Raw genomic sequence first — 134110 nt, forward strand, 5'->3', positions numbered from 1 at the left:
TCGTACCCGGAACAAGTTCCTCTCGAGGGTGGAACACACCCCTTCCCACAGTCTCCTGACACCACAAGTACTCTGACACTCAGCATGGAGGAAGGAGCCCCGCAGAGCCCATACTTCCAGGACTCAGACTGACTAGCTGCCCTCTTGTGGGCCTCTCTGCCAGTCCAGTGCCCCTGCCTCTGTGGGAGTGTGTCCTGAGGAGAGGGTTTGCTAGCTGCAAACCCCTGTGCCAGCAGTCACCTGAGATCCCAAGTCCCTTGTGTAAATAGCACCGGGACAGAGAGGCCACAGGACCAGGTCAAGAGGGCCCGGTGAGCAACGGCCTCATAAGGCAGCAGTGCCCAGCTGAACCTGCAAGGTTCTTGGGTGACTTGAGGACTCTTCTAGACTCTCCAGGAGCCCTCAAAAAGCACTCTAAAGACACAGCACCAGGCACATGTGCCAGATGAACAGCAGGAAGAAGCATCCTGCATCCTGTCCTGCTTAGACCAGGACACCCATCTGACCTCTAAGCCACCTCCTCCAGCAACAATGGACTAGTGGAGCCAGCTGCCCATCACCTGCTGCCCTGCTGTCCCCTGGCTGGCAGAACTGGGCCTGGAAGAGGCAGACAAGCACCGGTCTAACCAGAGTAGGATGGTGTGCCACTGCATTTCAGAGGAAGACGGGGTGATCTGCCTCAGCCTCCAATGCAAAGGTGTCTCCACAGCCACAGTGCCAACTATTCCTGAATGGCCCTCTTTGGGAGGCTGCAACTGGCCAGATGCTGTGGCCTGGAGCACCCCCTGCTGGCGTTTCCTGGAGAAGATCTTTCCCTGAGAAGGAGGCCAGAGCAGCAGGACTGCAATATGCCAGTGGCTGGCAAAGGCCCCTCTATCCCCAGGTCACTCAGAGAAGGAAAGCCACCCCTGAAGCCTGTCTCCCCAGGTAGTGAGCCAAGGCTGGTCTGACAACAGGAAGTCACAGGTCCCATGTGTGGGTGGTAGAGCTTGGTGGGAAGAGGCCAGCAGCGCCTGGCCCCTCTGATGCTCGCTGCTCAAGCATGCACTAGGCTGGGACCCAGGAGCCCACAGAGGCCCTCAAGGCTCAGAAGGAACTTGGCCACAGCCTTGGCCACTTCACTGTCCCTCTCCCCCCAGGAACACCCTCCTTCTTTGCGTGAGCAAACCCTATTCTTTCTACAAAGCTCCAGGGCACCCCAACTGTCCACAGACAATCTGGGAACAACTCCTGCTGGGTCTTCATTCATGGCCACCCACACCACAATGCTGGGGAGTCCCAGAAGGAGGTTCTGGGGCCCTGAAGACATGGCAGTTGGTAGCAGGGGTAGGGATCACTCTCTAGCCAGACACCTGATGTCTCATTTCTGTCCCTCTCACCCACCTCCCTTGGCACACAGTAGTTGTGCTCTGTGAGGAGGCCACTGTCCAGCCCCTCCATGTACACCAGAGACAAACACATCCACACTATAAAGTCCAGGACAGCCAGGAAACAAAAAAAAGACACTGTGTGCCACCTAAGCTGGGTACTCAGTGCCCACTCCTGGGCTGAGATCGGCAAAGCTGTGGCCTCCCCGCTCCTCCTCAGCAGCTTCCCCAGCACCTGGGCTGAGGGCCAGACGAGGAGCCTCACCACCAGTATGAAGGCCACATGTAGCCGCTCTACGCCAGTGTGGTATGAAACTGAAGAGACTCAAAACAACAGGTGGATGGGGCAGTCTATGCTTGGCCTCCCAGTTCTCAAGAGGCAGAGGCAGGAGGATCACAAGTTCAAGGCCAACCTGTCTCAGAAAAACAAACCAGCAGGGGTTAGAGAGATGGCTCACTTCTTAAGAACACCAGCTGCTCTTACAGAGCACCCGCATAGTGGCTCACCACCACCTGTGACTTCAGTACCATGGGGTCTTCTGACTGCCTTGGACACTGCACACATCCGGTGCATATACTTTATATACATACATACATACACACATACAGGCAAAACACTTGTGTTTTCTTTTTTATTATTTGTTTTTTGGTTTTTCAAGACAAGTTTTTTCTGTGTAGCCCTGGCTGTCCTAGAACTTGCTTTGTAGACCAGGCTGGCCTAGAACTCAGAGATCTGCCTGCCTTTGTCTCCAAAGAGCTGGGATTAAAGGTGTGTGCAGGGGTGGGGTGGGGGTGTTAAAATACTCTTAACCAGATTGAGACAGAGTATTTGAAATCAATTTGGGAACTGGAGATGAAGTCAATGCTGAGGTGGGCATCTAATATGTGAGTCCCAAGTTCCATCCCCAGTGCCACAACAACAAAGCAACCGTGGAGATGATGCCCACCTATCTTGTTGGCAGGAGGACCAGAAACTCAAGGTCATCCTTTGCTACATCAACTGAGGCCATCCTAAACTACAAGGCCTGCCATATATATATATAAATATAAAAGAGAGAGCCACTTCTAAGGGACAGAGGTCACCAAAGAGGTCTAAACTACTCTGTTCAATAACCCCCTCCCTCCAGCCTTTTCCTCCTAATGTCTGCCTGTCTTTCTTTCTTAGAGAAGGCCACATATGTAGCCCAGGCTGGCCTTGAACTCAAAGAAATTCACCTGCCTCTGCCTCCCAAGTGCTGGAACTAAAGGTGTGAGCAACCATGTCTGGGTGCAGTGCACTTTTTAAAGTTTTTTGTTTTTGTTTTTAATGCATATGAGAGTTTTGTCTGTATGTATGCATCATACTTGTCTGGTACCCAGAAGCCAAATTGCATCAGGTGCCCTGGAACGGGAATTATAAAGCAGCCATATGGATGCTGGGAGCCCAACCCAGGGCCTCTGCAAGTGTGCTTTCCCCACGCCACCCCCAGAGAGGATCTTACTATCTATGGCTCTTCTTGAACAAACCCTCATATAGACCAGGCTGGCCTCAAACTCAGAGGTCCACTTGGCTGTGCCTCCTGAGTGCTGGGACTAAAGGTGTGCAATGTGCCCCCTGCCAAAAGCTTTTAAATCGGAGCCATTTCTCCAGCCCCACAATGTCTTCTTTAATGCAATGGGAATTCGCTACATTCTCTTCTGGGTTAGGGTTATCCCAGAAGCTGCTAGGTTGAACTGAGGGTCCTGGGTCCCAAACTAGCCAAGCCTACACAGTAGAAAAACAAACAACAAAACAAAACCGCTAACTAGCAAAATCCTATTTTCTCCCAATGTTTTCTTCTAATACAGTACCTCCTACACGTTAATGCCTTCTTAAAAGTACCGTCACACCAGTCATTGCGACACGCTCCCTGCCAAACTGAAAGTCTACACCCGTCCAAGCCAAGCGGGGTTTCAGCTTGACCAACAGCAGTCGCCCCCAGGGCCTTGCGCTCCAACTACTGCAGACAACGGGGGCCTCGCCCGAGGAAAGTGTCGCGATCAGAAACAAGATGTGCCACAATCGCATAGAGCTGGGCGCACGGTGACAGGAGAGGAAGGACATCCCGCTTCAAACAAAGCGGACGGAAGGAGGGCTGGGGCGGTCGCACGGGGTGCACCAGGTCCCCTAGCTCGGCGACGCGCCTGCACCGTGTCGCCCTCCGTCGTGTCCGGGTTCACATTTCTCTCGGTGCTCAGACCGGCCTAGACACTTGCTCGGCACCACGATGCCTCCCTCCCAGGGCAGGGGCAGCTGTGAGGGCGTGCGACCGGCCGGGCCGCGCTAGGGGAACACGGAGCACGAGCGGGCCGGCCCCGCTGTGGAACCGGGCGCGGTCGTGCAGGCTTTACCTGCTGCGGGAGACGCCGCTCCGCCGCTCCAGGGCGCGCCGGGGCCCCGAGCTCCGCGGTGCCGGAAGTGGCAGTAGGGCCGCCGGCAAGGCCCCCCGGGAGCTCCCGCCCAGTATGGGCAGTCGATGGAGCGGAAGAAGCCGGTAGAACGTAGCATGGTCCGTTCCGCAGCGGGGCCCCGGCCCGGAGCTACCCGGGACCCCGGGACCCCTCCTCACACTCGCCCCGGAGGTCTCCGCTCGCGCCTCTCGGACCCCGACGCCGCCGCCATCTTGCTCCGAGGCCCCCAGAGGCCCCCGGGACGCTGTCGCTAGGGACGCCGGGAAGGGCTGCCCGACGTGCGCCTGCTTACGATGTCGGCTTCCTCAGAATGGTGGCAGGGGCAGGACCCGATGTCCAGGACGAAAGAAGCTCTAAGGAAAGCGTAATTATCTATTCCTGGTCTCTGAGAGCCTTTCGGCCCCGGACTTCCGCGGATACAACCTCATTGAAGCCCCTGAGGCGCATGGCTGTCCAGAGCACGCCTGACTGAAAACGCCCCGGTGGGCGGGCGCTGCATGTATTCGGCCGGGACTATGCGCATTTGCACTTCGTACGCGTGCTTACGTGCGCCTCCCGGAGGGCGAGGAGAGAGTTACGGACGATTCTTTTCCCCCGCCCCCGGCCCCGCCTTTAGGATTTACTTTGTGTGTCTGCGTATGTACGTGCAAACATGAGTCTACCCGATGCTCGCTGAAGGCAGACAGGGCGTCGGATCCCCTGGAATTGCACCCACAGATGGTTGTGAACGACCACGTGAGTGCTGGGAATCGAACCCAAGTCTTGTGCGAGAACAGCAAGTGCTCTCCACCACGGAGCCATCTCTAGCCAGGGTCTCAGTATGGACGCTCAAATATTCTCCTAACCGCCAGTGGTGTTAACGGGACGTCTCTTCTTTTTTGCAGTGCCTGGATACACTAGACTGGCGCTCTACCACGGAGGCACACTCTGGAATTTTTTGTTTTAACTATTTTTTTGTTCTGTTTTATTTTTGTTGGGTGGGGGGTGTTTTGAGGGGTGCGGGACTGTACAACCACATGCAGAGGCAGGAGGGGCGAATAGCTTTCCGCCTGTTTCCTTTTTATTTTCTTCTGAGATAGGCTTCTTACCGAAGTGTTTCAGCTATACTATCTGACAGTCAAACTTGGAGGATCTGCTTCCCTCAGCCCGCAAGGCTAGGGCTGCATACACACAGAAACGCCTGGCTTTAAACGGGAGCTGGGGATTAGAACTCAGGTCCCGCAAGCTCTCTGACTCACTGAGCCATCTCCCCAGCCTGTTTTCTGTTTTGCTTTTGACTGAGGTAAGGTCTCGTGTAGCACAGCCTGGCCATGGACTTGCTCCATGATGCTGTTCTGGAGATAAAACAAAAAGGCCACCCGAGTTGAGCACTCTGGCAACTGAGCTGCACCCCACCCCCACCTCCCACCCCTCCACGGACTCCCTGTTAGTTTTGTTTGTTTGTGTGGACAGGATCTGACACTGTAGCCCAGACTGATCTTGAACCTGTAGCAATTTTCCTAAATGCTGAGATTACAAGCCTGAGCCACTGTGGCTGCCTGCCATTTTTATTTTTAATCCCATAATTGATTTGGTATTTATTTACTTATTTAAACAGAATCTCCTTCTGTGCTCCAGGCTCATTTTAAATTCCATAAAATCCAACTGCCTCAGCTTCCAGGGTCGGAGGACTACAAGCATGAGCCAACACATGACTTTGAAAGGCTATTTCAACACTCAGGTCACATACTGTCATTTAAAACATTTCACAGATAGAAGTAACCTAGATAAGTACTGATGCATGACGGACATACGTGGAGTGGTCCATGCACAGGGTGGAATATTACACAGCCTTAAAAAGGGAATTGTGGTGGGGCGGATCTGTAATCTCAGTACAGTGGAGATAGAGGGGACCCGTTCAAGATCTTCTCAGTTACCTAGAGAATTCAAGGCCAGTCTGGGTTACCGGAAACTGATATTTAAAAATAAATAATAACGGGTGGGTGGTGGTGCACGCCTTTAATCCCAGCACTTGGGAGGCAGAGGCAGATGGATCTCTGTGAGTTCAAGGCCAGCTTGGGCTCAAAGGGAGTTCTAGGACAGACAGAGAAACCTTGGGGGAGGGGGACGGGGAGAAAGAAAGAAAAGAAAAATTAGTAAATAAATGAGGCACACCCAGACATAACACAGTTCCCAGGAGGTGGTGCCGTCATCAGAGTCACTAAGACAAAGTAGGGTGGCTGGTGCCAGGGGCTGGGGCTTGGGATCGGCATAGTGTCAGATGCAAAGCTTCAGAGTGGGGGAACAGGAGGTGGGGGCCAGAGCACAGCCCCGTGAATGTGTTTCGTGGTGCCAGCCTGGGTGTAGAAATGAGTTTAAATGTATTTATGCAACAACTGTAAACAGGTGAGCGGAGCAACGGGAGAGCATAGAGAGCCAGCTGTCATTTCAGATCCAAAGCCTGACTGAGCCGGTTGCCCTCGGCGCAGACGCTGTAGGTGACCCCGTGGCGGGTCCCTGCATAGAGATTCAGTAAGCTTGGTAGAGGGGTGCTGGGTCAGCAAGGGAGGTGTTCCAGACACAGGCTTCTCGACGTCGGGGAGCGGAGTGTCCCGGCGGGGAAAGCTCTCGGTTCGCGTCTCCCCGGGACGTTAGTGCTCAGCACCTGCCCAGACACCCCGCCGTCTGGGAGTGTGCTTAATGGCCTAGGTCTCGTCTCCAACCCCTACCAGCCTAGCGGACAAGACCTGGTGTCCGCGGGTACCCAGCAGGACGCCCACAGCGCCCACCTGTCCATTGAACCACAAAAGAGTGAGTTCTGCCACACTCGGCGAGGTTGCCCCACTACAGCGAACGCTGAGTGCCTGGGACAGGGTCATGTCCTCCTGCCTGGCCCGCGCGGCGGAGCTCACAGGCCTGTGGGCAGTTGTGCATGACTTTCTTCTTCCTTTTTCTTAAATGTAGGCTGATCTGAACACTCTTAATAGTGGAAATGGTTCTGGACTTGCGATCCTCCTGCCTCTACCTCCTAGGGCTGCTGGGAACCCTGTGTATGCCACATTCACGGCCGAAAAGCACTGGCAGGGGAGAGAACAGCACAGCTGAGCTGTTTCCTTTATTCTTTTGTTTTCAGGCAAGAGATTGGAATCCAGGGACTTGTGCAGGCCAGACTGGCACCACCATTCAGCCACACCTCCATTCCCCTCACTGGGGATTCTGGGCGGGGCTCCACCCTGACCACGCCCCCAGCCCTCACTGGGGATTCTGGGCGGGGCCCACCCTGACCACGCCCCCAGCCCCTCACTGGGGATTCTAGGCGGGGCTCCACCCTGACCACGCCCCCAGCCCTCACTGGGGATTCTAGGCGGGGCTCCACCCTGACCACGCCCCCAGCCCTCACTGGGGATTCTAGGCGGGGCTCCACCCTGACCACGCCCCCAGCCCTCACTGGGGGATTCTGGGCGGGGCCCAGCCTGACCACGCCCCCAGCCCCTCACTGGGGATTCTGGGCGGGGCTCCACCCTGACCACGCCCCCAGCCCCTCACTGGGGATTCTAGGCGGGGCTCCACCCCGACCACGCCCCCAGCCCCTCACTGGGGATTCTAGGCGGGGCTCCGCCCTGACCACGCCCCCAGCCCTCACTGGGGATTCTGGGCGGGGCTCCACCCTGACCACGCCCCCAGCCCTCACTGGGATTCTAGGCGGGGCTCCGCCCTGACCACGCCCCCAGCCCCCCTCACTGGGGATTCTAGGCGGGGCTCCGCCCTGACCACGCCCCCAGCCCTCACTGGGATTCTAGGCGGGGCTCCGCCCTGACCACGCCCCCTCCCAGGAGGCGTCTTAGAGTTCCATGAAATAAGCCCAGTGCGGGAGATGGAGAGTATACCGCGAGGCCCTGCAGTAGATCCTTAGTTGCTTACCAAAGAAATAAAAACACTTCTACTAAGAACTTAAAATTACTGTTCTCATCAGTATTAATCACAGTATTAATCACATTTTAAACGCAACTCACAACCCATACACGGATGAAAGGATGATAAACACAGCACAGTCCATCCGCACACTGGAGTCTTGCTGTGACACGTGGCCGTCAAGGAACAGCGGGTCTTAACCTCCTCCACGCTAGGACCCTTTATTTTTATTCTTTTTTTTTTCTTTGAGCTGAGGATCGAACTCAGGGCCTTGTGCTTGCTAGGCAAGCGCTCTATCACCGAGCTAAATCCCCAACCCTATTTTATCCTATTTTTTTAAAGTTTTTATTTTATTTATGTCTCTATTTAGGTGAGTGTTCTGTCTGCATGTTGCCTGCAGGCCAGAAGAGGGCACCAGATCCAGATCTCATTGCAGATGGCTGAGAGCCACCTTGAGGTTGCCAGGAATTGAACTCAGGACCCCTGGAAGAGCAGCCGGTGCTCATAACCCCTGGGCCCTCTCTCCAGCCCGTGCTACCACCCTTTGGCACAGCCCCTCATGTGGCGACCCCCAGTCATGAAACTATTTTGTTATTCCTCCCTAACTGTAATTTTGCAGCGATTTTGTTTGGGGTCGCCTCTGCCTCCTGAGGGTTGGGATTAAAGGCGTGGACCACCACGCCTGGCTAATTTTGCTACTGTTAAGTCATAATGTAAATATGGCCTTGGGCGACCCTTGCAAGGGTCATTCGATCCCCGAAGGGGTCGCGGCTACAGGCTGAGAACCACTGGTGCAGAGGGATCTGGAAAGCCTGATGCTCAGCGAGAGAACCAGACACCCAGGCCAAAGTGTAGTATGGGACCCCCGAGAAAACGTCCAGAACCGGGAACGTAGATTTCAGAAGAGTATTCATGGCGGCTGGGGAGTGGAGAGGACAGTTTAAGGGGCGAGGGCTTATTATGGCATAAAAAAAATTAAAAAATTTAAAAAAAAAAACAATGTTCTTGCCGGGCGGTGGTGGCGCACGCCTTTAATCCCAGCACTCGGGAGTCAGAGCCAGGAGGATCTCTGTGAGTTCGAGGCCAGCCTGGGCTACAGAGTGAGATCCAGGACAGCCAGGGCTACACAGAGAAACCCTGTTGAGAAAAACTAAACAAAGATGGGGGGGGGGGGAGGAGAATGTTTTGGAACCAGTGATAACAGAGTGGGAGCAGACCAGAGGCCGTGGCTGGGCCCCCAGCACTTGGTGCTGGCCTGGGACCGCCCGTGCGGGGCTGGGGCATGGCAGAGGTAGACTCCATCAAAATGGTTTAAAAGAGGCGGAGTTCTGGATAGGAGTCTGGTGCTGGTGTTGGCGCTGAGGGCCTCATACGTGCCGAGCTCTCCCCGGACCGTGGGGCGAGCACTGTGACCGGGCACGGGGCAGCAGGGCAAGGGCGGGGCGGGGATGCAGGGGCCGCGCGGACGGGGTCGGGCGTGCGCACTGCGGCAGCATCCGGGACCTCAGGGAGGGCGATCGGGCAGCCAAGGGTTCGCGGACGCTGTGCGGAACGGTGTGCGCGGCGGGGATGAACAGCGTGGGCGCCCCTGCAGGCTGAAGGCGGACCGGGGTGGGGTGCAGACGCCGCTCACAGTACTAGCCTCGGCCACCAGGTGGGGTGGGCGCGGCGACTCCCCGGCACAGCAGGTGCCAAGGCAGCTCCTCGGGGTCCCCGCCTCAGCCCAGCCCCGAGCTCTGCAGACCCCTGGGGCCTGGTGTCTCCCCCAAACAGGGATGTAAACTCTCATCGGCTCCTGGACGCTCCCAGCCTCTTCAATGCCCACCTGCACCTTGTCTTGCACCAACCTCTCCCCTAATGCCAAGAGGGTTTGCGGTGGGTATTCAACTCGTGCAAATGGGACGGCGCGGTGGGGAGGCCCCGGGGCACCTGGGGGCTAGAGCTCGTGGGGTCCGTCCCCACCCCCTGCTGGCTCCGGAAGGGGCGGGTGGCGGACGCCCCCAGGAGCCCTGTCACCGAGCTCCCGTTGCTGGGTAACGGGGTGGCGGGTGCGCAGCTGCGCCAGGCGTGGGTGACTTTTGTTGTGCACAGGCTGCTGCAGGCAGCCCCCTCCCAGGGCCTTAGAGGGCCCTAGGCCAGCCCCCTGAGGATATCGGCAGGCTCCCTCAGTTTCCCCAGGATGTAGCTGAGAACCTCGGGGGCCACACCGATGGGGGCGGGACATGGGAACCAATCAGACAGACACCAGGGCAGGTTTTTTAAAAAAGGGGTTCTTTAATTAAATACAAGGGTGAGCGGCCAGGCGGAATGGAGGAGGGGTGCCCCTCCCCAGAAAGAACAAATCCCTTAGGACCCCTGTTCTGCCTGTGCTCAGACACTACCCCTCAATGGTTAGACCCAAGTTCCAGTGGCCGACCAGAACCTGAAGTTAGGGGAGGGAAGGTCACCAAGAAAGCTCTGCTTGCTTATGGAGTTTCCTCCCAAGGTCCCGGGACCCCAAACCTCTCCGGTGTGCTGGAAGGGCAGGGGACCAGCAGGAGCTGGGATGACAGAAGATACATCCAAAAGACACAAAAGAATGGGCCCCCAACCCCCACCCCACCGACTAAGGCATCTCATTTCTGTGGCCAAAGGGAAGGGGCGGCTGGCCTAGGACCTCCGAGCCCAGCTCCAGGAGGGACGCCTCCCTCCAGGTCGGCTCAGGTGAAGGTGGCGGTACCCAAAGCCTCCCTCATTGGATGACGGGAGGTTCTGCAACAGATGGGGATGCCAGAAACCTCCTATAGCCAATATGGGACAACTCAACTTTCTCTGGGTCCCCAACTTCTTGGGGGAGGGGGGTCATCCCCTAGTTGCCCTTCTAGAAAAGGAACTCCAAGCCACAAGAAGAGGACCCTAAGTTAGACTCTTTTGGGAGAGATCTCCCCAAACTACCCCCAGGTTCAGGTAAGACCTCCCCCAACACTCATACCCCTGAGGATGGCGGCCACACACGGGGACCCCTGAAACAAGGAACTGGAGCCTGAAAAAATAATCTATCCCATCCAAAAAAACCCGAGCCATCCCAGAAGGCCCAGGAGCTGAGCCCCCTGCTTCCAGTCCTGGAGTCCAAGACCACCTCTGCAGACACCCACGAGTGTGGAGGACACGAAGGAAGGGCAGCGCCCTGCATCCCTAGCCTGATGGCACACAGGTCCTATAGAAGATTGTCTGAGACGCAATGCCACAAGGGCCAAACTCAGGACCCTAATCCAGCAGGAGTAGGGAGGCAGGGTCCAGGCATCAGACACCCACTGCCTCTCTCAATTATACACACCCAGATAGGGGGAGCCAGGCTCCCCCATGCCAACAGTCAGAGAGGACAATAAATAATGTTTCCCACCTGCCCAGCACCGTACCCCAAAGTGAGTGGTGATGCTCTGTGAGGCGACCTCCACACACCCTGCCTGCACCCCCTAACCCTAAGTTCTCTGAAAACTGCAGCGTCTCCTATATTCCCAGGGCTGGGAGTGTGGGGTGGCCCTTATTGAGGGCAGAACCTGTAGACACCTGAGATTTGAGTACCCATGTTGGGGGTCAGCCAGGCTGCACCCCCCCATTTCCCTGAACTTCCGCCAATGGCTTTCAGTGGGGTGGGGACAGGTCGGGGCCCACGGGAAGCCCCAGTCACCTATGGCTCTGTGTACCTGTGTCCCAACCTGGAGGAGTGGTAAGGGGGCTGAAGGTTAAGACGTGGGGCTGTGGTCAGGCTCCATGCCCAATGCCACCCAGGAGGAAGGCAGAGGTGGCAGATGGGGGCATGGATGACCTGCTGACTGCCCACTGGGGGTCCCTGCAGAGGGGATGGGACAGTTGATCATGGCTATTTACAGACAAAACCCGAGGCCACCTCCCAGACCCCCTGGTGACCCAAGTCCATTCTCGGCCCCCTGGTGCTTCCTTGACGTGGGCAGGGACTCCAGGACACGGGCTCTCCAGAGGGCAGATGTGTCCCTCGATGGAAATCCCTGCCAGGGCCTAGCAAGCAGATCACCGTCAGGGTGGACAAAGCAGGCTCTACAAGCCAGCAGGAGGTGGGCTAGGGACAGGGCTTGGTGCGGGGCTGCCAGCCAGGCTGCAGGGTAATGAACCACTGGGCGAGGTGCTGCGGGCACCAGGTCGGCGCAGCAGTTCCGGACGGAAGCCGGGGTGGCGTCGGGCATGCTTGGTCAGGTGGTCGCTGCGGGTGAAGCGCTTGGTACACAGGGGACATGGAAACCGCTTCTCGCCTGTGTGCGTCCGGTGGTGGCGGGCCAGCTCATCAGAACGGGCAAATTTCTTGTCGCAGCCAGGCCAGTCACAGGCGAAGGGCCGTTCACCTGGACAAAAGACAAGAGGGGTTTTCTATAAATCCCACGGCTGCCACACACTTTACACACAGATACAGAGCAGGCCCTCCCCCATACCTTGGGCCACCTGTAGATTTGAGTAATCAGTCCTGGCCAGTTCCAGCCTGGGGTCCTGAAGCTGGGGGGTAGCACAATGCTCTTGTGCCCCGCAGAGGTAGGAACGGTCACCCTACCACCCCAAACTTAGCTTAAATTCAACCCCTGGGTGTAGAGGGAGGAGTGCCGGGGGGCGTGGTCTCAGGGGCGGAGCCAATCAGATGCAGCAGCTGCCTTTGGGCTGGGGCAAGACACCACTAGGCAACTTCCTCCAGACCATTCCCACCACCCTGGTGGCTTTGCCAACCCAGTCTAGGATCCCCATCCAAGCTCTGGGTCCCCTGGAGACACCCACAGCACCAGGCTTTGCTGTGTGATTATCAGCATGTTCCTAGGAGGGTTTCCAAGGACCCCAGGTCCAAGGACTCACTCAGGACCCCGGCGCCTTGGACCTGGTCTGGCTGGCCCCAGGCTCCAGGTACCCAAAAGCCTGGGGTTCTGCTGCCCAAGGGTTGGAAGAGTGATGTGTGCAGAGTGTGGACCTGAAGGCCCTGTGCAATTCTGCTTGGGACAGAGTCCGGAGGAGGCGGGAAGCAGAACCACCAGTTCCTGGAAGATCTATCCTCTGCGATGTCACAACGGAACTAACCAGGTCACATGGTGTGGTCCCAGGCTGACCCACTGGGGAACAGGAACTCAGAAGGACTCATGTCCCTCAGAAAATGGCCAAAGCCCTCCAGACAGGATTCATGGAAGCGAGGGAATAAAGTTTAGAGGCGACCAGAAAAGGGAACAGATACCAGGCTAGGCCGGGGTGACCCGGTGTCATCTTGCTATAAGCAGCTCAGGGGATCCCAGGAGAGGATTGAGAAAGGGGAGGGAAGTGGGCGGCCCGGGACTAGGCGGGGCACAGCCAACACCGCCCAGGAAGCAGCCAGAAGAAAACTATCTCCATCCGGCCAAACCACACCCAAGCGCACCCCCCCAACACGGGGGCGCAGAGGCCAGGAAACTGCTTCGAGGTGCCCATGGCATCCAGGCAACTCGAGGCCCCAGGAAGTTGCGACCCTAGGCAGTAAGGGAGAAGGGACCAGTGTTTCCAGACGGCTGCCAGCAGCCTTATCACTTCCAAAGTGTCCCCTAAATGATCCAAAATACCCGGTCCCAGCAAGAATGTCAGTGGGCCCAAGCGCCCCAAAACAGCCCCAGAAAGTACTCCAACCTCAGCCCAGCTCGACCACAGCGCCAGAGGGGGCTCAATCTGAAGGGGGAGGGTGCTCGGTTATAGGGCGAGGTTCCAGCTTCGGAACAGACCCCGGGTGACAGAACCGTGTCCTCCGTCCGTCCAAGGGGGCCGTGGAATCCTGTCGCCATTTTGCGGGCGGAGGGGGGGGGGGGGGGAGAAAAGGGGGCACCCCCACACGCAATCAGCTTGTTTCCCCTTTCGGGGCCTCCCTGTGGCGCTGGTTCCCGCCTCTCGCCCCTTAGTTCCACTTAGCCAGGAGCAGGTTGCAGTGTTGGCGACCGCTGCCAGCCCGCTGGGGACGCAGCTGCTGCACGTAGCTTGGCGGTGGCGAGCCGGAGACGTCGGCGGCACCAACCGGCCTTGCTCACGTGGTCCTAGCTGCCGCCACGGGGGAGACAGAGGCCCGGGCCAGGGTCGCCTTGCTGAGCGGGGAGCCTGCCAGTCCCCGCCCCACGCTAGGGGGTTGGGGAGCGCACGTGCGCACACCGGTGGCGGTACTCGGCGCACACCCACCCCAGCTCCCTGCAACGTCGGGTGCACACTTGCCAAGTGCCTGGCTTGGCTGTGCTACAGTATCACCATCAGCCTGGAGGGCTGGGAGCCGGAGCTGACTTGGGGAGGCTGCAGGCGAGTCCCCTACAGCTCTGGGCCACCTGACTGCAGGGAGGATTAGGCGGGCGGGGACGCGCAGGGAGGGCTCTGTGGGCGTGGCTGTGGACTTGACCCTCTGACTCAGGCGGGGCTGGGGTGAGCTGGGGACACCTCGGGAGCCTTAGTGCCTTGCAGCCTCTAAACATGGAGGCTGTGACATCCTGTAAACTTGCTGCAGGGAGCGGAATGGCCAGCAGAGGGGGACCCGAGGTGCAGTTTCCACCAGGCCAGGCCTCACCCTGCCTGAGTCTGACCTCAGGGAGAGGCCTGCACTGCTGTATTGGGCTTGCGGGACCTCCCTCCTGGCTGGGAGGCGAGGATGAAGGGCTGGCTGCCCGCTGGGCACTACCCCTGGAGTGGGCTCCCTGACTCTGATGGTGGCCCCTCCCCAAGGCCCAGCTGTGAGCCCAGTTCCCAGCTAGGGTCCTAAACGTTCAGAGCTTGAGTCTGGCATGCAGTGGGTACTTAATGCTTGCCCGTGGGAAAGTCTACAGGCCTGGATGAAGGAGCATGATCCAGGACGGGGGAGGCTGGCTTACTGGGCTCATGAATCTGCCACCTCCCAAAAGAGAACTATCATTTGCTCATTCACAGAAAAGAGGGGCAATGTGCTAGTCAGATACCTCTTGACACCAGGCTAACCTGATTATTTGGATCCCCAGGAGAACCAACTCTCTAAGCTGTCCTCCAATCTTCACATACATGTGCACCGTGGCACTCACATGCCCATACACACAAGCACACAGTAAACAAAAAAAATCATTAAACCAGGCGGTGGCAGGGCACGCCTTTAATCCAGCACTCAGGAGACAGAGGCAGGCGGATCTCTGAGCTCAAGACCAGCCTGGGGATACTGGGTTGAAACTGTCTCAAAAGTTCTCCAATTAGCCGGGCGGTGGCGGCGGTGGTGGCGCCCGCCTTTAATCCCAGCACTCAGGAGACAGGTTTCTGTTTCTGTGAGTTCAAGGCCAGCCTGGTCTACAGAGTGAGATCCAGGACAGGCTCTGAAGCTACACAGAGAAACCTTGTCTTGAAAAACAAACAAAGTTCTCCAATTAAAGAGGGGCAGCATGGTCTTGTACCCTCCTCCCTCCCAGAGGGCCCGGCTGTGTGACTACTGCCCACCTCTCAGGAGACTGGGGAAAAATAGGGACAGCACCCTATGGAACTCCCCAGGACAGACACCAACCCACCCCTCCAAAGGGCAGCCAGGCCTCCAGTTGGTATCATTTGCCAACTCCCACCCCATCTGGGTCGCTTTTATCAGACGCCTGGGTGGGGTGTGGTTATCACCCCCAGCAATGCAGCCAGCCCAGCTGCTGTGCCCAGCAAGGGCTGAGCGGAGTGGGGTGGTAGTCCCCAAAGGCCACCTGAACCCCACAGGGCCTGATCGTTCCCCTTTTCTACAGGACCTCAATCACACCAAGGAATCTTGACCCTCTGCCCTGCAGGGGGCCAGGCCTCAGTTTCCCCATCTGTCTCTCCTCCTGGAAAAAGCTTCAGGAAAATTAGAACTACTTTTCAGACTGATCAGAAAGCTGGGAGCGGCCCTGGCCTTCCCTGCACCCCATCCCCTCAGACACTGCCTCACTCTCAACTCTCCCACCCTAATCTCCTTGGTAAAGAGATTTCCGATGAAGCCAGGCCAGCCTCAGCAACACCCCCACCCTTCCCTAGCCCTGAAATCCCGGCCCCAGGGCCAGCCTGCTTGTCCCCTCCAGCTACACTGTTCTGCCCCGCCCAGCCTCACAAGCCTAAGCAAATCTGTCCTTCCCCACCTTCAGACTTCATGTTTAGTGGGGACAGGGAGGGAGGCCACCCACAGCAACCCTGCACAACCCAGGTAGCCACAAATACTAACATTTCTTCAAACATCCATCATTTTCTACATGACTGTGCTCCACGGTGCATGTGGAGGTCAGCGGCAAGGGTCGCTCTCCTTCCGTGATACAGGCCTCTGGGAGGCATCAGGCTTGGCAGTCACCACCCCCAATACCCTGGTCTAGACCCTAACGTTTCTCAGACCTAAGTAAACAGGATTTTCAGATCATATAACTAGAGGTGACCCTGAGGCCCTCCAGGAGATACTGGGCAATGTCTAGGGACATGTCCCAATTAGCGGGAGCCCATGGCCTGGGGGTAAGTGGAGGCCACCCTGCAGCACCCAGGAAACCTTACTGAGAACAACCTGGTTCCAAAGGGGTTAGACCCTGCCTGGATGAAGTCAGGCCTCTCCCAGGTCTGAGTTCCATCTCCAGGGACCAAATCAAGGACCCTTCCCACCCCCCTGCCCAGGGAGAGAGGATGCCAGAGATGGAGGGGGCTTGGCGGGCAGAACTGGCAGCCAGCCTCTCCTGCCGCCCCCGCCCCAAGGCTAGCTCTCTTGCAGTATCCATGGCAACCTCGTCAACATCTCCCACAGCCTCTAAAGTCCTTCCCCACCCCAATCAGGGGCTGGGGCAATTGTGGCCTTCAGGGGTGCCAACCTCTGCCTACTGCCTAGGCCCTTGGATAGGGGGTGTCCTGTAAACCCCTTGGTCTCTACACCCCCAAGTTCAATGGGATGGACATAATGGGGCTGCGAGGTGGCCCTTTACCCTGCTCTATCTCTGCCTAGAACTAATAGCTCCAGTCCCTAGCAGGAATGAGTGAGTGGATGGAGACAGGGCTCCAAGTCCACAGCCTCAGGCAGGGCTCTGCAGGGGACCAGAGCTGAGTCCCACTGACCCTGGGAAGGACCTGTACCACCTTCCCCTGCAGTATACAACAGCCAAATCCTGGTTAAGTCAGAGGTGGCTCTCGCTTGTGATCCTAGCCCTCAGGAGAAAGCTGAAACCGGAGGGTTACCTCGAGTTTCAAAGCCAGTCTGGGCTACAGTCTCAAAACTCCAGGCCTTTAAATTAACTCTGTGATTCCAGGTGTGTCGGCTCACGCCTTTAATCCCAGCCTTCAGGAGGCCGGGACAGGTGGGTCTGTGAATTTGAGGCCAGCCTGGGCTACAAAGTGAGTTCTAGGACAGCCAGGGCTAGAGATAGACAGGAGTCTTATCAAAAAATCATCTAAGTTAACTATATAGCAGTACTCAAGTCTGCGATCCCCAGACACCCCAAAAATAACATTAAGGTGCCCGGATTCAATGTGGCTCTCCTGGTCCCGCAAATGTGGTTATTATAAGGGGAGACATGGGACCCAGTCTCTCATGGCGGTAGTAGTGGACTGTGGTACAGATTTAGTAAAGAAGGGCATCACACCCTCCCCCACCACAAAGGGCGGCTATCTGCAATCATCCCCAGACCCTGGACTTCACTTGGGCCTCAGTTACTCTGGCACACCAAGTCACCCCCCCCCCCCCCCCTCCCTCCCTCCCAGGTCAGGGGTGGCTTGCAGCCTTTGACAGACAGGCAATCTGTCTCTTGATGTCCTGGGGGTTAGGGAAATGTGCTGGATTCCTCTTTCATAGACCCCCAAAAGTCAAGTTCTGGGAGCTAGGAAGAGTGGAGGAGGGCTGGAAGGTGTGGGCGATGCAGCCCTGCCTCAGCAGGCTCCCACTACTGGCAAACTCACCTGGTGTGAGCCACGACACCCTGGACTCTAGTTTGTGGCAAAGAGATCTTTCTCAAATGTCACAAACACAACAACAAAACTACCTTGCTATCTCTGTGCCCCCCTCAAATGTTCTCTAGAGATAAATGTGTAGCAACAGGGAACGCAGAGCTGCCCGCCCCAAGCTCAGTCCATCTGGGCACCAACACGGGGCGGCCCCTAGACCCCAGGGGCGAAGGACAGCCGCGGCTGGGGGACAAAGTGAGAGGAGGCACCATCCATGCCCACCCTCTGGCTTAGCAGACTCCAAAGATGGCGCCTCCACCCCCTACCTGCCCTGAATATGCCTGGGGCCACCCACACAGCTATGGAGGCTGTCCTAAACTCTCCCAGTGCGACCACGGTGGGAGCCCTTGGGCCAAGCCAGGGTGCCCCGTTGCCCCCAGCGGGCAGCCTGTATCTTCTTTATAGACAGGAGAAGGCAGACCCAAAGCAGCACGGTAAGGGACCACAGAGGCAGGTCGCCCTATCCCAGGAAGCTGCAAAGCCAGCCGCAGATCACACCACCGCTAAAGGGGTGGATTTTTAAACCTCAGTGCACATTCCCGGCTAAAACGGATAAACCCCTGGAGCGACCCGGACAGGAAGCAGTCAGTACCTGGCAAAAGGTTTCCGCTAGCCTAAATCACGAGGGACTGGACTTCCCAGAAACCCTGGTGTGGCTAAGTCTCGCTGCCCACCTTGGACTTTGCGCACATCCATCTCAGGTGTGTGAGTGCGCAAACACGGGGTAGGGTGGGGGTTGCGGTGGGGATTTCAATCCCACTGGATTGAAGACTCAAGCCCCTAACTCCAGGTCCAGGCCGCGGCCTCCCTCCGCCCCGTTCAAGTCCACAGAATGGAAAGAAAAATATGCGGGACTGCCACCCACTCACCACCACCACCACCCCCTGGCCCCGCGCCAGAGACGTCGCCGCCCTCCGGAGGGAATCCGCAAGGCTACTCAGGAGGCGGTGACCCGGATCCTCCCACCCTCTTCGCAGATAAGGAAACTGAGGCTGGGGGGAGGGCCGAGGAAGAACTACGGAACCGGATGTTCTGACCACCGAGCGCAAGAGACCATGAGCGCGGAGACACAGGACGAGGACCCAGCGGGACTGAAGGGGTGAGGGGCTGGGGGGCCAGGATCGCGCGTGGCGGGCCCGCCGCGCCGGAGTGGACCCCGAACAGCCCACAGTCTCGGGAGCTCTGGCCACCAGGGCCGCCCTCCGCGCGCCGCCCGACCGCGTGGCCGCCACGCCCCCCCCCCCCGCGCGCCCCACCCACCACGTCCCCGCCTTCCCGGCCGGCGGGGCGGCTGAGGCCCGGGCGCGCCCCCCTCCCCGCCCCCCACGCGCCACGCAGTTTCGGGGTTCCCGAAGGGTGGGGGAGGGGGCTCCCGAGACCTCTCCCACGCGCCCCCTGAGCCCCACGGGGGCTGGGAACGAGGGGCTCACCTGTGTGCGTCCGCAGGTGTGACTTGAGGTGCGAAGACTTGTAATAGGCTTTGGCGCAGCCCGGGAAGGGACAGCGGTGGCTCTTGGCGGCGCCGGGGGCGCGGCCCGAGGACGGCGACGAAGCGGCCGAGGAGGAGGAGACCGGAGAGGTGCCCCCCGCGGTGCTGGCTGCGGTGGCGACTCCGGGCCCGCCTCGCAGATCCGCCAAGATGCTGGCGGCCAGCAGGTGGGGCGCGGCGGTGGCGCCTCCCGGCCCCGGAGCGGTGGCTGGCGGTGGCGGTGCCCCAGGGGTCCCCGGCGGCGTGGCCTCGCGGCGCGTGGCGCGCACATCCAGGCCGGCAGTGGGGCCCGCGCCCTCGGGGCCGGGTCGCCCGCGATGCACCACGGCTCCGGAGGAGATGGCCATGAGGACGTCGGCGGCGAAGTAATCCACGCACGCCACGGCCGCCGACATGCCGGGCAAGGACGCGCGGGCGCGGGATCGGCGGCGGGAGAGAAGCGGAGGCGGCGGGAGAGAAGCGGAGGCGGCGGGAGCTGCGCCCGTCCGGCCGGCGGCGGCTGCTGGAGTGCGGGAGGCGGAGGAGGAGAGGGAGCAGGGGAGGGAGGAGGAGGAGGCCCCGGCGCGCCGCCGCCGCCCGCGCTCGGCCCCGCCCCGCCCCGCCTGACGCGCCCTGACGCACCGGAGTCCGCGGGGGCGGCCGCGGCCCGCCCCTCCCGGAGGACGCCCCCTCGGGGCTCAGTGGCCACGCCCTCCCTCCCACCGCGGTCACGCCCCCTCCTGCCGGGCCCTCCGCCGTCCGGAGAGTCGCGCGCCACCGCGGGTGGGCGGAGCTCACTCGGCCCGCTGCCTGTCCTCCCCCACTTCCACACCCTCGTGCACCAGCAGAGCACCCGGCGTCACCCAGCACCCTGGATCAGGCCCTCTCCATGCAGGAACAAGACAAACCGAGGGAAACCTTGCCCTCGGCCTGCACCGCACTACCCCCACCGGTGCCCTTCCCGGATCGCCACCTCCCCACGCGCTGGGAGTCACGCCCACTCGGCGACACGCCCACACGCCCCACCCCAGCCTCGGATGCCCCGCCTCCTAGCCCAGTGCGCGCCACGCCTCCTTCGGGTGCGCGCTCCATCTCCTCCCCGGCGCGCCCACCACGCCGTGCGGGGCGCGCAGACGCCGGGAGCCCTCCCCTCTCCGACTTGTCCCTCCCCCCACACAAGCCCTGGGGCGCGCCCCTGTCCGCGGTGGGGAGGGGAGGGCTGGGATCCGCACGTGGCCCGGGTGGGGGTGCGGAAACGCGCGTCCCCGCCCCCGGGCCACGTGCGCGACCCTTCCCCCCTCCCCCTCGCCCTGACGCCAGGCAGTAACTCGGCCGTCAGTCCTGACTCCCCACCTCTGGGGTCCCCAAAGCCATGTTTGTCTTGGGGACGAAATATTCCGCCGATGAGACTTGGGAACGTAGGGTGCCCTCCACTCCGCGTAGCAGAGTCAGTCTGTAGAGTTCGCTTTGCGCCCCGGGTTCGGGAATCGCTAAGCCTGTGGATGATCGGAATGGCAGAAATGAGCGGGGCTGCACTGAAAAGGCCTGGCTCGGTCACCCACTAGGGACACCGGGGTTCTGGACGTCCCTTTCCTTCTTCGGCTGGGGGCCCTTGAGACTGGAACAGGAAAACGGGGCGATTGTAAACTCCCAGGTATGATTCGGCCAAGTTGTGAAATGATAGCCCCTTGAAAGTCCCAGGCCCCAGGCGCCCGGTGCGCGGAAGTCGGTGACCAGGCTCCCGCCCCTTCCTAAATCCCGCCGGGTTGCGGAGGCCGTGCAGTGGCCCGCGCGGCCTCCAGGGGGCGAAGCACGCCAGCCGACGGCGATCTGTCAGCCAAAGCTCTTCCTGGTTGTTCCCAGCAGAGGCTAGCCGGTGGCAGTGGTCCCTGCCCCGGGTGTCATCTCTACCTTCCCCACATGCACCTCCAGCTGCCTTGCTGAGGTCGTGCCTCGTGTTTCCCCAGGCCCCACTGTACTTGGTGGTGACACCCTATGTCCCTCAAGGGCACAAGCTAGATACTCGGGGGTCCCAGCAACACTCCAACTGGACAGAAGTGGGCCAGCAGGACACACCCGTCCTTTTTTCCCAGGCTTATGCTCCAAAAGCCAGAACCATGTGGGCCTCGGCCCAGCTTCTGTGTCTTCGAAGGTGAGGGCGGCATTCTTCCTGCAGGGATCTGTTGCCCGCAGTCTGCATCCGTGCGCCCACACTCTTCATCCCTACACACACACCGGAAGAGAGGAGCCATGGACAGCAGTTGTTGAGAACAGCAGCCAGGATGGCTCATGAGGTCACCCCTAACAGCTCTGTAGTGATAAGAGTTGTCCGGACACTTAGCATGCCCCGACCATATCCTTAGACCTCAGTTGTGTCCTGGGGGCTTAAGCCTGTGAGAGGGAACCATCTGTGAGAAATACCTGCCATCCCACGGAGCAGCCCCCAGGTGGGTACTCACATCCTAACCCCGGCCACCTGCAAGCCATGTGCCGAACCATGGAAGCTGCTGCTGACCCCTGAAGGACCTAAGGAACGGTGTACAGTGCACATGGCTTTGACGACACTGAGGATTCTAGGAAACTACCCAGCTTGCTCCCACAAGGCCTGGCTGGTGAGAGTCACCTTTCTCCTTCTGGGATGGTATCCCTGGGGCTCAGGCACAGGCCCTTGGTAGTGCCATGGGTGAGTTTTATTTCCAGACAGGATCTAGGTGGATGACAGGTCTGAGCTGCCATGACTATCCAACTTTTAGCTCTATGTATTTCAGGTCTTTTTTGAGATGGTGTTTCTCTCTGTGTAGCCCTGGCTATCCTAGAACTCACTGTGTAGACCAGGCTGCCCTCAAACTCACAGAGACCCGCCTGCGTGTCTTCCAAGTTCTGGGATTAAGTGTGACCACCACAGCAGGCCCCTGTGGAGAGCTCCGAGCTCCGTTCTGAGGGACAGGACCGGAATCCCAGAGGCCCGTCATCTCCCTGACAGTCACAGTGTGACTTTTGTCTGTTCTGAGCCGTGCCCTGGGGAGAGCCACACAGACTTGGGTCAGGTAGGACAGAAGTACAGACCCACGTCATTGTTGCTCCCAAGCCATGTGGCGAAGGAAGGTTGACAGCATATGCTCCAGAGTCAGACAGGCACTCGGACTGCTTCTTGGCGACAGTGACCCTAAGATTGGCTTGAACCATGGCAACATCCAACACGAGCTGAAGGCTGGACAAGGCTTCACGGGACCATGTTTTTGTTGTGGTTATTTGTTTTTAATTATCTGGGCATGTGGCACACAACTTTGGTCCTAGCGCTCCCAAGGTGGAGGCAGGAGGATCAGATTATTCTTGGTGATACAGTAATTCCAGGCCAGCCTAGGCTGTGTAAAATCCTGTTTAAAACACTGGCACTGAGTCCAGGCAGTGGTGGCACACACCTTTAATCCCAGCACTCAGAAACCAGAGGCAGGTGGGTCCCTGGGAATTCTAGGACAGTCAGGGCTACACAGGGGAACCCTGTCTCCAAAAAACAATAAAATAAAATCCCAGCACCAAGAAACAAAAAACCAAAACAAACAATAGTCTGTCTGCATCACAGTGTGCAGGTCAACCATGGACATCAGTATACACTGTGGGCCCCTCAGCCAGAGGTAGGCAGCGTGTCCAACATGTCCTTGTCCTCACTGTCTATCCTGGTGAGGGAAATAACTGTATGAGAGGTCTATCCCAGGTCCAAGGCACAGTGGGTTCAGGGGAAGTATGAACCCCAAGGCACTGGCCTTGCTTACCCTCACATGGGTCCAGCTGTTGTACATACACACTGAGGCCTCAAGGTGCAGAGGTAGGAAGGTCGTGCCCCTGTTCGATGGGCACATCTGAGGCAGCCTTGGGTGCCTTGGCTGGAGGTAAGTTGGCATGCCTGGGAACGCTGGACTGGGAAATGGCTACAAGTAGGGTGTGAAACAGTGTGCCTGCGAAATTCACAAAATGGAGAGCTGAAGTTGGCCCTGCTCCCAGGTGGGAGGGCAGCCTGGCCACAAGCCATCTCAAAGGTGAGGGGGCAGCTTCCAGGAGCTGATAACGGCCTCTGGGAAAGGGGTGTGTGTATGAAGAGGAGCCTAGGGCGACAGAGGGAATCGCAGACAGCCTAGGAGCTGGAGTCACAGTCCATTCTGAGGCCCCCAGGGCTCCCTCTGGCTGCTGCGCTCTGCATCCTGTGGGAAATGGGCAGGCAGAGGAAACACACCGGTGCTCCCACACCAGAGGCCTGTGGCAGCGGCTGACAGAGGCACAGGGTTCACACCAAACCAAGGAGAATAGGGCACCAGTGACTGAGCTGCCATGTGGGAGCCACAAACACGCATTCCATATCAGAGCATCCAGCAGGAACAGCCAAAGGGAGGTTAGATGACTTCATCCTGTATTTAAGGTAACAGTTTCGTCATAATTTTATCTGTGAAAACCAGTGATTTGCATTCACATCTTGTTTGCTTTTGCTGCCCCACAGTGGGGGATTCTGGGCGGGGCTCCGCCCTGACCACGCCCCCAGCCCCTCACTGGGGATTCTGGGCGGGGCTCCGCCCTGACCACGCCCCCAGCCCGCTGCACTCAGTAGGATGAAAGGTGCTCATTTGATGGCCAAGAGGAAAAAGGATGCCCAGGGATGGAGGGGAGATGGAAGCGGGGGAGTCTGGAGCAGTTGAGGGGTTCCTACAACCGGAATGACGGTGTAGAAGAGCCCTTCGTCTTTGCAGTGAATGCAGTGAGATGGGGAAGAACCTCCTATAAGCTGTGTCGGAGGCTGGGGCAGGTGTATAACTATGAGGCCAACCTGGCCTACGTAGCAAATTCCAGTCTAGCTAGGACTACACAGGAAGATCTTGTCAAAACCGGTGCACAGTGGTTAAGGGATCTTGCTGTTCTTCCCAAAGGATCCGAGTTCGGTTCCCAGGACCCAGGTGGCTTCGCAGGACCCGACTCTTCCAGCTTCAGACCCCTGTTCACACATGGCATTCGCTCACACACACACACACACACACACACACACACACACACGTAAAGTAAGAAATCTTTTTTTTAAGTTTAACCTGTGTAAAACAGGAAACTATCCCAATTGTAGAATAAAATATTAAGTATTTTATGCACTTGGAAGTTCAGATAATTTTTCTTTTTGGTTTTTCAAGACAGGGTTTCTGTAGCTTTGGAGGCTGTCCTGGAGCTCACTCTGTAGCCCAGGCTGGCCTCAAACTCACAGAGATCCACCTGCCTCTGCCTCCCAGTGCTGGGATTACAGGCGTGCACCACCACCACCCCGCCAGATTTTTCTTTATATGTCTGATTTGCAAGATAAAGCAGGGTGGTGGCACAAGACTTTAATCCCAGCACTCGGGAGGCAGAGGCAGAGACAGAGGCAGGAGGATCTTTGTGAGTTCGAAGCCAGCCTGGTCTACGGAACGAGATCCAGGACAGGCCACAGTCACAGAGAGAAACCCTGTCTCAATAAAAACAAAAAACAAAAGCAAGATAAATTACCAGCCAGTTTGGTGGCACACATCTGTTATCCCAGCACTTGGGAAATGGAGGATCAGGAATTTCTGGCCAGCCTGGGAAACACAGTGGAGTTTGAGACTTTCAAAATGAGTGGAGACTCCCTCAAAATGCCAAAATAAATTTTAAAAGATACAGATTTAAGACTACCACAAAGTCATTTGGGCATGGTGGCACACACCTTTAATCTCTGAGACGCTCTTCATGCCTCCCTGGGCACCTGCATTCTGGTGGTCCACAGACCTGCCTCCAGGCCATGCACCCACACACTTAAATTATCCTTATTATTTGTATGTATCTGTGTGCACGTGTGCGCAGGAGCTCAGGGCCCAGAGGCATTGGATGCCCTGGAGCTGAGTGACAGGAACTGAACCGGTGCACTGCCGAGCAAGTGCTCTTAACCACTGAGCCGTCTTGCCAGCCCCCCAATTTCCCTGATGTATGAAATGCTTTAGCAAACAAAACTGGGTAGAAAGAGGCCATGAAATACAGACTATTTAAATACACATCTTTATATTAAACGTACATTCAACCAGCTTTTAAATGACTAATAGTGACAGAGATAGCTGTTACAAAACAGCGGACGGACGGAAGCATTAGAAAGCTGGCTGGAGAGATCAGCCAGATGGCTCAGTGAGAAGACACTTGCCCCCATGCCTGATTACCTGAATTCAGTCCTAAAACTCCACCTAGTGAGAGAACCGATGCCAGGCAGCTGACCTCTGCCCTCCCACATGCTGTGACAAGTCTGCCTCACCCCATACAAATGTGGGGTTGTTATTCGAGACAGGCTTTCTCTATGCAGCCCTGGCTGTCCTGGATCTCCCTCTGTAGCCCAGGCTGGCCTCACACAGAGATCCCCCTGCCTCTGCCTCCCGAGTGCTGGGATTAATGGCGTGCGCCACTGCCCGGCCTGGCTGGATTGTGTGTTGAAGTTGGCTGTGGCTCATCAGGTCTGCCATCCCAGCAGTGGGGAGACCAAGGCCTCAAGTGAAGGGCCAGCCTAGGCTACACAGCCAGTTCCAGTCTGCCAGGCTCAACACAAAAGACCCTGCCTCAAAAAATAAATAAATAAATAAATAAAATTTTTAAGTTGGGAGGGAGGTCAGTGGCGGTGGCGCACACCTTTAATCCCAGCACTCGGGAGGCAGAGGCAGGCGGATCTCTGTGAGTTAGAGGCCAGCCTGGGCTACAGAGTGAGATCCAGGAAAGGCGCAAAGCTATAGAGAAACCCTGTCTCCAAAAACCAACAAAGGGGGGGGCTGTGATGAGGGGGTGGAGTTTCTTCTGGCATGCCCTATGCCCCAAGTACCACAGAAACCAAATGTGGCAGGCCTCAGGGTCAGTTCAGGATCACAGCATGCTACAGAACAAGGCCCTGACTCAGAAAGTTAAAAGGGGGTTGGGTCCACAGCTCAGCAGGCAGAGTGCTCTCCCCCCACACAGGGAGCACCCCATTCCATCCCCAGCACCCAGGAGACTTTGTGGCCAGCAATAGTTGGGCTTGAGGAGAGGGTCTCACTCTGTATCCTAAGTTACCCTGGATATTGGTGGCAATCCTCCGGCCTGGGCCTCCTGATTCCAGGATGACTGGCTAGGAAGGAGGCTTAGCCTCCCTAAATGTGTGTCCTGGCCGTGTGCAGCCGCTCTGCTTCCTCGCTGGGTCACAGGAGACTCAGCCTGGGACAGCCTGGGTTCTGAAGGCCAGCATTGCAGAGGGGGATGGGGGTAGGGGGATGGGGTAGCAACACAGCTCTGCGGCAGGAGATGGAGAGGGTGCTCGTGGGAGAATCAAGCAGTCGGACTGCAGACAGGGCTCTAGTGAGGGCACATCAGGCGCTTAGTGCAAAGGTCCTGAGGCCCGAGTGGAGTGGAGCAGTGTCAGGGACGGAAGCCTCTGGGATCAAAACACTGTCACTTCTGCCAGGGCCACTCTTAAAGGGGCCTTGCAGCCGCAGACTTCCCTGCAGACAGGCCCTTCCTCACCCTGGGGACCCTCTGGCTAGAAGAGACGTGCCTCAGCTCTGCAGAGCACACACAACCCTACTAAGAGCTGTCCTGCAGTCCTGGGGAGACCTCAGCTCCCAGTTGGCACAGTACGTGGCATGGCCCTGGCTCTGGGCTCCACTGTACCTGTCATGCCCGCATCTGGAATGGGGATAGGGATTCCTGCAGAGCAAGGTGCAGGTCCGGGTGCAGGCATGGTCAGGAGGACAGCCCTGAACCCAGCTGGTCTTAGTGATCTCCCAGCCCCAGGAAGACGCACTGGAGCCATGAAGAAGCCAGGGCAATCCTAAAATCTTAAACCTTTAATTAGGTCCCTCTTTCCTTCTCTTTGCTTCCACAAGGAGAGGAGGGGCCTCCAGCACCTGCACATGGCTCTTGGCCATGGGGTGCTGGCAGGGTCCTGGGCGCCGGGTCACATGCAGCCCCGGCAGGAGGCCCGTGTCCTGCTGAGGCCCCTGCGGCTTGGCTAGGTGCGTTGGCTGGGCAGCTCCTGGGAGATGAAGCGGCGCAGGCGCTCCAGGTACTGACTGTACAGCTCAATGTCGTTGTGTCCGGCGCCCTCCACCCACAGCGGCTCCACGGCCTTCGGGCAGCGCTCATACAGTGCCAGCCCGTGTGAGAAGTCGATCACCTCGTCCTCCGTGCCATGGATGATGAGCACCGGTGACGTGATCTTCGACACCTTCTCGATGCTGAGGGAGAAGATGGTCAGGCCATCCCCGACCTGCCCCAGGCCCCTCCCCCAGGCCCCTCTCCCAGGCTCACTTAGGGAAAGCATCGAAGCAGTAGGTCTTCTTGGTGTCAGGGAAGGCCACTCGCATGCCCGAGGTGAGAGGCGAGTGCAGGACCACCGCAGCGCACTCATAGCGGGACGCCAGGTCCACCGTGGGCACCGTGCCGATGCTCTGGCCATACAGGATGATGCTGTCCGGGCTGATGCCGTACCTGACCAACGACAGCAGCAGGAGGGTCAGCAGGCCAGGCCGAGAGATGGCGGCTCCCAGGGCCCTGCCCAGCCGCAGCTCCCTGGTTTTTCCCTCAGTCCCTCTGACTGCGCCTGAGTGAGATCCAAATCCAAAGTTCTGGTCCCCTCCCGACCCCAGAGAGAAGGCAGGCTGTCTCTTCCCAGCGCTGCCTCCCCACAAGCTTGGGTCCTGGGAATTTAGGAAACTGTGTCCCTGGTTGGCTCGGCCCAGTTTAGGGTCCCCTGAGTCCCCCCTGCCCAATTAGAAGCTTGCACCACACAGGCAGTATGGCTGCCCAGGTCCTGGGAGCCCAGCCCATTCCCAGCTTCCCCTGCGGCCCCTCCCACCCCAGCAGACCACTATGGCCACTTAGCCCGGCTCAGCTGGTCTAGAGCAGCCCCTGCCAGAGTTTCCACCCGTCACAAGCCTCTGCAGGACCCACCCCTGATCCCAGGCAGGGATGACCGCCTAGGGGCAGCCTAGGGGCAGCCTGTACTGTTCCTGTGTGCTGACCAAGACCCACCCGCTCTGCCTGCACTACCGCAGCTCAGGCCTAAGCTCCTCCCAAAATGGGGGCGGGCCCTTCAGAAGGGCCACCCCCACCTCCCCTGAGGCTTGGGGATGGAGTTGGGAGAGGTCTCCGGAGGTCAGTGCCTTAGTGGGACACAGGGCAGTGACTCTCCCGGCTGCGACAATCGGAACAGGGAGCAAGCTCAGGGTGCTGGCACCTGTGACACAGGGGGCCCAGCCCAGTGATGGCTGGCACATCTCCAGGGTAACCAGTGTCCCCCCCACCTCCCCAGGGCTGTCAGCGTCCCAGCACTACATGGGACGCAAATGACAAGGTTGGGGACCTCCAGAATTAGAGTTGGCTGGCCTCTTCTATCCCCCTGCATGGGCCCTGCTCTATGAGGGAGCAAAAGGAGCCCCGTGAGGTGGGGTGAGGGTGGGATGACCAGCATACAGGGTGTAAGAGGAGCCTCAGGACTAAAGGTCTGGCGTGCAGGCTGGTGGTCAGACCTGCTGACTGGTCACCTGGGCACCCTCCCTTCCAGCCTGCCATCCCACGGCCACCTGCCCCAGAGCAAGTTACGCTAAGGGCAGAGTCTTAGGGTCCCCTAGCTCTTAGGCTGCCAGGTCCTTCAGCGGCCATCTCCTAGACCCAGCTGTCCTCTGCTCACCCCCAGACCAAGTGAAGGAACCTCCCTCTTCCTGTGGACATCACCAGCTTCTTTCTCCTGGGCCCCACCTGGCACTGACGATCCCCCACACCCTGCTCACCTGGTGCGAAGGGCCTGCCAGGCTGCATCAATGTCAGCATAGAGGTTCTTCTCCGAGGGCCGGCCGGAGCTGATCCCGTAGCCAGAGTAGTCATAGGAAAAGATGTTGCAGCCGATGCGAGTGCCCAGGCCCACATAGAAGCTGCACATCTGGCCCAGGTCCACTGCATTGCCATGTGAGAAGAGAACTGTGTACCTGGTGGTGCGGGCAAGAGGGATGGGCACAGCTGAGCATCCACGCTCATCTCCTCAGAGCCACATGGGACCGCCCAGTTCCACAGTAGGCTCCCAGAGCAGGAGGCAGGACTGGTGGGGGATGGGCTCCCAAGGCTAGTTAGCCTGCAGCCCCTGATGTGGTCGGCCAGCAGGCCTCAGGCTGCCCCTCTACAGGGGGCATCATGGACACAGACCCAGCCCAGGGGGCCGATGGCCATCTCGGTGGTAGCATGTACACTCCACGGTGCTTCCCAGCACCGGCAGAGAGCCTGCTCCCGCGGGGCCTCCCCAAGCGCATGCTCTATTGCTAGGGGGACAGGGGACTGGACCCCATCCCTGGCCACCAGCAAACGCTTAAGGCCCATTCTGTTCCCAGTTGGCCTCTGGCCAACCCGGACAGGCCTGTAACAAAACAAGGGCCTGCGCCAGGTCAAGGCCATGCACCACGTAGCCCTGCCCAAGCGGCTTCCTGAAGCACCTGCCTGGCTCCTGAGTAAAAGAACTCGCCCTTTGGACTCCAGGCTGCACCCGGGAAGCTGTCACCCTCTCTCTACCTCACCCCCTGGTGAGGACCTGAAAGCAAGACCCTGCTCTCGGGGTCTCCTGTCCTTTACAGGAGGGGCAAGGCTGGAAGGCAAGCCAGTGCAGCGCCCCGGGCCCGGCTCACCTGGCACCGGGTACGCAGCGCACATACATGCAGGCGATGCGGTTGGCGCGCGCGCTCTTGGTCAGGAAGACCTCAATGGTGTCCAGCTCGCGCTGGCCGTACTGGAAGTCAGCGCGCTCCGTCAGGTGGATCTTCCAGCGCCCAGGGGTGGCCGCTGAGGTCCGCAGGGGACCCGAGGGGGCAGCACCGGCCCCTCCGGGCCCCGGCTCGGGTTCGGGTACCAGCGAGTAGGTGGGCTCGGGAGGCAGGAAGGCGAGCTTGGCGGCGATGCGGCCCGGGCAGGGCGGGCAGCAGAAGAGGCAGCAGAGCTCGCTCACCGACAGGCCGTTCATGGCGGGCACCGGGCCCGCGCCGGGCCAGGGGAGGGGCGGGGGTGCTCCGAGAGGCGGGCAGCGGGCGGCCAGGCTCGCGGGCCGCACACCTCAGTCCCGTTAGGAGGCCGCGGCCCGGCCCCATCGCGGTCCAAGGCGAGCCCCCGGGAGCCTCGCAGCCACAGGTCTCCATGCCGTACAGTGAGACATCCTGCAGGGGACACCGAGATGTGGGTTCCCTCCAGAAAGCTAAGGGAGAACCAGGTGCCAGCCGGTGCCAGGCAGAGAGGAAGGCGTGTCCCCACATCCGCGGTCTATCCTGTTCCTCTGGGCCTGCCCACAGCCCTAGCTCACCCTGCATCCTCTCCTGGGCCTCTGATGCACAGCGCTGCTGCTGTGTATGCCCCAGTCTCTGCCATCCAGAGCCCCCGGGCCTATGCCCAGACCTCCTGCCTGCCCAGCAGTGTCTTACACCCTCCAGAACAGGTGACAGAGGCAGCCCAGGTCTGGAGCTGAGGAAACCCAAAGGCTCCCAAGCTATCATGCAGGGGGGTGGGGGAGGGGTGCTGCGGGGCCTTGGAGCCTAGAGACCGAGCCCAGGGGAGGAAACAGGCACAAAGGCCAGGAACAAGGACAGGATGCATCTCAGAGGCAGGGCCCCATTGGCTGGGACAACGGTTTGTCCCTGCACTTGGCCAGGCGGTCTCCCTGGGGTATGGGCAGCTGGGGCCTCCTGAGGCTGCCCCCTCAGGGTCAAATCACCCAACCTACTGGGTCTTGGTTCTTTGTACCTACAAATGTGGAGACTGCTTGCCTCAGAGGCCGCAGACTGTATACAGGAGGGAGTTAAGTGGGGGACAGGACCTGACTCCAGTGGAAACTCAGACGCTCCATTTCCGCAGGACACCCTGAAATGTGTTCAACTGACACTAAAGCCACTACCACTGTGTGCATTGCTGCCCAGTGAACAGACAGAGACTTTTCCAGAAAAGCCTGCCATCTCTCACTGCCTGGGAGGACGCGGAAGACACCACAGCTCAGCTTTAACAGGATATCCATGCATACTGGGGTTTTAGGTCACAGCATCTGAATCCACAGGACAGAGGGACAGGTATCACTCAGGCAGCTGTAGGCCCACAGACTCGTCTCTGCTCCCTGTGGACCTGAGCTGTGAGGCCCAGGGCTGGGTAAAGCGATGTTCCAGTCCACAACAACTGAGCACACTGAGAGAAAAGACATGACCAGAGCAGGGACAAAGAAAGTGGCAAGAAGTCACCAGCTCCTGCTTGGCGGTGGTGATGCACACCTTGAATCCCAGTGCAAGGATGACAGAGGCAGGCCGATCTCTGAGTTCTAAGCCAGCCTTGCCTACAGAATTCCAGGACAGCCAGAACTACAGAGAAACCCAATCTTGAAAAACAAAAACAAAAGACAGAACAAAAAAAGAAGTCCCCAGCTCACAGGTGGCGATTCTCAGATGCAGGTGAACCTGCCTCTAAGAGACACCAGGCCGTGCCTATAACCAGGAGCACTTGTAGGTCTGAGTGAGTAGAGACTAGGGAGACACCAGAGCCACATCTGTAACCCAGAACACTCCTAGTGTGGAGTGGGTGGGGATTAGGGACTCTGTCCAGGACCCCGAATAGCCCAGAACATCCCTCTAAGGGAATGACCCTGCCCCAAATATCCACAAGGTCAATGTTTAGAGACATCAGCTTTACAGTTCTGGCCTCATCCTGTAACACCCTGTAACTGTAACACCCCTTGGTGATGGGGAGCTTGGAGGGACCTGCAGTCCACGGAGAAAGAAGCCCTGACCACGCTGGAGAAGAACAAGGTGAAACAGGCCCTACTACCAAGGCCAAGAAAGCGGGTGCTGCCACTGACTCTTCTTTCCAGTCTCCTCTCGTGGACCCCTAGGCCTGATGGCTCCACCTGTCACCCCTGAACCTTCCCTCCTGCATTCTAGCCTCCTTGCCTGGGTTGCATCTCAGTCACCATCATCCGTGGGCAGGCTGTTCCCCCCAGCTACTCTGTCTGACACCTTCAGCAGCACACACCCAAGCAGCGACCTCCCTTTTAGGGGTGCCCTCCTCCTCCCTATTCACAGACCACACCTCTAGGCACAGCTTCTCAAGGTGCAACATCTGGGTCCCATCTTGCAGTACACTTTCTAAACAAGTCAGACAAGCACCTCTGGGTCCTCCACATGGTGGGGACCCCGCATACTCTTCTACAGTTAACCAGATTTCCACCCTGCAACACGGGACTCCACGGAGGCAGGGCCAGTAGACCAGTAAGTATCTGCTTCACTCAACAACCATGTGCTGAGCACCCAGAGCAAAAGAGGAAGTTGTAGGAGAAAGAAATAAGCCTCCAACATCTGCCAGTGTTATAAGGGAGGGAGGGGACAGACAGCATGTGGGACCTCACTCACAGATGGTTGCCACTGTGTAGAGCAAGCCAAGATATTTCACTCACTGCCACTCAAAACCACAAGGATTGTGATCACAAACCTAAAACCAGGCCCTGGCGTTACAAGCAGCCGGGCTACAGGAAGGGCTCTAGGGCGACCTACATATGCCTGCCTGCACTGGCATGCCTCAGCCAGCCAGCCAGTCAGGGCAGGGAGGCAACCCCCGAGCAGCAGCACCGGCTCAAGAGTGCAGACTGCAGGCAGGTGGAGGGACATGGCTCAGCAGCGGGGAAAGGCACTGGCTACCGAGTCTGAAGATCCGAGCGGACTCCAGAAAGCTGTCCTCTGGCCTCTGCGTGGGCGCACGCACGTGAAAAGAGCCAGGAGACAGAACGGAGGGGTAAACCCCGACGGCGAGCGACTCCCAGGGGAAGCCGGGCTGCCTCAAGCTGCGGCCCTGGGGCTCTGGCAGAGTGAGGACTTCACCGTGGGGGTGAAGGGAAGCCTGATGTGGGGCCCGGCTGGCAGGACACACCGGGCACGGGGCAGAGGCGGCCGGAGGCGGTGTGGGACAGGGGCAGGTTCCGGAGCTGGCCCAGGCGTGTCTGGGGGGCAGAGCCGCGTCCTGGGGAGGCCGGGCGACTGCTCCAGGAGGTGGGGACGGTAGGGCAGGGTGGGTGCGCCGGTGGCGCTGCCGTCCCCGGAGGGCGCAGCGGCGTCTCGGACGCGGGGCCTGGCTCGCCCGGGCCCCGCTCCGCGAACCGCCGCCGTCCGCGCGCCCCGCCCGCACTCACCGCCGCCCGCGTCCGCCGGCCCCGGGGCCGCACTCCATGGCTCCCGGCCGCCCGCCCGTGCGTCCGTCCGTGTGTCCCTCCGGACCGCGGCCGGGCCTCCGGCGCCGCCACCACCGCCGCTCCGCCGCGGGCGGAAGTGAGCCTCCTTCTAACACCGCCCCGGAAGTGATACGGGGGGACTGCGCAAGCCAGGAGGACCCTGGGGTGCGTGGGGGCGGGGCCCAGCGACAGCGAAGCGGATTGGGTGGACTGTTGTGGGAGGTGCGCGTGCTGGAGGCGGGGCCACGGGGGCTGGAGGAGCCGGATGTGCTGCGTCCAAGCCCACTGTAAAGGCGGGGCCTGGTGCGCTGGGGGCGGGGCTTTGCTGGGGGCGGGGCCACAGGGAAGGGAAGCTGGAGGATCTAGGGGTGGGGCTTGGGCTGGACGGGGTTCCAGGTGAAGAGGCACGGAGCCCTCTGGGGGCGGGGCCTGAAATGTGGGCAGAACTGAATGAATGGCCTAGGGGCGGGGCCTGGGAGGGGGTGGCTGTGGGAGGGGCGGGTCTGCCTAGAGGCGGGGCCTAACTGGAAGCCCAGCCCACTACAGTGGGCGGGCTCTGCATCCTCTCTAGGTTTTTAAATCCTTCGTTCCACTCTTTCCGCATTCCTGGAGCGGCGAATGACCCATCACTCTCTCTCAGGGTCTGGAGACGAAGCTGGAGGGCGGTTCAGCACTCAAGAACACTGGCTGCTGCTACCAAAGACCAGAGCTCGGTTCCCAGCACCCACAGGGTGACTCAAAACCGTCTGTAATTCCGATTCCAGGGCATCCCACGCCCACTTCCGTCGTCTGCAATCACCAGACTGTATAGAGACTACATGCAGACAGAACAGCTTTACATTAAAAAAGATTCTCCTTCCCAGTTTTACCTGATTTATTTGTCTGTACACAGACATGAGCCGTGGAGCTCCGTGCAGGTCAGAAAACAGCTTGTGAGAACCGATTCTGCTGCTCCACCTAGTGAGTCCCAGGGACAGAACCCAGGTATTCGTGCTTAGCGGCAAAGCCTTTTACCCACTGAGCCATCTCACTGCCCACTTTGTCTTTTTGGCTTTTGTTGGTCTCAAACTCAGCCTGCCTAGTACTGGGATTAAGGGCATGTGCCACCACTGCCCGGCATTCCTTTATCTTCTTATTTTGTATGTAAGAGTATTTGGCTGCATGTATGTCTGTGCACCGCATGTATGCCTTGTGCTCAAGGACAGGAGACTTGAATTCCCCGGAACTGGAGTTATGGGCATTTGGGATGGTTGTGAGCCACTCTATGGCATCTGAGAACTGAACCTGGGTCCTCCACAAGAGCAGTACATGCTTCTAACCACAGAGCCATCCCTCCAGCACCTTCTTTTGTTGCTGTTGTTTGGTTGGTTGGTTTTTTCAAGACAGGGTTTCTCTGTGTAGCCCCGGCTGTCCTGGACCTCACTCTGTAGCCCAGGCTGGCCTCGAACTCAGAGAGATCCACTTGCCTCTGCCTCCTGAGTGCTGGGATTAAAGGTGTGCACCGCCCAGCCATTTCTTTTGGTTTTTTGAGACAGCATCTTAATCTGTAGGTCAGGCCAGTTTAGAACTCATGTAGCTCAGGCTGGGCCCTCAAACTCAGCAACCCTCCTGCCCAAACCACCAGAATGCGAGGCTGACAGACCAGTTGAGTGAAGTTCTTTTAGGGAGGTGAGAGGACACCACCTCAGGTGTCCCAGAGAGGTATTGAACCCATGATCCCCACCACTGGACTACTGGGATGAGACGTGTACCACCACACCGTTTTACCATGCCCTGTGGATTATATCCTCATTCCTCCCCACTCCCAATCTCCTGTGACAAAAATGTCCTAACACCTGACAAAGAGAGAAGGCTGCACTGTACCGATCCACCTGCCTCAGTCTCCCAAACACTGGGACAACAGAGCTGTGTCACAAACCAGGTTTCTGAGAGCTGTGACTGAGGCCATTACACCATTCAAGGACTCTAGCAATTGAACTACATCTCCAGTCAGTTTTGTTCATTCCTGTATTATTTATTTGAGACAGGGTCTCACGATGTAGACCAGGCTGCTGGCCTCTGCCTCCCCAGCTGGGGCCTGGCTCTTGCTTGTCTCCCTTTGTATTCAGGGTCAGCCTAGAAACGGCTATCTGTTGAGTGCTAGGATCCCTATGAAAACAGATAGTCCATGGGCTGGCAAGATGGCTCAGTGGTAAGGGCACTTGCTGATAAGCCTGAGGACCTGAGTTCAAGCCCTGAGAGCCACACAGAAGAAGGAAAGAATGACTCCTGCAGACTGTGCTCCAGCGGCCACACTGTGGCACACATGCATACACAAACAAGAATTTTTTAAAATGAGGCTGGGTATTGGTGGTGCACGCCTGTAATCCCAGCACTCGGGAGGCAGAGGCAGGCGGATCTCTGTGAGTTCGAGGCCAGCCTGGGCTACAGAGTGAGATCCAGGACAGGACAGCCAGGACTACACAGAGAAAAAAAAGGGGGGGGGGCAAAGTGCTTACCATAAAAGCACTAGGACCTATGTCCAAGTCTAGAAGAGCCTTGTGAAAGGCCAGCTCCTGGGATTGCAAGCCCAGGAGGAGGGGGCAGAGACAGGCTGGCCGGTGCCAGTGCTTTGCTGGCCAGCTGGACTAGCAGGACTGTTGAGCTCCAGGCCAAAGAGAAGCTTGTCTCGCCGGGTGGTGGTGGCACACACCTTTAATCCCAGCACGCGGGAGGCAGAGGCAGGGGGATCTCTGTGAGTTCAAGGCCAGCCTGGGCTACAGAGTGAGTTCCAGGAAAGGTGCAAAGCTACAGAGAGAAACCCTGTCTCGGAAAAAAAAATTAAATTAAAAACAAATATATATATATATATGTGTGTGTGTGTGTGTGTGTGTGTGTGTGTGTGTGTGTGTATTTCCTTTTTGGTGACAGAGCCGCACTATAGACCAAGCTGGCCTTGAACTCACAGGTATCCTCCTGCTTCTGCCTCCAGAGTGCTGGGATTAAAGGTGTGCCACCACACCCAGCGGAATGTAAATTTTAAATATTAAAGTATTACTATTAGTGTGGGATGCATATGGGGATGTATGTGTATGCTGGAGGGCCCATATAGCAGTCCAAAGACAACTTGGGGTGCTCAAGGCCAATCAGAGGCACATAAAGGAGGTCCTGTCTCAAAGACAAGGAAAAAGGGGGGAAAGGGAACTAGAGATGACTCAGCACAGGCTGCTGTTCCAGAGGACCTGGGTTCAATTACAGCGCCCATATGGAGTTCACACCTGCCTGTAATTGTAGCTTCAGGGGATCCAACACCTCTTCCTGACCTCTGAGGTTACCAGGCACGTACATGATGCAGACATATGGGCAGACAAAACACTAGTGCACATAAAATTAGATTAATAAATTCACAAAGAATATTTTAAATGGCTTTGATAGTACAGTGGCGCACGCGGTTAATCCCAGCACCTGAGAAGCAAAGACAGGGGGATCTCTGAGTTCAAGTGAGTTCCAGGACAGCCAGGGCTACACAGAGAAACCCTGTCTTCAAAAAAAAAAAAAAAAAAATTCTGAAACTGGTGATCTCTTTAAGTACCTTGTAAGGAAGGCATCTGTCCTTCAAACCCAGGACTCCCCCCAGACCCTTCCAACTCAGGGCTAGGAGGAGCCAGGGCAGGCTGAGCTCTGCCTGGAATGAATGGACAGGGAGGGAAGGTAGCCCTGAGGCCGGGGGAGGGAGAATGGCCAGGATCATAACTACATTAGTGGATAAGACTCAGCTCCCACTGGAGCAGGGGTGCAGACCGCCACCCTCTTTACAATGCCGCCCACACTCCTCAGCACATTTTGCGAAAGGAAAACCCTCTGTTGCAGACATAGCAGGACACACCTGTAATGTCAGCCCTGGGAAGGAGGCAGAGGCAAGAGAGGACCACCGGGAGTTCAAGGCCAGCCAGAACTACACAGAAATATGTCAAGAACTAAAACGTGGAGCTGGAGAGATGGCTTAGCAGTTGTGAGCACTGGCTGTTCTCCAGAGGGCCTGGGTTCAGTTCTCAGCACCCACATGGCTACTCACAACTGTCTAGTTCCAAGGGATCTAACACCTTCACACCAATGCACATAAAATAAATTTAAATAAATTATTCCAAAAATTAAAACACAGGGGCCAGTGAGATTGTGCAGGCTGCCAAACCTGAGTATCTGAGTTCTATCCCCAGGATCCACAGAATGGAAAGACACAGATCCTGTAAGCTGTCCTCCGACCTCTGCACCCACAGACCAACCCCCTCCCCAATATGAAGTAAATAAAAGTCCATTTTCTACCTGGGTGGGGGTGGTGCAGTTTTTTGGTTTGGTTTGGGTTTTTTTTTTTTTTTTTTGAGACAGGGTTTCTCTGTAGCTGTGGAGCCTGTCCTCCAACTCACTCTGTAGCCCAGGCTGGCCTTGAACTCACAGAGATCCACCAGCTTCTGCCTCCTGAGTGCTGGGATTAAAGGCGTGCACCACCACCGCCTGGCTGCACACGCCTGTAATCCCAGCACTCGGGAGGCAGAGGCAGGCGGGTCTCTGTGAGTTCAAGGCCAGCCTGGGCTACAGAGTGAGTGCCAGGAAAGGCGCAAAGCTACAGAAAGAAACACCTGTCTTGAAAAACCAAAAAAAAAAAAAAAAAAAAAAAAAAAAAAAAAGGCGTGTGCAGATTTTTAATTCCATCACTCGGGAGGCAGGGGCAGGCAGATCTCTGAGTTTGAGGCCAGCCTGGGCTACAGAGTGAGTCCCAGGACAGCCTGGGCTACACAAAGAAACCCTGTCTCAAAAAACAAAAACAAAAACAAAAAACAACAACCAACAAACAAAAGACATAAAGAAAAGATATGCAGGCACACACTTAAATGCATCAAATGAAAATAAACAAGTTGTCAGTGGTGGTGCATGTCTTTAATCTGCGCCACCACCTCCCGGCATAAGATTTTATTTTACTTTATTTGTATGAGTGTGTGTGTGTGTGTGTGTGTGTGTGTGTGTGTGTGTGCACCATGTGTGTGCAGTGCTCCCCCAGGCCAGAAGAGGGATCCCCAGAGCAGCAGTTGCAGGTGCTTATGTGCTGTGGGCACTGGGAACTGAACCCAGGTCCTCTGAGAAGCAGCCAGTACCCTTACCTGCTGAGCTGTCCCTCTAGCCTTGATTTCTTTTCTGTTTTCTTTCTTTTTTGTTTGTTTTGAAAATTGTCTCATTTGGGTTAAGTTAGCACAGAACTCTGGGTGATGCTCCTGTCTCGTGATTTCTAGTACTGGAGTGAATGTTTGAGCTGTCCTCCATAGCTTCCTTCCAAACTGGCCTTTTCTTCCTTTTTGGTTTTCGAGACAGGGTTTCTCTGTGTAGCTCTGCGCCTTTCCTGGAACTCACGCTGTAGCTCAGGCTGTGCTGGAACTCACAGAGACCCGCCTCAGGCATAGCATTTTTATGGCGCTATATAGTAAAATAAATAACATGTGTCTCCTGGTGGCTCTGTTATGGTGTAATGACCCAAAACTCTTGGTTTTCCTCCAGAGTCCCTCGGCTCACATGGCCTCCTGGAAGCACGACAGAGCACCTAAGGTTTCTGGCTTTGTGACACAGGTCACATCCACACTAATCTCCCACTTATCTGTCTTGCAAGCGGCCATAAATTAACCCTGTGGGTCTGATAGCTGGTCACAAGACACGCCTTCTTCCAGAAAGGTCCTGGAGGGCAGGCCAAGGAAAATGCAAACTAGCTGACCCTGCAGACGTGTGTGGCGCCAGTTTCTACCTCCCTGGCCAGTCACTGCTTAGCCAGGCAGTCTGGAGTTTAGTCATGGCGGCTCCCTGAGGTCCTCATGAAAGGTCCTGATGGCTGAGCTGAGGAGAATGGGCCTGGGGGGGGTCTCAGCGACCTTGGTCCGATAGAATGAGTTGTTTTCCAGACAACCAATTAAAAAACGTTTCTCAAGTCCTACTATTAATTTTATTTTTTATTTTTATTTATTTATTTATTTATTTATTTTGGTTTTTCAAGACAGGGTTTTTGTTTAGCTTTGCGCCTTTCCTGGATCTCACTCTGTAGACCAGGCTGGCCTTGAACTCACAGAGATCGCCTGCCTCTGCCTGCCAAGTGCTGGGATTAAAGACTTGGGCCACCACCACCCGGCTTAATTTCACCTTTTTTATTGTATTTTGTTTGTGGGTTTTTTTTTTTTGTTCAATACATGGTCTCATTATGTATTCTAGGTTGTCCTGGAATCTGCCTGCCTCTGCCTCTGGAGTGCCAGGATTAAGTCGAGTCACACAGTTCAGCCTAGGGTGGAATTTATGATTCTCCTGGCTCAGCTTGCTCATGCTGTGGTGCTGACATGAAACCTCATGCTTGCTTGGCTTCACTTTTTTTTTTGGTTCTGGTGAGGGGATCCTCTTGGCCCTCAGACACTGCTTCTCGTTGCTCTGGAGTCACAGCTAGCCAGGGCAAGATGGCAGGCGCCAGACCCGAGGAGGACGACAGCCCCACGCAGGCTTCACACACACCACCTGCCACCCAGTTCTCTGGAACTGAACCCACTCGCCATCCTCACATCCTCAAGTCATGAGCTCGGCTGAGTTGCCACCTCCCTGGCCCACTGTGCCCCGCTGACTGCGCAACTATAGGCAATGAGTAGCCCCCACATTCTTCACGGGGGGGCCCAGAACAATCAGAGCACCCCCAGGGAGGGGGCTGGGGCGCAATAGTGGCAGCCTGCCACACTCAACCTGAGTTCCCTACTGAGCACCAAACCAACCAACCAGAGAGAGAGGGGAGGGGGGGTGAAAGCAAGCTCCGCTGTGCCTCGCAGGGCTGACTGTATTAAGGAAGATCACATCCCACATCCTGAAGAGGGCATCAGATCCCATTACAGATGGTTGTGAGCCGCCATGTGGGTGCTGGGAATTGGTCTCTGGACAAAGGGCAGCTAGTGCTCTAACCTCTGAGCCCTCTCTCCAGCCCGTTGGCTTCAGGCTTTAATGTTTTGTTCTATGCACTGCCAGAGGTTGAACCCAGGGCCTCACAGCTAGCAGGCCAGTGTTCTCCAATCATCTGCATCCAGAACCTTTGTCGTCTGAGACAGGGTCTCCGCCCGCCTCTGCTTCCTGAGTGCTGGGAGTAAAGCCCACCCCCCACCTTGAACTTTGTCTCAAACCCGAGTGCTGGGGTGACCCGCGCGTGCCTCTAGCGGCGCTGCGGATGGGAGCCAAGGTCTCCTGGGTGCTAGGCAAACGCTCCACGAACTGCTCCAGCCTGAGCCCCAACGTATATTTCGGAGAAAACGAGGGAACCACGGCCACCCTCCAAAGCAGTGTGGACGACAGAGGCAACGGGGGAACTTTTTTTTTCCTTTGGTTTCTCGAGACAGGGTTTCTCTCTGTAGCTTTGCGCCTTTCCTTGAACTCGCTCTGTGGCCCAGGCTGGCCTCGAACTCACAGAGATCCGCCTGCCTCTGCCTCCCCAGTGCTGGGGTTACAGGCGTGCGCCACCACCGCCCGGCACAACGTGGGAACTTTACAGCATTCTGAGGGCAGATGCTGTTTGAGTGACTATAGATGGCCCCCACTTCCCCCTCAAGGCTCCTCTCTGGATATCTCAAAGGGCCCGAGTTTCGGCCATCCACCCGCGGGTCTTGAACCGGCAACACAGCGCTCTCCCCACCGCAGGACACAAGAAAAAAATTGCCCCCAGACGCACTAAGGCGAACCGGCGCGCGCGCGGCCTTATGGGAATTGTAGTCAAGTCTCCGCCTCGAGCAGGCCCCGCCCACGGAACTGCGTTCCCGGCGTGCCCCGCGGCAGTAGGCGGGGCGGCCCCGTTGCTAGGACTTGGAGAAGCGTGGCGTTCTCGCCGGCGTCCTTCAGGTGAGCGGCCGCCGTAGGGGCTGGGCTTCCGCCGTTCCGGATGCGCCACCGGCAGCGGGTGTGGCCACGTTGCCCCGGGCGTGGACGGGGGAAAGAAGGCCTTGCCGGGGCCGACCACCTAGGCTCGGGGAGGGGCGCGCGCGCCCCGCGAGGCGGTGGGCGTGCTCGTGCGCGCGCATGCGACGCGAGTGCGCGTGCGCACAGAGGGCTGGGTACCTACCGCGCCTTTCGCCGTCGGTTTGCTGCGCACGCGTGTGCCCTGCTTCTCGCTCCGGAAACTCGGTGATCTCCAGTTGCTTCCGGTTACCTGTTCGGGGTCATCGCAGTTAGCCCCCTGCCTCGGGGTTGTGGATCCACCTTGGTCGCAGCAGGTGTGCAGTTTCCCTGGGGCTGGCACCCTGTGGGAAGGGACCCCGGGGGTGGTCCCGGGGCAGCAGGGACCCGGCCGTGGAGGAAGGCGTTGCTCCATGGCTCACACTCACCCGGAACCGCGCATCCTGCCTGTTGAGTGCCCGGTGTGGGGGGCGTGTGCCCCCGGACTGCAGCCAGCCCGGCGCACAGCCATTGCCTGCGGTTCAGCGGTGCTCAGGCTGCTCGGAGGGAGGCAGGCAGGCTTCCCAAGCCGCTGTGGCGTGTCCGGCACGTGCGGCAGGAGCTGTTCCCGTGCCACCCTCTGCTGTCATGTGCGGGGCAGGGACGGGAGCACGCCTGCGCCTCGGAAGCTGGCCTGATGTTCGTGGTGAGCTCGAGGCTAGACTGGGCTGCACAGGGAAACCGAACCTTGCCTCAGAACAAGAACGCACACGTGCAGAAGGGCCCTGTAAAGCAGTGAAGGGTGGCCACGGCCCTGGCTGCCAGCCTATGGCTTTTAAACTCCTCCCCAGGGGTCCTGTCCCCAGGCAGCCTTCTTCCTTCGTCCCTTGTTTTGTAGTCTTGAGGGGACAAACAGGGCTGTGTCTTCTGCCCTGGAGACAGTGGTGCTTTGTGGCCCCGGCAGTTGGTGGGGCCGTAGGCGTGGTATGTGCCCTGGGGAGGCCAGATGTCACCATGGCCCCTCCTGGGCTCTGCCTGCCATGGGGCTTGTGCAGGGGCAGCCATGGTAACGCCAGGCTCTCAGACACGCCTGGCACCATTCTCCCTTCCTAGTCTTAGGGCTCTGAGGGGCACCAGTAGTTCTCAGGAGCCCATAGAGTCATGCAGTGTACACCTGGGCAGTCCGGGTGAGCACATTAGTCATTGCATAGAGTATTCCCGGGTGGACACCAGCAGGGGAGGCAGGGTGTGGGGTGTGATGCTCGGTAATGCCGACAAGCCCACTACAGACAGCCCTGCTGCTTCCTCTCCCCTCTCTGGTTGGTTTGTTTGGTGCTCAGTAGGGAACTCAGGGTTGAGTGTGGCAGGCAAGTTCCTGCCACTATTGCGCCCCAGCCCCCTACCTGGGGCTGCTCTGATTGTTCTGGGCCCCCCGTGAAGAATGTGGGGGCTACTCATTGCCTATAGTTGCGCAGTCAGCGGGGCACGGTGGGCCAGGGAGGTGACAACTCAGCCGAGCTCATGACTTGAGGATGTGAGGATGTCGAGTGGGTTCAGTTCCAGAGAACTGGGTGGCAGGTGGTGTGTGTGAAGCCTGCGTGGGGCTGTTATCCTCCTCGGGTCTGGCGCCTGCCATCTTGCCCTGGCTAGCTGTGACTCCAGAGCAACAAGAAGCAGTGTCTGAGGGCAAGAGGATCCCCTGCCTACAGCCTTGCCTCCCCGAAGCCTCTCCAAGCCTGGCTTTGCTCCTGTGTGTCACAGGTGGCAATGGTGTTGGCTGTCGGCTCAGGCTTCATTGAGGTGCCATGGATAGGCAGGTTCCCAGGCTAGCCCACTGCCATGGGAGTTAGGGCGCCTTAGGCAGGCCACACCCTGGAGCACAAGTCCAGAGTGGAATGGGTCAAGGCCATATGCCTGCCTTGTTTGGCAGGGTCAGTATTCTTGGGGTGCATCTTAGGTCTGCTGCCTTTTTATGGGGATACACAAGATTGAGGTGGGGTCTTGCCCTGTAGCTCTGGCTGGCTGGCCTCCAGCTCACAGCCATCCTCCTGCCTCTGTGCCACAAGTGCCACTGGGTGTATGTCTGGCTCTTGGTCAGTTGACCAAGGTGGGGCATGTCCCCTAGAAGCCATGGGGTCAGGGGTATTGTGAGGTTTATGCTTTTCTGGGGTGGTCCTGCACCCCACCCCTGTCACTGTGTAGAAAAGGGGACATTAGCAGCTTGGAATGATGTTGCCCGTCAGCCCTGGGGCCGCAGCCAGCCAGGAGCTGCGTGTGCTGCATCCCCTGCAGGTCTCGCCTAGCCGAAGTCGAGGGTCCCAGGGGCTGTTCTCATGGACTGGACAAGGCAGGTCCACCCCGCCACACCTGCCGACAGATTTCTGTCTTTCCTGACTGTACCCGAGGTCGTGAAGCCAGCCAGGGCACGTCAGCAGCCCATTCCAGACCTTCAACCTCTGGGGGCACAGGCAGAGTAGCAGTTGTGGGTGACTATAGGTTTGTTAGGGGCCAAGGACTCAAGGACCGGCCTATGTCTTTATGGTTATTTTTGGGGTTGTTTTCTTTTGTTTTTTGTCAGAGACAAAGTTTTGGTTGTTTGGGGTTTTTTTTGTTTTTTGTTTGTTTTTGGTTTTTCGAGACAGGGTCTCTCTGTGTAGTTTTGGAGCCTGTCCTGGATCTCCCCCTGTAGCCCAGGCTGGCCTCGAACTCACGGAGATCCACCTGCCTCTGCCTCCTGAGTGCTGGGATTACAGGCGTGCGCCACCGCCGCCCGGCGACAAAGCTTTAAGTAGCCCAGGGTGGCCTGGTGCCCTGGCCTCCACCGGGGACGCCAGGTGCTGCCCCTGGGCCTGGTTTACACGGGGCAGGGGCTGGAAGCCGGGGCTGTGGACTTGACCTAGCCAGGGCCTGTCTCCACGCTGCCCTCCTGCGCAGCCGAGTCAGCCGACCGCCCGGCGCTCTGGATGCGCCGTCCGGGCTCCCAGGACAGACGCGGCCCGCTGAAGCTGACGGTGACACTCCAGTCCCATCTCTGTCTTCCACAGTCGACCCCGCGGAGGATGGAGCCCTGCTCGGGCCTCGCGGAGCAGCCCGGGCCCGCGAAGGCCGGCGGCGAGGAGCGAGCGCCGGCGCCGTGGCAAGCCCTGCCCGTCCTGTCGGAGCAGCAGGCGGGGGCCGTGGAGCTGGTGCTGGCCTACGCCGCGCCGGTGCTGGACCAGCGCCAGACGTCCCGCCTGCTGCGGGAGGTGTCCGCCGCCCACCCGCTTCCCGCCCAGCCCCACCTCAAGCGCGTGCGCCCCGGCCGCGGCGCCCAGGGCGCCCACGCGTCGGACCTGCTGCTGTGCCTGGCGGGGCCCTCGGCGGCGCCGCGCTCGCTGGCCGAGCTGCTGCCCAGCCCGGCCGTGGACCCGCGCGGCCTGGGCACGCCGTTCCTGGTGCCCGTGCCCGCCCGGCCGCCCCTCACCCGGAGCCAGTTTGAGGAGGCGCGGGCGCACTGGCCCACGTCCTTCCACGAGGACAAGCGGGTGACCCGCGCGCTGGCCGGGCAGCTCTTCTCTGCGCAGGCGCGGGCGGCCATGCAGCGCCACATGGAACAGGCCGTGCGTGCCGCCCGCAGGGCAGCCGCCCAGGGCCTGCGGGCCGTGGGCGCTGTCGTGGTGGACCCAGCCTCGGACCGCGTGCTGGCCACAGGCCACGACTGCAGCGGCCTGGCCAGCCCCCTGCTGCACGCTGTCATGGTGTGCATCGACCTGGTGGCCCAGGGGCAGGGCCGTGGCACCCGTGACCTCAGGCGCCACCCGGCTTGCTCCTTCGCCCCGGCTGCCACCGCCCAGGGTGCACGTGCCGGCAGCGTGCGCAAGCTGGACGAGGAGGAGGAGGGCCTGCCCTACGTGTGCACCGGCTACGACCTGTATGTCACCCGCGAGCCCTGCGTCATGTGTGCCATGGCCCTCGTGCACGCCCGCATCCAGCGCGTCTTCTACGGGGCGCCCTCGCCCGACGGCGCCCTGGGCACGCGCTTCCGCGTCCACGCGCGGCCAGACCTCAACCACCGCTTCCAGGTGTTCCGCGGCATCCTCGAGGACCAGTGCTGCCAGCTGGACCCCGACCCCTAGGCCTGGGGACCTTTCACTTCCAGACTGCTCTCTGCTCCTGGCCAGCCCGCATCCCCCGCAGCTGCACGGCCTTGGACCCTGGGGCCCCACCCGCTGGGTCTAAGGACCCTGACCACCTGGGTCAGCATGTGGGGCGCCCTCAACCCGGAAGACAGCGGCGGTCTCTGCCGGCTGCGGCAGCCGTGGGACTCGGCTCTGCGTACAAGCCCCCGTGGTCTTCCAGGCTCGGGGCAGCCATCGTGTGTGAAATAAAGCGCCTCAAACCAAGTTCCCGTTTGCACCGAGGTGCCAGGCTGGGGTGGGCATCTGCATCAGTCTGTGGGTTGTGAAGGGGAAGGCAGCAGTCCTGATGAGCGTAGCTGGCTCTGGGTGTTGCTAGGGGTAGGAACAGCCCAGGAGGCGCCCTTGCCTGTCTACGGAGTCTGGAAGGTTCCAAGTATGTCTGAACACCTGTTGGCCTGGGGTCCATTCACCCAGGGCTGTTGGTGGGAAGGCTGGGGGCCTCAGAAGGATCCGAGTGCGGTGGGGTGATAGGATGTAGTGGGATGCGGGTTCCGTGGCGGTGCGCCCTTAGGAGACCCGGCCTGGGGGCCCTCCGAGTCTGAGGGGACGTGGGGCTGCTGTGCGCCTGCCGGCCTCCGCTGGGCGGACAGTCCGGGGGTGGCTACACGGCTGTGGCCCAGCTCAGAGCAGAGGCCTGCTTCTTCTCGTAGGCCTTCCATCCTTCCTCCTCTTGGGAAGACATGTTTCTGTGGGCTGGCTCCTCAGGTGACCAGGAGGCAGGGCTGTGAGGTGGCCCGTCTTGAGACTCCGTGAGACTATGTCCAGCCAGTGGCAGCTGGTTGATTGAGCAGGGCCTGGACTCAGAGACCAGGGTGTGCCTGCAACTTTCTCACCTGAAGCCCTGTGGGGGCCTTCCTTACCCGGCCATGTCCTGAGGGCAGCACTTAGGGGCAGAGCTACTCTGAAAAGTGACTGTAGGTGCCTCGGGGGCTGAGCTCCCATGGGTGAGTGCCACACCCATAGCTGGTGTGGCCGTGTGGCTGTCACATAGCAGTGAGCTCTGTTCTGGGTGATTTGGTGGAATGGAAGTCCTGAGGGGTGTGTCAGCAGTAGTTGGAGTCCTCTGTAGGGCCACAGTCAGGGGTCAACGTTGGGGGAACACCGAGAACCGGGGACATCCTGGCTCCAAGGCTGTGGGTAGAATCAGCTGGTGACTTGACCCATCCCCTTCCAGACTGCTCTGTGGGGAAGTGGCGTGAGGCGGCTCCACATCCGGGCCGACACCCGCTGAGCCAGCAGCCAAGCTGGCTGGCCAGCAGAGCCTACAACGGTGGCTGGCTTAGGGTCTTCCTAGGCCGGCGGCTGGCGAGGCCCTGATACTAGTCTCCTTTTAGGTGGGCCCTTCTGCCTGGGTGCCAGGTCAGCCGGTACAGAAATGGCAGGTGAGTCTGCCCTGTTCCCCGGCAGTGTCCCCAACTCCCACCGAAGCCCTGGACTCCTAAGCTGTGGCTGCAGAGTGGGCTTCCCAGCTTCTGCCCTTGTAACACCTTGGGTGCCACAGTGGGGCATAGACAGGCCACCAAAGGGCCACCAGTGTCTTCCCGTTTGCAGATGAAGACTTGAAGTGAGACAGCGTGGAGGGTGTGCAGGGACCCCTAGTGCTATGGGGGGCCTCTGGCCGCCCTACTTTTCTCTGCCCTCCTTGGCCTGACAACCCCAGGACACGCCAAATGCCGCCCCCAGGGCCCGTGTGTTGACTGTGGCCACTCCAGTGGCTTCATTTAGCGCCCTAGGGTGAGCCTGGCTGCAGCCAGGAGGGTAGCGCTGATCCTGCGCGGGTGTGTGTCCTGTCTAGCTGTGGTGGCTCAGGAAGGGGCTACGTGGGGAGGGTGCTCCTGCAGGCTTCTGGCCGTACACAACAGGCTGCCTGGGGGGTCTCCCTCCTGCAGGAAAGGAGAACAACTTCCCACCCCTGCCCCGCTTTGTGCCGCTGAAGCCCTGCTTCTATCAGGACTTCTCCGACGAGATCCCCGTGGAGCACCAGGTGCTGGTGAAGAGGATCTACCGGCTGTGGATGTGTGAGCCTGGCGGGCGGGCGGGCGGGGTCCCCACCGAGGGCAGGCACAGCGTGGTCAGGCCCTGCTCCCTGCATGAGGCTCATCCTTCATGGGCTGGTGGGGAGAGCCCCTGGCCACGGAGGTCCTTGGTGACCCCCCACTCTTCTCCCACCCGCCCCTCCAGTTTACTGTGCCACCCTGGCTGTGAACCTGGTGGCCTGCCTGGCCTGGTGGATTGCGGGCGGAGCGGGGGTCAACTTTGGCCTGGCCATGCTCTGGCTGCTTCTCTTCACTCCCTGCAGTTACGTGTGCTGGTTCCGGCCTGCATACAAGGCCTTCCGGTAAGCTTGCCCTGGGAGCCATCAGGCCGTAGACCCTCTGACCCACTCCAAGCTGTGGGACCCATGGAGGCTGTGCTTTCCGACCCCCGGGGAGCTGGGATCTGCCTGTCCAGGACGGGCTTCAGCCCGGTTCCTAGCAACTCTCCTCCTCCTGTCTAGTGTGCTCGTTTATGTCACAGTCAGCAATCCGTGACCACAGGCCACAGCCAGCTGCTGTCTCGGGGTTGCTGGGATGGAGCCCAGTGTGAGGCACTAGGCAAGTGGTACCAGCTGAGCCATGTCCTCCTTCGGTGCATTGGAGTGGTGTCTACTGTAGGGAGGTCTGGCCACAGTGCCCGCCTCAGCCTCTCTGGACTGTGGGACCATACTTCTTTGGAGATTGTCCCCGAGTAGTCTGCCGGCCTTGGTAGTTTTAATAGTTCTTGACGACAGTGTACCCCAGTGTTGCAATGCGTTAGTTTAGCCATTGCTAGTACCTGCTTCTAGAAGATTCCATCATGCAAAGGGAAACCATTCTCCGCAAGTCCTCTCTCCAGCCTCCACAAATCCACTTCTGTCTCTGGATTTGTCTGTCTGGGCGTCTCCTATTGCGTCCTGCGCCTGTGTGGTTTTCTGTGATCCTCTCTGAGCACAGGTCCCTCCACTGGTGTGTGTTGGAGCCTTGCGCCTGTTCATGGCCTTGTAATACTCCAGTAGATGGACGCCCATCTTCAGTCATCTGTCCTCAGGGTGTCTAGACTTTATCAGCTCCCATGCAGTCCCCAGGGGCACCATGCTGTGTGGTCAACGCCCAGGCTGAGTGGCGTGGAGGACGAGGGTCTTGACGCCCACTTCCCCACCCCCGCCCCCTGCACTGTGCCTTGCAGAGCTGACAGTTCCTTTAACTTCATGGCGTTCTTCTTCATCTTCGGAGCGCAGTTTGTCCTGACCGCCATCCAGGCCATCGGCTTCTCAGGCTGGGGCGCATGGTAAGCAGACCCCCGAGGGATGTGTGCCCCCCGCATGCTGTGAGAGAGCCTGCCAGTGTGGAGCCGGGCTGTCCCAGCCCCAGACTGCCCTGCAGAGGAAATCCTTGCCCTGGGCCACCAGCAGGGGGCGCTGCCAAGCTGCTTGCTGCCTGAGCCTGCCTTGGACAGACAGACACACTCCCATGTCTAGGGCCTCCATTTCTTTTTTTTGAGGGTCTCACTGTGTAGCCCTGGCTGTCCTGGAACTTGGTACTTGACTTGGGAGGTCTGTCCGCCTGAGTGCTGAGTATGGGGATAACGTGTCTGCACCGTCTAGACCTCCATTTCTTCCCTCTCTCCCACTCTCCACACCCCGAATGCAGTTCCTCTCCCTCCTCCCAGCACCTCCCTCTTCTCCAGATCCACTTCTCTTCCTTCATTTCCCTCCAAAAAGGGAGGACTCCAAGGGGTCAGCCCAACAGGGAGTAACACATTACAGTACGACCAGGCACACCCTCCTGTCGAGGCTGGATGAGGAGACACTGGGTCTCACAAAAACACTGAGCTACACAACCATAGGTATATGCAGAGGACCCGGGGTGGTCCCTGACAGGCACGTGATTGCTGCGTCAGCCTGAGCCCTGCTCAGTTGATGCAGTGTGGGCCTCCGTTTCTTCTGTCCATGCAAGGTCTTAGGCACCCTCTCACCTCTCCATGCTTCTCATGAACCATGCCCTCCTCCCTCCTTGCTGACTGCTGGACTCCATCACCCCGAAGGGTGTGTCACCCACTCCATCACCCAGCCATGCCACAGTCACCTGACTCAGACTGTCACACTCTTGAGTTTTAGTTCATTTAAGGCAGTGTGGGGAACAAAAGATGTTCTAATGACCTATAGGAGTCAGCAAGGCCTTGCCTTACTTAGTTCTTTCTTTGAAATGTGGTTTTTGTTGGGTATGTTTTATGGACCGAAGCCTATTAAATTGTTAAACAGTTTGTTGTGACCATCATTTTATATTGATCAGTCACCTTTTGGTCCTTAACTGAGCCCAGCTCCTTTAAAGTTATCTTTTTCTTGATGATCTGTTGGAGCTCTGTACATATGAAGGCGATCAGGCCTTATTTACCTAGTCCTTGGTTTGTCAGAGCTCTTTGCATATGAAAGACAGCAAGCAGACCCTTCTGTGGGTGTGCTGATCCCTTTTCACTCCTTGTCCCCCTCTCTCACTCTGCAGTGGCTGGCTGGCAGCCATTGGATTCTTTGGGGTCAGTGTTGGTGCAGCTGTGGTCATGCTGATCCCGGCCACCTTGTTTTCCTTGTCCGCTGTCGCGATGGCCATCACACTTGTGAAGGTGGGTCCTCCGTCCTCTGTCTCCATCCTGAAACGCCCTCTTTTCTCACATCAGCCCACACACAGAACACCCTGTCTTCAGCTGCAGGCTGTGGCAAGGAGTCTTGTCACCCGGGAACTCACAGGGTTTGGGGAGGCCTCCTGGGCCACTGCTCAGGTGTGTGCACCTCAGACCCCGGAGGAGGGCAGGCACATGCTGGACAGTGATGTCACAGCAGGGCACATCCGCCCTGGAGAAGCTGTGTGTTGAGCCAGGGTGTCCTGTGGGCCGTGGGACAGTAGAGTAGAGATGAGGTATCCTGGCCCAGTGAAGGGGCAGGGCTGGGATGCGCTGTTGTGTCACCGAGGGTCACAGTGGGTCCCTTCCCCGACTGTGCACTGACCTCCTGCTCTCTGTTTTGTCCCTGATCCTTCAGGTGCATAGGATCTACCGTGGGGCTGGTGGAAGCCTCCAGAAGGCACAGACAGAGTGGAACACTGGTACCTGGAGGAATCCCCCATCCAGGGAGGCCCAGTTTAACAACTTCTCTGGGAGTAGCCTGCCCGAATACCCCACTGTCCCCAGCTACCCCAGTGGAGGCCAGTGGCCTTAGGCTCTGTCTCCTGCCACCACCCTTGGTCCTGAAACCTGAGCATCTGCCCGAGATCCCAGGAGGTCCTCAGCCTGTGTTCACCTCCTGCCCGAGCCACAGCAAACTGCCTTTCTGCTGTTGTCCACTGCCATTCCACCAGAGCTGGCTGTGACTGCCCCGCTCCCGCCTGTCCAGAGGGTGGCCTCCACCACCAGGCTCCTGTCCTTTGTGTTGCTGACACATACAGCTGAGCCCCAGAGAGAGCACTTGTGGATGGAGGCAGGAGCATGGCTGTTGTGGCTGCATCCTCAGCTCTACCGTCCAGTCCACCCCTGTGCTCCTCTGGGGACAGGGTCCTGCAGCTTCCTTGTCCCATCCCTAGTGGCAGGGACATCCTGCTATTCCCACCACCATCCAGGATCCTGAGTAGACCTCTGCCCACTGAAGGCCCGGATCCACTGGGTTGGGCTGCTCTGGCTCCAGGAGGCTCCCCCTCTGTCTGCGGGAGGAGAGAGACAGGCTCAGCTGCATGGCAGGCCCCGCCCTGTCACAGAGGCTAGCCAGGACCAGAGGCCCCTGGTCTGCTGGGAGCAGAGCCAGGGACAGATTTGTGCCTTAGAGAGAACCCTGTTTCCCCTCAGCCTTCCGCCTTCTCTCCAGGAGAGCCACACTGAGTCTTGGGATGTCCATGGCACCCCCCCGATGACTTTGGACTCAGCGTTCTTCCTTGTGATGTACTGGTGCCACCAGCCAAGTCACTGCAGTCCCCAGGCCTCCCCACAGGGCTGTGCCCCTCCTATACCGGTGTCCTGCCAAACTGCCTGCGCACGTGGCCTCTGTTCTGTGCCCAGGATGCCCAGAGGGGGCCAGGATAGAGAGTTGTAGGCAGGCGCAGCCTTAGACACTGAAGCCCCATCTTAGAGTGGCATGGGTGGAGCCCAGTGCCCACTAGAGGGAACACACCCTCAAGACACCTGCAGCTCTGCCCTGCCCACCCCTGGGTATGTGTTCCCACATGCCACAGTTGGTTTTGTTATGTGAGAACATTCTGGAAATAAATTCTCTTTTCTGCAGCAGGGCCTGTATTTGTGTTGTGGGAATACATATGCTGTGTGTGTGTGTGTGTGTGTGTGTGTGTGTGTGTGTGTGTACACATGTATACTTATCCATGAGTGTGTAGAGCCCAGAGGTTGGCATCAGCTAACTGCCTTCCATCTTGTGTTTTGAGACAGTGTCCCATTGAAACGGAAACTCACAGATTTCTAGGCTGGCTGGCCAGTGAGCTCCAGGGACCCCCTACCCCTGCCTACCCAAGCACCATCATGGCCTGCTGTTGACTTCAGTTCTGAGCAGAGGCAGGTGGATCTCTGAGTTCCCTGCCGGCTAAGTCTACATAGTGAGACCTACATGCCCCAAAATAAGAGGGTTATCCTGGGCTACATAGGAATCTGTCTCCAAAAGGTTTTAGAGAAGGTGACCAGGAGCCCGGAGCTATGAAAAGAAAGCATTATGGGAGGATATGCCCAGAACAGACCAACGTGGTCTGCGTTCTGCCCTTCCGCAGTGCCCCTCTTCCAAGGCCCTTTCCCCAGAACCTCGGAAGTGCCCATGAAAATGGGATCTTTGCAGTGAGCTACCTTAGGGTACGTCCCAGACACCCAACTGACTGGTGTCATTAAAAAGTGGAGTTCCAAGCCGGGCGGTGGTGGCGCACACCTTTAATCCCAGCACCCAGGAGGCAGAGGCAGGCAGATCTCTGTGAGTTCGAGGCCAGCCTGGTCTAGAGTGAGCTCCAGGACAGCCAGGGCTGCACAGAGAAACCCTGTCTCGAAAAACAAAAAGATCGAAACACAGACGCCTGCCATGGGAAGGGCCATGGAGGGAGAGATGGAGTGATGTGTCTACAGGCCAAGGACACTGAGGGTCACAGGTGGGCACATGCCACTGTGAGTGGGCAGGCTGCACTCCCTACAAAGTGGCCACAGTGGGGTCAGCCTTGACCCCAAGAGTTCTGTCCCACAGAATGGAGACAAGCTTGTGTTCCAGCCCTGGGGTCGGCCGCTTGCCACAGGGCACCAGCTGACTTGCTGCCCCTGTAAGCTGTGTCTACACACAACTCACTACCACATAGGAGTGACAGTTTGTCCAGGAGCGGGGACAGTGACCCCATAGTTAGGAACTCCGCAGATTCCTCTCCCAACCCCGTCTTCTCTGCTACAGCTGCGGTGCAGCTCCGCCTTCAGCCACCAGGGGACACTCTTGACTTCTTGTACCAAGGGCCCCACTGTCCTCTACACTCTCCAATGCTGTCCTCACTGAATACAATGGCCATGGTCTCTCCTTGCTCCACCCACGCTGGCCTCTCACACTGAGCCCTGTCTCCAAAGTCCCCACACAATATCACATGCTGTAACCCGTTCTCGACTTTGTTCTTTCAACCTTTTCTAGGTTTTTTGTTTGTGCTTTTAACAAGGTCTCCTGTAGCACAGGCGGGCCTCCAACACACTGTGTGGCCAAGGCTGGCCCTGAACTCCTGACCCTCTTGCCTCACCTTCTAAGTGCTGGGATGACAGGTGTGCCCGAGCACTCTCCCCAAACCCCAGCTATTTATTGGTGTGTTCTTTTTACATCTGCTTCATGGGGTCCTTTTTTGCCTCTCCTGCTGGCTGGAGGGGATGCTGGAGACACAGTACGGAACATACTCACCTCTGAAGCCAGGAAGGGTTCCACCACTGACTGCTAACTTGGAGTCTTCCCCTCAGAGTTCTTGTTTAGGACTGTACCTCTAATTTTCAGAAATGTCTGGAATGCTTTAAAATGGGGAAACAGAAAACTTATACAATCACTGTTGTCAGAATCGGGAAGCAGGAGGGGCTGCCCTGCCACAGTTTACCTTTTGTGAGGATGGTAAGTAGATAAAACTATACTGCTTCTTCCCGTGCAGACATCACCAATCAATTGATGAATGAATGATTCCTTCCATGCTTTGTACAGGACAGGCATTAGCAATCAATCTGCCAGCCAATGGTTCCCTCCATTCTGTGCACAAGTCGGGCATCAATAAGACAGTGATGCTCTCTTCCCTTCTTAGCACAGAGCAGGCATCACTGGTTAACGTGTCAGTGACGGCCTCCCTCTTTCTGCACACAGAACAGAACATCAGTCAGTCAAGTGGCATTGAGAGGAACCACACAGCAGCTCATTTCCAACTCAGCTTTTTACAGAGGACACCGAGGCCCAGGGACTTCCAGAGAGACACCTACAGGACATCTGAGACAAGGTGAACGAGGGGGGCAGTCCCTCCTGCCCCACCACATGCCTTCCTGGGGATTAGTCTGGACTCTAGTCCCTGGAGCAATGCCAATCAAACGGCAAGCATGTGTCTTCCAAGGCCAGTTCCTGCTTGATGACCCAGACTGTCCTGTCCTCCCAGAGGGAAACTACCAGGCCTGGCGGGCGAGACTGGGCACCCTGCCACTCCGGGTGAGGAAGCCATTTGTAACTGAGCCTCTGGGAATCCCAGTGCAGGGTGAGAGTGAGTGGCATCTGCTCAGGGTCCTCCATCTTCTGCTATGAGCAGGCTGAGCTGCCTCGGCTCAAAGGGGGTCTTCCCTGCCTCCTCTGGCTGACCTCACAGGCAGGTGACTTAGTCGCCTGTTCTGCTGGGCCTTTCTGGTGCAGACATCACAATCCCAAGTCTGAGCTGGGGGTCAGTAGATAGCGTTCACCTCACCCCCAACACTCAGGAGATCAGGAGTTGGCGTCTAGGTCCTCCTTTGCTACAAATATGGAGTTTGAGGCCAGCTTGGACTACATGAGATCCTGTCTTTGAAAAAACAATTCTTGTCAGGTTTGGTGGTGCACATAATGCACACACACCTTTACTCCTAGTACGTGGGAGGCAGAAGCAGGTGGATCTCTGTGAGCTCCAGGCCCATTTTACTATACAGAAAACATTTTCTAGTTTCTAATAACCCTGGACTTTTGAATTATAACCTGTTTTTATGTTCAAGCTGTCTATGTATTATTTTCCCTGCAGTTGTACATACATTTTTTTTTAAATTTATTTATTATGTATACACTATTCTGCCTGCATGTATCCCAGCAGGCCAGAAGAGGGCACCAGATCTCATTACAGATGGCTGGGAGCCACCATGTGGGTGCTGGGGATTGAACTCAGGACCTCTGGAAGAGCAGTCAGTGCTCTTAACCTCTGAGCCATCTCTCCAGCCCCCATAAAAAATTTTTACATTAAAAAATGATAAATACTATATAATTGTATTACATGAAATATATAGAATATACACATTCATAGGGACAGAAAGATTAGGCGTTATTTCAAGATGGAGAAGAAAGGAATATAGAGCAATGATTTCCTAAGTACAGAATCTGTTTTGTGTGGTGGAAAAGTCCCACAAATGGACAGTAGTATCAGGACATAATATCATGAATGTACATCTATATAATTAATGTAATTAATGAATACCATAAATATAGTTATTGAATGAATACTGCGAATGCAATCAATGAATACCACAAATGTAATGAATATCATGAGTGTAATTAATATCTTGAATGTAAAAATATTCCAACATCTGCTGAGCACAGTGGCACCACCTATTAGACCAGCACCAGGGGACTGTCACACACTCTGGACTAGAGAGCGTCCCGGGCCAGTGAGGGGCTACACAGGGAGCAGTGTCTCAAGATACTAAACCAAACCAATCAAAACAAAGCCAAACCCAGAGGAGGAGGAGGAGGAAAAGGGAGGAACCCCAGCCTTTCAGAAGAGTCAAACTGAGCTGGCTGCTCCCCTAAGCTGGTTTCTTGAGACAGGGTTTCTCTGTGTAGCCCAGGCTGGCATTGAACTCGCTCTGTAGCCCAGGCTGGCCTCGAGCTCACAGAGATCTGCTTGCCTCTGCTTCCCGAGTGCTGGGACTAAAGGCGTGTGCCACCACCGCCTGGCATCTTTTGTCTGTGACACAGCCTCTGTAGCCCAGGCTAGCCTGAGCACTAGGGTGACAGGTACTTGCCCACGGTCTCTGGTCCCAGCTTAACAGTAGACGGGACTCTGAGATACTCCTCCATCACCCGGGGGAGAGATCTGATTGGATCATGCTGGGCCAGTCAGCTGGCTGCCTGGTCCTTGGTCCAGGAGCCTGATGTCCCAGGGCTCACCCTCTAGGGGTCTCCTCCTTCCTGCCACCCCGATGGCCCTCACAGCTTCCCTCCATCTTGCTCCTTCCTCACCCAACCTGAGCTCAGTAGTCTACCTTAGGTGCAGCCCTGCAAGTGATGTGAGCTGGGGCCTGCAGCCTGCTGCAGCTGACATGAGGAGGCTGTGGTATCTGCCTGTTAGCAGCATCGGGACAGGGTGGTGTCCTTCTCTGTCAGCATCCGATCGGAACACCACAGGGGGGGGTCTCAGGGAGGAGGGGATCTGAGACTCCTCAGCCTGCAGCAGGCCAGGGTGGTCACAGTACTTCTGGGGCCGCCCTGCAAAGCACAGTTGGGACGACAGCTGGCAGTATTTTATTCACCCCTGGATTCCCACTGTATACTCATAGGCCGTGCCTATACTGAAGTTATAGGAAGATAGTACTGAGGACCAGCGAGGGCAAGTGATTGGTCCACAGTCACACAACCTCTGCCTGGAACGGCTCTAATCCTGGGTTTAATTCCTATATACTACGAGCTGTAAACACCGTGATTGAAGAGGCAAGTAACAGGCACAACCCAGGTAGAAGGGACAAAGATGGGGTGGGACGTCCAAAAAGGGAAAGGCCCAACTTCTCACTTCTGTGAGGGCTGTGGAGTTATACCGCCATTCATCCAAGCAGTCACGGCACAACGTTGAGTGCCTACTGTGTGCACACTGCCGCACTGGCTCCCAGAACAGTCCACCGCAGCACAGCTCAGGAGAGAATCATCTGCAGCAAGAAAGGAAGAGGGCTGTGGAACTTCTCTACTGCAACTTCTGGGGCTGCACTCGGCTACTGAACAGCGGGACTCAGCCTTCCAGGACGGCAGGGTCACCCCCTTGTTGTCCTTCTAGGAGGGAAGCGGCACAGCATCAGGAGGAAGAGGCTGCCATCTGGGCACACAGCGTCTGGCCTTCCCAGGGGCCATCCTCAGGCACTTTACCACCCATGAAGTGATCTGAAACTTGGGTGCCCTCCCCCAGGCCTGACGACTCCCTCCCTGGGTAGAGCATCATTTTAGCCTCGGAGGATTTGTGACTAGATGTGTTTCCTTCAACTGAATATCTACATGGGGGAAGCAGCAGGGTTCACGGGGCGGCCGGTTGCCTTGGGTAGCACAGGCCTCACATAGGGACCCTGCTCTGCAGCCCCTCCCCGCGTTGATTTGCGGCGGGGAGACACGCACTTTGTGAGCTGCACCACATGACTGCCAGCTGGAAGCAGAGCCTGTGCTTTGTGCAGGAGGCCGGCAGGGCACCTGCTGGTCGTCCCCAGGTGGCCTGCTGCAGGACTGGGACCCCAGAGGCTCTGGCACTCGGGGATGTCGTCATGCAAAAGAACAAGAAAAACCAAGGGGTGATGGGTCATGCCCGTCATCCCAGCACTGGGAGGCTGAGGCGGAAGGAGTGCCAGTAGAGGACAGCCTGAGCTGCACAGCAAGACAGTCTCAAAAAAACCAGAATAAAGTTGTTTGTGTGTTTGTTTTTATCGAGGCAGGGTCTCTCTGTGTAGCTTTGCGCCTGTCCTGGATCTCACTCTGCAGCCCAGGCTGGCCTCGAACTCTCAGACCCGCCTGCCTCTGCCTCCCGGCGCTGGGCGGCATAAAGCTTTAAAGAATTAACACCGAGACGAACAGCCCTGACGCTGATCACTTGCCGGTCACCAAAGCGGCAGCTTCCCGCGGTGCGGACCATTACTTTTCAAATACTGTTTTCTTTTATGGAAGGGACTTCCGGGTGCAGCGCCATCCACTCCCCCTCCCCCCACCCCCGCTCCAGGAAGCCACGCCCCGGACCCCGCCCACCGTGACGTCGGGTGGTGAGACAGTGACGTCACAGGCGCGGCTGCGGGGTGGCGCCGCGGAGACCGCCACGCGTCTCCATAGCAACGACAGGGCGACGCCCCGCAGGCTCCGTAACCCCGCCCCTGCGGGGGCGGGGCTGCTGATGGTCTTTTCGCGGCTCAGGTACGCGCCCGCAGCCACCATTCTACGGCGTCCGCTTGTCCGCAAAGCGCGGCCGCCGTAGTGCGGCCTACCACCCTTGGCCCACAGGCGCCGTCGCAAAACGGCGTGCCCGCCGCGTGGTTCCGCCCCCGGGTTATGGTAAAGTTCGGCTCCCGCCTCCAGCCTGAGCCCCAGCGTGGTAAAACTCCGCCCCACCACCAGGCCACACCCCACCCGTCGTAAAGCGCCTGCCTCAAGGCCCCGCCCCTACCTTGTGGTTAAAGTTCCGCGCCCGCCTTCAGGCCACGCCCCCACAGTGTCGTAAAGCTCTCCTCCCAGCCACACCTCTGATCGTCGTAAAGCTCCAGGCCCTCCTCAGTGACCAGGCCCACATTGCCGTAAAGCTACGTTCCGCACCTTAAGACCACGCCCGGCGCGATCGTAAAGCGACGCCCCTTCCTCTAGGCCACGCCCCGCGCTATGACGTATGCAACGCGCACGACTCTGGCGTCCCGGTCGCGCCTGCGCAGAGGCGCGCGCAGGCCGCCGCCCCCCGCTGGCCGACGCTGGCGGCGTAAGGCGCGCGGGGGCTCCGCGGAGCGGGCGCGGCGGAGCGGCGGAGCCCGGCCCTCTCCGCCGAACATGCCGAGGCCGGCCCCGGCGGCGCGGGAGCCGGAGCGGGGGCCCGAGCCGGAGCGCAGACGTGCGCGGGGCCCGGAGCGGGGGACGCCGCGCTGCTGAGCTCGGCAGCCGCCGCCCGCGGGCCCCAGGCGGGGCGCAGGTAACGTTGCGCGCGCACGGCCGGCCGCGCCCCACCCCCGCCGCGACCCTGTGACCCCCCGCTGACCCCAGCTCCGCACCGGGGAGCTCGCCGTCCCCACCCTGCGGTTCCCGACGGGTGCGCCTACCGCGCGACCCCAGCTTCCGGTTACCTGTGTCACTCCGACTCCACCTTGGGTCCGCCTCTCTGATACCCGAGTTCCCGTGTCCCGATTCCGCAGGTGCTCCACTCACCTGCGACGCCCGGCGCCACCGCTTCCGGTCACCCCCTTCCCGGGACCCCCATTCTGCGTCAGCGTCCGCCACACTCTGACCCCACCCGTGCCCCGCGCTCTGCCCCCACTTCCTGTGCCTTCTCTCCGGGCGTTCGGGCCACCTGCAAACCTGTTTTCCTCCGTGTCCCCCGGTGCCCCTTTCTTGTCCCCAGACCTCCCTTTCCACCTGGGCTCCGGGCCTCCTGCCATCTGGGCCCGGCCCTTTGTCCCTCCACTCCCAGCCCTCTGCCTGATGTTCATTGTTCACCATTCGTGGCCCTGGTGGTTTGTTGGGGGAGAATAGCTGGGGGGCTTGGGGACAGGGACAGAGGGTCCTGTCTAGGTGGAGGGGGGACCTGTTGCAGGGAGCTGCTTGAGAACTCTGGTCCCAGCTGCCTGCGCCCTCCCGCTTCCGCTCTGGCCACCGGCTTTGTTTTCCGGAAACACACGGATCAAGGAGGGAGGGGTGAGATGTCTGAGCTGGCTGCTGGATCCCCTGTCCGTACCTCTCTGCCCCAACTCTGTCCATGGGTGACTTTAGGAGATGGAAACAGAATGTCTGCAGGGAGGGGCCTAGTGTGCGACCTGGGCGAGACCCAGCTTCTAGGTTGGGGCAGCTGGTTTTCATCTTGGTGGCCTCTGGATGGCAGTTTGCAGGAAGCAGCCTGGGGGTTGGTGTGTAGGTGGAGGCGGGGAGACTTGTCTCTGTCCTCCCTGAGCCTTAGTCGGCTCTCCCAGCCTGCTCTCCCAGCCTGTCCCTCAGGGCTCTGGAGGCTGTACTCTGTGAGCTGGTGGGTGGAAGGCACAAAGGCCTTGTTGGTATAGGAGAAGCCCCAGCTGCCCACTGGGACAGTGCTGACCAGTCAGGTGTGGGGGTGGACACTGTCTGGGCTCCTTGCCCGCCCTGGGGGCTTTGCCTGGGTGTAAAGTAGAGGATGGGGCATTCAGGTTTGTAAGTGAGAATGTGCACTTGTCTCCACCGGAACTGTGTGGTGCTAGCTGGGGGGTTTCCCAGGAGATCACAGGCACACACAAACATGGTTCAGTCCCCGCCCTCCCTACTAACCCCAGCCTTGGTGCTTTCCTGGGAGCCAAAGAGAGAACCTGAGCAACTAAGCAGGAGAGCTGGGGACCCTGAGGAGGGCCCAATCCAGGAGCTCCAGAGCCTTGCGCAGCAGGTGTTCAGAGTCTGTGTGCCGTTTACCGACATTGCTGCTTTGAGCACGCCTCTTACATGGCTGGACCTGCTCAGAGGAGAGGTGGCCTTCTGTCTGCTTATTTTACCTTGGGATGGTCCCTTGGGCTCCAAGCATGTCCCCAGAGGCCAGGCCCCCTGTGCTGTCCACAGTGTGGAACCGAGTGTGGATTTCTTTGAGTTACCTGTGGTTTCTTTATCTGTGACTTCTCCTCCTTAATTATATTGTAACTGCCTCCGGGAGAAGAAGTGAGTGAGGTTCTTGGTAATTGAATGGCGTCAGCATGCCCATCCCATCGTTGGGGAAGCCAGCATGCCGATTGTGAATTGGGACAGACGTGGCATGCCAGACAAGAGCAGAAGACCACTTGTGTTCCTGGGGGGCTTACAAATGGGGGATGCCCATCCAAGACGTAGGCCCTGGGGATGTGTGTCCGTATGCCAGGCAGCACAGGATCTGTGCTGTAGGTAGATGGTGTTTATTCTGTGTGTGACTCCTGCACACACCATCCCAGGCTCCTACCAGCAGCAGCCAACACCCTTTCTGCAAGGGGCTGGGGACTGTTGAGATGCTGTCCTTAGCTATGTGGGGCAGGCGGGGAGGAAGTTGCAGCCCAGAGCAGGAGGCTGTAAGGTCCTGTTGTGGCTAAGTGCCATATAGTGTGGCTTTTTGGTGTCTAGATGGTATAGAACAGGTCAGTGGCTTTCTTGTTATCTGGGGGACAGATGGGGCCATGTGAAGGAGGCCCTAGTCCAAGAGTCCTGTAGCTGGACCATGGTGGGAAGTGGCTGAGGCTTCATCCAGCTTCACCTGCACATTTGATGTCCGCTGGCTCAGTGGTCATGCTCTTGCGGGACCTAAGCCTTGTCTTTGTAGGCTGGGCATCAGCTTGCCAGTCAGCACCATGAACAGTCTTTTCTCAAGAGCCTGTTGGTTGGCGCGGCCCTAGGTGTGTGGTCACAGGTGTCTCTATACTCAGCTGACAAACGGTGGGTTGAGAGGACCCCGAATCTGGGGCTTGCAGGCTTGAGTGGTATGGTGTATCTATGAGGTGGCACTTCTCTTATAGAGAGGACAACCTGTTTGGTACAGGAGGACCTGGGGTCTGGCAGCCTAGTGTTAGTGACCCTAGGGACAGAGGAGGTGCGGGATGAATCCAGGAGGACTGTCCTGAGGGAGCCCCTGTCTTGCATGGCCTTGTGAGTTGGAAGGACACACCTGTCCCTTTGGTAACCTACACACACCCTGTGACCTCTGCTACTTCCAGAGGTTGGGCAGCAGCACCTGTGTGAAGACCGTGCCCATGAACTGCTCTGACCTCCATGAGTCAGGCTTGTCCCATCCTGGCCCCCAGGAGGTGTCAGTCACTCTGGAGGTACAAAGCAGAGGCTTGACCTCTAGGTGTGCTGTGGGGAAGCCTCGGCAGGTCTCCAGCCCCTGAAACGCAGAAACAGACTTGGAGTGTTCGCATGGCCGCCTGTCACCTGAGGAAGCAGTCTGGCTGCTGACGTACATCAGACCCCATGAGTGCCTTCGCTCTGTGTGTTTTGTCCCACACTGCATGGTCACCAGGAGGCCGCATCCTGGCAGAAGGGGCACAGGACACCCGGACCACATAGCAGTCACAAAGCCAAGCCTGGGAGCCACAGCTGTCTGATATGCCACCCAAGGAGGCCTCCACCGCAGCTCCTCTGGCCAATGCTGTTCATGGGGCCCTTAGGGCCCTCCTGGGAGACAGCCTGAGGGGAGCCCTGTGCCAGGTGCCATTAACTTTCACAGCTGCTGCTCACTAAGACCCCAGGCTGCACTCTTGGCTGGGGGCTCTCATTAGAGGCTAGGTGTTGTGGGTGGTCGTTCATCCTGTCCTCTCTGAAAGAGGCCCCACGCTAGGGCCAGTGGTGGTCGGCCTGTTTCCTCCCTTGAAACAGGCCTTTAGGTCGTCCTAGGCCTCCTGCCCACAGCCTTGCCCCTCGGGACAGCTCAGTGCCATGAGGCCAAGACAGATTGAGGTCACATCCTGTCAAATGGCAGATCTTCCAGAGCCTTCTGAAACAGGTCAGGGTGCATCAGCAGCATGCAGCCTCACATGAGTCTACAGTCAAAGCCAGGGACAGGTTGTCCCCATGGGGGCTGTGCAGGCCTGTGACAGCAGGACACAAACCAGGGGACAAAGGGATATTTGGTTTGGCTGTGCCTAAGGCCTGGAGGTGTGATTCTCCAGCAGGGGTGCCAGCCACTGACTCCCTTAGAGACCCCCCCAGCATGCCACACCTAGCTCAGATCCAAGGGGGAAGAAACCCCATCTTGATTTTTTTTTTTTTTTTTTTAATTTTAGATTTTTGAGAGACAAGGTCTCACATGGATTAGATGGTCTTGAACACCTGATCCTCCTGCTTCCATGTCCTGAGTGGTGGGGTCGCCATGCTTGTCTCTTTTGATGCAGGTATTATGTACCTATATGGTACATATGGGTGGATGGCATGTGCCGTTGTATACCTGTGGAAGTCAGGGAGCATCTTGGGATTGCTTCTCTTCTTGAACTTTGGTTTTTTGACACAGGGGGCTCTGTAGCCCTGGCTGTCCTGGAGCTTGCTTTATAGACCAGGCTGGCCCCTTCAACGTTGATAGTTCCCAGGCTTTCACCAAACTCTTTCCCACTGAGCCCTGTTTTGTAAGTTGGAGACAGGATCGCAGCTCTGTAGCCAAGGCTGGCCGGAACTCAACATATAGTCCAGGCTGGCCATAAACTCGTGCCTGGGACATAGTTTGTGGCACAGTGCCCAGCGGAGCCATCCCAGATGACCTAGGCTGGCCTCTGGCTGAAGATGGCCTTGAACTTCTTGGCTTCTGGGATTTTGCTCTGTGCATGTTCTCCTGGGGTTACAGTGGGAAAAATTAGGGGTACCCTTGGGGCAGCTAAAGGAACCCCTCCCTGAGGCTTAGGCCTGTAAGTGTCTTCAAGTGTATATACAGGTTGGGGAGCAGGTCCTGGAATCAGGAGCCCCAAGGCACAGAGAAACCGGGCTCTGAGTGGCTGGGGCCCACAGAGCTGGCAGTGGTGTGTAGCCCCAGGCTCTGGCCTGTTCTCTCCAACTCCCTGTGGCGGCATGCCCTGTGGGCTCCTGGGAAATCTGCATGCTGCCCTTGGCTGTTCAACTGGGCCCCTGAGAGGAGGTGTGGCTGGGCAGGGCCACCAGGACAGACTCTGCCCTCCCGGTAGACAGCTCTGTGTGGTGAGCCTGTACTTCACCTGGCGCTGGGCCCTGCACACGCTGACTGGGTAGACAGGCCTGACATCCCAGGTCTGGGAGGTGCCTCCTGGACAGCTGTCCCCTCAGGGTGAAGCTTTGTGGTCTCTTCCAACTGTCAGAACATACAGTTCTGAGCTCCCCTCTCCCCACCTCACTATACTGTTACTAAAATGTTAAAACCAAACATGGCAGCCTCAGACCTGTCTTCTCCACACTCAGGATGTGGGAGCAGAGGATCAGGAGGTGAAGGCCAGCTTGGGTAAAAGTGCTGGGGAGGACAGTGGGTGAAGCAGGGGCATGGTGGCACTTGTGGTCCCAGGTCCTCACAGGGACCTGTGCTAGCTAAAGTAGCCAGCTGTGGGTTCAGGTGAGACACACAGCCTTAATACAAGGTGGAGGGTTACCCAGGAAGACGCTTGCACACGCACACACATGAATGTACACACATGCACGCACACACACACAGCAGTCCCCCTTGGCCCGTGTCTGTAATTGCAGTGTGTGAGGTTTGAGGCAGGATAGCTGCAGGTTCAAGGCCGTCCTTGACAGTTACCTATTCGAGGTTTCTGTGACCGTTACTGGTGACACTTCCAGAATTCCCAGGGATAACCCCCTTTCACCCCAGGATCTCCTTCTGGGCAGGGACCTGTGGCTGAGTTGTCCTTTCTTGGGTGGGGTTGGGCTGAGTCCCACTGAGCTGGTGGTCCACATGATTGTTTTCTGGCTGAAAGTGATGCTTGTGTCCATGCTATCACAAGTGTTGTGGAAACCATGGGGAGGCAGATCCGTCACTGCAGTAGACCGTGGGCAGTGCTTGTGTGCAGACCCGGTCCCTGGCCATGTCCATTACGTTGTGCACAGTGATGCCTGCAGAGCAGCACACATGCCCTCTGTTCACTCCATGCTGGGATCCCCTAGTGGTAATGGCTACCCCATGGACTAATAGCAGAGCAACCCTCCCTGACACCGGGGTCCAGGAGACCTGTGGGGTCCAGGAGGCTCTGTGTCCCATAGGCGCCAACCCACCTGAGTGCAGAGTGTGCAGGGTCCTCGGTCTCAGTAGCTGGTGCTGTCTGCTCTAGTGTGGAGGGCGTTCTGTTTTGGCTGGTGAGGAGGAGAGGAGGCCATGCCCCTCCTGCCCCATCCTCACCTTTGGCCTGCTCCTTTCTTTAGTTTATGCTGTAGAGAAGTCCGGGTGTTAGAGGCACGGAGAACAGGGTAGTGGTTCTTTGCTGTACAGGGTGCACACTGGCTGTCGGTCCCCCCTGCCGTGTGCACTGGCTTGTCAGGTTCTGGCCTACAGCTTCCGACAGGTCCATGTGCCATCCTGTGTCAGCGCCGTGCCCAGTTGTGTTTTGAGTGCTGTGGACAGTGGCTGGGGGCTGCGGCTGGCTGTTGCTTTTGAAGTCTATCGATGGGTCCCCAGATGGTCCCAGACCCTCACTGCACACACACAGGTCAGCCCAGCTGATGCTGAGCCCCCTCTCCCACCACCAAGTGCTCCCTCCTTCCCATCCCCATCCCCAGCCAGCCTCCCTGCACTTGGGGGAGCAGGTAAGCTGTGATGGTATCTGAGGTACCTTTCTCCAAAGACAAGGTACTGAGAAGTCTGGCCATTGCATGAGCCTCTGGAGGAGTCCCAAGTACTGCCCCCCCAACCACCTCAGTTCTCATCAGCCTCGTGGGGCAGGCATTCTCCTTTGGTCATCAGATCCCAACTTAATGTATAGCTCTACTGCCCATTGGCCAGGTGGTACCAGCCCTTGCTGGTCAGCCTCCTTTCTTATCTTGGTTTGAACCCCGTTTCTCCAGCAGTCTTCCAGGACTCTGTGCTGGGTAGTCCTGGTGTGCCACAGCCTGGGAGTGCGGGAAACAGGTTCATGTTGGGCTGTCTCTCAGGTACAGTAGCTCTGGGGCTGCAGCCCACATCCCCACTCACCCTTGGTGGGTGCTGTCCCTGCTTGTCCCCTTAGGTAGGCACCAGGTCTAGCCTGGGAACTGCCAATGACGTCAGCCAGGGACTGTGACATCACTGAGTGGAGATGCAGAGAAAGGGCTTGGGGGCCTCCAACAGGGGAGCAGCCAGGGCCCCAGCAAGATGGGGGACCCCAAAAAGAACAGGGCAGGTGCGTGCGGGGCCTTGCAAGGAGGAGCATCTCTGGTGGGAGCCTGCTGTCAGCCACTCCCTGAGTGAGCACCCTGTAGCTGGTTTCACGGCCTATCCTTGCTCAGGCCAGCCCAGCACTTCCCCTGAGCCTAGGCTCACCCCTGGGAACAGCCTGGGCTCTGGGCCCTGTGGGTCAGGCCAGGGAGGGTTTATTTAGGGCCGGGAGGGCATGCCTGCCTTCCAAGGGCTCTATTTTTAGCTGCAAGCTTCAGCCGGGGCCAGGACTAGTAGCATTTCCTCTTCTCGGGGTCCCAGGTCACTCTGCACATGCTCAGGTATGCCTGAGACACCACAGCTGCTTGGCACCAAGGTTGTCTGTTTCACCGGTCCTCCGTGTTAGAGTGGCAGCCATCTGGTGGTGTTCTCACTCTCCTGGGCATCACGACCTGCCACATAGCCCATAGCTCTTCTTGTGAGTAGGGAGGGATTGGTTTGTGTCTTGGGGCAGCCATGGTGGCCTCAGGTCATTCCCACCATCCCCTACACTGTGGCCCCATCTCATGCCAGCTCTCAGGTCCTTCTTGGCCTGTGGTCCACCTCCCCTGGCCTGGTGTACCGACACAAGACAGGCAGTGGTCATCGTGGTGTCCCCAGCTTACTGTAGGGTGCATGGGGACAGTAGATGGACAGATGGCCCTCTGATGTCACCTTGTCATATCCACCCACAGTGTGGGCAGCATTTCACTGGCCCAGAAACCCCGTGTTCAGGGGTACAAGCAGTGAGGTGGGCCTACTTCCGCTCCAGACTGCCTGCTTTGAGCCTGACAGGGCTGGTGTCAGGACCCTTGTTCTGCACCCCCATTTGCCATCTCTCCTGCCCAGCCCTGCAGATACCCCATTCCTGTATACACTTCTGTTGCTGTGTACCACCTGGGGCTTGCCCTCCACACATCATAGGTGGGCAACGGAGCCAGGGGCCACATTGAGCTCAGGTGCCTCATGAGGGCTCACGTTAATGTGGTGAGTCCTGGGCCTGGAGCCTCCTGGACCTGTAATGGGCATCTCTGCAGGTCACAGGTTTGCAGACATCCAGCCATGCTGAAGAAGACACAGCGGCCTGTCCTTATCTTCTCAGATTAGGGCTAGCTGTCCTCCAGAAGAAAGTGGTGCTCAGCCCTGCCCCGGGAACTCCTGTGGCCCCTCAGGCCTGAAGGGCCCAGCTTCATCTGAGTACCTTTCTCCCCCATCCTTGGAGAGGCCCTGCTGCCTCTTGTGACCTAGGGTACCGCATGTTCATGTGTGATGTGGACATGCATGAGTGGGTGTCACCTCTTCCCTGACGTTGATGTCTTTACCAGTCCTTGGATTTGGCACAGCCAGGTGTCCATGCTCTAGGTTTTCCTGATGTCACTGCCCCTGCTCAGTGCTGCCTGCTCCCAGCCAGGCTCCATGGTGCCTCCACCTGCCCTCTGCAGAGGTGCACTTGAAGACAAGCTGAGCACTGTGGGGTCGGTGGGTGGGGGCACCGAGCTCCCCAGGCTGCTCTAGCAGGTGTTGGTGATGTCCTGTCTGGGGACTTGAAGGGTGTGACGGGTTGGTTCCCTGCAGATGTGTGCACTCTTTTAAATGGCCATTCCTCATCTGAGTGCATCACCCGTGACAGAGTCCTGGGCTCTGTCACTGGACATGCCTCCAGAGAGATGCAGGGGTGCCGGGGGCAGGGTGCTAGCCCCTAAGAGTGCCTCTGTGTGTGTGCAGTTTTAAAAATGTCAGTGTATTTACTTAGTATGTGTTTATAGGGGGTGTCTGTACTACTGCCCCATGTGTGTGGAGGAACATTCTCTCCTTCTACCAGGGACCCCAGGGATGAGATGGGGCATCAAATTCAGCATCAGGCAGCCTTATCCACTGAGCCATCGTATTGTTTACCTGTGATAATGATTTTGAGAACAGGGTCTCCTGTAACTCAGATTGACCTTGAACTCCTGATCCTCCTGCATGTCGAGATGATTGATGGTGTGCACCTCTACGTCTGTTTTCTGTGTTAGGGACGGCCCTAGGGCTTCCTGCATGCTAGCTGAGTCCTCTGCCCACTGAGCCACAGTCAGAAACCTGCTAATGCTTCCTAATGACTTCATGGTGGCCATGTGTGTGGACACAGAGGCTCTAGAGGGAGTGTTCTAAGTGACAGTTGCCCAGGTGTGTCCCTTGGTGGGCAAGAGTGACAGGTAGATACTTCTGGTTGCTGTGCAGCCTTCACCAGGCTCACCTGGCCCAGGTGCAGTCTTCCGGCATGCCTTCCCCTGCCTCTCATGCTGCTGCTGCTCGGTGTTCAGTGAGGAGAGAGGGATAGGAACGGCCCAGCCTGTTGAGGTCTCTGCAAAGACTCCAAGAGCTAGCTCCTCTCCCATGGTGTCCACAGTGTGGGAGGGAAATGGCCTGAGGCTGGTAAGGCTTGCCTCAGGGTTCTGGGCTTTGTGGGTGTCTTTAGTGGGGTGTGGATACTTGATGGCCTGTGGTGTAGCTGTCCACATTGTAGAGACCCATGTGGGCTTCTGCTCTCCAGCCCAGTGGGCCCGTGCCTGTTTTTTTCAGGGGTTCCCTTTATCTGAGGAGAGGTCACTTGCATACCCATGAAGGAGGTTGGGCTTTTCCACTGGGGAGCCAGGCTGACTGCAGGATTCCCTCATGTCCCGCCGTGAGGAGAGCCAGTGTGTGGGAGACGCTGTCCATGAATGCACGGGTCACTGCATCAGCGGCTGGTTGCCAGCCACAACCCAGCAGAGCAGCGTGTAAATAGGAGTCAGCACGCAAACACAAAAGTCACTGCCTAGATGGGGCTGGCAGGGGACCCCAGTGCGTAGGGATGGGCTGCTGGGGGGTTAATCTGGGAAGCAGGCTGGCAGCCCCTCCAGATGTGCCCCAAGAGCGCGTCCATCCACACGTGGCCTGGGTGAGAATACCCTGTGGAGGACATACCTGTGAACTGAGCTTTCAGAGTCTGAGGTAGGACAACCCTGTCTCAGAAACAAACCCCCACGTTTATTTTTAACAAAACCCAACCCAAGGCCTAAGCAGATGGCTTTGTTGCCTTGAAAGTGTAGAGCTCTGGGTGTGACCCTGCACTCACATAAAAAGCAGGCATGGCAGATCTCTGAGATCACTGGTGACCAGGGCTACCCGGTGAGTTCCGGGCCAGACAGGAGACCTGTTCAGGGAGAGACCCTGACTAAAAACAGTGGTCAGTACCTGATAACCACCCAATGTTGACCTGGCCTCCACCTTCACACATGTACACACACTAAACCATGCCTCACACACGACACCAGAATACACATGAGAGCACGCGTCGACACAGTTGGACAGCAAAGTCCCAGGTGCAGTGGGGTCCTGGTGCCAGAGTGGGTCTTGAGTCAAACTGCCGTGAGGGAGCAGCTGCATCCAGGCTGCTGGGTTCCTGCAGGCCGTAGAGTGCGGGCAGGAGAGGCCTGCCGTGGCTCCCAGCACCCAAGGTTCCCCCTTCTTCCAAGGATGGGGCTATCTACATTTCTGGCCTAGTTTTCCTGGGACCCTGCACTGTGTGATGCTTTGCCTGCCCTGGTCACGGATGGGCAGCTGTAGCAGGTGCCACAGAGCCTAGACCCCCTTCCTGCAACCCCTGTGCCTGGACAGCTTCAGTCAGCTGGCCTCTGCATGCTCCCCTCCTCCTCCCTTGTCCTTCTCCGTCTGTCTGGACCTCTGTGCCCCAGGAGTGAGTGCACATCCTCGGGTACTTCTGGCCCTCCCTCCCTCCCTCCCTCCTGTGTGCATGGCTTGGTGGCCTGGAAAGACAGCCAGGGCTTTGGGGCTGAGAGCTGCGGGTGAGCATGGAGGAGTAACACCCACTGTTGACCCAGCGCTGCGTGCCCTTTGCCTGCCTAGGTCAGGTCTGCTCCTGTCTCTACAGAGCCACCATCTGCCACTCTCCTTGTCTTGGCAGCCCCTGATGTGGTCGCGCCCGTGGTCACTTCTGAATCCTGGCTATGGCTCTGCTTTCTATCTACACTTTTCCCAGGGGTTGGGGGCATGGTCATGAGGCAAGTAGAGCACGTCTGCTCCACTGCAGTCTCTGACCTCTCCAGGGTCAGGTGTCCCTCCCAGGAGAGATCTTGCTCACCCCTTCAAAGGTTGTGGAGCAGCCCAGCTGGGCGCATGTTGTCCCCTGTGCCCGCTGCTAACCTGTGCCTCTGTTTCTTCACAGCTGGGCACCACAAGATTTAAGGCGGTGGGACCTGCTGACAGAATGTCTTCTCTCCCTGCAAGTGACCCTGAGGCCACCAAGATGAGCACCGCGGCCGGGCCTGTGAGTGCGCCCAGGTGTCAATAGCTGGGAGCCGAGGGGCCACCAGGCGCGATGGTGTACTAGGCCGAGCGCGAGCTCAGGTTTCGCACTCGGATCTCACGGCAGAGTCACCGTGGAGAGGCCAGGGTACCACAAACTTATGGATTTTGACAAGAAAGGAGGGAAGGGGGAGTTGGAGGAGGGCCGGAGAATGTCCAAGACGGGCACGAGCCGGAGCAACCACGGCGTCCGCAGCTCGGGGACCAGCTCGGGGGTCCTGATGGTGGGCCCCAACTTCCGAGTCGGCAAGAAGATAGGCTGTGGGAACTTTGGAGAGCTTCGCCTAGGTGAGTCCTGCATACACCGTCTTCAGTCCAGCCCCAGGGTCTTGAGGAGGAAGGTGGAATCCTGGCTTTGTGGTGGGGTCATAGCTCCTCTTACCCTGACTTCTGAGATGCAGGGCCATAGGATTTGGGGCTGAGCCCCTGGGTGCCCCTCTTCTTAGGCGGCTGGCCTAGTTCACAGCAGAGCCCAGGAAGCCAAAGTCCCCTAAGTGTGTCATATCCTGGCTCTGTGTAGGGTTATGGGAGATCAATGTGCAGGAGCTCGTCCCTATCCAGCTCAAGAAGAAAAAAACCAGGGACCAGCCTTGTGCATAGACCCATCAGGCCAGCTCTGGTCCCCAGACCTCACCTGGAAGTGATGCCTGGGGACCAGTTGGATTCAGATAGCGGAGGGCCCAGAACACGTGGCTGGCAGCCCCCACTCTTGACCAGGTGACAGTTTCCGTCGGGCCAGGAAGGACTGACTGCAGAGCTGATGTGGAGGACACAGTCTGGCCCCACTGAAGGGACAGCTGTGTTGTGGGCTCAGTCACTGCTCTCCCGTAGGACATTGTTGGTTGTTGTACTCACTGGTGTGCTCAAGGCCCGCTCAGGACCCCACCCTGGTGCAGGCCTGTGCAGGCCTGTGCTCTGTGGCCTCGGCCTGAGCCTTGCGCCTGTAGTCTGTGACCTCAGTATCTCTAGACTGCAGCCCTGAACACACAGACAGACAGACACACACACAGACACACAGGCAGGCGTGAGCACATGCGTGCATTTGCACCAGAATACACACACACACACACACACACACACACACACACACACACACACACACACAGACACACAGGCAGGCGTGAGCACATGTTCTCAGGGAGTTTGAGTGTCCCTGAAGAGATCTCTAGAGGGCTTGGGCAGCAGGAGCCCCAAAAGGGTTTCCACTACACCTGTGCAGGGCCCTGTCTCTAGGGCTCCGCCATCATGTTCTGAGATGCATGCTCGGTCTCCCTGTTCTGGCTGCGAGGGGCGGAGCCAGCAGTCAGCTTGTGCATGGGCATCTGTTGGAGTGTAGGGCCAGCCCTCACATCACTTCACTCAGGATGCTGAGGCAGGGGACCCTCCATAAGTTGCGGGTCAGCGTGGGCTACGCCGTGAGAACTTGCGTCCCATCCCCCTGCCCACAAAGTCAGAATGACCTTTGGTGGTGCTCATTGCCCTGGTGAGCATGGGGTGCCTCCTGCCGCGGCCCTCATCCTCTTCAGGTATGGAGCTTATCCTGGGGACACTGAGCTCCTGGGTCTGCAGAGATAATTGTTCATTAAACAGGAGATTGAAGCCCTATGTCTGCGCAACTTTCTTCCTCTTCTTAGGGGCCGTGTTCCTATCCCCCTTTTCCTTCTTAAGACAGGGTCCCACTGTGTGTTACTGGCTGGCCTGGAGCTCACTCTATAGACCAAGCTAGCCAGAATTCACAGGTACCCACCTGCCTCTGCTTTCTGGGTGCTGGGAGTAAGTGTGTACCACCACATCCAGTCATTCCCCACCTCCCTAACACACACTTTTTTTTTTGAGATGTTTTAAAAAACTTCAGTTTTATGTGTGTGGGTGTTTTGTTTGCATTCCTAGGGAAGCCAGAAGAGGGCACTGGACCCCTAGAATTAAAGTTAGGGTGCCAGGTGGCTGCGGAGCACATCTTTAATCCCAGCACTCGGGAGGCAGAGCCAGGCGGATCTCTGTGAGTTTGAGGCCAGCCTGGTCTACAGAGTGAGATCCAGGACAGGCACTAAAACTATATGGAGAAACCCTGTCTTGAAAAACAAAAAATAGAGTTAGGGGCTGTTGTGGCCCCCTTGTGGGGGCTGGGCCCTGAACCTGGATGCTCCTGAAGAGCAGCCAGTGGTTTTTACCGCTGAACCATCTCCCCAGCCATCTCACATTTAAGGAGAAGTGTTAATGTGTATATATGTGTGTTGTGGGGCAGACATGCCATACACCCCTGTGGAGGTCAGAGGACAATTCTGGAGAGTCCGGTTTCTCTCCTTCCATCTTTCTGTGGATTGTGGGAGCTTGATTTTGGGTTGCTCAGATGCTAAGTGCCCGTTCCTGAGCTTCTCAGCAGCTCCTCCTCGTTGCTGATCTCTGGGCATGCCTCCTCATACCAAGATGGAGGGCTCAAAATGTCTGTGCCCCACATAGCACCTTCAACCTGTGTGGGTCTGACATCGTCAAACCCTCTGGTGCCTGTCGTGTACGGTCCTGGGTGCCCAAGGGCGTGGCTCGGGTGCCAGGCAGGCCAGCAGAAGAGTAGGGCTGGGTCATCGGAAACTATCCTCAGCAGAGCCCCAGGGGAAATGCCACAGGAGAAAAGTGAGCCTGGGGTGGTTAAAGTTGGAGACACCTGCTCATGGGCTGCAGCTGGCTGGAGTCTGCTCAGCAGAGCCTGGCTTCCCAGCGTGTGAGAGTCATGGCTGGGTAGAGGCACAGTCCAGGGGAAAGGGAGTGGACTCAATCAGACCCTCCCAGGTGGCTGCTGACTAGGTCACCCAGCAGGCCCCGCCCCTCAAGGGATAGCCATTGTGAGGTGGAGAGGTGGAGCCCAGCCTGATGGAGACAAGGACCACCACTGAACCTCCTCTTGGAAGAAACTCCATGGCGCTACACCTTACACAACCTGGGGCGCCCTGATGGGTCAGGAGATGTCAGGCTGTCACTGCCACAGGACACAAGCTAGAGGTGGGTCCTGATCTTGGCCTGGGTCAGGAGAGGGCCACATGCTGATGGCAGGGACTTGGCAGCTGATGGGTGATGGGTGATGGGAGACATCCAGGAGCAAAGCAGGGAATGAGCATCCCTGCCAGACAGCTGGGGACCAGTGCCGAGGATCGTCATAGCTGGTGGCTGGCTGTGACTGGGGACAGGCCCTGACAGCTGCTAAGGCAGTTATGGACACAGCCTGGCCACGGAACCCACCCAGTGGCTCTGCCTGCAGCTGTATGCAGGGGTGTTGTAGTAAGGACATGCTTTCCCTTTAGGGGCGACGGGAGCAGCCACTGGGATGTGTCCCTGGAGGTGGCCTTTGGGACTAGTGATGCTGATGTAAACACAGATGCTGGGTCTGGGGTGAGGTCTGCCCAGGTGTGGCAGATGTGAGCCCTGTGGGAGAGGCAGACTGTGGAGCTGGTCCCACTGCTGGATTCACCGGGGTGGGAGCAGCAGCGTGGGGAGCCAGCACCACCTCCACACAGCCAGCCATATTGGCAGTGTGTGTAGTTTTGTGGGGCTGGGCTGCCTCCAGTGTGAGGAGGGGTTCTGTCATGACCTGCTGGGGCCCAAGGGAGACCTCTTCCCATGACTGCATGCAAGCAGTGAGGTGCAGTACAGGGATTCCGGGCAGCTGGCAGGTGCCTCCGGCTGCTGTGGGATGTTCCGGGGAGTGCGTCCCTGGGGTCTGGGTGGGGTGGGCGCAGTAGCCCAGTCCTGATGCTCCTCTGTCGTCCCTCCCCTCAGGAAAGAACCTGTACACAAACGAGTACGTGGCTATCAAGCTGGTGAGTGTGCCCTGCCCTGCCCCGCCGCACATCCCGGGCCCAGGAGCAGGGCCTGGGTAACAGTCCCCTGTCCCGCAGGAGCCCATCAAGTCCCGCGCCCCGCAGCTGCACCTGGAGTACCGTTTCTACAAGCAGCTTAGCACGGCAGGTGAGGCGGGCACGCCCGGCCAGGCGGGCTCGGGTGCGGGACAGGCAGGGCCGTCAGGTGTGCAGCACGCGTGTTTCTCCGCAGAGGGCGTCCCTCAGGTCTACTACTTCGGCCCGTGCGGGAAGTATAACGCCATGGTGCTGGAGCTGCTGGGGCCCAGCCTGGAGGACCTGTTCGACCTGTGCGACCGCACCTTCACACTGAAGACGGTGCTGATGATCGCCATCCAGCTGGTGCGGGGGCGGCTGCGGGGAGGGCGGGCGGCGGGCGGGCGGGGCGGGCGCTGAACCCCGCCGTCCCGCAGATCACACGCATGGAGTACGTGCATACCAAGAGCCTCATCTACCGCGACGTGAAGCCCGAGAACTTCCTGGTGGGGCGGCCGGGCAGCAAGCGGCAGCACGCCATCCACATCATCGACTTCGGGCTGGCCAAGGAGTACATCGACCCCGAGACCAAGAAGCACATCCCGTACCGCGAGCACAAGAGCCTGACGGGCACGGCGCGCTACATGAGCATCAACACGCACCTGGGCAAGGGTGAGCGCCGCGGGGGCCGGGGGGGGGGGGGGGCGGGGCGGGGCGGCGCTGAGCCCCTGCTGTCCCCGCAGAGCAGAGCCGCAGGGACGACCTGGAGGCGCTGGGACACATGTTCATGTACTTCCTGCGCGGCAGCCTGCCCTGGCAGGGGCTCAAGGTGGGCGGGGCCGCCCGGGGGGGGGGGGGGGGGGGGGGGGCCGGGCCCTGACCCGCTCACCCTGCAGGCCGACACGCTGAAGGAGCGCTACCAGAAGATCGGGGACACCAAGCGCGCCACGCCCATCGAGGCGCTGTGTGAGAGCTTCCCCGGTAGGAGCCCGCGCCGCCCCCCATGCCGCCCCCACGCGGCCACGCCCCGCGCCGCCCCCCACGCGGCCACGCCCCCGCGGCCACGCCCCGCGCTGCCCCGTGACCGCGGCCCCGTGGCCACGCCCCGCACTGCCCCGGCGACGCCCCGCCCCGCGCTGCCCCGTGACCACGCCCCCGCGGCCCGCGGCCACGCCCCCGCGACCACGCCCCCGCGGCCCGTGACCACGCCCCCGCTCTTGGCAGAGGAGATGGCCACCTACTTGCGCTACGTTCGGCGCCTGGACTTCTTCGAGAAGCCGGACTACGACTACCTGAGGAAGCTCTTCACCGACCTCTTCGACCGCAGCGGCTACGTGTTCGACTACGAGTACGACTGGGCCGGGAAGCCCCTGGTACGTGGGTGACGGAGAACCCGTTAGAGCTCCCGTGAGGGTGCACCAAGCGGACGCTCCACGCGTGGTGATGCCCTGCGCGGGGAAGGGGTGCAGGGGGACCAGACGGGGTGCAGGGGGACCAGACGGGGTGCAGGAGGACCAGACGGGGTGCAGGAGGACCAGACGGGGTGCAGGAGGACCAGACGGGGTGCAGGAGGACCAGACGGGGTGCAGGGGGACCGCAGACGGACGGGGTGCAGGAGGACCGCAGACGGGGTACAGGGGGACCAGACGGGGTGCAGGAGGACCAGACGGGGTGCAGGGGACCAGACGGGGTGCAGGGGGACCAGACGGGGTGCAGGGGGACCAGACGGGGTGCAGGAGGACCAGACGGGGTGCAGGGGGACCAGACGGGGTGCAGGGGGACCAGACGGGGTGCAGGGGACCGCAGACGGGGTGCAGGGGGACCAGACGGGGTGCAGGGGACCGCAGACGGGGTGCAGGGGGACCAGACGGGGTGCAGGGGACCGCAGACGGGGTGCAGGAGGACCAGACGGGGTGCAGGGGACCAGACGGGGTGCAGGGGGACCAGACGGGGTGCAGGGGACCAGACGGGGTGCAGGGGGACCAGACGGGGTGCAGGAGGACCAGACGGGGTGCAGGGGACCGCAGACGGGGTGCAGGGGACCAGACGGGGTGCAGGTGGGACCCCGGCCCGGGGTTGGCGGTGGGCGGGAGGTTGGGGGCGGGGCCGCGGTGCAGGGCTCGGGTCAGGAACTGTCCCGGGGCTGCAGCGGAGCCTGCGGCTGCATCCGGCCCTGACGTCTGCTCTCGCAGCCGACACCTATCGGCACCGTGCACACTGACGTCCCCTCCCAGCCGCCGCACCGCGACAGAGCGCAGCCGCACAAGAACCAGGTGGGGGCCGGGGGCGGGGCGGGGCAGGCGGGGGCGGGGCGGGACAGGGGCGGGGCAGGCGGGGGCGGGGCAGGGACAGGGCGGGGCGGAGCCTGAGGCCGGCCTCCACCAGGCGCTGAACTCCACTAACGGGGAGCTGAACGCGGACGACCCCACGGCCGGCCACTCCAACGCCCCCATCGCGGCCCCCGCGGAAGTCGAGGTGGCGGATGAAACCAAGTAAGCCCGGGCAGGGTGGCTGGCCTCTGACCCCTGCCACCTCTGACCCCACCCGCTCACCCCCGTGCCCCCGCTCACCCCCGTGCCCCAGGTGCTGCTGCTTCTTCAAGAGGAGGAAGAGGAAATCCCTGCAGCGGCACAAGTGAGGACCGCGGCGCTGCCCAGCCCCGGCCGTGTCCACGAGGCTGCAGAGTCCCCGGCGCACGGGCGCCCTGGCCCGACCTCAGGCGTCCACTTGGGGGCCTTGGGGTCACTTCCTTCACACAGGACTCTGGCAGAGATGTATACGCCCACGTCCGGCCCCCTTGGAGAGCATTAACTATTTAACACCAGGAGAGAAGCGTCTCACCGCCCCCGCTGCGCCCCCGTTAGCTCATAAAGTCCAGCTTGTCCCCTCGATCCAAAGGCCGTTTTCTCGAGGGGGGCAGGCCCGGGGCGTGGGTGTCACGGGAGGCCACCAGAGGGGAGGAGGAGCGTGCGCTGCCGCAAAGCTGCACCAAAGCCGGGCGGACGTGGGACCGCACAGGGACTGGTCTGGGCCCCACGGAGCCAGGGCGGCCGGGCCCGTGTCCCCTCGTGCTGGGCCCGCGGGACAGAATCGCCTTAATGCCCGGCCCGGGCAGCAGAGAGGCAGTCCCCACGGGAGGCCCGGCCGTGGTCGCGGGAGCCGGGTTCTTGCTTTACAACGTGTACAGAAATGAACTTATGTTTCTCCGGCGCTTCCTTGAAGCCATAGAGTTTAGGGGCTTTTTTAAAAAAAAATAAAAGAAAACGAAACCATCCCCGAGCGTGGGCCTGGTCTTTGCAATCCTTAAGATACTCGGGTCCAGGGGCCCAGCTGGCTCCCTGGAATGCTGGAGGAGCGGAGGACTAGCTGGTCCAGGTGGAAGAGCTGATGGTGATCTGGGTGGGGCGGGAAGGCTGCTGCTCCCAAACCTGAGGGACCCAGCAGTCCCTAAAACGGTGGACCGGGCAGGGGTGTGCAAAGGGCCCCTGCAGACTCAAAGCCCGCCTCGGTCAGGAATCCACAGCAGCCCCTGTGGCAGAACCGGAGGCTGGGAGGGGCTGCTGTGCCGCAAAGCTCGGGAATGGGAGGGTGTAAGGTGAGCTTCCTGCTTGCACAGACATTTCCCTTTGCATTGCTGGGGCTGGATCCCAGGGCTTCATGTTTACACAGGAAAAAAAGGGCTCATGGGAGAAGGGGGGATGGAGGTGAGGGACAAGCCAAGAGTAAGAAAACAAGGCGCTGAAGAGAGCAGAGCAGTCAAGAACCGTGGCCGTGCCCAGAACCCAAGTCCCTGGGAACCTGGGAACCCAGCATCTGCTCCCAGTCTCCGTGGGCACCACACAAGGCACACACAGACCGCCCCTTTTTTTGTTTTTGAAACAGGGTGTCATGTATCCCAGGCTAGCCCAGGACTGCAGACCTCCAGCCTCTACCTCCTAGGGGCTGAGGTGGCAGGTCCCTTCTCAGGGCCTTGGCCCTTGCTCTTCCGGGGACACTGTGGAAGTGTTCTGAGGGAGCAGCGTGGGCGGCTGGGGCGCCCACCTCACAGACACACAGCACTCAGAGGATGCAGCACTCAGTGGCTCAAGGCGGATGCTTCTTTATTTAAAAAAAAAAAAAAATCTGGGACACAGTGTGGAGGGCTCACCTCCCATGGCTTTGGGGAGGACATGGGTTCCGGGCAGGAGTCACAGGTATGGAGACATGAGGGAGAGGGGCCCCAGACAGGGGCGGAGCCTCCTAGGGCATCACTGGACGAGGTGCCTGGTAGCCTTAGGGGGCCAGGGCTGTGGTCTGCACAGGGGTGTTCCGCGGTACCCTGGGTGCCACAGCAGGCCAGCTGGAGGCCCAGCGCATCTTGATGGGGTTGACCCGCTGCTGCAGCCCTGCGCTCGGGGCTGAGCTCTGCTGGCCACACGGGAGGGAGGAGCTGGTCCAGAGGCTGGGCGGTGACGGCCTCGCAGGGACGCTGCCGGGAGGAGCGGGAACACAGCCCCGCCCAAGGCTCCTCCGGACTGACGCAGGCCCTGCGCCTGCGCATGCCCAGGAGGCCAGGGCTTCCGGTGGCCTCAGTGCACACAGCTCAGGCCCTGGAATCCCCAGGGAGCAGCGGCGAACAAAAGGAACATGAACCCAAACCACTGGCTGGAAGACAGCCCGAGCGGGCTCCGCCCAGTGTGGGCTCCAATGCATTGCAGTGTGCAGTTTCAGAGAACGGACGGCGCGGCCGAGGCCCCGGCCCCGAGCTGGCCTGCCGCCCTGGGCTGCGGAGTGGGAACCGGACTGGCAAACCACGGCCCTCGGCCCCAACAGCTGTCCACGCAGGGCCGGGCCCACTCTGCCCCCAAGACTGAGGGATTGTCTCGACAGGGCCCAGCCCAGGGCCGACCGCCTCCCCGGTGCCTGGGACGGCGGCCAGGATGGAGGGGCGGCCGGGGGAGGCCGGGTGGGGAGGCCGGGTGGGGAGGCCGGGTGGGGAGGGCCTAGGTGTAGAAGATGACCTCGGGGATCTGCCCGTCCTCCACCGAGGTGCCGTTGTTGTTCCCCGCCGCGTAGCAGAAGGTGAAGCAGGTCTTGGCCCCCGTGGTGGGCGACTCGTGGGTCACCTTGCGCAGGCCCTTGGTGCCGTAGTGGGAGTCGGGGCCCTGGGGGAGGGAGGCACAGGGGTCAGCGCCGGCCGGGGCTGGGGCCCGGGGGTGGGGCCCGGGGGCGGCGCCGGCGCGGCCCACCTTGAGCGTGGCGCAGGCGGTGTAGTTGACGTTGGGCAGGACCTCCACGGGCTCCTTGAACATGACGCGGAAGGTGCTGGCGGAGCCGTCACAGCTGAACCCGGTGTCGTTCTGGCCCAGGACCGTGTTGCTGTCCGTGTGGATGATCTGGGGACAGGGCGGCTCAGCAGGCAGGGCCGGGGGCACTGGCGGGGCGGGGCCAGGGTTGCTGGCAGGACATGGCCTCAGGGGCGTGATCGGGCCAGTGGTGGGGCGCGGCCTGTGGGGCGTGGCCAGGGCACCAGGGGCGTGGCCAGGGGCGGGGCTGGAGGCTGGCGGGGGCGGGGCCAGGGGCGGGGCCTGTGGTTGTGGCTGGAGGCTCTGCCCCCGGCGCCGGCAGGCAGGCTGGCGCTGGGACGGGCTGGTAGCCTACCTGGATGTTCACCTGGTAGTCGGTGGGCCCGTGGATGGACCCGTAGAGCCCGAAGCCCACCACAAAGATGCGCTTGTTGACGGAGAACCTGCGGGGGGAATTGAGCGGGGGTGACGCCCTGGGCCTGCGGAGCGGGGAGCCCGGGGCGGAGGCGGGCGCGGCCGGGCACGCCCACCCGGCTGCCCCCCCCCACTTGGGGACAGGCGCCACCTGATCCGGTCACTGGTGCCACTGTAGCCCCAGCGGCTTTCCACCTGCTGGAACCGGTTGATGCTGCACTCCTTGCCCCGCAGGCAGCACCGGGGCCTGTCGATGAAGTCCACGCGCGGCTTGGGGTTCACGGTGAAGTGCAGGAAGAGGCTCACCACCTCGCGGTCCACCAGGATGCCCGACTGTGCGGGGCCTGCGGGTCAGCAGGGAGAAGGGCACGCGGGCTCAGGGCCTGCCGCGCGCGGGCGTGGGGGCCACAGTAGCAGCCACGCAAGCCGTTACCTGCAGCGAACTCTTCGATGGTCATCAGCGGGAAGCGGATGAGGCCCAGGGCCTTGCCTAGCGCCTTCCTCTTGTTCTCAGGCGTCACCTGAAGCTGCTGCCGTTGGCACTCGGCTTCAGACCAGCGCACCACAGCACTGAACAGCCGAACCTCGCGGATGCCCAGGGTGTCACGCTCCAGCACTGCCACCAGCGTGTCTGTGGCAGGGAGAGGATGTGAGTCCCGGTGCCCCTGTAAGGGGCCACGTGGGCCATGTGTAGTCCAGACTGGCCCTGAAATCACTATGTAGCTGAGGCTAGCCTTGAACCCATGGCCCTCCTGTCTCCACCTCGTGAGTGCTGGGGTGACGGGCTGGCAAGTGCTAGGGAAGAAGTCTACCACCTCAGCTGCGGCCCAGCCCTCTTACCTCTTGAGACAGGGTCTCCTTCTACAGCCTAGGCAGGTCTGGAACCTACAGCGATCCTTCTGCCTCAGACTCTGAGAGCTGAGATCACAGGAGTGCACCCCACACCCTGCGACTATTTCCTCTGGCTCTGACCCCGTGGGACCCTTCCGAGGCATCTGCAGATGACCCTATAGGGGCTGGGCAGTCTCCCTACGCAGGGTAACACTGACCCCAGAACGTCAGCCAGGTGGGTGTGCTGTCTTCTGCCAACCTGACCCGAGCCCAGCACGATCCTCCAATGGAAGACCTGTTGGCCCGACTCACCCAGATCGATGTCGGTGAAGCCCTCGGCGGCGATGGCATCGGCCGTGTTCTTGTCTATGCTTTCCAGGCACAAGCTGGCCAGCTGCGGCTCATCGAAGAGCCGGGCCTAGAGATGGGGAAGGTCGGGACCCGTCACAGCAGGCCACGCCTGCCCACTGGGCACCCCGTCATGAACACACAAAATGACAACTGAAGAGGAGGAGCCGGGTGCGCTGGCACACACCTGTCACCCGAGACCTCAGGTTGGGACCGAAGGGTCCGGAGTGCAGAGCAGCCTGGCCACTGAGCCAGACTATCTCAGAGGAGGAAAGAAACAAAAAAGCCAGGTGTGGTGGCGCACACCTTTAATCCTAGCACTGAGGAGGCGGAGGCAGGAGGATCTCCGTTAATTCAGACCAGCCTGGTCTATGTAGTGAGCTCCAGCACAGCCTGGGCTGCACAGTAGACCTCATCTCCAAAAACAAAAACAACCCCTACAAAAAAGGAAGTGGGCTGCGGCTGAGGACGCCTGGCATCACCTGGTGGTCCACAGGCGCCCCCTGCAGAAGCCAGCAGCACTCGCCCGAGCGTGCCCACCTGCGTGAGCAGCATGAAGGCGTTGTCTGCCCGCAGGTGCTTCTTCAGGAACTCCACGCAGTGCGCCTCCAGGGCAGGCACCGCGTACTTCTTCGCGGTGTACAGCGTGGTCATCACCGTCTCAGGCCCGATCTGTACCTCATCGGAATACAGGAACCTGAGCAGGAGACACGGGCTCTGAGAACGCCAAGTGACCGCAACCACCAGACGCGGCCAGCACTGCACGTTTGCAGTGGGCTGCTCAGCCGCCTCCAGGAGTCACCTGTCAGCATCTCCTGGCCTAGGGATAGCGCTCAGAAGACCAGGCTGTCGCCATGAGATGTCCATGCACAGGTCACCCTGGGCATGCACCTGGGACGCAGCTCACAGCGGGGCCTGAGACCCTGTGGCCAAGCTTAGGCGATCATGGGGAGCTCACAGAAAACCACGCTGGCCTCAGGCCAGGGAGGGCAGTAGGAGTACTCACACACACTGATGTGTGGGCACAGTGTCCACCTAGCAGACACAAGGCCACGGGTCCCATCCTAGCACCACAGACCAGGCGTGGAACATGGCGCACTGCCCATTCTTGGAGAAAAACTGCTTCAAAACTATAACAAAATTAAGTCTTCTTTCAAAAGACTGAAAAAAGGAACTACGTTCACGTGTGCCATGTGAGCGAGGCCCTGGAGAGGCCAGAGGGTGTCAGACCACCGGGAGCTGGCAACTACCTGGCCGGGCTTCTGAGGGCGCTGAGCGATCTTCCAGCCCTACGACACTGTGAAAAGTTGTCCCTTCCCTGGCGGTCTAGAACGCTCTGCTGGAGGGTGGGCTCTGTAGCAGATGTACAGGGATCTGTCTCCTGCCTCTTCACACTCTACCCCACATCCTAGCACCCCACCATGGCCAGAAGAATCTGGAAACTTACCTGAGCAGTGCTAGGAAGGCGGAGGGCTCCACGTCAGGCAGCTCGATCTCGGTGGATGTGGTAGCCATCCCGCCATTGAACATGGCGTCAAAGACAGCGCTGCCCACGGCCAGCACAAACCTGAGCCGGAAGAGAGGGTGCCGCCGGCCCGTTAGTCTGGCCGGCCCAGGCCAGGTTGAGTACCCTGCCACACCTGCCTGCAGAGACTGCTCCCAACCCTGGCAGAGGCCTTTCCAGGCCTCAGATCCTTCTAGAAGGAAGGAACTGGAAGGCGGGGGCTGTAGAGGGATAGCGTGAGGGCAGTACCACATTCCTTTATGTGTATGCTCACTCACATACGTTCCCTCGTTCACTCATTCCCTCCTCCCCCATTCCCTCAATTCTCCAGACCTCGGTTACAGGCACGGGAACCTGACCCTCACAAGGGAAAGCGGACCAGACTCCGGGGGCCGGTGAGGCCGGTGACCCGGTGAGATGGGCGAGTGAGGCAGAGGGGCCTCCCGAGAGGGTGACCAGGTGTGACGGCTCCTTGCCAGCTTTAGCAGCGGCTCTCTGTGGCTGCCAGCTCTGTCCTACTCAGGGTACATGGACCTGTGGGGAGGTCCTGTGGAGCGTCTGCTCAGAGCCTCCTTGTCACTGTGGGGGCCCCGTGGTCATTGCCCCAGGACATGAGCTGTGTTCCAAGCCAAGTCACTACGGCTCTTGAGCCTGGCCACCATGCCCTCCACCCTGCCCTGGCCCCCCACGCTGCACCAGCTGGAGCGGTCCTGGCAGTCCATGGCCTCTTTGCTTCTCCCTCCCTCCCCACAGCTCCCTGAGGCTCTCCCCCGGCCCTGCTGTTCCCCAAGCACTAACACACTGCCCGGGCCTGAGGTCCCTGTAACGAAGCTCGCTCTTGCCCAGAGTCTGGCCACTGTTGACTATCACTCAGATCAGACCAGGCACCACCATTCTCCAGGAAGTGCACCCAGAGCCTCTCAGAAACCGGCCCTCCTCAATGGAATTAACTGAGACTAATCAAAGAGGAAGAAAACATGATTTCAGAGAAAGGGCTGACAGCTGCTGGCTGGACATGCCCTGTCACCTCAGCTATGCAGGACCCAAGCACGACAGCAGTTCAGGGCATCCTGGGTAACTCAGTAAGACTTTGTCTCAAAAGATAAAACAGGAGACTAATGGCTCAGGGTGGAGCCCCGCCCAGAATCCCCAGTGAGGGGCTGGGGGCGTGGTCAGGGTGGAGCCCCGCCCAGAATCCCCAGTGAGGGCTGGGGGCGTGGTCAGGGTGGAGCCCCGCCCAGAATCCCCAGTGAGGGCTGGGGGCGTGGTCAGGGTGGAGCCCCGCCCAGAACCCCAGTGAGGGCCGGGGGCGTGGTCAGGGTGGAGCCCCGCCCAGAACCCCAGTGAGGGCCGGGGGCGTGGCCGGGGCGTGGCCGGCAGTACGGCGCCCATGTGGCATACCTATAGGCTTCATGCCCATCTCTTTAGAATCAGAGTGGAGACGGCTGAGGAAAACCTGAGGCAAACTGGAGGCTGGTGGTGGGTCAGAAAGGACCCCCGGGGCCCTGGGAAGAGTGCGGCTGCCCAGGCCAGGGCCTCAGTCACCGCCCTGCGGCCTTTCAGCTCCTGTCCCCAGCCTGGTCCCGGTGGAGGCCGGGAAAGCTGCGGCTCCCAGGCCCAGGGCCCACGCAGCAGGAGCCCAGAAATAACCTCCCTGCCTGCGCCTCTTCTGTTTACGAAGCATCCTGTGTCCCCACAGGGAAGCCTCACCGACCACGCAAAAGCCAAAACCAGAAACTCAGGCACCAGCTGCGCGGAGCTCACACCGGCCCTGACTCACGGCGCCCGCCGACCCATCCCAGGGCCGACCCATCCCAGGGCCGACCCATCCCAGGGCCGACCCATCCCAGGGCCAGGGCCGCTGGTCCCCACCGCCACTCTGCAGCCACCACCCCTCCACAGCTCTGCGGGGGGCAGGAGCACACGCGTATGCCAGCGCACACTCGGATGCTCCGGCAGCATCAAGTGTGATCAGACACAGCGTGTTCCCTCTACACACCTCGAAGCCATGCACAGGAACAAGGCGACACACAGACACACATGCCTGGCAGCAGGGAGATACTGTGCTCGGTGAAGCGAACAGGGCACCGGCAGGGCCTGAGCCAGTGCTGGTAAGACTGTGTCCGACAGGGGTGTCCGTGGGCACCACCCCAGCGATCGCGCTTGGGTGCAATTAAAATGGTGAACTGGGGACTGGAGAGAAGGCTCGGTGGCTAAGACCAGAAGCCACTTCTGCAAAGAGCTCAGCTCCCAGCACCCAAGTCGGTGCTCACAGCCAGGTTCAGGGACCCGACAACTGGACTTTGCAGACAGTACACATGTGAACACACACACAGGCATAGACACATGAACACGTGTACGAACACATACACACATTTGTGCATGAACACACACACACACACACACACACACACACGCATGCGTTCACACACAGGTATAAACACACATGCATATGAACACATGCACAAAAACATAACACACACATGAACACTCATGTGCACACACAATTAAAACAAATCTTGCTGTTGTTTGTTTCAGATGGGGTCTTGCCACATCGCCTGGGCTAGCCTTGAACTTCCTCCTACCTCAGCCTCATCGTTGGGATAAGCCTGCACCACTACACGCAACACAAGGCCAAGAGCCTTACAGAAGGGACCAGCTCACTGTGATCTCAGACGCCCTTGCCAGGAGCACAGAGTAATAATTACCAGTGTGCACTGGGCAACTGACGGACAGAAGGGACCAAGAGCTGGAGCTGGGAGAGGGCTGCATGGGTGAAGAGGGTGCGAGTTCAAATCCTTTCATACATGTAAAAAGCCAGGTATGAATGTGGAAATCAGTATGGCGGTTTCTTAGAAAATTAGGAATCAATCTACCTCAAGACCCAAGCATACCACTCTTGGGCATGTACCCAAGGAATGCTCAATCACACCACAAAGATACATGCTCAGCTATGTTCATAGCAGCATTACTTGTAATAGCCAGAACCTGGAAACAGCCTAGATGCCCGTCAACTGAAGAATGGATTAAGAAAATATGGCACATATACACCATGGAATACTACTCAGCAGAGAAAAACAATGACAGCATGAAATTTGCAGGCAAATGGATGGAACTAGAAAAGATCATCCTGAGTGAGGTAACCCAAACCCAGAAGGACAAACATGGTATGTACTCATAAGTGGATTCTAGATATAAAGCAAAGACTGCAACCCACAGAACCAGGGAGGCTACATAGCAGGGGGACCCTTATAATAGGTTTGGGTTTTACTCAATCACTGGGCAAGCCTCAACATTTCACTATTAGGATAAGAATTTATACTGTATCAAGCTGATAATAGAAAAATAAACAAACAAACAAATAAATAAATGGGGGGGAAAACAGGTATGAGCAAGGAATCCCACACCTTTAGTCCCAGCACTTGCGAGGCAGAGGCAGGCGGATCTCTCTGAGTTCGAGGCCAGCCTGGGCTACAGAGGGAGATCCAGGACAGCCAGGGCTGCACAGAGAAACCTTGTTCAAAAAACAAACCAAAAACCTGGTTAGCTATGAATTTGCTACGTAGCCCAGGCTGGCCTCGAACTCACAGAGACCTGCCTGCCTCTGCCTCCCGAGTGCTGGGATTACAGGCGTGCGCCATCACCGCCGCCCGGTGATGAAGAGAATCTTAGGAGAATACAATAAACAACATTTGCACAACTTATGTGGAATGGACTGCTAATGAAGATAAATAGGTCAGGCGGGTCTGGAGAGACGGCTCAGGGGTTAAGAGCTCCTGCAGGGGACCCGGGTTCAATCTCCAGCATCCACATGGCAGCTCACAAGTGTCTGTAACTCAAGTTCCAGGGACCCTGGAACCCTCACACTGACACACATGCAGGCAAAACGCCAGTGCACACAAAACAACTAAATAAAACATTAAGTCAGTAAATAAACAGACCAGGCATGGGTTGGAACTTTCAGGCCAAGGCTGGAATGGCTACCCACTACACACATCTATCACCCCAGGTCCCAGGACCTGAGGCTGGAGAACTGTGGCGAGCTGGAGGAAAGCCTGAGCTACATAGTGAGACACAGTCTCAAAAGAACAAAATAAAACAAAAGCACACAAAGGCGATGGGATGTGGGCTGGATGAGCTGGCTTAGGCTCCAGGCCCTGAGCTCCATTGTCGGTTCCGCCAGAAAGGGCCAGAGACACACACACACTAAAGCAGGCCAGCCTGTCCACGGCATGAAATCGCCAATAGGAGGAGGGATCCTCGGGCTTCGGAGGAGCCACGCACCCCGAGGACAAGCCTCCTAGGCAGAGGTTCTGCCCACTGGTTCCCAAGCCGATCCCCGTGGCTTCAGAAGCCCCGTGGCAAGCTGGTGTGGAATCTGTGGATGGCCCCCCTCTGTAACTGCCAAAGGAGCAGGGCGTGGAGGCCCAGGCCTGGCATCCCAGCACCCAGGAGGTCGAGGATGGAGGACCGCAACAATTTCAAGACGGCCTGGGCTACTGCGGAGTTCCAGGCCAGCCTGTCTAAAAGCCAAACGACAACAAGAAACATTAGGACAGGCACTAATGCTGGGACCCAGGCCCAGTGCTCACTAGCACGACTGACCCTGGGTCCCATCCTAAGCATGACATAAACCGGGAATGGTAGAGCAGTCTATCATCCCAGCTGGGGCGGTAGGAGGAGAAAGAGTTCAAGGTCATCCTTGGCTACATAGAGTTCGAGACCAGCCTGGGCTACATACATGAGACCTTGTCAAAACAAAAACAAGGGACTGGAGAGATGGCTCAGTGGTTAGTGCACTGGCTGCTCTTCCAGAGGACCAGGGTTCAGTTCCGAGCACCCACACATCAGCTCACAACCAGTTGTGACTCCAGTTCCAGGGATCTAACACCCTCTTTTGGCCTCCAGGAGCATTATATACACATGGTTCACAGACACACATGCAGGCAAACATCCGTACACACAAAAATAAACGAAAAAGCGAGGCAGTGGTAGTGAGCACCTTTCACCCCAGCACTCGGGAGGCAGAGGCAGGCAGATCTCTGGGTTCGAGGCCAGCCTGGGCTACAGAGTGAGATCCAGGACAGCCACGGCTGCAGAGAGACCCGGACACACAGGCTGCGCTCAACCTTGAAGCCCCTCCTGCCTGTGGCTACAGCCAAGTTGAACAGTTGCTGTGGAGCCATATAGCTGGCCAAAGCACTTCTTCTTTCCTGACTGGGATTTGAACGCAGGGTTCTGCACGTGCTGGGTAAGTGCTCTACCATGTGTTACGGCCAGCACCAGCTGAAAGCCCTTGATGTCTGGCCCTTTCAATGAATTTGCTGGCCAGGTCAATGCTGGGCATCTACCATGACCACTCTACTGAGACAGGGTCTCTCACTGAACCCCAAACTCACCAATTCCAGGCTCTAGCTAGCCAGGCTGCTCCAAGGATTCCCTATCTTCACAGCCTGCCTTTTATGTGGATGCCAACACTTTATCCACTGAACTCTCTTCCCCAATTCCTGTTTTTATTTTGTAGGTAAGGTCTCAGGTAGCTATCAGGGACTACGGGGGTCCAGCCCCTCGATAGTTCCCCCCATGGTCCGGGAAGAATCTACAGCCAGCTGATAATTAATCTTTGATGAAAAGAAATGAATCTCTGTACACAAAATTCCTCAGTCCATGCACTTTATTATTCTGTCAGCTCTCTACAAGCTTCTATTCTGCTCTCATGCCTAGCTCCTTTCTTGCCCAATTTCTCTTTGCATTTGTCTACTGACCCTCCAGGTTCTATCTTCATTCCTTCATCTAGTTCTGTCCCTTCTAGGTTCCCATCCATCTAGCTCAGCCCCTCTCCCATCTCCTTCTCTCTCATCTTGTTCTTCCTCATCTTCTTCTTCCCCATCTGGATCCTCCTCATCTCCCATCTCGTTCCTCTAGAATTCTCTTCTAGCCCTTCAATCTAGTTCTTCCCATCTCAGTTGGTTCCTCTCCAGTTCTTCCCCATCTAGTTCTTCTGTTCTCTTCTCTTCTCCGTACTCCATTCTCCGCGTTCTCCCTAAGTCTCCCCGGAATCCAGTCTATCCCGCCCTGGTTGAGCAAGGTCACCAGGCTTGAATTCTCCAGGGTCATAAAGGCAGTGAGCACCAGGCTTTCTTTAACAGTCCAAACTGGAGTGGTGAAAGGTCAACTGAGAGCTGGCGACCGGTTAGCAGATCAAAAGGGGGTCTGTGTGCCCAGTCTACCTTCCCAGAAGTGGGTAGGTGAGAAGTTAGGGGTCTATTAGTAAGGCTGTATAAGAAAGGAGGGCCCGAGCTAAACTGTGTAGAGCTATTATTGAACGTCCACCTGACCTAGGCGGTGTCTCCTTGTAGAATTAAGTCAGGAGACTTGCAAGTTAGTCCTTGAAAGTGGCTAAGGGAGATATGTTATTCCAGAGGAAGCCTTTCCTGAGGCTGTTCTCCAAATACCTGGAATGTGTATGTCCAGAGAGTGATCAGTCCACACTGTTAGCTCTTCTTAGGGAAAAGTCAATTGGGAAAACTATGAAGGCACACACGATTTTCATAACAGAATACAGCTGATATATAACAAGCCAAGTAACACCAAAAGCTCCTTGGAATTTGGCTTCCTCTGGAGGAATTCCCTGATCCCTCCAGGTAGTGACTTTGCCATAACCAGCTGAGTTCTTGTGACATATTCCTGCGGCCCGCAGCAGGTAGCCCAGGCTGGCCTAAAACTTACTATGTAGCCAAAGATGACCTTGAACTCCTGATCCCCCTGCCTCAGCCCCAGAGTGCTGAGGAACAGGCATGCACCACTCAACTGGCCACTCTGCCCCTCTGGGTGGCCTCAGGTGTCTTTCCTCTAATGCCAGTCCAGGTGCCCAACCAGAACCTAAGCCAGCATGAGACCCCAGTGCTCCTCCAGGCCGACAGACTTCCCAAACATACCTTGTCATCTGTGACCTTCCCGGGGGCTTTCCAGGTACTGCCTCTGACCTCGGTCAGCTTTTCCTCAATACTGGAGGTTTATCTGTTCTGTGGTCCCAGAGTGGCCAGAAACCACAGGAACTCAGGGGTTCAGGGTACACTTCAGTGGAGCATTTGTCTACCATACACAGAGCCCAGGATTCTTCCTCAGGACCCCAAAATAAAGAAAGGGACAGAATGGCACAGGGTCCTGAAGGCCACATTCTGGCACCCAGGTCTGAGCAGGCCACGGAAGGCGCCTGGGAGGGTCCTTCTACCTCTTTAATCTTCCCCTTTCCATGACGTCACGGGCACATGAATACAAGTGAGCCTTCAGACGCCAGAGCCCAGGAGCTAGGGCTAGAAGCTGTTTAAGGCACAAAGGTGGCCCCTGGGAAGTGAGCCCACCGGTCCTCCGCAGAGCACATGTCCTCTGAAGCACTGAGCCATCTTTCCCATTTCCTTCACCTTTTCAGTGGTGGACTGTTACAAGCACAATATGGAGTCACCACACCCCAGCAGCCCCAGATGGGGTTACCCGAGTCTGGTATGCAGGTATGGGAACTGAAGCCCAGAGAGCTCAAGATGAAGAGGCCTCTCTGATGCTGTTCAACAAGTCAGACCACCGACCTCAGCCACCTGCCACCGTGCCCACGAAGAAACCTTGAAAGCCTCCACTGCCCAGCCTACCACCTGCCAAGCCCCCTCAGTCTTCCTGCCGCCCTTGGTGTGGTTCCCACACACTCAAGTCCTCTGGCCTCTGGGCCACCCCCAGCACGCCTAAGAGCAAGAGGTCACCTCTCTCCTTCTTCGCCGGGGTCTGGACACCCACTTCTATGTTCCCAAGCCAACGAACTGTCTATCATATGTACTCAGATGTGCCCAGGAGGGTAGTGCGTATCACTTCTCCAACGTGAAGTCCTGACCACTCCCAAGAGCTCGGCGAAGCCATGGGATTAGATGTCTCTGGTGAGGTCGGGGGGGGGGGGGGGGGGGGGCGGACGGGGGACAGACATGACACCGGCTCAGACAGGCGGGGAAACCCAGGAAGCCAGGGCTGGAAGGAAGAACCAGAGGCTTCAGAGCAAAGCTAAGGGTACACAGGGAAGCACAGCAGGTGTCTTGGGGAAAGAACAGGGTGTGAAGATGGTGGGGTGAGGAAGGGCTGGGGGGGGGTCATGGGTAGGGATGGGATGGGGGGATCCTAGAATTGGACAAGCTGGAGTGGTGGGAGATGCAGGAACCTGGAAGGGCCCTGGATGGAGGGTCAGGAGCAGGACCTGAGGACCAGGTTCAAGAGAAGCAGGATTCAATACAGGAGTCTAGGGGTGCAGGCTCCCCATGTTCAGAAACTGGACTATGACGGAGGAGTACCTGAGGACCGGGCTCAGGCGAAAAGTTACAGGGACAAGGCCTGAAGCTCTGGATTCAGGGTCCTAGATGGCACAAGGTCTGGGTGGGGTGCAGAGTTTGAGGTACATGGTCCTGGGTGGATTGTGGGTTCTTGGGGTGCAGGGTTCTAGGGTACAAGGCCTGGGGTGCAGAATCCAGGGATAAAGGATGTGGGTGCAGTCCAGTGTCCTGAGGTTATGGATGGGTTACAGGGTCCAAGGTCTGACTGCAGGGATTGGGGTGCAGGACCCAGGATGCAGAGTCTGGGTGGGGGTGCAGGGTCTGAGGTGCACGTCCTAGGTAGAGTTCAAGGTCTCGGTGCAGGGGTCTGGGTGTTGTCTCATGGGGTGCAGGATCCAGGTGAGGTGCAGAATCCAGGAGGGGAACAGGATGGGAGGTGCAGGGCCTGGGTAGGCTACAGGGTTTGGAGCGCAGGGTCAAGGTGGGGTGCAGGGTTTGTGATGCACGGTCTCGGGTAGGGTCAGGGTTCCAGGGTGCTGGTTCCTGGGGTGCAGGGTCCGGGTGGGGTGCAGGGTCCAGGGGTGCAGGGTCTGGGGTGCAGGGTCCGGGCGCGTCCCGGCGTCCCACCTGTGCGCGGGCACGCGCTGCGAGCTGAGCCCCTTGCCCACCAGGAAGTGCACGTCGCACAGCACCTCGTTGTTGAAGAGGAAGGCGAAGCGCTCCTGCACCGTGGGTTTGGTGGCCTGCCAGTTGTACACGGGCTCGCGCAGCAGCGCGCCCGGGCCCGCGTCCTCGCGCTCGTCGCCCACGGCCTGCGCGTCCGGCACGGGCCCGGGGGGCGGGGATGGAGGGGGCGGCGGCCCGGGGGCGCAGGCGGCGGCGTTGCCGGGGGCCGCGGCGGCGTTGGCGCTGGGCCCCAGGCCGCCCGCGCCAGGCCCGACCCCCGGCGGGCACGACGCGCGCCCGCTGCCGCCCGCCGCCATCTTGTCGCTGCGGCGCGGGGCGGGGCTACGGAGGGCGGGGCGAGGGGCGGGGCTCGGAGGGCGGGGCTCAGAGGGCGGGGCTCCGGGGAGGCGGGGCTCGGAGGGCGGGGCTCCGGGAGGCGGGGCTCCGGGAGGCGGGGCTCGGAGGGCGGGGCTCCGGGAGGCGGGGCTCCGGGAGGCGGGGCTCGGAGGGCGGGGCTCCGGGGAGGCGGGGCCCGAGCCCGCCAGGGAGGACGGGCGGGAGGGCCGGTGGATCCCAGGGCAGAGAAGGGAGACGGGAGGGACTGAGGAGAGGGTGAGGGAACGCGGGGAGGAGCACAGGCGGGAGGAGGGACGGAGGGCGAGGCCACGGAGGTGCAGGCCTCGGATTGGAGCACGGGCAGGGTGAAGAAAGGCGGACAGAGCAGAGGTGAGAAGGGGAAGGGAAGGGGGAGGAGCGGGAGGGCAGAGCTGAGTCCAGAGGGGAGGGGAGGAGCCAGGGAAAGAAGCCGGAGGAGGGACGCAGGGACAAGGGAGGAAGCGGAGGGGCCCAGGGGTGGTGGACAGGCAGAGAAGGGCGGAGGGACGGATGGAGGAGGGAAAGAAGGCGGGAGGCGGGCCGGGGGGTGTGGGTCCGCATGCTCGGAAGGTGGAGAAAGGGGTGGAGAAGAGGCAGGGCCATGAGGCAGCTGGGGAGCTGAGGAGGAGGGGGAGGAGGAGGGGGAGGAGGAGGGGGAGGAGGAGGGGGAGGAGGAGGGCGGAGGGGAGGGAGGAGCAGGAGCGAGGAGCAGGAGCAGGAGGGGATGGAGGAGCAGGAGGAGGAGCGGAGGAAGGGGAGCATGGGAGGGGAGGAGGAGGGGCAGGCAGGAGGAAGCGAGCAGGAGCAGGAGGGAGGATGAGGGGGAGGAGGAGGAGCGGGCAGGAGCAGGAGGAGCAGGAGGAGGGGAGGAGGAGGAGAAGGAGGACAGGGGAGGAGGAGGAGGAGGAGGAGGAGCGGGAGGAGGGAGGAAGCAGGAGGAGGAGGAGGAGCAGCCAGGAGGGAGGAGGAGGGAGGAGGGAGCGGGAGGAGCAGGAGGAGCAGGAGGAGGGGAGGAGGAGGGGAGGAGGAGGGAGAAGCAGGAGGAGGGAGGAGGGAGCGGGGAGGCAGGAAGGAGGGCAGGAGAGGAGCAGGAGGGAGGAGGCAGGAGCAGGAGGAGGGAGCGAGGAGGGGAGCGCAGGAGGAGGCGGGAGAGCAGGAGGAGGCACAGCAGGAGGGGGAGGAGGAAGCAGGAGGAGGTGAGGAGCAGGAGGAGGCAGGAGGCAGGAGGAGCAGAGGAGGAGGAGGAGGGCAGGAGGAGGGGAGGAGGAGGGGGAGGAGGAGCGAGGGAGGAGCAGGAGGAGGAGGAGGAGCGAGGAGGAAAGCAGGAGGAGGAGGAGCGAGGAGGAGGAGGAGGCGAGGAGCAGGAGCAGGAGGGGGGAGGAGGAGGGGGAAGCCTGGGAGGCAGGCGAGAGGAGGAGCGAGGAGGACGGAGCGAGGAGTGGGAGGCGGAGGAGGAGGGGGAGGAGGAGGAGCGAGGAGGAGAGGAGGAGCAAGGAGGAGGGGCGGAGGAGGAGGGGAGGAGGAGGAGCGGGGAGGAGAGGGGAGGCAGGAGCAGCGAGGGGAGGAGGAGGGGGGAGGCAGGAGAGGGGCAGGAGGAGGAGGAGCAGGAGGAGGAGCGGAGGAGGCAGGAGGGGGAGGAGGAGGGAGGCAGCGCAGGAGCGGAGGAGAGGAGGAGGAGAGGGGAGGAGGAGGGGAGGAGGAGGGGGGAGGAGCAGGAGGAGGAGGTGAGGAGGAGGAGGGAGGAGGAGCAGGAGGAGCGAGATGGAGGGAGGAGGAGGAGGAGGAGGAGCGGAGGAGGAGGAGGGGAGGGGAGGAGGAGGAGAGCAGGAGGGAGGAGGAGGGAGGAGCCAGGGGAGGGGAGAGGAGGAGGAGCAGGAGGAGATGAGGAGCAGGGAGGAGGAGGGAGGGAGAGGAGCAGGTAGGAGGAGGGAGGAGGAGCAGGAGGAGGAGGAGGAGGAGCAGGAGGGAGGAGGAGGAGAGCAGGAGGAGGAGGAGGAGGAGGGAAGGAGGAGGAGAGGAGGGGAGGAGGAGGAGCAGGAGGAGGAGAGGAGGAGGAGGACGGAGTGAGGAGGGAGGAGCAGGAGGAGAGAGGAGAGAGAGAGTTGGCGAGGGGAGAGGAGCAAGGAGGAGGAGGAGCAGGAGAGGAGAGCAGGAGGAGGAGGAGCAGGAGAGGAAGCAGGAGGAGGAGGAGGAGAGGCAGGAGAGGAGGGAGGAGAGTGGGAGGGGCGATGGCAGAGAACAGGAGGAGGAGGGAGGAGTGGAGGGGGAGGAGGAGCAGGAGGAGGAGGGGAGGAAGGAGGAGCAGGAGGAGGAGGAGGGAGTGGAGGGGGAGGAGGAGCAGGAGGAGGAGCAGGAGGAGGAGGGGAGGGCTCAGGACCCTGCTCAGAGCCTCATCCCACCACACACTGGCCCAGAACTGACTGCGATCCCAGAAAGGGAGGTGAGGTAGGAAGAGGGCGGACAGGGAGCCGGTGTGGTGAGATGCCTGAGTGGGCTTAGGCAAGGACGGACGGACGGTCGGAGGCTGGGGCCTGAGAGAGGGCGGGAGGGCCGAGTTGAGCAGCGGGCGGGGTGTCAGGGACCCCACTGTGCCCAGAGCCTCCCAGACCCGCGCTGTGAAGCCCAGGGCCCTGTGAGGGCAGCACCCCCACCCCCATACACCCCACCACTCCACCCCCCGCCTGTAACTCCAGCTGCTGTCTTCTAGTTCCCGGCCTCCAGACCCCAGAGCCAGTTAGCCTGCCTGCCTGCCCAGTGACGTGGGCTTCACAGCCTAGGACGGGAAACTGAGGCCAGGGAAGGCAGCTTGGGGGGAGGGTAGGAGTGTACCGTACAGTCGGAACTCGATGGAGTCTGGTGGCGCACGCTTTAATCCCGCACTGGGGAGGCAGAGGCAGGGGGACCTCTGTGGTTCCAGGCCAGCCTGGGCTACAGAGCGAGTTCTAGCCAGTTAGGACTACATCAAGGAGACCTTGTCTATCAAAGGAGAGCCGAGAACAGACGTCCGTAGATGTGCATCAGCTGCCTCCAGACCTGTGGGGTCAGTGGGGACATGAAGTGATGAGCCCCCACACAGGCACAACGTGGAGCACTGTGCCTCCAGGAGCAGGCTGGAGAACAGCTTCCCAGAGGAAGGGGTCCTGGTGCATGCAGAAGCCAGCAGGGGCCACTCCCAGTTCCTCAGCAGGCCCAGGCGCACCTGGCATGGACTTTGAAGGTGGGCACCCTGGCCAGTCCCTGTGTGGATCACTGTGGTGATATTGTGTCCCCCACATATATTGTGCACCCTAATAAACTTGTCTGGGGATCAGAAACAGCCAACCACTGGATTAGACATAGAGGCCAGACAGTGGTGGCGCACACCCTTAATCCTGTCACTCCGGAGGCAGAGAGACCTCTGGATCTCTGTGAGTTCAAGGCCACACTGGGAGCAGAGCCAGGCAGTGGCGACACACACCTTTAATCCCAGCACTTGAGATCTCCTGCCTTTGCTAGGGAAGCACACGTGCCGTCAATCCCAGGAAGTGATGGTGGGAAGCAGAAAGGCACATATGTAAGGCATGAGGACCCGGAACTGGAGGCTTTTTAGGCAGTTCAGCTGACACACATTTGGCTTTCAGTCTGAGAAAACAAGAACTCACTCTCTTGGGCTGAGGCTTTCCTAGCGGTAAGAACTTTGTGGCCGTGGCTGGTTTACCTCTGATCTCTCAGTTTGCACCCCAATATCTGGTTCTGGGTTTTCAATTTGTAAGACTACTTAGCAGTTCGTCTTAGGGATCACCCACATTGTCTCTGCCTGGGAACGCAATCTGGTGTGTTTCTCAGCAGGGGGACTGAGATCCCCTGCTCCAGACCTGAAGGTCTGTCTACTTGCTGTGGCCAGTAACAACTGTGGGGGTGGCCCCTGGAAGTGTCTGCCAAAGATTCCTACATATCTGGGCATGGTGGGCAACCCCTGTCATCCTAGCACGCAGGAGGCTGAGGCAGGAGGATCACAGGTTCAAAGGTGAAGTAGGCTGCTGAGAGACCCTGCCTCAGTCTTAAATTTTAAAAAATAAATATATAACATTTAAAAACAAGAGCAGGAAAGGGAGGAGGAAGGTGAGGAATGGATCAACATCAGCTGATTGGCTCAGTCCTGAGTTTCACGACATTTTATCCAGGAACAGGTTCAGCAGAGGGGTGGGGTGCCTGCCTTCACCCCCACCCCACCTAGATAAGAAGAAACCCCAGCCCCAGGGTAACCCATCTGAACAGGTCTGAACAGCCTGGATCACACCTTGCCTGCAGGCCATGACCACTTGGGGCCTTTTGTCCCGACAGCTATAAATGTCTTTACTGTTCTGGGCAAGTCTGGCCAATGTTCTGGTCTTTGCAGCCAGAAGCTGGGGATTGAGGCAGCTCTCCAACATGGCCATCTTTGAACACCTGCCCTTAGGGACTGTGTGTGAAGTGCTCCTTCCTACGAGGCAGCCTGATGGCAACTCTGGTCCACGGGTTCATTAGCTCAGGGTGTCACAGACAGCTAGCAGTCGACAAGGAAGGGTTGTGAACTCAATGTCCTGATGCACAGTGGTGTGGGCATTAGACACGTTTGTCCATCTGCCCATGTTGTGGCATATGCCTTAAATATTTCCAGCACTCGGGAGGCAGAGGCAGGAGGATCTCTGTGAGTTCGAGGCCAGCCAGGGCTACACAGAGAAACCCTGTCTCAAAAAACCTAAATAAATGAATGAATGCACTCTCACGGAGCCCAGGCTGTGTAGCTAAGGATGACCTTGAACTCCTGATGCTCCGGCCTCCAGCTCCTGAGTGGGGAGGCAGCACAGTCACCTTGCTAGGGACGGAGCCCAGGGCTTCCTGCTCAACCCATCCACTCAGGTCTGCCGCATGCCCCACACACATAATCCTAACACCCAGTTTATTCTGAATTCTGGGAAGGAGTCAGAGAAGGACCTTCCTGAGCTAAAGTACAAGTGGGGTGGCCTGGGTCGTTGTCAGCAACCCCTGTGTCCCCTGTCTGTCTGTCTCTCTCACCATCCCACCTTGTTCTTAGACTCTGGGATCCCTGGACCGTGGATGACCCAGGATGGTCCTGAGGTTCTAGGCCCTTCCTAAGTCCCGTGACCCCTGGTGGGCACCTCTGGAAACCCGGATTCCGTTCATCACAGAACACACTGACACTGGACACCAGGAGGAACACACCAGACATTAGGACAAGTCACCTTCTGAAGACAGTGTTTGAGGGGAAAACCACAGACGCAGCAGACCATAGAGCAAGGCACAGGCCGTGTGGGCGGATGGCCCAGCACTCCGGGGAAATGTCTCCCTTAAGTGAGAGCTGGCTTCAGACAGCCTGGTTTGGGGATCCCTGAAAATCCCTTTCCTGCTCTCGCCTTCCTTTTAAAGAACGTACGGTGCTGTTTCTCCTTTATTTTAGGGTGCTGTCTGCTTATTGGTGGAAGGGGATGGAGTTCAAAGCTGAGCTCCACCCTGACCACGCCCCCAGCCCTCACTGGGGATTCTGGGCGGGGCTCCACCTGACCACGCCCCAGCCCCTCACTGGGGACTCTGGGCGGGGCTCCACCCTGACCACGCCCCAGCCCTCACTGGGGATTCTGGGCGGGGCTCCACCCTGACCACGCCCCCAGCCCCTCACTGGGGATTCTGGGCGGGGCTCCATCCCTAGCTACACCATTTATCATTGCAGTAATCCCCCTGCTAATTTTTGAGGCAAATGTCTAAGTGTCCCTGGCTGGCATTGGGTTCTGAGCAATCCTATCACTTTCTCCTTCCAGGTGGTAGGATTTCAGGATTGGCCACACATCAGGCTTCAGTGACAACCTCCTTAAAGGGCTTTTGTCTTCTGGCTGTCTTGTAATCAGCCCTAGCCCTGGCCTCTAGAGGGCGCCCTATACCATCGTGCTCTCTGCTTTCCTGTTTTTGGTTTGGTTTGGATTAGTTTTTTTTTTTTTGAGACAGGGTTTCTCTCTGCGGCCCTGGCTGTCCTGGATCTCGCTCTGTAGACCAGGCTGTCCTTGTATTCACAGAGATCCTCCTGCCTCTGCCTCCTGAAGGCTGGGATGAAAGGCCTGTGCCACAATCACCTGATCTATTTTTGCTTTTTTATAAATAAACTTTATGGCTGGGCGGTGGTGGCACACATCTTTAATCCCAGCACTTGAGAGACAGGCAGGCGGATCTCTGTGAGTTCTGGGCCAATCTGATCTACAGAGTGAGATCATATCTCAAAATATGTATTAAAACCAGCACACAAACCCAATCACAGAGTCAACAATGTGCTAGCCCAAATATGTTGGTTTGCTAGTGAATTATTTTGACCTGAAGGCTTTGAACTCCAGACATGGCTGCTGTGGGTGAAGGCGGGCCTTGGGGACAGCCGGCTGTGCAGCGATGAACAGGCTAATCATGAATTCCGAGAGAAGCCAGGCCCCACCCAAACACGGGACGCTAAGTCTCCCACCTACTCCTCGGGCTGTGCTCATTCTGTAGATGGTTTCTCCCCACAAGCAGCCGCTGTCTCCAGCCCTGTTACCAACTAATACGGCATCTAAACTCCATTTCAACAGTTCTTCCTTCTGCTTTGCCCCTGTGTGAAAATCCAAAATTAAGAACTCCACTGTTAAGAGTTCAGGCAGCTCTGAGTGCTGAGAGAGGAAGCATTAGCCTAACATATATGGAGTCCCATCCTGTCTCCAGCATTCGAGGACACCTGTCATCTCGGTACTCACAAGTTGGAGGCAGAATTAGTTAAAAGTAAACCTCAGGCCGGGTGGTGGTGGCGCACGCCTTTAATCCCAGCACTTGGGAGGCAGAGGCAGGCAGATCTCTGTGAGTTCGAGGCCAGCCTGGTCTGCAGAGTGAGATCCAGGACAGGCACCAAAGCTACACAGAGAAACCCTGTCTCGAAAAACAACAACAAAGTAAACCTCAGCTGCAGAGTAAATTTGAGGCCAGCCTGGTCTACATTAGACTCTGTCTTAAAAAGTAATAATAATGAAGAGAGGTTGGCTCGAAGTTGTGGTTGTTAATGCATAGCTGCTGTGCCACAGGATCTGGTTCACTTCCCAGCATCCTCTGTAACTCCAGGTCCAGAGGACCACATCTTCCCTGGCCGCCTCAGGCACCAGCCATGGATGTTGTTCACAGACAGAAAGCAGGGGAAACGTCCAAACACGTAAACTTAAGGAGTAAACACCAACGATTTTAAAAACATTAACATGAAGATTGGGCACATGGCTTTGTCAGACATGGACAGACTCTGGATTTGTTGCAAACAAAAATTCACAAAAGAAACAAAGTATGTGTTTCCCTGTCTGTTGCCAGCTTAACTCACAGGACCCCAAGAATTGAACTTAAGATGGAAAAGGAATTTTTTTTCCGAGCCAGGTATGGTGATGCATATCTGTAACCTTAGCAGTCCGGAGGCTGAGGCAGGAGCATGGCAAGTTTGAGACCAATCCCCCCTGAGGAATGCAAGCTGAAACACTGAAGGAGCCACCGACCCTCCATTCCAACGTTTCCTTTTGACGGTTCCCTTCCCCACAACTACTACAAGGCATCACTTACGCCGTGTGAACGCTGTGCCGACTCTGGGCCTGGGTGCATCAGGTGTTCAATATTATTGCTGGTCTCCACCCACTGCATGCCAGGAAACTGCCCAGTCGGGTAAGCCACACATGCCTCCCAGACATTGGAATATTCCGGAACATTCCAGAAGCCCCACCAAGCCTGCCAGGACTCCTTTCAATGAGACAAGTGTTGATACTTTAATAAAAAAGAATGGAGATGTCTCTTCCAGACCCTGCAAGCCCCTCTGTCATCTCACCAGGGAAGAGGGGGACATCAACCCTAGAAATGTCTTTATAAGACTCGGCACTGAGATTCTCGTTTTCGTTAAAAAAAGATTTACTCAAGACAGGGTCTCACTGTGCAGCCCTGGCTGTCCTGGATCTCACGCTGTAGACCAGGCTGGCCTCGAACTCACAGAGATCTTCCTGCCTCTGCCTCCCGAGTGCTGGGATTAAAGGCATGTGCCACCACGCCCAACTAAAAAGATTTATCTTTAATGTGTGTATGTGTACGTGTGTGCTCATGTGTGTGCACATGGGAGAGTGAAATACACGGACGATTTGCGTGAGTCACCCCTCTCCACCATGTGGATTCTAGGACTTGAACTCGGGATGTCAACAAGCTCCTTTCCCTACAGAGCTACCTTGTTGGCCCCTCTCCCCCTGATTTATTTATTTACTTTTAAAGATTTATTACGTATGTGTGTATGTAAGGGTGCCAGGGGGCGCCAGAACAGACTTTGGGTCCCTGAAGACGGGGTGACAGGCCTTTGTGAGCTGCCGGGTGTGGGTGTTGGGAAGTAAATTTCAGTCTGCTGGAAGACGGCCCCTGGCGGCCTAGCCTTCTGTCCTGCCCCCTCCCACCTTAGTTTTTGAGGCAGAGTCTCTCAGTGAACCTGGCTACCACCATCTGGCAGCCAATTAACTCTTAGTTTTTCTTTTGAAACAGGGTCTCAATAAGTTGCCCAGGCTAGACTCAAACTCCCTCTGTAGTTGAGGCTGGCCTCAGACTCGGATGTTTCCTGCTTATATAGAGAGGATGGAATGAGCCTGTGCCGCCAGTGTGGATTGCCGGCTGTTTTTCTGTCTGCAGAGGAAACAGAAGAGAGATTTGTTGACTACACCAGGACCAAGGCTATGAGGATTCTGTGTCCTGTTTCTGTCCAGTGTGGGGTTTGATTCCCAGCACACACATGGCGGCTCGCAGCTGTCTGGAACGCTAGTCTCAGGGGGTCTGGCGCCCTCTTCTGGCAGCTTTAAGCACTGCACACAGACAAACTAGTAGGCAAAACATTTATCTATCCATAAAGTTTTTAAAACAAATAAATTAACAAAAGTCAGGCATGGCGGCTCACTCCTTGATTCCCAGCACTCAGCAGACAGGGGCAGGTGGCTCTCTGTGAGTTCCAGGACAGTCAGGACTATACAGAGAAACCCTGTCCCCCCAAAACAAAAAACAAATAAAGATGTAAAAATAAAGGTAAAATAAATGAACCAGATATGCTAGCTGGATGTGGTAGCCTTTCGCTGTCCTCTCAGCACCTGGGAGACATACGCAGGAGGATGGCAGGTTTGAGATCACACTTGGGTAAGAAAGACCCTTTCCCAAGAGCAAAAGGAGTGTGACAGAGAAGCCCCAGCAGTACAGTGCTCCTGCAAACATAAGGATGAGTTTTACCCCCAAACCCCATGTGGGGTGCAGTGGTATGTATGCTCAATCCCAGCACTGGGGAGGCAGAGACAGGAGAATCCTGTAGCTTTTTGCCAGGCAGCCTAGCTAATCTGTGAGCTCCAGGTTCAGTGAGAGACCCTGCCTGAGAGGTGGTATGCCGGGTGGTGGTGGTGGCGCACGCCTTTAATCCCAGCACTTGGGAGGCAGAGGCAGGCGGGTCTCTGTGAGTTTGAGGCCAGCCTGGGCTACAGAGTGAGCTCCAGGACAGCCTCCAAAACTATGCAGAGAAACCCTGTCTCAAAAAAACAAAAATAAAATTTACTTTATGTGTGTGGGTGTTTTCCTGTACATATGTCTCTGTGTACCACGTGTGCAGTACCTGCAGGTGCCAGAGCTGGAGGGAGTCACAGATGGTAGTGAGCCACCATGTGGGTGCAGGGATCAAACCCAGGTCAATGCCCTTAACCATTGAGCCACTCTCCAAGCCCCAGAGACCTGCTTAATAGGGGGAACCCCAAAGACAGACCAGGGGTAGCTACCTCCAGTCTCCCAGCATCTCCTTCCCACTGGCTCCTTCACCCCCGCTGCTCTGTGCTATCAGGAGGCAGATCTCCATTCTGTGCAATGGAGGTAGTCTTCTCTCCCATCTGCCTTTCCCTCTTACACCCTTTGGACACCTCTGAAACCCTCCCCCCTCCTGTCCCCATTACCTCCAGGACCTTCTTGTGGCTAAAGATGGATTACGCTCCTCTCTACCACCTCCCATGACCGCCCACTGCCCACAGCCCGGAGGCAGGCATGTTGCTGGGTCTACACGCTTGTGTATTGCAGTGGTGACCACCCTGGCTTTCAATTCTCACGCCAGACCCCCCCTCCATTCACATGCTGGTGCCCTGTGTGTCTCTATTGCACTTTCCGGGAGGAGCCTCTTCCTTTGGGGGCCTCTGTGAACACCATGTCACCAGGGAGAGACAGGAAGGCAGGGGTTCACATCAGAGAGAGCCCTTGGGGGGTGTTCTCTTTGTCTTTTGATCTTGAGTGTGTCAGGCTGGCTGTTCTGCAAGCTTCTGGGGTTGTGCCTCCTGTGGAGCCTTGAAGTATTGGCCTCTAGACTCCACATGGATGCTGGGGGTCTCCCCTCTGCACACTCTCACACGTGATTTATTTACTCACTGAACTTCTTTCCTTTGTCTGTTTTTGGAGACAGGGTTTCTCTGTGCAGCCCTGGCTGTCCTTGATCTCCCTCTGTAGACCAGGCTGGCCTCGAACTCACAGAGATCTGCCTGCCTCTGCCTGCGAAGCGCTGGGATTAAAGGCCACCACCTCCTGGCAACTGAATCCTTTTAAAAAAGTTTTTGAGTCAGGTTCTCAGGTAGCCCAGGCTGGCTTCCTCCTGATGATGCTGTTTTAAAGTTTGTCGTTTACTCCATGCTGAGGGTGTGGAGGTCAGAAGTCAGACCTCTCCCTGCCATATATGGGGCCAGGGAATCAAACTGGGGTGGTGGCGAGCGGTGGCGAGCGGAGAGCCCACTTCTGGCTCTGTTTTTCAGATAGGATCTCATTTAGCTCAGGCAGAGGATGACCTTGAACTTCGGATCCTCCCGCCCCTACCTCGGGAGGCCACTGCTTCCAAGCGTGTGCGCGGTGGGGGTAGACCCGAGGGCTGCGGGCAGGCTAGACCAGACAGGTCTCCACCCACCGAGCCACCAGCCGGCCTGTGCCAGCCCCACCCAGGGGCCGCACGCCAAGCCTCTCACCCTCCCAGGTGGCACCACGCCCCGCGGGCCCTGCCAGCTTGGGCGGTGACCGCTCCCTGCCCTCTGCCTCCTGCCAGGAACAGCTCGTCCTAGTCCTAGCAGAGGGTGCACTAGCATTTATTTCTGTGGTTTTCCCAAAGCCGGGGAGCCCGCCGCCCCCCACGTCTGCGGAGCAGCAGGGAAACCTGTGTCGGAGACACCCGGGGCTTGACCCTCGAGGGTCCCCGCCTTGTGGGAGCCTCCCACATGCTGGACCAGGCCTGGTCTCAAGAGGACACGGCGGCACACCCGAGCGTGGGGACGCACGCCTGCGCCCCAGCACTGCGCACGCAGAGGTGAAGACGGGGAATTCAAGCTGGCGACCCCACCCCGGGAGCCGACCCCCGCACAAGCCACGCCCCAGGCCCCGCGGGCGCGGAACCCCGGCCCTGCACCCAGAGGTCCTGAGCTTGTTTTCCTGAGGCCTGTGCTTCCCTCTGGTGATGTCACCTCCCTGGGACCCATCCAGAAGGGTGTGCAGGAGGGAGCCCGGGGAACCGGTGACTCAGGACCTGCGGGCAGCCGACCTCTGCTGCCGTCACGGCAGATTTTAAATTTTTATTAAATCCTTACAAAACAGAATACAAAATCCTGGCGTTGAGAGTTGGTGGGAAGGGTCCGCAGCAGTCTTCCCCCGGTGGGGCGGAGTTGAAAGTGCTTGCCCGTCCGTCCCCACTCTCAACAGGTTTCTCTTTTTACAGAAGTCAGCACGGCTTGTGGCCAAGCCACCCCAGGATCTCCTCTCATTCACAGTTAAGGGGTCCGACCCGTAGTCCAGGTCTGGTGGGGAGGGACCAACACTGCTCCCCATCCAGTCAGGTTCTTCTAGAACCTGCAGGGCGGGCCCTCGAGTGCCCGACAGCTGAACCATGCTGATGGGTGAGGGCTGGGGTGCCCAGGAGCCCCCACCCTCCAGGGGGGTCTTTGGAAGTGTGTCCAGAGGCAGGCGGGACTGAAGGCAAGTCACCTCCCCACTGTGACGACCCTATGACACCAGGGAGGGGGTGCTGGGCAGTGGGTGTCCCGAGCCCCACCCACCAGACCCCGACATTCAAGTACTCTTCAATAACAGGGAAACAAGTCAAATTATGTCTTTAAAAAAAAAAAAAAAAAAAAAAGAGCCTAAACTAAACTTGACGAACAATCTTGACCAAGGATTTTGAGGCCAGGGGCTGCCCTGGAGACACCTGAGCAGAGTTGCAGGGCGGGGTGGCCTGGCCCCCGAAGCCGCCCCCGTCCAGCGGGCCACGGAGAAAATGGGAACTCATATTGCATAGTAGCTCGTGGCTAGAAACAGCCCCCAGGCCTTCCCAGCCTCTTGGATGCCCAAGGGAGGCCAAGGCAGCGTTAGCCCCTTTCCTGAAGGTAGACACACCCAAGTCACTGCCCTTGGGGGCAGAGGGAAGGTGAGGGACCTCTGGGTAACAGAAGTAGCCAGGAGAGCTTGTGAACTCCAGACCCAGGGGCAGCATAGGGCACGACATGGCCGTGGTCAGGCTGAGCCCTGAGAAGGGGCACTCAGGTGCCCTGGGTGGGGAGACACGTGGGGACCCCATGTCTGCTGATGTGGGCCTTGTCCAGCACCTCTCCTGCCTTGGTGGAGCTAGCTAGATGCAGGGTCCTCCTCCATCTCTGCCCCTGGCAAGTGGATTGGGAGCAAGAGCTCCGCAGCCTGGAGAAGATTCTGATTGTCAACCCTCCAAGGGACAGAGCAGGTAGGGGATGGGGACTGGGGGTCAATCAGGTGCATTGTCCCCATCTACCCGCCCCCTCAGAGGTCTCTATCCAAGACAGTGGAATTCCATGCCCCAGCTCCAAGGGTGCTCTGCTGGACAGACAAAGGGCAACTGTGCTCACCAGGTGAGCCTGTCCCTGACAATACTGAGGGATAGGGAAAGTGTGGGGTGCTGACCCTGTGGGATCCCCAGCCCTGGAAGACAGCGGAGTAGCCGGAGTGGAGGTGGGGGTGCAGGCGGCAGGGCCTTCACAGTTGACAGGCGAGCATCGCGGGGTGCAGGCCAGGTGGCCCGAACCCTCCGCCCTCCTCCTGGGCACTTGCTTTCAATAGTGGTAAAAGGAGAACAAAACAAAACAAAGCCAAATAGACGGGCGGGGTGGAGGACAGGGAGAAAAAGAGAACACCTCCCTCCCAACAGAACCAACCCTACATCCCCCGCAGGACCCCGGTGAGCTGGTGCCTGGGAGGGCAAGGGGAAGGGGCACCCAGGTCCCTAGCCTTCAGGCCCTGCAGGGCAGGAGCGTATGTACAAGGGGATGGTGGGGGTCACGCACGGTCCCCCACAAGGACCACGGGGGTGCCGGACAGGCTTGCCCTCTGGCGCCGCTGGGCCAGCTTGGACTGGGAGGGTGGAGACAGCTGCAGGCAGCGTGAGGTAGCTCGGATGACCACAGGCTGGTCCTGCCCGGCGTCCTCCTCACACTGGGCCAGCTGCCGGTTCATGGCAATGGCCTCAGCCGCAAAGGACGTGAGGTCTTTGGCACAGCTGTTCCTGGGAACAGGATGGGGGGACTGTCACAAGAGGACCTTCTCTACAGCCCTGTGGAGATGCCCACCCCAATTCCAGTGCTCTTCCTTCCAGGTACCAAGCCCTGAACAGGAGCTCCTGAGACGCCTCCCGCACCACAGCACTCAGGCCCCTGTGGCCCTGACATCCCATCGCTAAGGTACCTACTGAACATTTGCAGGGCTCTGGCTTAGGTGCCCCTAGCACCCCCCCAAAAAAAATCCCAAACACATTCATCCCAAGATCCTGGGGCTCACCTCTGCAGAACCAAGGGTGTCGGTAGGGTGTTCTCTGGAGCGCACTGTAAGAGGGCAGGGCAGTGTTGGGTCAGAGGGCACTCGAAGGGCCTGGCTAGTGTTAGCCCATGCTCACCACTGCCAGACGCCACCCACAGATCCACAGTCTGTGTCCAAGTAACCCTGTGCAGTTCCCATCCCCTTGTCTGTCCCCAGAAGGGGCATGAGCCATGCTGGCCGGGGGACTCTCAGGGATACCAGCTTTCAGGATGGAGACAGCAAGAAGGCTGGAGGGGCTGGGCCTCAGTGGGGAGTCCAGCTGGGCAGAGAGGGTGCTTCCCAGAAGCACCCGGAAACAATGCTGGCCCTTTCTGTATGCTTGCTATGATGAAGCGGGGGCTCGGGCACCCCTCCACAGGCCCATGGCTCACCCCCTGCACCCATGGGTGCTGCAGGACTTGGGCAGCGCTCAACCTCTGCTTGGCATCTCGGACCAGCAGCTTGGAGATGAGGTCTTTGGCAGCGAAGGAGATGTGGGCCCAGTCCTTGTCGGGGAACTCATATTTCCCCTCCTGGATGCTCTCAAACAGCATGTTCTGTGGGGGGAGGGGAGGGCGTGAGCACAGTGGAGAAGGTCCTGAGACAGACAGACCAACACCAAAACTGCCCAGTGGTTAGAGCGTCAGCTGCTCTCGCAGGGGACCCAAGTTTGTTCTCAGCATCCACAGCACACCTCTAACTCCAGTCCCAGGGAACTCAAGGCCTTCTTTTGACCTCCACAGGCACCAGGCATTCATATGGCACACACACATGCAGCTAGCACACACGCACGCGCACACGCGCACACACACACACACACACACAAGGAAAAGAAACGGGTGGGGCCCAGGGGTTCAGTGTGAGGTCCTGGTTCCTGGGGACAGCTACAGAACCTTACTCCTCATTCCAGGGAGCCTGGGTTGGGGAGGGGACGGGACTCTGGCAGGCGCACCTGGCAGGCTGGGCAGGCCTCTCCTCGATCCCAGCCACAGTCACTGCCACAGTGGCCCACGAAGGGCGGGTAGCCGCTGAGCAGGATGTAGAGGATGACGCCCAGGCTCCACAGGTCACAGCGCTTGTCATAGATGCTGGCCTCCTCACTGAAGGCCTCCACCACCTCTGGGGCCATGTACTCAGCTGACCCACACTGTGGGCGGGGCAGGCACGAGTCAGGAGGGATACCCAAGGTCCAGCCAATCAAAGGCCGCAAATGTATCCCCATATCGGCAGGTGATGCAGCCGACTCCGCCCCCAGCTCCCGCCAACTAACTAACTAACCAGAGGCTGTTGCTAAGCAGAGGGCTGCCACGCTGGCAGGGGACAGCTGCAGAGCCAGCCTGGCACCTGAACCCAGCGCCCGCCCACCCGCCCGCCCTCACCGGGGTGAGCAGCTCAGGCGTGGAGATGGGAGAGCAGTCGCCATTGAGCTTGATGCCACTGCCCAGGTCAAAGTCGCAGATCTTCACAGGCGAGACCTGGTCGGGGTGCTCACACAGGATGTTCTCTGGCTTTAGGTCCCTGTGGGCGATGCCTAGGGAGATAGAGCAGGGTTGGGGGGGGTGCCTCTAAAGCAGCCAGGACCTGGGGGCAGACTCCACCCCCCCACCACACCTTTGTTATGCAGGAAGTCCAGGGCACTGGCCACGTCCTGCACCACCACGCTGGCCTCCAGCTCATTAAAGTGGCGCCTTCTGTGGATGTGGCTCAGGATGGACCCTGTGGTGCAGGCCAGGGACAGCTAGGTCACCTCTGTAGACCAGCCGGCTCCCAGTCCCGCCTCCACTCCATCACGGACACCCCAGGGCTTCTCTGGGCCCAGCCCCCACTCCAAGTCCTCCACCTGCACCCACCTCCACCTGCACCCACCTCCGCCAGCACCCACCTCCGCCAGCACCCACCTCCGCGCATCTTCTCAAACACCAGGTAGAAACGGTCCTCTTCCTCGAAGAACTCAATCAGCTCTAGGACATTCCTGAGTTGGGAGGAAGAGGCAGAAAAAAAACTGAGGCCCTCAGCACCTGCCGCCCAGCCTAGGAGGTGACGCCCTCATGGTGCCACGTGCTCACGGAAAGCCTGTTTTTCCGGCTGAGCCCAGCCCATGCCCTGCTGAGGTGATGGGCTCTGGAGAGATGGCCCAGGCAGGCCACCTTACCTATGTCCCTGGCACTGGTACAGCATCTCCACCTCCCGGAACACCCTGCTGCGGATGTGGCCCAGCTGCTTCTCGATGATCTGCAGTGCAGGGAGGGACGTGGCGTGTGGAGAAGCGGCCCAGATGCAGCCTGAGGAGGCGGCAAGCCTCCAACAGGCCCACTTGAACCCTGTCTAAACTGGGCAGCCAGAGCCGGGCTCCTCAGCTCTGGGGAACACGGCAGGCCTGAGGGCCTGGAACTGAGTGTCAACAGAGGCAGGGCGCCCCACTGCTCAGGAAAGTTCAGGCAGGAGGCAAGGCGCAGCAGTCTCCACCCTGCCCCACAGAACTGGGTCGCAATCCTGGCCGCACAGGGGCCCCTTCACTAGGTGGCTGCCACCCCTGCCCCAGAAGCTCCCATGTGACCCATGACAAGGCAACAAGTCACCTGGCTGCCAGCCCAGCCAGTGCCGCACCAAGTCCCGTCTCCTCCACTCTAGTCCAGACTGGGCAACTGGCCCCAAGGCCTCATCTGGCTTAGGCCAGCAGTAGACCCAAACTTCAGGGAGCCAGCACCTCTGCACCCAGTAATGGGAGGCCTAGAAGGCACTACAGAATCTTTGGTCTTGGAGAAGAGGGGTTCCCAGGACCCCAGTTCTCCCCAGGCTGGTACCCTGACCCCTCACTCAGCAGGCGAGGCTGCAGGGACCGGCTGCCAGGATACTGTTGCAGTTTGGTAACAAAACTCGATCCCAGCAAGGGGCCTCCCATGGCTAAGAGCCAGGCCTGGAGGGTGGTCCAAAGACTCTCGATCAAACTGACAACCCTCCCCTCCAGCCTTGAGGAGGTGGGGACAGCCCCACAGGACCCTCCATCTCCCCTGGCAGTGCAGTGGCCTTCCCTGGTGCCCCCTTGGGGCGTCTATGCCACTGGGTGCTTTGACATGCTCCAGCCACCTCAACCTTGGTCCTCACCATCTCCTGTGCTGACATTAACACCCCACATTGTCCCCAGGTGTCAATGATCACTGGGGACATCACCAGGAAGCCCCCAGGTCCCAGCACCCATCACTCCGGCTCACAGCAGTGACACGCCACCATGTAGCTAATTCAATTCAAGCTCTGCCCTGCCCCGTGGACCTCGGCTTCCCTATGTCGATGGGAAGTGACAAGGCTGGCCTGCAGGGTCACCAGGAGGAAAGCAGTCAGCTGAGTACCTGCCTGGGAACTCCCAGGGACCACAGCTCTGATACCCCAACTTCCAAAATATGACTCTTCCTTTTCCTTCTCCTGCTACCCTCAGACACAGAAGCCACTGGCCAGGCCAGCAGCCCCACCTAGTCAGGTCCCAGGACTTCTCTGGACATGAAGCTGACTGGCCGGCCCTACAAGGTCATAAGGCCCTACTGGGCCTGTCAGAGCTCTAGGTACACGCAGGAGGGCACCCTGGACTCTCCTGGGGATCTGGACTGGCTTTCCCCAGACCCAGAGCCTCTCAGCACTCCAGGGCTGCGGCACAGCTTTTCAATGCATCCTCCTCCTCCTCCTCCTCCTCTGGGCCAGCCATCCTCCAGGCGGAGGACCAGCCTTAGGGATGGGCAGCCAGCACGGCCTCTGACAGAAGTTTCCCGTTCTCAGTAACCACACTAGGGCTCGCTGCCTTCGGAACAGGGAGTGGGCAAAGGCCAGCTGTCATCGTGCCTGTGTGACTAGGTATGACCTGGATTTCTAGGGTGGCCGAGTCACAAGCCCTGGGGCCATTTTTAGACACTGGTTTTCCATGGCTGTGATCTGGGGGTTTAAACGCCACTGGCCCCTGGGGCAAGCGCCAGCTTACCTTGACAGCATACTCCTGGTTGGTGATCAGATTGACACAGGTCTGCACACGGGCATGGGCCCCTTCCCCTAGCACATCCTCCTGTAGCTGGTAGACATCTGGGATGCAAATGGACAAGTGAGGGGCAGTAGCCCAGCGTCCCCTCCTTGGCAGACCCTGCACCCACTGCCCACTCACCTTCGAACCTGCCTGAGAAGCTGTCAGTAGCCCGACAGCGCTTCTTTTTCCGGCCTCTCTTCTTGGCATCCGGGATGTCGATGGGCTGGCTGGAGGGCATGTCTGCAGAGGACAGACCCAGACCGTGTGTGGCCTGGTGTGGCCTGCCTCCCACAGAGCCCCCCACCCCCTGCCCACTCTGTGGGTACTCACCAGGTCGGGCCTCACACTGTGGACTGAAATCAGCGTCCCCGTGCTGAGCAGGGTCCAAGGAGAAGGCCAGCTCAAAAGGATTCTGCCCCTGTTGGGGTTGGGAGTATGTTCAGGGTGGTTCTTCCAGGACGCCCCAATGATCACTACATCACAGGGCTGAGCCCCCAAACACTCAATGAGCAGTCAGGCTAGGACACCTTCTGTGGCTAATTCTTTGTCCTCCTTGCTCAGCACGTGGGCTTTCACATGATAAGTGTCTCAGGGTCTCAGTGGCAGAGAACTGTGTGAGGCAGAATCCCTTGGGGTCCACAGGATCTCAACTCAAGGGTTTTACCAGGAGACACTGGGCCACGTGGTTGTCACCTGCTCCTGTTACTGGTATGGGGTAGGAGGCTGGGCCAGAGAATGGCCCAGCCCCATGTCCACAACACTGAGGGACCCTGTTGCCTGACTGTGGGGAACGTGACCTTCCTCTCCCAGCCTGGGGCTGGGTGACAGGAAGTCTAAGCCACATGGCCTGCCTTGTCTGCTCATGGGTAGAATGGGGACGCCTGTCCAGCCAGCTGACTGAGGGCTGACCTCAGGGACAGGCGTGGGATCAAAGGTGGGGGCAGGAGCAGGGGAGCCTTGGGCAGGACCGACAGCCTGTTTTCCCACAGCCTCCCAGGTTATCTTGGGGTTACACCTCTGGCTTTAAGGCCTCAGTTTCCTTGTGGCTCGGGACACCAGGGCCTCTCCTGCCTACACTGTGTGCTCTCCCATGAATGTGAATGCCTGACTTCTGGGGGGCTCTGGAGGTCACAGGTAGAGGCACCTCTGTGTGCCATGGCACCCTCTCAGTTTGCTACATCTATCCAAAGCCATCTACGTCCTGAGGACCACCAACGCCATGGGTCACCAATTTCAAACAGTCAATGATGGGGCTCACAGGCAAGGGCCCTGTCCAGTCCACAGCCTGCAATGCTGAAGAAGTCTTCTTAAGGTGGCTAAGGTTCAAAGAGCTGGGTGGAAGGTCTTGAGATTGACCAGAGAAGGTGAGAGCTGAAGGCCACAGCAAAGTCCTGGTTTGAACAGGACCGTGCTGAAGTAAAATGCTTCTCATGATAGGTGCTGCCGTCACCTGCGTGGTGGTCTTAAGCCAAGACACTGAGGTGAACCCCAGTTTCATGAGTGGGTGTGGGAGCCTGGGTTAAGTCACTGCTCTCTTTGGATGTCCACAGTGGGAAGGACTGACTGACGAGAGGGAGACCAAAGGTCTACAACAGGAGCCAGACAGACACCTGGACATCAGAAGCAAAGGGACAGCAATGTAGAAGCCTTGCACGCTGACCTGCCCCAGCAGCCACTAGGAGAAAAGGGGCACCCTAGCAGGCCACAGGGAAGAGGGCACACACACTGCTCTGATAAGCCTGGGTACCTGCAAGACCCACGGCAGCCACCTGCATCGCACAACCGGAAGGGAGGACGAGCCAGGTGTAAGAGCAAAGGCTAGCCAGGGCACCTTCCTCTGGGCAGGCTGTCCCCAGCTCTGGGGACCTTACAAGGGTGAAAGGGGCCCAGTCTGAGCCTCTGACGCTGTCTGGTCACTGTCTCCCCTCACTTGTTCCAGCCTTCAACTGAAAAGACTAGGACATCCAGAACCCCGCACAGGGAGGATCCGCTGGCTAAGGCACACCCCTCAGGGAGATCCCCAGCGCTACCTTAGAGCCTCCCAGTTTGTACGTGAAGGAGAGGAAGGCAGGGCTGGGGCTGCAGTGTAGTTTGTAGAGCACTTGTCTAGCAAGCATGGGGCCCCAGGCTCCATCCCCAGCATCTCTTAAACCCCAGAAAGGAAAACAAGAGAAAACAGACAGGTAAACCCGGTAGGGCCAGCAGGTGTGCCTCTCGGCCAGCTGCAGACAGAGGACACTTGAGGAACAGTGGCCTGGCTCCAAGGGAGCAACTATGTGGGGAAGGTTCCAGAAGGTGAGTCCTCAAGGGACCAGACCAGTCTCTGGCCACCTGAAGGGCCACCTACCAGCCAGGCCTCCCCATAGTCCCAGCTCTGCACAGAGCCGCACAGTGGCCATGCAGAGTGCAGCCTGCAGTCCTAAGTGCTGTGTGGGCAGTCCAGCCCGGTCCAGCCAGCCTCCCCTGGGTCTGGCCAAGGGCCTTGAGTCAGCAGGCCTGGCAGGAGGTGGCTAGAACCATCCAGAAAGCTGGGGTTTGCTTTGGCGGCCTTGTTGGCCCCTGTGCTGACCCCATCTAGGCTCTGACAAAGCCCCAGGAGGGCAAAGAGGCACCGTGGGTGACATTCTCACATCCATCTCTCCTCCCCAGCCCCAAAGCAGCTGACCAAGGGGAACAGGCATTTTGGGCAGGGGTGGAGCAGCTGGCCAGGGGCACTGGCCAGACAGGCCTGGGAATTCTTCCCTATCTGCATGCTCCTCCCACAGGAGTGCAGGCATGTACACACACTCCTGCCTTCTCTACAGGGCAACAGGTCCCTGCCCCAGGAAGCCATTACATAATGCAGCCTTCCGGGTGGGGTGGGCAGGATGACATCACTGTGTCCCTTAGGCCAGGCCCCATGGGGGGGCTCTGCCCAGCACCTGCCCACCTTGGTCACCCCCAGATTCACTCATCTAAGATGAAGATTCAGCCAGCCACCATTAACAACACTGCAGAAACTTCCTGTTCTGACAGGAAATAACACTTTGGGGTGTCTTGAGAGAAGGCCGTCCACAGGCCACTACCAGGTGTGTGTGTGTTTGGAGGGGGTGTTGCAGTGGGGCAAACACCATGGGCCCAAGGGTTTCCCCACGCGATTGCAGCCTGCTGATCCCCACCAACCGGCACACGATCAGGGGACAGCAGGGGACAGACACAGGGTTCCCATGGGACTAGACACAGGAGGGAGACCTGGCTGAGAGATTGCAAGGGACATGGAGGGACCGATCACAAGCCAACCTGAAAGAGATACCAGCAGCTGACACCCTCCCAGCCAGAGCAAGAGCAAGTGGAATCACACACAAAAAGTGGGGTGGGGGGCGCAGGACTGAGACTGGGCTGTTTGCAAGGGACATGGAGCCACCAGTCACATGCCCGGGCAGTCGGTCTTAGAAGAGAAGCTCCTGGGCAGCTGGGGACAAGGCTGTAGCCTGCAACAGGCGCCCACATCGCAGGGACAAATGTGGGGTCCACCTGAGACCACACACAGAAGTAAGAGAGACACCGGGCTGAGAGACCACAGGGGAGCCTGGGGCAGGCCGTGGAGGGCGAGTTAGCAGGCAGCTAGGGCCCGGGAGTCAGGGCTGCAGCTTGCTGACTCCCAACCAGCACAAGGCAGGCTTGGAAGTTGCAGAGAGAGAGAGGAACACTAGATTTGCTTAGGATCACACACACACAGAAGACCAAACTGCGAGCAAGCTGGACTGCAAGGGACGTGGAGCCACCCGCACAGGCCTGCGGCGAGGGGACCGGGAGTCCTGGAGGAGAGCTCCTGGGCGGCAGGGGACAGGGCTGCGGCCTGCGACCCCCACGGCCTCCAGCGCTGCCGTCCGGCGCAAGGACCCCTCCCAGGTCCTGCACCGGCCCCCCGGGAGGCCGTCGCTCCTGCGTCGCACCCGCCACTGCAGTGGGTCCCCCCGGACAGGACCCCTCACCTTGAACGAACGGTGGAAGCCCTGAAGTTCGGCTGTTCTCTTCTGCACCATCTTTAGTCCGGGCCCCGCCAGCGGGGGAGGGGACGCGGGGCCCGGGGGGCGGCCTGGGAGGCGACCCTGCGGGCAGGAGAGACAAAGGGCCGGCGCTGAGCGGGGCGCTCGGCCGGGCGGGGGCGGCCGGGGCTCGGCGGAGCTCCCGCACCGGGCTCGGGCTTCCCTCCTCCCTCGGGGAAGATCGCCCTTGGCGCCGCGCTCACCGGGGTCGGACACCGGCCGGGGTCGCAGCGCCGTCGCCCGACCTCGCACAGCCCGGACCCCGCTCCGAGGACTGCGCGGGGAACAGCGCCGCCGCCGCCTCCTCCGCCTCCTCCACCGCCACCACGGCCGCCGCCGCCGCCGCCGCCGCCGCCACCGCCGCCACGGACCCCTCCGCTGGGCCGCCGCCGCCGAGAGGAGCCGCGCGCGCCGCCGCGGCGGCCGCTTTTATAGGCGCGGTCCCGGAGTGGCCCCGCCCCCGCGCAGGCCCCGCCCTCCTCGGAGAAGAGAGGAGGCGGGGCTTCCAGGGACGCGAGGGCGGCGGCGAGAAGAGCACGTCGGGGATGCAGAGTGCGGCTGCACGCTTCCAGCGTGAGGGGCGGAGCTCCGCGGGGCGCCGGGCGCGGCTGCGCACAGAGCGCGTGGGGCGGGGGGGGGGGGGGGCGCCGGGCGCGGCTGCGCACTTGTTGTCGGCGTGGACTCCGAGGGAAGTGGCCCGCCGAGCATGGAGGAAGCGCCGAGTGCGGCTGCGCGTGCGACTGTGCGGCGCGGAGCGTGGACGAGGCACCGGCGGCGGCGCCGAGTGCGGCTGCGCGGTGCGGGCGGGCCTCCCCGCCCCTCCCGGCTCGCGTGCGCCTGCGCAGACGGGCGGGCTCGGCTTCAGTCCGCCCGGCCTGGCGGCCCTCCTCGGTCCCGTCCCGGGCCGTTGTCCCCCGACGCGCGCTGCTGGAGGTTCTGAGCCCCGGTCTTGAGCCTGGTGCCGCCGTCGGCCAGCCGAGCCTCCCGGTCGGACCCCTGGCGCCCTGGATCCCTGGTGGGGTGGCCGGGAAGGAGCGGCCGGCATCCCCGATTCGGGTTCCGACCCCTCGGTCCCGCTTGTGACCGCTGGCCCAGCTGCTCGTGTGCGCAGCGAGGCGCACCCCGCCCCGCAGTTTGAAAGTTTGCACCCCCTCCTGTCCGGGTGGGAGCTCAGCCCCGGCGCCCTGGCATCTCCGCACCCAGAGCCCGGAGTTTAACCCCAGGGAACTGGGAAGACAGCAGAGCAGCCCCTGGCCCCGTCATGAGTGGTTTGTTGTTGTTGGTTTTTGGAGACAGGGTTTCTCTGTGTAGCTTTGCGCCTTTTCCTGGAGCTCACTCTGTAGCCCAGGCTGGCCTCGAACTCACAGAGCTCCGCCTGCCTCTGCCTCCCGAGTGCTGGGATTACAGGCGTGCGCCAGCACCGCCCAGCCCTGAGTGTTATTTATTGGTGTGTGGGTGTGCATGCATGCACACGCGTGCTGCGTGAGTAACGTGTACCGCACGCACGCGGGTGCTGCGACTGAACCCTGGGTCCTCCGCAAGAGAGCGAGGCTTAACCTCCCAGCCATCTGTCCAGCTCCCAAGCTTCATCGTCTTTGTAATGGCATCTGCAGAGGTTTTTATCTCCAAATCAAGTCCTCATTCCTGCACAAGGGTCATTAGCTGGACAGATTAGGGTAGAGGACAGCACTCGGCCCAGCCGGGCAGAGGAATGATGTCCTGGCAGACATAAACAAGGACCTCGGTCAGCTGTTACAGGAGCTTGCCAACGACCGGAGCTCATTCCTGGGACCCACATACGAGTGGCCCACGGCTAAGCTCCACATGTGTGCTGTGGCTGGTGTAGACTCACGCGCACACACAGCTAGCCCTCAGCAGGCTCAGGAGGACTGCTTCAAGTTTGAGGCAGCCTGCCTCCGTAGCCTGGAGCTACTGGGCAAGCCCCTGTCTCAAACCAACAAGCTAAAAGAGGTGGGGCCCCAGATGTGCTCCTGGGACAGGAGGTTGGCGTCCACACTCAAGTGTGGCTCACCTGGCCAGCTGCTCACACTGACTCAGGAAATAACCCTAAACTGGGGTTTTTTTGTTCCATGCAGTTTAGTTCAGACACTGGGGAGAAAAGCCAAATTGCGGAGCCCCACTTGAGGTGGTAATTCTGTTCTCTAATCCAGAGCCAATGCCCTCCCTACCCCAGCCTGGTCCTGAGCCGCCCTCCAGGAGCCCCATGTGGTAAATGGAGAAACTTTGAGGACGCTCGGAAATGAGAAGCTGGGCCTTGACGCTGGGTTCTTCCCGGAGTCCTCGGGGACACTAGGGTAAACCTTAGTAAGAGGGGTATGTGGACCTTGCAGGCTATGCAGCCAAGTGTATCTTCAGACGTACAAGTAGACCTGGGGTGTACGGGGTTACGTACATGCTTTTCTCTGGAAATGGCCGCCAGTAGACACAGGAAGGGGGTGTACTTCCCTGTAGGCACCAGGCAGGGCCTGCCGTTCACCCTGCCCTGCCCTGCCCTGCCCGGGCAGGCCTCCAGCTTGCTGTCGTCTACCTCCAGCCTCCTGTTTACAAGGGAGGCTTCCAGTGGTGTGGGCCACTCCCGGCGTGGGGGCTGGGAGCTGGGGTGACTAGCGGGCCTGGCTTCCCTACTGCCTCAGCTGCTGCCCCAGGGAGATGTCCCTGGCTCCCTGCGAAAGCACGCCTGCAGGAAGCCTGCCAGAGACCTGTTTCCTCTGTCCTTCCTGACGGGGTGGCTGGCCAGGTGATGGGTGGGTCTAGCCTGAGCAAAGGAAAGACAGACGAGAAGGGTGAGGAAGGTTAGCCTAGGCTTACTCCCCCAGCCCAGGGTTCCAAGGGAGGTGGCTAGCCTTGGAGAGGCCTAAGGTGTTAGGCCTGGCTGGGGCCGCCTGAGCACTAGGCCTGAGCAGATCTTAGGGACAAACAGGAAATGAGGTGGGGCCCCAGGCAGGCAGCCTCAGCTTCCTGCACCAGCTGGCACCATTCCCAACAGCCTGGCTTCCTTTCCTTCCTTGCCACGAGGTTAGGAATGGAACCCAGACCTTTCCACCTGCTAGGAGAGCACTCACTGCTGAGCCCCGCCCCCAGCCCTCACGGGGGGGGGGGGATTCTAGGCGGGGCTCCACCCTGACCACGCCCCCAGCCTCTCACGGGGGGGGATTCTAGGCGGGGCTCCACCCTGACCACGCCCCCAGGCCCTGGGGATTTTTGTGTTTGTTTTGAGCCTCAGCCATCCCTTTAGGGGTAACAGAGTGGGCCATCCCGTTCTCCCAGCCTCAGATGTCTGCCATTGTCCGTCGCTTCTGCCCCCTCAGCGGCCTCCTCCGTGTGCACCCATTCTCTCTTCCCTTGGTTTCTGCAGACATTCTGTCCACATAAGTGTGAGCAGGCTGTGTGAGCACGTGCAGCTGCGCTGGGACTGCCTCGGCAACCTTACAGACTTGTAGCTTAGGGGAGGGAGGTCCTTCCTAACCCGCTCAAAGCTGTCACCCCAGGCTCAGGGGACCCCGTACAGGTAGAGGGATTTGGGGAAGTGTTCTGAGTCTCCAGGCGTGGCTCTCCCCACACTCAAAGAGGGTGCCCGTGCACACAGGCACCCATGCAAGGAAACTGGCCGTTGGCCGGGGGCCTGATCTGATGCAATTGGCTGCCAGCAGCCCTTGCCGTTGGCTGAGTCACTCACTGTCCCTGAGCAGAGCAGGACAGAGCCAGGGCCTGTGGGTGTCCTATGCCAGGAGCAGGAGGAGTCCGGCAAGCGAGAGCCCTGGGTGTGGCCGGGCGGTTGTGTCTGCCAGGTCTGACCAGGCTGTGAGTGCCCTGGCAGCCTTGGGGCCCCGTCCTCCTGACCAGGTCACGCCACACAAGTCCCACCCCCTGGGGTCCCTAAGGGAGAGACAGGGGCTGTGCAGAGTGGCTGGGAAGAGCAGGCTCAGCAGGGGTTCAAAGCCACACCCTGACACAGGGGCCGGGAAGCCATGCTGGCCCGTCTGCTCTCCTCCACTGGGAGAATCAATCCTCTGGGGGATTCTGAGGACACCAGGTGGCTTTGGGAATCTAGATCCTGGTCACCTGGTATTTGCTGGTCACAGGGACCTAGGGTGTCACATACTGGAACCTGGGGTTTGCAAGGGGACTTTAAAGTGTAGGATGCATGGGAGGTACTGGGAGGGGTGTCTTGTCACCTCCAGGGCACAGGGGAGGCTGACGCTAAGCAAACAAACAAACAAAACAAAAGCTAGAGCTGGGGACCATCATACATTGTTTTTCTTTCCTTTCCTTTTTTTTTTTAGACAGGGTCTCTCTGTAGCTTTGCGCCTGTCCTGGATCTCACTCTGTAGCCCAGGCTGGCCTCGAACTCACAGACCCGCCTGCCTCTGCCTCCCAAGTGCTGGGATTAAAGGCGTGTGCCGAAAAATTATTCTCACATTTTTTTTTCCCCAGAGCTGAGGACCGAACCCAGGGCCTTTCACTTGCTAGGCAAGCGCTCTACCACTGAGCTAAATCCCCAACCCCTCTTTTTAGTTGTTGAGACAGGGTTTCTCTGTGCAGCCCTGGCTGTCCTGGATCTCACTCTGTAGACTAGGCTGGCCTCGAACTCACAGAGACCCGCCTGCCGCTGCCTCCCGAGTGCTGGGACTGTAGGGATACATCACTACACCCAGCTATTAGTTAATTTTTAATTTTTATTTATGGCTGTGAGTGTGTGAGTGTACCCCCATAAGTGTAGGAAATAGAAGAGGGAGTCAGAGCCCCTGGAGCTGGAGTTACAGGTGACTGTGAACTGTCAGATATGTGTGTTGGAAACCAAGTTCAGGTCCTCTGCAAGAGCAGCAAGTGCTCTTAACCACTGAGCACTTAAATTTTAAAAAAATTGTCTTAGATTTTTTTCTGTCCTTTTTATTTATTTAATTATTATTATGCGGGCTGCTGGTGGTGTTAAGACAGGGTTTCTCTGTGTAGCCCTGGCTGTTCTGAAACTCACTCTGTAGACCAGGCTGGCCTCCAATTCAGAGAGACCCACCTGCCTCTGCCTCCCGAGTGCTGGGATTAAAGGCGTGCGCCACCACTGCTCGGCTTAGATTTACTTTTAAATTGTGTGTGAGCGCAGGTGATTGTGGGGGACACTGGCAGCGGATCCTCTGGGCCAGGTCATGTGTGGCTGGTCCTTAGAGCGTAAGAACTGTGAACCAAACGGCCCCACCCCCGAGTATGCATTTTCTTTCCAGTAACATTTTTTAAAAAATTTATCTGTGTGTTTCCTGAATGTGTATCTGTGCAACTCGAGTTTACGTGGTGTCCACAGAAGCAGGAGAGGGCATCAGAGTTACAGGTGGTTGTGGGCCACCATGTGGGTTCTGGTAGTGTGGTCACACGCAGGTTTCAGCCAAAAGAAAGTCTTTGTTAGCCAGCAGGTAACCACACTGGCGTCGCAGTCTGTGTCTAGACCCCAGTGTAGTCCTGAGCTGTTCTCAGGGTGAGTTCTTAAGCACAAACCACATCCTGGGTTGGCATACTTCAGTTAGCAAGATCAGTTGGCCAGAAGCAGAACTACAGAAGGCAGCATGGGAAAAGCAAGGCTCGTGCATTAGAGACTTCCCAGGACCACGGGCTCTGGAAGATACGTCTCTCCATTCTGGCAGGTGGTGCTGTCTACCTGCTGGATTTGATGGCCTGAATGGCGCTTCTATCATGACGTCGGCTGTGCAGCCAGTGCCCTTAACCAATGAGCCCTTTCTCCAACTCTTCAGTTAAAATTTTAAATCAGCATACAAAATGATAGATTTCAAGGCATGAGCTCTGGAGCTCAAGAGTTGGTTCAAATGTTAAGAGCACTGGTTGCTCCTGAAGAGGACCTGGGTTTGGCTTCTAGGCCCACAAGGTGACTCCCAACCAACCACCTGTAACTCTGGTCCTAGATCCACACTCTCTTATGGCCTCCAAAGGCACTGGGCACTCATGTGCTACACAGACATCATATATATCCTGAGTGCTGGGATTCAAAGCATGTGCCACCAACTCCCAGCATAACAAATAAATCTTTTTTAGACATTTATTATAGTAGAGGCTGCCTCGCCTCCACTATGATGAACAAATATGTGATGGAGAGAGAGGAAGACAGAAAAGCAGAGAGCTGTGTCTGTGGACAGGTTTGCAGCAGCCTGGGGCTCACACAGACAGACTCTGCCTCTGCATGTGCTGCCGGGCTCTGGGTAACTACAAAGGCCCAGAGGAGAAAAGATTCACTTTCTGAACTGGACCTCCTTGAAGGACCAGTGTGGTCAGGGCGACCACAGGAGGCCATGCTGGTGTCTGTGGTCCACACTGTTGCCCCAGGCCACAATGAAGACTGAGCTCCCTGCGGACATACACATACGTTGTTCTGTCACTGACTGAGACCTTGGTGATGTCCTCGGGCTTTGTAGCCTTGGGGGCATTCTGTTTTTTGTTTGTTTTATTTGTTTGTGTTTTTTACTTTTGGTTTTGCGAGACAGAGTTTCTCTCTGTAGCCCTGGATGTCCTGAACTCACTCTGTAGCCCAGGCTGGCCTTGAACTCACAGAGATCTGCCTGCCTCTGCCTCCTGAGTGCTGGGATCAAAGATGTGTGCAGCCACCGCTGGGCTCAAGGTGGCCTTCTGGAAATGAGTGGCATGTGTAGCCACCCAAGGCTATGTTGAAATGACAGTGGTCTTTGCAGCCACTGAGGACCATAAGTGGATCCTGACATGGTCAGGGGCTGCGTTGGGGTCTGTGGCCGGTATTACCACAGAAGGCCATTTGGATGTATGTGGTCTAGGCTTCGACTGAAGCTGTGCTGATGTCCATGGGCCCTCCTGAGCTGGCCCTGCCCCTCAACGGCATGGCGTGGGCACAGGGAAGGGCTGTCCCTGTGGGGTCTCCACGGTTGATGGCTTCTCTCGGGGTTGTGGGTGGGCACCAAGAGTTTGACTCTGCTCCAATGTGTATATGGACAACCCAAATGAACTTTTTTTCATTCTTTTGCTATCCCTTTCTTTCTTGTAGGTGGGGGAGGTCACAGATGAGGGGTGAGGACTGAGGTACGTGTTGTGAAATTCCCAAGTAATCAATTAAACAAGTAGACCCTTGACTATGAAAACAAAAAACTTGAGGTCAACTGACCCCTCCTCAGATGTGGGGGAGCCTCCAGAACGCCGTGCTCACTGGCATGCCCCGGACACAGAAGGGCACACGGCACAGGAGGGAGTGTCAGAGGGGACAGGGTTTCAGTGAGAGGAGACAGAAAGTTGTGGCAACGGATGGTTGAAACAGCTGCAGGCCCCTCCATTTTAACCTTCCAAGTGACCCAGTCATCTACAGCCCTTCGGAGGCACTGTCACCACTGCGACAGGTAACATACAGCCCCGGGGGTCGTCCTCGTCTACCTTACTTGCTTCAGCAGGTGGCCATTGTGGCTGGGGTCTTGGTGTCCCAAGGCAACATTCACCAACACGGTGATTGCAGTGACCTGGCTAGCCCTGGACACAGTCCCCGGCCTCCCAGGATTACAGTGAGCTGCCGAGCAAGCCTTGGACGCCAGCTGTGGCTCGGGAGGTTTAGAAGGTCAAGCACAGCAGAACATCTCTGGGGATCTAGGCCAGCTGCCTGAGTCCTGACCCGGCCACAGTGTCACATACTGGGACCAAGACTATGCAGGCACTGGTAGCTACAGGACGCTGTGTGGGTACTGAGTGTGTCGGGGGGTGGTGGTGACTCAGACGCTGTGTCCTCAGTAGGCAGAGGGGTGCTGGGGAAGGCTGGAAGTTGGTGCTCCCATGATCTTGTCTTCTCTGGAGACTTGCTGGGGACAGTGTCCATGTGCAGCTGTGAATGGGGCAGTGGCCAAGGAAATATCTAGGAACATGGGCCATGTACCTAGGGTGGCCACTGGGCCACCAGAAGGGCCACCTAAAACATCTGCACAGGACACACAGTGTGTGCCAAGGCCAGCATTCCAGCCATGCCCCGGCCACAGCGTGGGTATTATTCTAGAGCGTGGAGGGACAGTGAAGACACAGTGTTCAGTGACAGAATCCTACAGAAAAGGTCATACAGTGCAGGAGTCCACAGGAGGAAATGCCCAGGCAAATCCAGACTCCCAGGCCATCCACTGGGGACGGGGGGCTCTGTGGTGGCCCTGCCCCTTGCCCAGGGTGCACCTGTGTCTTCTGGCATGGGCCGTGGAACCTCATTGGCTGAACACATGCCGACCCCGGCTGAAGGTCTACAGAACCTGGGACCTCGGGAGGAGCAGCATGGCTCAGGATCGTTAAGAGTCTGAGCAGGAGAAAGCTGAGGAACATCCCCAGGCCTCACTCGACCTGGTGGCCGCTCTCCTGCCTTAGCCCGCAGCGCCCTCTATGGATGAGGAGTGGCATTGCACCAACGCCTAGGGGCGCCAGGGCAACCCACACCAGACAGACAGACATGGAGAGACTTCAGTGGTTGGTTCCAGCATGGCACAGTGCAAGCCTGTCATCCCACCGCTTGGGAGGACGGAAGCAGGAGGATTGTCATGAACTGGAAGTTAGGAATCTTGTTTCAGATCACCCGGGGGCCTACACAGGGAGACTTCTCTCAACAAAACTGCACTATGGCATTACAACCACAATACATACACAGAAAGATTCTCAGATGGTTATCAAAACTGCATACTTTTCACATAAAAAAGAGGGAGGCCAGCGGTGGCGGCACAGCCTGTAATCCCAGCACTCAGAGGCAGAGGCAGGCGGATCTCTGTGAGTTCGAGGCCAGCCTGGGCTACAGAGTGAGATCCAGGACAGCCAGGGCTGCAGAGAAACCCTGCCTGGAAAAACCAACAACCCGGCCCCAGCAAAAAAACCAAAAAGGGTGGAGCCCTGCCTGGAACCCCCAGTGACGGCTGGGGGTGCAGTGGGGCAGGAGAGAACAGACTGCAGAGTTGTCCTGACTCCACATGCTCAGCGGCACACACGCACACACGCACAGCACACACGCACACCACACACACACACACATATACACACACACACAGTGGCACATAGCACACACACATACAGCATACACGCACACCACACACACACATATACACACACACACAGTGGCACATAGCACACACACACACACAGCGGCACATGGCACACACACACACCCAGCGGCACATGGCACACACACACACCCAGCGGCACATGGCACACACACACAGCGGCACATAGCACACACACACACACACCCAGCGGCACATGGCACACACACACACACACCCAGCGGCACATAGCACACACACACACACACACACACACACACATAGCGGGCACATAGCACACACACACACACCCACCCAGCGGCACATAGCACACACCCAGTGGCACATAGCGCAAGCGCGCACGTGCACGCACGCACACACGCACACACACACACACACTCATACAACAGGGAAACCCCATCTCAAAGGACAATATACAATGCAGCTACACACTGTGAGCCTAGTTTTTGTGCAGCTTGGGTTCCCTAGGGTCCAACGGGCCATTACCAAAGCTTGTCACCCATCCCCCTGCAGGTAGGAGCAGACACAAGCAACATCCCGCTGCCAGAGTGTCAAGAGGACCACTTTATTCTTAGTTAGGCTTGTATTGAGGTGGGATGGATGAGGCGGTGTGGACCCCTCCCCGGCTGGTGTGGGCTGCTCCGATTGGGCACACTGCCAAGTCTTGCAGGTGGGAGATACATTCAGTCAAGCCTTGAGGGCTGGTCCCTGGGTCCTTCCAGGGCTGGAGCGCATGGCATGGCGGCTTCTGGAAGGACCCGGGAGACTCTCAGGCTTCAGGCTCAGGCTCAGGCATGGACATCCTGTTAACTGTACTTTAGCTCAGTGTCAGCCTCCCAGATCTGGGAGATCACCACAGTTCCCTGGGGTCTTCACAGTGTACAGGTCTCAAGGGAAGGTCCAAGAGGTCCAAGACTGGAGCTGGGGGCAGGCACACGCTGTGATGCCCACCATGCATGGGAGAGAGGGGTCGAGGGAGTTTGGTCTTGTGGCCATAAGTCTGGCTATGCAGCAGGCTGCCACTGAAGGAAGGAAGGGCCCTGGTGCCGTCCTCTAGGGAACCGAAGATCCCAGCAGTGTTGGAAACCATGTGAGAATTCCTTCCTGGATTCTGGGTTGGTCCAGACACTGTGCCCAAGAGGGCAGCAACTAGAAATTGGTTCAATTTTTTCTCTAAAATCTCCAGAAGGGCTGTGTATGGTGGTGTACACCTTTAATCCCAGCACGTGGGAGGCAGAGGCAGGTGGATCTCTGTGAGTTCAAAGCTAGCCTGGTCTACAGAACGAGTCCTAGGTCAGCCAGGGATAGAGTGAGACCCTGTCTCAGAAAACAAAACAAAAGTATGAATGGACTGGGTGTTGTGTCTTACATCTTTAATCTGAGTACTTAAGATGCAGAGCAGAAGGGTCTCTGGGACCCTCTGTCTGCCTCTCTGAGGGTAGGGATGACAAACCACCACACCTGGCTTCCCTATGGGTGCTGGGGTCACACTGTCCTCACACTTATGCAGCAACACTTTACTACCTGAGCTGTCCCTTTATAATGTTTGTTTTGCTTTTGCTTTTCAAGAGACAGGGTTTTTCTGTGCAGCCCTGGCTGTCCTGGATCTCGCTCTGTAGCCCAGGCTGGCCTCGAACTCGGAGATCCGTCTGCCTCTGCCTGCCAAATGCTGGAATTAAAAGTGTGCATCACTACTGCCCGGTTTTCTTTTACATTTTTTTTTAAAGACAGTCTTGTTAGGAGACCATGGGGGCCTGACTCAGTGGAGGCCCAGAGTGGCCTTGAACTTGCAACAATTCCCCTGCACCTGCCTCCAGAGCTCTAGGACCACAGGCATGATGCATGTGTACCCTGACCCTGCAGACACCTCAGACACTTGATACTGGGAGTCCTGCCCGGGGGTGCTGGAGAGGTACCTTCACAAGTGCTAGGCAGAGGGAGTGGAAAGTTCTGGCGATGCCTGATGACCAGAGTGTATCCAGAAGGCAGGCCTGGGCAGAGGAGGCCATGGCACGTTAGTACATCTTCAGAGGCACAACAGCTGCCATGTGGAAAGAGGGGGACGGAGTTGAGGCCACACATGGCAAGGCCGTGGCTGCAAGGCTGGACAGACGTGGAGAGGGTCAAGGGCGGTTGGCAATGGCTCCAGATCCTGCCTCATGCCAGAGGCTCTGGTACAAACACAGTGTGAACCCGGTAGCTGAGAGCACACCGTGTTACAGAATTCAAGTTCAGGCCCCTGCAGACAGGCAAGGGGACAGGTCAGTTGGAGGGCTCACAGTCACCACGCAGGGACGACGCTCCTGAGACACAGGCTGTACAAAGCTGATGTGGACTTCCCAGCTGGGCCCTCAGTGACACATCCGTGAGGTCATCTCCTTCTGTGGAGACCAGGCAGGTGTCAAAAGACAGAAGAAACATGTGGGGTACACACTGGGGAACAGGGGAACAGGGTGCAAGGCTTCACACAACTCAAAACACGCAAGACCCTGGACAGGGTGGTGCGGGGTCGGGGCAGCCCCTGTGGCAGACAGAGCTCGTGCCTCTGATTTGGGGCCACGTGGACACGGGCTGTAATTCAAGTCCACCTGCAACCTGGCAAGTGGCCACAGGCCACTACAACTTAATAGAAAGGTTGGCAGTGGGAAGGACCGCCTGTCACCCCAGCACTCGGAGGCGGAGGCAGGAGGATTGATGGATCAGTCTGGCCTAGGCTACATGATAGTCTGTCTCAAAACAATCAAGTACAAAAGATGGCTGGGGGACAGCGGTGTTTGTGGTCAAGGCTGACGACCTGGGACTGAGCCCCAGGTCCCACATGGTGGAGGGCGAGAATGGATGTCCATAGCCTGTCCTGTGACCTTCATGTGCATGTCACAGCAGCCACGTTCATACACAGAAATACACAGATAAACAAAATGTAACAATTACAAAAGCATGGGGCGGGAGAGATGGCTTAACAGTTAAGAGCACCAGCGGCTCTTTCAGAGGACCCAAGTTCGGTTCCCAGCACAAACACGGCGGCTCATAGCGATCTGTAACTTGAAGATCTGACACCGTCACATACACATATGTGCAGGCAAAACATTAATGCACTTAAAATTAAAAAATAAATAATAAAAAAGACATATAAAAAGCAAAATCGGACTGGTTGGGGATTTAGCTCAGTGGTAGAGCGCTTGCCTAGCAAGTGCAAGGCCCTGGGTTTGGTCCTCAGCTCCGAATAAACAAAAACAAACAAAAGAAAACCAAACAAACAAACAAAAGAAAAAAAGAAAAACAAAATCGCCAGGCAGCAGTGGCGCACACCTTTAATCCCAGCGCTCGAGAGGCAGAGCCAGGCAGATCTTTGTGAGTTCGAGGCCAGCCTGGGCTACAGAGTGAGATCCAGGACAGCCAGGGCTACACAGAGAAACCCTGCCTGGAAAAACCAAAAAGCAACCCAAAATAAAATCAGTCGATTAATAAAGAACCATGCCTTGGACTCTAATAGGTGGAAGCACAGGCTTGGGGAGCTGCTGCCTGAAAATTCCAGGGTGCTCTGGGAGGCGCAGGCAGGGGCCAATCCCCACGAAGGTCTGTTCTCTACCCCACTTTGAGCCACGAGGGGTGACCATGTGACACCCTCTGGGTGCACTAGAAAATCTGGGGCTTTCTGTTCTGGGGGCAGGAGACGAGGGGGACCTCTGCCATGGGCATCCAGTGCATGGGCTCTGCCAGTGTGCGCAGCAGAGGCCCTGTGGTCCCCACATGAGTATGGCCGTCAAGTGAAGCCGTGACACACTATCTCCTTGCCTGGCGTGTGACCCCAACACTAATGACACCCTCTGACTGGCTCCCCAGAACCAAGTGCAGCTGAGGCCAGGAGGTGGCCTGACCCCACCCAGGCGGGAGACGGGGGGTGCCCGCCCCAGGCTCACCAGGGGCTCCAGCTCCTTGGGGTCGATGAGGCCAAACTGGGTGACGAAGTAGTAGAAATGCTTGTAGCAGGTGTTCACATGCGCCTCGGAGCCCATCTGCGCTATGCGGTCGAAGTGGTGGATGTACACGTGCACAAACACCCGGAACAGCCGCGACAGGATCTTGCGCACCGCCTGCAGGAAGTTCTTGGGGAATGGTGTGCCTGGAGGTGGCAGAGGACCAGGAAGGAGACCACTCAGGACGGCTGGCCCGGGACCCCACCTCGACCTCAATCCAGGCAGCCTAGCCTGAGGCGAGCTCCACCTTGAGCCACAGAGGTGAGGATGGATGAGGCTCAGAGACGTCAAGGTGTGTGCTTGCGGTCGTCACACAGCCAACGTCCCCATCCCAGGGACCAGTTTCCTGCCAAGTGTCTATGCCTAGGGAGCCTTTCCTGTGACAGGGCCCAGGTCAGTCTGGCCGCCTCACTCCACGGGCTCCATACTGTCCTGAGAACTGCACAGCATATGAATAAGTGAGTGTAGTGAGTGTCCCAGGACGCAGGGCCAGTCAAGCCGCCAGTGTCCCAGGGCCAGCGCCTAAGTTTCTAGAAGTGAAAACCTGAGCAGAGGGCAGCACTTGCCCCCAGCCCGGGCTCACTAAACAAGGCTCCACAGAGGACTATGTCCTGGCCCACAGTTTGGAGCAGGTCCCCACAAGTGGCAGAAAGGAGTCCTTAGGTGCAGCTTAAGCGGAGGACCTTAGGCTGGGGTCGCCTTGGGCCATCTGGCCTCGTGTCCTCAGAGAGAGGAGGGAGGACTGAGAGAGGCTGCCAGCTCTGAGGAGGAGGGGGACCTGGAGCCGCAGGATGTCAGGCCTCTCCACGCCCGGACACCTCAGGGATGCACCCTGACACACCTGGACTACTGCCATCCCAGCAGCTGCGTGAGGACACAAAGTGCCATGTGCACCTTTCCTTTACTGTTTATCATTTCCCTGCCACTGTTGTTTTCCTGGGAGCCTGGGCTGCCTCTAACTGGATACACAGGGTTACTCCCGGTCCTCCTGCCTCTAACTGGATACACAGGTCAGCACTTCACTTGTGGCCAGCATGTGGTTAGAGCCACAGTCACAGCACTGGGATACACTCAGCAAGTGAGAAACCTGGTGCCTCTGGGGCCACCACGCCCAGCACCCCCTTTTCAAGACAGGGTTTCTCTGTGCAGCCCTGGCTGTCCTGGATCTCGCTCTGTAGCCCAGGCTGGCCTGGAACTCACAGAGATCCGCCTGCCTCTGCCTCCCAAGTGCTGGGATTAAAGGTGTGCGCCACCACACCTGGCTCTGTGGGGGACTCTCCTGTCGGCACCCTACCCTGGGCCACTCCTTCCGGTGGCAGCCCACACGAGGAGGAAGCCTTTGCCCTCCGCCTGCTTGCCCGCACTCTCGCTGGCAGGCTCGTCTACCCTGCGGCTGAGCTTCCTTCACTGGTGTTAGAGCCCACTTCCCCAGGATCCCAGTGCAGACTGAGGCCAGCTGAACAGCTACTAGATTCTTGGCTTTTCGGCCAGGAGACAGTCACTGGTGGGCTAGCCAGACACAGCCTGTGAGCCATCTCAATAAACTCCCTTTCTAAATCGACAGAGACTCTCCATCAGTCCCGTCCTCCAGAGAACCTGCTGCCATGTTGCCAGCCCAGACCCAGTCTACACTACACACTTTAAAGTGTGAATGAAAACCAGGTGTGGTGGCACACGCCTTTAACTTCAGCACTCTGGATGAATGGAGGGCAGGCTGATCTCTGGGAGTTTGGAGCCAATCAGGGAGACCATACCTTAAAAAATAAATAAATAAGAAAGTAAAACCCCAAACGATTGATAAAACGTGAACAAAAAGCCAGGTGTGGTCAGGTGGTGGTGGCGCACACCTTTAATCCCAGCACTCGGGTGGCAGAGGCAGGCGGATCTCTGTGAGTTCGAGGCCAGCCTGGGCTACAGAGCAAGTTCCAGGACAGCCAGGGCTGCACAGAGAAACCCTGTCTCAAAACCCCCAAAATAACTAAATCACCATGCTAGCGCAGAGAGGCCCCGTGGTTAAGGCATACCAGAGGACCAGGCCCAGTTCTCCACACCATAATGGCCAGTCAGAACCACCTGTAACTCCAATTCCAGGAGATCAAATGCCTTTGCTAACCCCCACAGGCTCTTGCCTATTAAGTGGGGCCCGTCTGCATGCACACAAAACAGTAAGTGTTCATTCACACACAGAGACCACGAAGCCAGCTAAGCCTGCCTAGCCCTTTGTGCTCAGTATTGTGGACACAGCAGACACGGGGCCCTGGCGTGGCGGGCCCTCCCGGGTGTGAGCTGACACGGTGGCAGGGTCGGGACTCACCGACGTTGGTGGGGAAGATGTCCTCGTTGTTAATCTGCACCTCGATCCAGTCCATGAGCAGGTCCATGTAGCGGGGCGCCGAGAGCGCCGTGGGCTTGCGGAAGTGCTGCTCGTCCTGCCAGCGGTACTCGTACCTGGGGCCCCCCGACATGACCGGGCACGACTGCTCAGTGCAGCCGTCGCTGATGGTGCCGTAGATGAGGTTGACTCGGTTGAAGAAGTCCACCACGTGCACGGCCACCCAGTCGTTGAGGTCCTCGCCCGGTGGCAGCTGCACGGCCAGCCGCAGGTCCAGCCCCGCGTTCAGGGACGCCTGCGCGCGCTTGTGGAGCTCAAAGCGCTGCGTGCCGGGCTCGAACTTGCGCTTGGGCCGGAAAGTTTTGTCCTTGTTGAACACTTGCTTCAGGAATGGATTGGACATCTTGGTGGCACCTGGGTCTCAGAACGCGCAGCAGAGACCACAGCGGATGGTGCGGTCACCCACAGGCCTGGAACAGGAGAGGACACCATTAGGGCCATGACTGGAGAGGCCTGCCGTCCCAGCACTCAGGAGGTTGGCCGGAGCATCACAACTTTACACCAGTCTGGGCCACACAGAATAACTGTTCTCAATAAAAATGGCCAGGAGTAGCACGCACTTATAATCCAAGTACCCAGGAGGCTGAGGCAGGAGGATTGCCCCAAGTTCCAGACCAGCCTGGGCTGCAGGGACTTGGGGCCTGTGTAAGAAAAGAGACTTTTCTGAAATGTCTGCTCTAGAAACACAGGTAGGGCCTGCAGACTTTCAGCAGGAAACAGCTTCATCAAAAGGGGCAGGTTCCTTGGGGACGGATGTTCACGTGACACAAAATGATGACTTCAGAGGCACATGTGCTCTTCCCTGGCTTGGGACCTTGTGGAGGTGACAGAGACAGGTGGTGTGGCCTCCAGGTGGAGACATGGGGTCCCCAGGACCTTGGGGTGTGACTTGTGAGTGTTTTGTATAGATGTGAGGAATGGCTGGGCAGCCAATGACCAAGTCTTTTCTTCCTCATGTGGGGACGGAGCCGAGGACTTCCCACAAGTCTGGAGGCCTCGTTCTCAGCCTGCGCCAAGGACGCCCACTGCGCCCCACTGTCTGAGATAGGTGAGGCTGTTCAGGAATGATAACATGAGTTGGACTTTGGGGTGCTTGGGAACTGGAGAAACACCCACAGACAAAAGGGGAAGTTGTGGGGTGGGGGAGGGGCATGTGGTGTGGGCTGGCCCCACCCAAGACAGGCAGCCCCACCTCATTCACAGCTCAATAACGTGTGTGGTTTTTGTGGAGACATGGTCTCATGTAGCCCAGGCTAGCCTCCAACTCACTATGTAGCCGAGGCTGACCTTGAGTCACTGGTCCTTCTGCCTCCACTTCCTGAGAGCTGGGTGCCAGGTGCCAGACTGCGCAATTCAACACTCAACATTAATCAGTCCTCATACTTCTTCTTTTTATGTGGCCTGTAGCCAGCGTGTGGACCGCAGGGCCCTCCTCAAGGAGAGCGCACAGAACTGAAGTCACACCCACATGCAGAGCTATAACACTCACGGCTACTACATGGCACAACCTTCAGGAGCCCGAACAGCTCGGGGCCCACAGATGGCCGACAGACCCAGAGCTGGTTAATGCACGCACTCGAGTACTACGGAACCACACGCAGGAAGAAGATGCTGACACACACCAGTGTGGTTGTGGGACCCCATGACAGGAAATGTCCTCCTTAGGCCAATCTACAGCCAGGAGTGGATTTGTGAGGACCAGGAAAGGGCCATCATAGTTCATGGTAGTTAACCCTGCTTTCTATGCCTTAAACCTGTGAATTAGTCACAGGCACATGAATGAGGACGTCAACAAAACTGCTCCCACCCACTCAGTGCTCTGGACACCAGAAAGGAAGAAGCCAAGATTAGCTCCCTGGGGCTCAGCTGTGTCAACTCCACCATTCAGAACAGGACTTTATAGGCAACATGGCTCTGGAAAAATCTAGAAAATAAGAGGTTATAAACTGAGTGTGGTGGTTCATGGCCATGATCCCGGCACAAAGGAGGTGGAGGCGGGATTATCATGGATTCAAGGGCATCCTCAGCTACAAACCTAGTTCCAGGCCAGCCTGGGCTACATAGTGAGCTTGAGGCTAGCCTGGTCTACATGGTGAGACCACTCAAAATAAATAAATAAAAACGAAGTAGAGGTTGACAATTTATCCCATGGTGAGCCCATGTGGGAGTCACCAGGGACACCAGTCAAGCTGTGGTACCCTGGAGGCAGGAGTCTGTGGATGCTAGATAGGTCCCAACTTCCCCCAAGCATCTGTTGCCCATGTCCCCACCCCCACCTCTGTGTGGGAACTTGCTGGTTCACACCTGACTAGGCACTGTGCACCTCTCGGCCTTCTGAGGAAATGCCACCTCCACTGCAGACAGTTCCCCTGAGACTCTCATGCACAGTGGCCACTGGCCGGTGCTTCTCGTGTGGCACCGTGGCCAAGGCGCAGGCAGTGTCCTTGGCACCTCACCCACTGTACCTTGGGTGCTGCTACCCGGCTGGGGACAGCCACTCATCTGCCCCTCAGGGTCCCCTGGAGGCGGCAATCCCCACCCCGGCCCTGGGGGGGGGGGGGAAGCTGCCTTGTTCAGCTCCACAAGGCCTGTGGGAGGAGCCGTGGGGGACAGTGACTGTGGAGTGAGGGGCTGAGGGGCCAGAAGCCCTGAGCATGCACACACTTCAGGAATCTACTGGCCTCCAGGGCAGGGTTTCTCCACACTCCTAACTCAGGCTCCCTCTCTTAGGCAGACCAGCTTGGGGCCTCCCCAGGAGGCCTGCAATTAAGAGAAGCTAGCTGCCAGTTCTTTGTTTTCTGAAAACAAAGCATAGCCCAGGCTGGCCTTTAGTCATCCTGCCTCCACCAGCCTGTCCTGACAGTTTAGGCCCATTCCCACTGCATTCAGGAAGGCAGGGGTGCCCACATCCCTCCACGGAGACTGTTACCTGCCCAGCATCCCCTCAGACTGCCTGTCCACATCTGGACAGTCTGTCATCTAATTCATCATACATGCTCACTGGACAAGCCTCAGTTTACCAGAGATGGTAGGTACGGTGGCTGTACCTGGGACAGGGCTGGCTCCCCTGAGCAGGGCCCCTGGGTCATGCCTTGCCTCTGGTTGTGCTGAGGGGCCAGCTACCACCTGCTGGTGTCTGTCTGTCTGCCTGTCTCAGGGTTTTCCTTGGGACAGTTCTGGGGCTTTCCTCTAATGCTGTCACCAAGCTGGTGACTCTGCCTGCCTGTGTGTGACACAGCTCTGGGTTTGGCCTGCGGGGACTCTGGGAAGGGACAACCCTCTCAGGAAGGTCTCTGCACCTCAAAGGGGACGATCCTTCTGGAGGCCAACAAGGCTCTGAAAGCATGTCTCACTTGTCTGGTTCTTAGATTTTATTCTGAAACATGGCCATTAAGTTGCCTGGGCTGGCTTTGAACTCAGGGAGTAGCTCAGGGTGACCCTGGAATCTCCACCCTCCCTCCCTCTTCAGCCTCCCGCTGGCTGGGCGGATCCCACCATGCCAGCCTGCTGTGGTCCTTTTCTACATTTTCTGTGTGTCTACTGCACTCCCACAAGATTGTTCTAGAAACTGAAGTGGCGGAGGCCTCCCGTAGTTCCCGTCACAAGTCTGTGTCCTCTTAAGAAGCGGGTTTTAGGGGAGAAGCAAATGTTTTCTAGAAAATCTGGGGATGGATGGAGTCCTCTCTGTCAGAAACAAACTTTCTCTGGCACAGAGACCTAGGCTGGCCATCCCCTCCTCCCACCCAGTTCCAGTCACCGTCTGGGCGCCTCCTCTCTGGTCCTCTCAGTGGACTTCCAACAGCTGCTCAGAACTGGACACCAGCACCTCAGGGTCCTCTTCTCCAGGTCGTCCCACTGATGAACAAGACATGACCGACCGTCAGAACCTTCTAGAAGGACGCGAGGTAGATAAGGCTGCTCTCCTACCCCAGCACCCACAGGCTCCTCTTCCTCCCTTTCTGAGAACAAGAAAACAGCACCAGGCAACAAGGCTCTGACCCCTCCCAGGGCAGGGCGCAGGGCCCAGGGTCACCCACTTCCTTCCGGAGGTTTCCACATCCTGCCATCGCCTTGGGGACAGGGCCTGAGCTGGTTCCATGTGCTTGCTCAGTGTGCAGCGCTGGCCTCTGGCAGGGTCTCAAGGCCACCTCCACCCAGAGAGGGTCATTTCAGGGCTAGGCATGAGTCTCGGGGTTCGTATCCAGAACCCCAACAAGGACAAAACAAGCTGGAAGTGAGGCCTCTGCCGTCCACCTTGTGTGAGGGGCCACAGAGCCAGCCTGCTGGCGGCACAGCACACGCCCCAACTGTCCGGCGACCCCTCCAGTCTCCAAACACCTTTTCTCTCTCTCTTTTTTTAAAGACAAGGTCTCATGTAGCCCAGGCTGGACTTGAACTCACTGTGTGAACAAAGGTGACGTGAAACTCCTGACCCTCCCACCTCCACTTCTGAGTGCTGGGTAATGGGGGGCTGGGTGGAGACATGGAGGGAGGCCAGGGCTGCTCGCCACCAGGTCAGCCCACATTTCCCTTTCTTTCAGAGTCTTGCTCTATAGCACAAGTTGCTTTGAAGCCCCTGTCTCAACGCCCTGATTCAGAACTCTTAATTTTTAGTTTTTGGGTGCTGCACCTGACACATGCTGGGCCCTAGAGGGAGACCTCTATCAAAACGACCATTTCCAGCCGGGCGGTGGTGCGCACGCCTTTAATCCAGCACTCGGGAGGCAGAGGCAGGCAGATCTCTGTGAGTTCGAGGCCAGCCTGGGCTACCAAGGAAAGGCACAAAGCTACACAGAGAAACCCTGTAACAAAAACCAAAAAAAAAAAAAAAAAAAAAAAGGACCATTTCCAGCAAGTCAGCAGGCATTGGACTATTTTGCAGATTTTTGCAGATGGAGAAACTAGGGTCAACTCTCTTTTGTTTTGAGATGAGGTCTCAAAGTGTAGCCCAGGCTAGGCCAGAACTTACTTCACTATCTTTCCTAGTGTTTATTTAGGATTGTTTATAATTGTGCACACTCCTGCTTTCTGATCTAAACACAAAAAGAAAAATGTATCTTCAAATATTCAAAAGGTAAACCAGGGCTGGGGACTCTGCTCAGGGGTGGAGCCCCGCCTAGAATCCCCAGTGAGGGGGCTGGGGGCGTGGTCAGGGCGGAGCCCAGCCCAGAACCCCCAGTGAGGGCTGGGGGCGTGGTCAGGGTGGAGCCCCGCCCAGAATCCCCAGTGAGGGCTGGGGGCGTGGTCAGGGTGGAGCCCCGCCCAGAACCCCCAGTGAGGGGCAGCTGTGGTCAGGGGTAAGGGCTTGGCTGGCAGGCGTTCTTGGGTTCCATACCCCAGTTCCACTGGGGAGTAAAGGAAAAGGAGGGGAACCAGCCGAAGGATGACCCTCAGCAAAGGGAAGCAGAGCCTGGCGGGACTAGGCTGCGTAGAATCCTCCTGTTCTGACAGGTTCTTCCCTTTCTGGTTAAGAAACTTGAAGTCAGGCATTCTGGGAAAGCCAGATCTAT

The 134110-nt window shown here is 58.4% G+C and overlaps 9 protein-coding genes and 1 long non-coding RNA gene across 19 annotated transcripts in view; 3 read left to right on the forward strand and 7 right to left on the reverse strand.

Annotated features, from left to right (window-relative positions):
* Rexo1 (RNA exonuclease 1 homolog) overlaps positions 1-4047 on the reverse strand; it is a 12616-nt gene extending 8569 nt beyond the window's left edge. For both annotated transcript variants that reach the window (XM_036171254.1, XM_036171255.1), the window contains exon 1: positions 3738-4047. In XM_036171254.1, coding sequence (XP_036027147.1) covers positions 3738-3894 — 157 coding nt within the window. In that variant the 5' untranslated portion in view covers positions 3895-4047. The remainder of the gene's footprint in view (positions 1-3737) is intronic.
* A 5900-nt stretch (positions 4048-9947) lies between these two features.
* Positions 9948-19662, reverse strand: Klf16 (Kruppel like factor 16). Its single transcript, XM_036171290.1, has 2 exons — positions 19049-19662; positions 9948-12046 (listed from the first exon to the last, which is right to left on the reverse strand). The coding sequence occupies exons 1-2, from the start codon at positions 19500-19502 to the stop codon at positions 11745-11747; spliced, it is 756 nt and encodes a 251-aa protein (XP_036027183.1). The 5' UTR covers positions 19503-19662; the 3' UTR covers positions 9948-11744.
* A 7245-nt stretch (positions 19663-26907) lies between these two features.
* Positions 26908-42094, reverse strand: Abhd17a (abhydrolase domain containing 17A, depalmitoylase). 2 transcript variants are annotated; one of them, XM_036171286.1, is made up of 6 exons: positions 41671-42094; positions 41409-41495; positions 29754-30275; positions 28872-29066; positions 27391-27570; positions 26908-27317 (listed from the first exon to the last, which is right to left on the reverse strand). In XM_036171286.1, the coding sequence occupies exons 3-6, from the start codon at positions 30083-30085 to the stop codon at positions 27092-27094; spliced, it is 933 nt and encodes a 310-aa protein (XP_036027179.1). In that variant the 5' UTR covers positions 30086-30275; positions 41409-41495; positions 41671-42094; the 3' UTR covers positions 26908-27091. The 2 variants fall into 2 exon arrangements, with proteins under 2 accessions (XP_036027179.1, XP_036027178.1); XM_036171285.1 differs by lacking the exons at positions 41409-41495; positions 41671-42094 and adding an exon at positions 33275-33459.
* On the forward strand, positions 41128-45342 carry Adat3 (adenosine deaminase tRNA specific 3). 2 transcript variants are annotated; one of them, XM_036171283.1, is made up of 2 exons: positions 41128-41188; positions 44266-45342. In XM_036171283.1, exon 2 carries the CDS (start codon positions 44281-44283, stop codon positions 45334-45336), a length of 1056 nt encoding a protein of 351 aa, XP_036027176.1. In that variant the 5' UTR covers positions 41128-41188; positions 44266-44280; the 3' UTR covers positions 45337-45342. The 2 variants fall into 2 exon arrangements, with proteins under 2 accessions (XP_036027176.1, XP_036027177.1); XM_036171284.1 differs by lacking the exon at positions 41128-41188 and adding an exon at positions 41503-41559.
* Scamp4 (secretory carrier membrane protein 4) lies at positions 41180-51681 on the forward strand. Of its 4 annotated transcripts, none has more exons than XM_036171294.1 (7): positions 41180-41188; positions 46734-46781; positions 47289-47417; positions 47581-47737; positions 48604-48705; positions 49920-50037; positions 50453-51681. In XM_036171294.1, the coding sequence occupies exons 2-7, from the start codon at positions 46775-46777 to the stop codon at positions 50627-50629; spliced, it is 690 nt and encodes a 229-aa protein (XP_036027187.1). In that variant the 5' UTR covers positions 41180-41188; positions 46734-46774; the 3' UTR covers positions 50630-51681. The 4 variants fall into 4 exon arrangements, with proteins under 4 accessions (XP_036027187.1, XP_036027185.1, XP_036027184.1 ...); XM_036171292.1 differs by lacking the exon at positions 41180-41188 and adding an exon at positions 41505-41559; XM_036171291.1 differs by lacking the exon at positions 41180-41188 and adding an exon at positions 45006-45621.
* A 1639-nt stretch (positions 51682-53320) lies between these two features.
* LOC118571937 lies at positions 53321-56566 on the reverse strand. The gene is made up of 3 exons (XR_004943410.1): positions 56406-56566; positions 53502-53748; positions 53321-53418 (listed from the first exon to the last, which is right to left on the reverse strand). It is a non-coding gene; the product is annotated as an uncharacterized LOC118571937 (long non-coding RNA).
* Positions 56567-58267: 1701 nt separating this feature from the next.
* Positions 58268-76823, forward strand: Csnk1g2 (casein kinase 1 gamma 2). 3 transcript variants are annotated; one of them, XM_036171281.1, is made up of 12 exons: positions 58269-58535; positions 69583-70010; positions 73494-73534; positions 73613-73682; positions 73767-73915; positions 73987-74221; positions 74293-74378; positions 74446-74530; positions 74774-74922; positions 75742-75822; positions 75935-76041; positions 76133-76823. In XM_036171281.1, exons 2-12 carry the CDS (start codon positions 69824-69826, stop codon positions 76185-76187), a joined length of 1245 nt encoding a protein of 414 aa, XP_036027174.1. In that variant the 5' UTR covers positions 58269-58535; positions 69583-69823; the 3' UTR covers positions 76188-76823. The 3 variants fall into 3 exon arrangements, 2 of the variants coding, with proteins under 2 accessions (XP_036027173.1, XP_036027174.1); XR_004943408.1 differs by lacking the exon at positions 76133-76823 and having other exon boundaries at positions 58268-58535; positions 75699-75822; positions 75935-75998; XM_036171280.1 differs by having other exon boundaries at positions 58268-58535; positions 73613-73915.
* Positions 76824-77624: 801 nt separating this feature from the next.
* On the reverse strand, positions 77625-91247 carry Btbd2 (BTB domain containing 2). The gene is made up of 9 exons (XM_036171276.1): positions 90868-91247; positions 81875-81994; positions 80968-81124; positions 80392-80497; positions 79682-79879; positions 79400-79592; positions 79190-79277; positions 78778-78924; positions 77625-78693 (listed from the first exon to the last, which is right to left on the reverse strand). The coding sequence occupies exons 1-9, from the start codon at positions 91221-91223 to the stop codon at positions 78532-78534; spliced, it is 1527 nt and encodes a 508-aa protein (XP_036027169.1). The 5' UTR covers positions 91224-91247; the 3' UTR covers positions 77625-78531.
* Positions 91248-103446: 12199 nt separating this feature from the next.
* Positions 103447-113486, reverse strand: Mknk2 (MAPK interacting serine/threonine kinase 2). 2 transcript variants are annotated; one of them, XM_036171277.1, is made up of 13 exons: positions 113379-113486; positions 113122-113238; positions 109478-109565; positions 109286-109387; positions 109109-109206; positions 107294-107373; positions 107040-107113; positions 106753-106857; positions 106521-106672; positions 106094-106288; positions 105534-105698; positions 105124-105167; positions 103447-104851 (listed from the first exon to the last, which is right to left on the reverse strand). In XM_036171277.1, exons 2-13 carry the CDS (start codon positions 113170-113172, stop codon positions 104626-104628), a joined length of 1380 nt encoding a protein of 459 aa, XP_036027170.1. In that variant the 5' UTR covers positions 113173-113238; positions 113379-113486; the 3' UTR covers positions 103447-104625. The 2 variants fall into 2 exon arrangements, with proteins under 2 accessions (XP_036027170.1, XP_036027172.1); XM_036171279.1 differs by lacking the exon at positions 106753-106857.
* Positions 113487-123913: 10427 nt separating this feature from the next.
* Positions 123914-134110, reverse strand: part of Mob3a (MOB kinase activator 3A) — a 13469-nt gene continuing 3272 nt past the window's right edge. The window contains exons 2-5 of the mRNA XM_036171304.1: positions 132358-132455; positions 128523-129010; positions 126152-126354; positions 123914-124612 (exon numbers count right to left, since the gene is read on the reverse strand). Coding sequence (XP_036027197.1) covers positions 124583-124612; positions 126152-126354; positions 128523-128943 — 654 coding nt within the window. The 5' untranslated portion in view covers positions 128944-129010; positions 132358-132455 and the 3' untranslated portion in view covers positions 123914-124582. The remainder of the gene's footprint in view (positions 124613-126151; positions 126355-128522; positions 129011-132357; positions 132456-134110) is intronic.

Source organism: Onychomys torridus, chromosome 21 (assembly GCF_903995425.1).
Source record: "Onychomys torridus chromosome 21, mOncTor1.1, whole genome shotgun sequence".
NCBI lineage: Eukaryota > Metazoa > Chordata > Mammalia > Rodentia > Cricetidae > Onychomys > Onychomys torridus.

What these genes read in the sequence shown, in the direction of transcription:
- Abhd17a (XM_036171286.1), bottom strand. Translation starts at nt 30,085, where the DNA reads ATGAACGGCCTGTCGGTGAGCGAGCTCTGCTGCCTCTTCTGCTGCCCG. An exon ending in CGCTGCGTACCCGGTGCCAG is followed by an intron (nt 29,067 to 29,753) that starts GTGAGCCGGGCC and finishes CCGCACCACCAG; the next exon opens with GTACACAGTTCTCTTCTCAC. An exon ending in TGCTTCGATGCTTTCCCTAA is followed by an intron (nt 27,318 to 27,390) that starts GTGAGCCTGGGA and finishes CTTCTCCCTCAG; the next exon opens with CATCGAGAAGGTGTCGAAGA.
- Btbd2 (XM_036171276.1), bottom strand. Translation starts at nt 91,223, where the DNA reads ATGGCGGCGGGCGGCAGCGGGCGCGCGTCGTGCCCGCCGGGGGTCGGG. An exon ending in GGCACCAGTGACCGGATCAG is followed by an intron (nt 79,278 to 79,399) that starts GTGGCGCCTGTC and finishes TTCCCCCCGCAG; the next exon opens with GTTCTCCGTCAACAAGCGCA. An exon ending in CCGCCTGCGCCACGCTCAAG is followed by an intron (nt 78,694 to 78,777) that starts GTGGGCCGCGCC and finishes TCCCTCCCCCAG; the next exon opens with GGCCCCGACTCCCACTACGG.
- Scamp4 (XM_036171294.1), top strand. An exon ending in GATCTACCGGCTGTGGATGT is followed by an intron (nt 47,418 to 47,580) that starts GTGAGCCTGGCG and finishes CCGCCCCTCCAG; the next exon opens with TTTACTGTGCCACCCTGGCT. An exon ending in CCTGCATACAAGGCCTTCCG is followed by an intron (nt 47,738 to 48,603) that starts GTAAGCTTGCCC and finishes TGTGCCTTGCAG; the next exon opens with AGCTGACAGTTCCTTTAACT.
- Csnk1g2 (XM_036171280.1), top strand. Translation starts at nt 69,824, where the DNA reads ATGGATTTTGACAAGAAAGGAGGGAAGGGGGAGTTGGAGGAGGGCCGG. An exon ending in TGATGATCGCCATCCAGCTG is followed by an intron (nt 73,916 to 73,986) that starts GTGCGGGGGCGG and finishes GCCGTCCCGCAG; the next exon opens with ATCACACGCATGGAGTACGT. An exon ending in CGCAGCCGCACAAGAACCAG is followed by an intron (nt 75,823 to 75,934) that starts GTGGGGGCCGGG and finishes GGCCTCCACCAG; the next exon opens with GCGCTGAACTCCACTAACGG.
- Adat3 (XM_036171283.1), top strand. Translation starts at nt 44,281, where the DNA reads ATGGAGCCCTGCTCGGGCCTCGCGGAGCAGCCCGGGCCCGCGAAGGCC.
- Klf16 (XM_036171290.1), bottom strand. Translation starts at nt 19,502, where the DNA reads ATGTCGGCGGCCGTGGCGTGCGTGGATTACTTCGCCGCCGACGTCCTC. An exon ending in ACACCTGCGGACGCACACAG is followed by an intron (nt 12,047 to 19,048) that starts GTGAGCCCCTCG and finishes TCTTTTGTCCAG; the next exon opens with GTGAACGGCCCTTCGCCTGT.
- Mknk2 (XM_036171277.1), bottom strand. Translation starts at nt 113,172, where the DNA reads ATGGTGCAGAAGAGAACAGCCGAACTTCAGGGCTTCCACCGTTCGTTC. An exon ending in ACAGTGTGAGGCCCGACCTG is followed by an intron (nt 109,388 to 109,477) that starts GTGAGTACCCAC and finishes TGTCCTCTGCAG; the next exon opens with ACATGCCCTCCAGCCAGCCC. An exon ending in GTTTGAGAAGATGCGCGGAG is followed by an intron (nt 106,858 to 107,039) that starts GTGGGTGCTGGC and finishes CCTGCACCACAG; the next exon opens with GGTCCATCCTGAGCCACATC.